We start from the raw sequence: 113,477 nt of genomic DNA on the forward strand, positions 1-113,477 counted from the left end.
CACCTTCTATATGTAAAACGTAATACTTAAGCCAGGAGTTATAAGGTATACAAAATATACCTTATAATTAAAGGTATATTTAATAAGATGATTTACTGCCTTCAAGTTTATATTCATGGGCTAAAATATAAGGAAATAATCAACCATTATATGCAGAGCAAACGGAAATAAACCTTAAAATAGATTTGTGCGCAAAGTGTTGGAGGAACCCAGAGGAACTTAGTTTTAAGAGAAAGGCTTTGTGGAGGACATAGTATCTGAACTGAGTTTAAGAAAAAAAACATGGTTTTGTTGAAAAAAAACATGGCTTTGTTTGACAAGAGAGAATCAAGGGATTCCAGGCTAAGAAAATAGCAAAGACTTAAAGGTGTGAAAATATTGACTTGTTTTTGGAAAGATTGAGTAGAAAAGGAGGGTTGGAGGCAAATAATGGACACCCTGACTGCCAAACTCAGGAATATAGGCCACTCTACAGGCAAATGTCCCCTGAAGATTTTTGGAGGATAAAGTATTTGATCCACTTGCATTTTGGTTTGCGTTTTGGCAGTGGTACATACAGTGGTTTGGAGAAAGACACTGAGGCAAGGAGACTAGCTATGAGGCTGTAACTACAATATTTAAAAAAAGAAAGGAGGTGAGTCTAAATTAGGGCAGAGGGAGAGAAGGGGGTGGTAGTGGTGATACATAGGACCTGGAAGTGGCTAAATTTACTGGGAACGGGCAGGAGAACTGAAATAACTCAAGACTTCTAGCCTGAAAGACTTAAGGAAGTCAGAGGGGCTATTAATTAAGACAGGGAGCACTGATTTGCAAGAAGCTGTTTGAGGGGCCTGGGAGATGCGCCCAGCAGGCAGCAGAGATTGGTACTAAAGAGAGAGGTCAAGTCCACAGTTGAAGGTTTGTGTTGGTGGGAGTGAAAGAATCCAGGCAAGGAGAGCAAAGGGAGAGGGCAAAAGGCAGGGAAATGCCTCCTTTTAAGGGGACAAAGCAGGTTACAGGGGTGGGAGGAAACCCAAGAGATGAAAGAACAAAACTGAAGGAGGGGAAGTTAGTGTCACGTGCTGCAGTGAGCTTGACTAGGGCAACCACGTAGGGCTCCTTCTGCTGACCTTGTTACTCTTCTTTTTTTTTTTATTTTTATTGGAGTATAATTGCTTTAGACTGTTGTGTTAATTTCTTGCTGTACAGCAAAGTGAATCAGTCATACGTGTGCTTATATCCACTCTTTTTAAGATTTCCTTCCCATTTAGGTCACCACGGAACACTGAGTAGAGTTCCCTGTGCTATACAGTAAGTTCTCATTAGTTATCTATTTTATACATAGAAGTGTATATATGTCAGTCCCAATCTCCCAATTCATCCCACCCACTTCTTCCCTCCTTGGTAACCATAAGTTTGTTCTCTACATCTGTGACTCTATTTCTGCTTTGCAAATAAGTTCATCTCTACCATCTTTCTAGATTCCACATATAAGCAGTATTATACGATATTTTTGTTACCCTTCTTGGAGGGTAAATCCAGTGCATCCAAAAACATGGTTGCTTACATTGGCGCCGTCCAGCAGAACTTTCCACAATGATGGGAATGTTCTATGTCTGCGCTGTCCAGTACAGTAGCCACAGGCCACATGTGGCTACAAGAGCACTTGAAATGTGACAACTGAATTTTTTTTTAAATTTAATTAATTTATTTATTTTTGGCTGCGTTGGGTCTTCATTACTGCACGCAGTCTAGTTGTGGCGAGCGAGGGCTACTCTTCGTAGCGGTGCGCAGGCTTCTCATTGAGGTGGCTTCTCTTGTTGCGGAGCACAGGCTCTAGGCACGCGGGCTTCAGTAGTTGTGGCACGCGGGCTTCAGTAGTTGTGGCATGAGGGCTTCAGTAGTTGTGGCATGCGGGCTTCAGTAGTTGTGGCACACGGGCTTCAGTAGTTGTGGCACGAGGGCTTCAGTAGTTGTGGCACGCGGGCTGTAGAGCGCAGGCTCAGTAGCTGTGGCGCATGGGCTTAGTTGCTCCGTGGCATGTGGGATCTTCCGGGACCAGGGCTTGAACCCGTGTCCCCTGCACTGGCAGGCGGATTCTTAACCACTGTGCCACGAGGGAAGCCTTGAATTTTTGACTCAACAGCCAAACCCCTGAATTTTCAAGACACCAGTTTACAAAAAGGGCTGGGTTTAAGATACGATTTCTGATGACTCAGCAGAACCAATACCAAATAGTTTAATGCCGCTTTCTTGGCCGCATTCAACATGAGATATTGAGAAACTCTAGAATGAGTACCCTTTCGAATGGGCACTTAATTCTCAATGAGTTAACCTGAATGAATTGGCTGAAAGGGCCATTATATTGTTTGAATTGCTGAGAACCCTCAACAAACTTCATTTAAAATGTGTTTCACCACAACCATCCATCTTACCACATCCCTTCCCACTCCCCACCCTCTTATTAGCAGCACAGGAGCTTGGTTTGACGACCATGCCCAGGAACACAGGCTGGAGGGACTAAGGCCCGCCGCAGTGATTCCAGGCAAGTGGGGCTCCACGCCCCTTGCAACCAACCAGCTCTGCTACTGGTCCCTCCCATCTGTCACTCCACAGCTGGATATTCAGATCCAAGGCTCCGGGACTCCGAAGCCATTCAAAGACAGCTTGTTCCCCTCCCAGAGAATTATTTTATACACCAAGAGTTTTAGAAAATCCAAAATAATTTTATTCACTTTTTCAGATTTTTGCCTCCACAAGGTGTTCAGCAAACATGCTAAGGCGACAGAATGTCTAGTTGGTCACGACATGCAACGCTGACCATTGGACGGATGACAGCAGCGACCACGCCCACCTGAGCTACTGGCCCCAGAGCACAAACGGGGTTTGTGGGAACACACCGAACCACACGGCACTCAGAACCTGAGGTAGGTCTCTTTACAGTACAAAAAACTTCTACACCAGTGTGAGACACTGATGAGCAAGAGCTGCTTAAAGTCGCAGACTTTGGAGAGAGGAAGAGACTCTGCAGCGACCACAGGGAGAAAGGGGAAAAGACCCACAAAATCCTGAACCCTGTCACTGAACTGTGGGCTCGTGGGGCAAATGAAGGCAAATGAAGAAGTACCACCGGGAAAAGCAGCAGTGGGCTCCAGGGTTCGGACCGACGGGTTGAGGAGCCGGAGAGTGCTGTGCGGTGGCCAGCGTTAGGAACCTGAGGCAGTGGGACACTTGGAACAGACTCGATGCTTGTTGAGAAACAGCAGAGAAAAGGAGGAAAGCAGGAAGGACACTCCCCCCTCACCGAGGAACGTCTCAGCGATTCTCATTTCCGACGGAGGAAACGAAGAGGGGTCTGGGACTTTGCCCCACTGCTCTCCCGACAGAAACAGTGAAGTGACAACAGGACAGAAAGCAGGAGCCCTGAGAATTCACGGTGCTCTGCGTGGCCTCCAGTGGCCCCCGCTCCACCCCGCCCTGGAGTGGCTGCTGGGGAGGCGGCAGGGGGCCCACTGGAGGGCCCGCTATTGCCACACGCCTTCCTTTTGGACACCCAGAAAACCCGGCACCATGAAACAACCAGCTGGGGAAGAACATATGCTACCCTTCCTATAGTCTAATAGTGAAACCAGATCCTAGTGCAGCAAACTGTACAAAAATGATAGAAAGGAATCTGCACTGTTCTTAGCACAGTGCTTATTTTAATATAAAATAAACGGCTTACATTTTCACTGGAAATATAGGCTATGTACAGAATTATATATAGATATAGCTACACGTATAAAGCTTCATTATAGGCCTCTGATACATATATAATAACGGTTCCCTGAACCTTTTAGAGTGCAATTAAGAACAAAAACTAAATTTTGTTTACATGAATATGGAATAAATACAATAATCAAAATATGACTCTCCCTAAAAGTGAAACACACAAGCCAATCCTGAATCGCTGTGCTAAAGATAAAATCGGGAAAGGCAAGGTTTCGGCAGGAGGACACGATGAGGGGCCCGCCCCAGGCAGGGAATGGCAATGCTCCAAAGAAAAGAGACTTGGGCAGCGGCGGGAGGAGTTAGCCCTTGACGGCGATCTTGTTCTCTGCAGCAGCAAACATGGCATAGAACCGGGAGCTGTCATTGGACAGAAGGACCGATGGGGTGTCGAACTCCACCACCTGTAAAGGAAGGAGATGGTATCAGAATGTGACTCGGGGACACATGGGGTAATTTAGAGGATCCACTGCTCAGGAACGGGGGCAAAGCCCAAAGCCCCCTGAGGATGGAATCAAGGTGGCAATTCAACTAGCCCTGTCATGCCCAAATGGGTTCTTTTTTTTTTTTTTCAACTAACCAGGGTTTAGTTAAGAGAAATGTTAGAGAGAAAAACCTTCAGACCTCCTTCACATAAATCTCAATTCTTTCAGCCTTGGGTATGAAGGAATCAATCAACAAGGTCCTATAAGCTGCAGAGGAAAAAATTGCAGCTCAAGTCAAAGGCATACCAGGCAAATGTCATCTTGTTGTGCAACCTGATCTGAATCTATGGATAGAAAAGGAACAGCTCAGGATGCCTAGTTGGCAGGGGGAAAAAGGGAAGTGAGTATAAAGTCAGTATAATCAACTCAGACAATTATCCATTCCTGTGATGGACTTCTAGGCGGCCACTGGAAATCATATTTCAGTAGAAAATGAATGATATGCTGGCAGAACCTGCCTCCCATGAGAGAGGACACATACTCTCCCAGCCTCCCCTGCTGCAGGGCAAAGGCATGGAATACAACTTTGGCCAAGGAGAGGAAGGGGACATCTCCTAGGGTGCTTCTAGGAAAGGTTGTCCTGACCAAGAGATAGGCATAAGGACAAAGTGTTCTTCCTTAGGACTGGCTGTGTGAGGGTATGACGTTGGGTGCTAGAGCAGACATCCTGCATCATAAGGGGAAAGGTAGACACTGGCCCTATTGAGGGATAGGCAGATTATAAGCAGATCCATATGGGAGAGGGAACAAGAGGAAAGGGCATTCTAGGTAGATGGAACTGTATGAGTAAGACACAGAGGTGAAAAAGCTTAGGGGCTTCAAGATTGTTTATAGCCAACAGCACTGCAAGGAAATAGCAGGAAACGAAGAAGGCTGGGGGGCCAGATTGTTGGAAAGCTGGGATCAGCAAGAAGTTTGGCACCACTACATGACTGTAAAAAGCAGACATATAGGGACTTCCCTGGTGGTGCAGGGGTTAAGAATCTGCCTGCCAATGCAGGGGACACAGGTTCGAGCCCTGGTCCGGGAAGATCCCATATGCCACAGAGCAACGAAGCCCATGCGCCACAACTGCTGAGCCTGTGCTCTAGAGCCCGCGAGCCACAACTACTGAGCCTGCGTGCCACAACTACTGAAGCCCACGTGCCATAACTACTGAAGCCTGCGCACCTAGAGCCCGTGCTCCACAACAAGAGAAGCCACCGCAATGAGAAGCCTGCATACAACAGCAAAGAGTAGCCCCCACTCAACACAATTAGAGAAAGCCCACACGTAGCAACAAAGACGCAACGCAGCCAAAAATAAATTAATTAATTAATTAAAAAACAAAAAAACAAACAAAGAAAGCAGACATATAGTGGCTGGTCTCAGTAGCTTTGGGAAATTCTTGTGCATGTGAGTGAATTACTAAGTACACATGCTCTCTGACCTAAGTCAAAATGTTACTGTTTACAAGCAACAAAAGAACAGGTAGTAAAGCATAATGAGAACCCCATAAGAGTGCTCCCAGCTCAATCTCTTGACTGGGAGGGCTGCATCCCACCCAAAAGGAACCAGACTACAGTCATTATGGCTGCTTATCTGAATGCTCAGAACTACTCTAAGAGGGCCATCTGCCCAATCCTGCCAGGGGCCAGTTTTCCTCCCAGACAAGGCCACGTGCCAAGCCAAGGTCCCTTGGGGGCTCAGTACCTGCCCCTGGGCCAGCACCATAATCCTATCAGAGCCCAGGACTGTATGTAGGCGATGGGCAATCGTCAGCATGGTGCAGTCGGCAAATGCTTCTCGGATGGTCTCTTGGATCAGCAAGTCTGTCTCCGTGTCCATGGCAGCTGTGGCTTCATCTAGAATCAAAATCTGCCGGGGAAGAGAAGAAAAAGAGGGGTCCGACCAATTCCTTAAGCATTCTGGTTAATCTAGGTTTCACTAAAATGTATTTTATGATTTGAATTTTACACCGTATATATTTTTTTCTAAATAGGTACACGCATATGTAAAAATACTGTTTTGCTTAGAACTGATATAACTTCAAACCCCTATGTTTGCCTTGATTTCCATGAATGAAAGGATATATGTGAAATACTGATCTAACAAAAGACTCGCCCCACTTGCTCTGTAACTCTAAACACGTACAGTAATCTTTCTGGACCTCCCTTTTCCAGTTTTAAAATGAGGGGACTGGATTTGAGGACCTGGATGTGTCTTGTAGTTTTAAAATTTTTCAAATCCACGGTTTCCAGTACTACAACTACTCAGTGGCTAGAAACAAGTTGCCCTTGGAAACTGAAGGCTCAGGGAAGTTAAAAATAAAAACAAACAAGCAAACAAAATATCCATATACCCAAATTGTGTCAAGGTTAATTTAGAAACATCTCTGGGCATACTCTTAAGAAATGCCACTGGGCTCAGAGCCAGGAATGCCTTTGGACCTCATGCCACAGGCAAAAGCTGTTCTTCCATCTTCCTGCGCTTCTCTGCTGATCCCCCTTCCCTGCCACCCACCAAACTGCCTTACCTTACAGTGACGGAGCAAGGCTCTAGCTATGCACAAGAGCTGCCGTTCCCCCACTGAGAAGTTATCCCCATTCTCCATCACTTCAGATTCAAGTTTCAGAGGTAGCTGAGCAATCTAGGGAGAAAGGAAGTCGAGATTAGAAGGGTAAAAAAAAAAAAAAAAAGTAAATTTTGAAAGATAGGAAAAAAAAAAAAGAACCTAAATTTTGTCAAAAATCCAGTGGCAAAAATAAATTATTCTGAAACAGATGAAAGAATTATTAGCCCAGAACCTAGCTCACCTAGAAAGAAGGTACAGGTGTGATGATCATGTAGTAGGACCACATTTTCTAGGCCATTCCATATTTCAGCTAAACTATTCTATTAGTCTCATATCATCAAAACGTCCCAGAAATTCCAATATGTTCGTCCCCAAAGCCTGTCATTTTTGGTTCTGAAAACATGGTCATGCGATGAGAAATGGGGTAGACGAAATTACTCTCTTTCTGAAGTCCAAAACTGTAGGCCCATGGCTGTCAAACCTTTCTTTCCATAAACTATAGAACCTGTTCTTCAAGTGAACTTGTTTGAGGCAGCCCGATATAAAGGTGAAGGTAGAGCGGATCTAGTTGAATTAGCGGAAGAGACCCTGGGCTTGTGCGCAGGAACACAAGAGACCCTACTTCAGGCCAGGGGTATCTGTAGATTGTGGTCCCTGGACGGGGCCTGCTGAGTTACCCTAAGAGGTCTGTGAATCCATACACACACTTTCTCCACAAGTGATATATCTCTTACACATATATGGATGCTTCAAAAAGATGTTGTACTGTTATAATGAATAAGAACAGAACTTGATTTTAAAGCATGACTGAATTCTGAGTGGTTGTCATTAATATCTTCTCAATGAATGGATAGTAAAAAGGGCAATATGACCATGGGAGGGGGCTAAGGGGGGAGGTGAGGGTCGGGAGAGAACAACCTTTATGCCCTTTCTGAAATGCCTGGGAAGCCCTGCTCTGAAGTGCTCCTCCACAGACATCCTGGAGGTGGAGGGAAAGGCTGGGCTGGACAGCGGCAGCCACAGCAGGCTGGAGACTGACCACAGCATCACTGTGTTTCCAGCCCTGAAATGCCAGCAAAACTCTCCGTCAGTTCTTTACTTACACATTCTTTCATGTGTGTCCTTTCTAGGGCATCCCAGATCTGGTCTTCAGTGTACTGGTTGAAGGGATCCAAATTGGACCTAGTGAGAAACATAACAGGAATTCTCAGGGATCCAACATGTACGTGACCATGCTGCACAGGCTGACTGTGGTAAAGGTTTAGACACTGGGGCTCAAACCCCATCCAGCCACAGCGGGAGGCTGAGATGGGAGCACTGCTGCCTGCCTGTCGCAGGAATGAGCCTCCCTTTCTTCTTTACAAAACTTTATTATTTTTATTATGTAAATGATACAAGTTAGTTACAGAAAAATTAGGAGATATAGACATACAAAGACAAAACAAAAACTAATGTATGTTTAATGACTTCTTATCAGACCCTCAGCAACAAACACTGTTAGCTCTTTGGCATAGATCCTTCTAGATTTTTTCTATGCATATACATGTTAAAATCTCTCTCCTATATGTATAAACTTAGAAAAACACCCTCTTTCTTCTAGCTGCACCAGGGTGAGAGCCTGTCACTGAGCAGGGGTCTCAACAGCTAGCTGACCAGGAAAGGAGCCAATCCAGCAGGAAGGCAGAGGAGAAGGCTGAGCATAATGGGTTCAGGAGGAAGGATTTTACTGGCACCGAAAACTAGTTTGGGGACTCTTGCTTACTGTACTAACAGTATCCACCTCAAGGACATCAAGATTGATACCAAAAGAACAGGTCTAGGTATTTCTGGAGGTGTTAAAGACAGGAGAAAAAGCTCTTTGTCATGGAGGATGAGGGTGAACAGGTGGTGATGAAACATATTGGGTGGAAAGGGGAAAGGGGGCTGTTGCATTAATTTGGGGTGTCTTGTCTCGATCTAAACGTCGCGTTTGTGGGTCTAGTAATCTGAAAGGTATTAGGTATAATTTGCTTTGCTCATAAATTATGGTTGGCATATGGGAAATAGAAAAATCTTTGGGAGAACCTTAGCTCTGATCCACACTCGTCTCTGTGTCTGCGGAGACTAATCCCAGGCGTGCAAACGCAAGCAGGTCATTAACGCAGAATTCTGCCCGAGAGGAGAACGCAGGCAGGCACACGCCATCTCCGGACTCCTGGGCAACTCTCTAACCAGCCCTGCTCTCTCGTGCCCCTTTGCACGTGTGCTTCCCCCGACTTAGAACATGCGACCTCTCCCCACCTTTTTACTTGAGAGGCACTGGTAAGACAAGGGCTCTGGAGCCAGACTGCCTGACTCCTTCACAGCTTCTATCAATGACAGCTGTGTGACCTTGGCCAAGTTAGCCTAACTACTCTACGCTTCAGTTCCCTCAACTGTAAGACAGGGATAAAAGAGCACCTTCTCAAAAAGGTTGTTTCGGGGACTATATTTCACATGTATAAAGCACTTACAGCAGTACCTGCGGCAGGACCGGCAGTGTGTACGTGAGAGCTACAATTACTGTGTTATTATTATCATTGTTCTTATTCCTTGGCTGTGATTCCTTCTTGTCCTTCAGCTCTCAACTTAGATGGGGTCTTCAGGAAGTGTCTCCTTACCCTTCAAGCTTGGACTGGTGGTCCCCCTGCCCACCCCTATAATGGCACTCGTCACTTTGTTCACTTGTCTCTCTCCTCCATTGGATTAGAATCCTTGTCTGGATCTTATTCACTGTTGTAGCCCATGTATACTGTCTAATATTTTTTGTAAGAAAGAAGAACTTATTCCTCCCGTGCTTATTTGAGGTCCTGATAACAGACATTAGTATGTCTCAACTTAAGTATCTTCAGTAATAACAGAGGCAGAAAGCAGCATGGTGGAGGGCGGGTGTGTGCACACACAGGATCCGGGCAGACTGGGTTCGATCCCTGCTCTGCCTCTTACCATCCGCGTGACCTTGGACAAGTTAGTCCTCAGTCTCCTCATCTATAAAATGGGGGGATAGTGACATGACCTGGTAGGCTGCTGTGAACATTAGAGCTGTGTAGATACAGTGCCTGGAACACGGCAGACGCTCGATAGCTGGTAGCTGTTAAACTGACAGGGGACATGGTCACTTTAGATGCCTGGTTGCACCGCTTGGTGGTTTTGACTCTTATATTCGATGCATTTTTCAAGTGGACACAATAATCCCAGGATCCGAAATAGTTCTGATAAAGTCCTAGCCGTGAATGGTCTAGATGGGGAAGACATTCTCTGCAGGCATGCCATCTAGGAAGAGCCCTCTCACTTAAAGAATGATGGTCTAAAACTGAAATGGCAGAGCATGGGCCTAAGTCTAAGGAGAAGCTCACCTGCTTCTAATCAAAAAGAGATGCTGAAAGCACCTGACCTTGCTTGTCCCTCTAACACTCTGGAGTCTGCCTGAGCTTGCCTCAGGGTTGATGAGATCTGCTCTCTCTCCAGCTGCCTTGTACACTGATACACCAACAGATCAGGGTGAAACCTGTGTTCTCCATCCCAAGTCTGAGGGATAAAAGGTTAATCACGTTTTTGTTTGGTTCAACACAGACTGGTGGGAATTCCCATGGGGCAAGATTAGCACAATCCACCCCCCCCCAAAACAACAACAACAAGATTAGCACAGCCTCTGCGTGACATTTATCTAGATGGCAATGCAAGTTTTCACAATAAAATATTCTCTCTCCTTTTGTGTCTAATATGGACTTTCTCATAGTTTACAGCAAATTTCCTGACCTTAGGGGTCACAACAGGCATCTCACTTTTGAACTATAAAGCTCAGAGCTCTGTTTTCTCTTTTTTTTTTTAAAAAAAAACAAAAAACAAGTTCCTCGGAGCTCTTTACAAGAGTCTTCGGAAGTCCTCATCAAACCTAGACAGAAGGGGCACCCGCCCAGCGGGAAATCACAACTGGTTCCATACAGGGGTCATGTCCTGCTTTGCCTGGTCTCTTGCTCCTTGCCCTCCACCTTGGTCTCTATACAGCTGCCCCACGGGACTGCAGAGGAGAATGGCCTCTGCCCATTACAGGGAATCAACTCTGACCTCAGGCAGTAGGACCCCGAAGTCAGTGCACATGTGGTTTAGTGCCGGGCTGCTCTGGATCTGCATCCTGCTCTGACTGTGATTCCCACTTAGCGTCACGGGACCCTATTGAGCTAGAATCTCCCCCTGTCAGACAGTTCTGCAAGGTCAGTTCCTGTTGTGTCTCCATGGGCCCAGGTTCCTATCTTGACAGCCTGCTCAGGCTCCCAAGTTTCGGGGCCCCACCTTGCTCTGGTTTTATCTGTGAGCTCCCTGATTATAAATATCTGTCTTTTGGGGTCTCTGAACACTGCCCAGTTGCCACTGCTGTGGTCTATTTGCCAGAGGAAAATCCATATTACCTAAGGCTGGAATTCCCAGCACCAATAACTTGATAAATTGCCACCTATGGTTTGATACCTTACTTTCTGGATTTCCGGTTTAGCCCATCTCCTACCTCTTAAATCTTCCCTTTCTCTACCTCTTCCTGGAAGGAATGTGTAATTCAAGGTTTTAGATTCTACCACTTGTTCTTATTCCTCCCATGTCTGCTGAGTTAAGTCCTTTGAACAGATTTAAAGACCTCAACAAACATATGTTCAAGATTGAAGGGTCTGTAATGTTGGTTTCCAGGAAAGGAATGTGTACAGTTTCCCTAGACTTAGTCTAGGAAGTGTTCTTTAATACTGTACAGTGATGCCTAGTGTTATGGGTTGAAAAGTATCTCCCAAAAAGATATGTTGAAATCTAACCCTCAGTACCTAAGAATGTGACCTTATCTGGAAATAGGGTCAGTGTAGATGGTATTAGTTAAGATGAGGTCATCCTGGAGTAATGAGGTAGGGTGGACCCTTAATCTAGTAGGACTGATGTCCTTATAAGAGAGCCACATAAAGACAGAGACACAGAATGAGAGGGCCCATGTGACAACAGAGGCAGAGACCGGGATGATGAACCTACAAGCCAAGGACACCAAAGACTGTTGGCAAACCACTAGAATGTAGTAGAGGCAAGGAAGGATCCTACCGGTTTCAGAGGGAGCATAGCCCTGCTGACAACTTGATTTCATACTTCTAGCCTCCAAAACTGTGAGAGAATAAATTTCTGTGGTTTGGGGCCACCCAGTTTGTGGTACTTTGTGGCAGCGTGCCGAGAATACAAATACATCTAGTAATTCGTCAGACACCTCTTACCAGACAAATAGTAAGTACGCAAGAGTGTACTGCTCACTGAGCAGCTGCCCCATCAGACTCGGCAGACACATAGAGGGGCTTGACATTCAACCCCGCCCAGGCCCATCACACCAGCTGAAGGAGACTCCCAAGACTAAGCAATGGGTTCCAGATATGTAAGGAATATTTACGTACACCAGCAGGTGGTAAACATGCACATTAAGGCAGACCAGACTGATCTCAACAGGGAACTCAATCAGGAATGAAAAAGAAATATATACCCTCAATAGAGGGGCCAGATGGTCCTGGTCTCACCCACAGATACGAATGAAAGCAAAGTTATACATCCACGGCATCAAGTACTCAGCTGGGTAGATGGAAAGAAAAGCATCTGAGCATGAAGGCACTTATTTTTAACAGTCGGAACTCCTGGAGTCCTATGTTGCTCAAAGTGCATTTTCATCTTTGGTTCTTTATATGTTATTTTTAGCAATATTCTAAGTTTACCTATTGACTAAGATTACTGATTACTGATTACTGATACTGATTACTACTGATTAAGGTCAAGAGTATCTCCCGGGGTGTTTGAGGATACAGCAATCCCCTCCAGGCACACAGAAGACACCATGCTGAACCACATCGTCCTCTGTCGGTGGTGTGTGCCTCCCTGCAGCCTCAGCCTCAGGACAGGAGACTACGGGACCCTCAGACCTTCGTCTCTCAGGAAGTTAAAGGAAAACTCAAAGTAGTTATTCAGAAACAAGGCTTGGCTTTTAGTTAAGAGTACATGAAAAAGACTAAAGAGAACAGCAGAGGTTGTGTGAAAATGTTTTTCAAGAAGGGGGACAGAGGCTGTGCAAATCTGAAAGCAGATGAGAGTTTGAAGATGTCGGAAAAAGAAAGGTAACTAATGGTCAAGACCCCTGCGGCAGCAGGCGCAACCCTAGTTTTTGGAGAAAGAGATTACCTCTCAAGGTAGTGAATAAGGGGGCTGTGGTGATAACTTCAGAGACAATACAGTGAGTGGAGTGAGGGAGAGCCCAGGCGCTCAGCCAGACAGCCCAGGTTCTTATCTTTGGGCAAATTATTGAACCACTCTGGGTTTTAGCTTCTTCATCTATAAAATAGGCATAATAATAGCACCTACCTCATTTGAGTTTCGAGTGTTTGATGAATTAATACAACTTAAATGCTTAGGACAGTTCACCGCGTAATAAGTCCTCAATATGCTTAGCTACTACTATTATTGTTGTTGTTCTTTAGAGCAGCAGTATCTGGCACCAAAGGACCTTTTTCTTTCTTTTTTTTTAAAGACAATTTTTTTTAGAGCAGTTTTAGGTTCACAGCAAAATTGAGAAGAAGGTACAGAGATTTCCCATATACCCCCAGCCAGAAGGACTTCAACAAAAGTTAGATAACATCTAGTGTTCTTCATACAGCGATCCTAGACTTAGCATTACTTTCTGACATTGAGATTAGAAGCTTTGGGGGAATTCCCCAGTTCCACAGGGTCTAAGACATCAAAAAAAGTAAAAGGGGGTCCCTTAAACAACAGAATAATTCAAAGACAAATGAAAGACCTTGAGATTCTAAGATTCTGCTTCAAATCTGGAGCAACTTCCATCCCCTCTAGAGCGCTAGGTGCTTGTGCTTGAAGGTGTCTGGGCCCAGAATGAACCAAAGCAGAGTGGGTCAGTGGTGGGCTCAGTTGTTTTTTGTTGTGATTTTGAGTTGAGAGCTTGAAATATTCCTCAAAAGCAGAAAAAAAAAAAATTAATGGGCAGTTGGAAAAGGAGAGAGAGCAGCTGAACAGGAAGAACTGAGAACACTGCCTCCGGCTAATGAAGGGATGCCAGGCAGAGATGCTCCAGGTCATGAGAAGTGCTCACCCCCCCGCAAGGAGACTGAGACTCAGAGACACACTAGAGTGACAGCTGAGGACAACTAGTCTCACTAAGGGGCAGATTAACCATCAGCCAAGGCAGGCTGCAGATAGTCCACAAGGATGGAAAGCATTTGGGCAGGAGCTGGTTACGGCAGAGGCAAAGAGATAGGCTTCCTGAGACCAGGAAGCACAGGTCCTCTGGGGAAAGGAAGGGACTGCCAGGACCACGAAAGAGGGAAGGTCAACAAAAGTGTTTAGGGCTGGATGAGAAGGGACCTCTCTTCCTGGAGCCAACCATTAGGGCAAAAGGCAGAGGAAAGGCACTGGCCACAGAAACACAGGCCTTACAATTCAAACCCAGACAGTTGGATGAGGGAGGGCTGGGTGAGCTATTGGAATGGACTGAGATTCTGGCCAATCTAGGCAGGAGTGTGCCCCTAAATGACCTGGTCTATGATTTATTTATATTTGTATGCAGAACAATTCAGAAATGTTTAACTTGCAAAATTCTCTGAGTTCTGTTTGTTTGATTTTGGTTTTACGTTGATTTCCCTCTAAGAGCTCCTGATATGTTTTAACTGCATGTTGGTATCTCCAGGAGACGTACGCACACCCAATGCTGGTTCAAGGCAGTGGAGATACAGTTTCCAAATTCAGAGTCTCCAGGAGGTAGCTGAGGAAGCAGCTGATCTACCCTGCCTTTGCCTTGGGAAACTCATTATAGGCCGCCTAATTTTCTAACAAAAGCAGAAGAACACCAAAAGCTGGATATTCTTTGAAACCTATGAGAAACCTGAGGGGATAAAGGGAAGATAGAAGGTCTGGGATTTAATTTTTCCTCAGTGTCTACTACCGACTTAAAAAGTCAAAATTACAGCAGGCAGAAAGTGAAACTTATATGATTTCCTAGGTTTGCACAGCCGACTAACCAAACAGCGCTCTGAGCTCAATTACTAAAAACCCAGTCAACAGCACACCAGCCACTGAGCCTGTCCATCAAGTGGCGACGTATCTCTGGAGCTGATAACAAATGGCCCCATCTCCCACGAAGGCTGTGCTTCCACAGTGTTCTACAAACAGTAGCCAGCAGGTCAATGCTTAACCATTAACTCCAGAAGCCCGAGTCACAGACCCAAACGAAGGGCTGTAAAAATGTTAAATGAACACTGATACTTCTTGGTGGCAGCATATTCAAGGGAAGTCTAACGTTTAACATACCTTACTTCCTAGTTCTCTTTTTTAAAAATTTATTATTATTTTTTACATCTTTATTGGAGTATAATTGCTTTACAGTGTTGTGTTAGTTTCTGCTGTATAACAAAGTGAAACAGCTATACGTATACATATATCCCCATATCTCCTCCCTCTTGCTTCTCCCTCCCACCCTCCCTATCCCACCCCTCTAGGTGGTCACAAAGCACCGAGCTGATCTCCCTGTGCTATGCAGCTGCTTCCCACTAGCTATCTATTTTACCTTTGGTACTGTATCTATGTCGATGCTACTCTCTCACTTTGTCCCAGCTTACCCTTCCCTGTCAGAACCATTTTTTTTTTTTTTTTTAGATTCCATATATGTGTTAGCATACGGTATTTGTTTTTCTCTTTCTGACTTACTTCACTCTGTATGACAGACTAGGTCCATCTACTTCACTACAAATAACTCAATTTTGTTTCTTTTTATGGCTGAGTAATATTCCACTGTATATATGTGCCACATCTTCTTTATCCATTCATCTGTCGATGGACACTTAGGTTGCTTCCATGTCCTGGCTATTGTAAATAGAGCTGCAATGAACACTGTGGTACATGTCTCTTTTTGAATTATGGTTTTCTCAGGGTATATGCCCAGTAGTGGGATTGCTGGGTCATATGGTAAGTCTATTTTTAGTTTTTAAAGGGATATCCATACTGCTCTCCCTAGTGGCCGTATCAATTTACATTCCCACCAACAGTGCAAGAAGGTTCCCTTTTCTCAACACCCTCTCCAGCATTTATTGTTTGTAGATTTTTTGATGATGGCCATTCTGACCATTGTGAGGTGATACCTCATTGTAGTTTTGATTTGCATTTCTCTAATGATTAGCGATGAGCATCCTTTCGTGAGTTTGTTTGCAATCTGTATATCTTCTTTGGAGAAATGTCTATTTAGGTCTTCTGCCCATTCTGTTTTTTTTGATATTAAGCTGCATGAGCTGCTTGTATATTTTGGAGATTAATCCTTTGTCAGTTGCTTCGTTTGCAAATATTTTCTCCCATTCTGAGGGTTCTCTTTTTGTCTTGTTTATGGTTTCCTTTGTTGTGCAAAAGCTTTTAAGTTTAATTCAGTCCCATTTGTTTATTTTTGTTTTTATTTCCATTTCTCTAGGAGGTGGGTCAAAAAGGATCTTGCTGTGATTTATGTCAAACAGTGTTCTTCTTATGTTTTCCTCTAAGAGTTTTATAGTGTCTGGCCTTACATTTAGGTCTTTAATCCATTTTGAGCTTATTTTTGTGTACGGTGTTAGGAAGTGTTCTAATTTCATTCTTTTACATGTAGCTGTCCAGTTTTCCCAGCACCACTTATTGAAGAGGCTGTCTTTCCTCCGTTGTATATTCTTGTCTCCTTTACCAAAGATAAGGTGACCATAGGTGCATGGGTTTATCTCTGGGCTTTCTATCCTGTTCCATTGATCTATATTTCTGTTTTTGTGCTAGTACCATATTGTCTTGATTACTGTAGCTTTGTAGTATAGTCTGAAGTCAGGGACTCTGATTCCTCCAGCTCCGTTTTTCTTTCTCAAGATTGCTTTGACTGTTTGGGGTCTTTTGTGTTTCCATACAAAGTGTGAAATTTTTTGTTCTAGTTCTGTGAAAAATGCCATTGGTAGTTTGATAGGGATTGCATTGAGTCTGTAAATTGCTTTGGGTAGTAGAGTCATTTTCACAATGTTGATTCTTCCAATCCAAGAACATGGTATATCTCTCCATCTGTTTGTATCATCTTTAATTTCTTTCATCAGTGTCTTGTAGTTTTCTGCATACAGGTCTTTTTTCTCCTTAGGTAGGTTTATTCCTAGGTATTTTATTCTTTTTGTTGCAATGGCAAATGGGAGTGTTTCCTTAATTTCTCTTTCAGATTTTCCATCATTCTTGTGTAGGAATGGAAGAGATTTCTGTGCATTAATTTTGTATCCTGCTACTTTACCAAATTCATTGATTAGCTCTAGTAGTTTTCTGGTAGCATCTTTACGATTCTCTATGTATAGTATCATGTCATCTGCAAACAGTGACAGTTTTTCTTCTTCTTTTCCACTTTGGATTCCTTTTATTTTTTTCTTTTCTGATTGCTGTGGCTAACACTTCCAAAACTATGCTGAATAACAGTGGTGAGAGTGGGCAACCTTGTCTTGTTCCTGATCTTAGAGGAAACGGTTTCAGTTTTTCACCACTGAGAATGATGTTGGCTGTGGGTTTGTCATATATCCTAGTTCTCTTCTAAATGATGATTTAAAAAATTAAGAAAAATACGGTTCTTTTTCCTGAGCCAAAATTATAAGGTTAATTTTATTCTCAAAGGCATTTCTGTGGCATCTATAAATAGAGAGATTTATGGGAAGGAAGAGCAGATCTGGCAACACCTTTCAATTTCTTAATTTTAGACCTGAGTCTTCAATAAATCATAATTCTCTTTAATGTTGCTTGTTTAACCTTGTTATCTCAGTACCCAAAGGGAATGATATCCTCATCAACAGATCCAGTCTATGCTGTCCAAATTCATTAGTGTTTTAGAGAAATGCCAAAGTAAACACACCCAAGAGCACTGACTCCACATGAATGCAGGTGAGAAGTCAGCTTATCCACCAAACCTCCTTAAATCAGTGGGTTCAAATGCCACTTCTGAAGAAAGCGGGGCGGGTGTGTGTGTGTGTGGAGGCCTAGTTTTAAAGACAAGTCTGAACATTGCCTGTGGTTATTTGAAATTAAGTTGGTACCTTTTTTTTTTTTTTGGAAACTGCTAAAAATTAAAGAGGGAATGGCAATATCACTTTTAGAGTGATTTAATAAAAGGAGTCCTATCTAGGTCAACTGTATAGTTAAAGCTGTTTTTATTTAGAAGGAGTCAACTTAAATAGAAATGGACTCAAATTATGGAAACACATTGCTTTTAGGAGGCAGAAGCTTCAGGCTAAAGGTAGAATAAAGCCTAGGAAAAGATAACGGGGTTAAACATATATCCTTCTTAGTTATTTTATCTTTGGCAATCTGGCAGATTTCAGAGACAGGCATCATTCTAGAGTAAGAACAAAAGGCGGGGGAAAGATACTGGAAGATGAAAAAACGTGAGTAGTAATAATGCCTGAAGACCATCGTGAGAACTGTGACTTGGAGGGTACCTAGAAGAGAGTACAGCACGGGGAGGACGATGATAGCTGCTACCATGTATAGGATGCTCGCCCTTTGCCAGCCTCTGTGCTTGTATAAAATTTGCACAAATTTATTCAACCTTCACAACAATAGGGCTTAGTAGTATCCCCATTTCATGGAGGAGAAAACAAGCTTAGGCGTGGTTAACTTGTCTAAGACACACAGTCCAGATGTCTCTGACTTCTTGCCGCCACGCTGCACGGCCTCTGGGTCCCACTTAGCTAATGAGGTGGCTCGCACACTGGAGCTGCCCCTTCTGCAATGGGGAGCACATGGTGCCGTGGGAAAGCGCTAGATCAGAGGCCACTAGATCTCAGTCCCCGATGGGGGCTCTAACATGCCCACCTGGCCTGAAATGTGGCACGAAACATGTGGGTGCTGAGCTCCTCACCTGACAGTGCCGCTGAAGAGCACCGGCTCTTGGGGAATGATGGAGAGTTTGCTCCGGAGGTCAGCAAGGCCGATATCACTGATTCTCACTCCGTCGATCTTGATACAGCCTCCAGATAACTCCACCAGACGGAAGAGGGCCATGCCCAGAGAGGACTTCCCTGATGAGTCAGAAGACGGGCAGAAAAGTCATTCAATTAGCAAATTCTGTGAAGACAAAACTGCTTTATTCTCAGGGCAACCTCATCTATTTTTCTATTTCTGTTCAATCATTATTTCAACTGATTAACTCAGGTAATGTATAAAATGATAGCCAGAAACAAAAAAAACCAAAACCAATGAACTTTCCTGGGACTTCCCTGGCAGTCCAGTGGTTAAGAATCCACGCTTCCACTGCAGGGGGCACGGGTTTGATCCCTGGTTGGGGAACTAAGATCCCACATGCCGCATGGTGCAGCCAAAGAAAACCCCCAAAAAACAATTAACTTTCCTGAGCTATCAAGCATACACATTTACATCATCACACAGCTCCAGCCTAAGAAGGAGTGGGAGGGACCGTTATACTCTCATGAGAGTAAAATGGAGAAACTCCTCCTTTTCACCTTAGGAACAGGTACACAGGGTTAATGCTTCTCAGGCAAAGTGAGAACAGACAGCAAGGAGCTAGTGGCAAGTCAGAGGACAAGCTGTTTTCTCTCTCTTCTGTCCCCTTATCTTAGCTGAGAGAGAAACAAGACAAGGACTTGTATCATTGTGGCAGCTGGGAAATGGAAGAAGTTCCCGGCTAAACACACAAGGGAAGGTGGTTTGGGCTTGAGAAAATGAGTGGCTATAGATTCTCTACCACAACAGGAAAATGCGGTAGAAAAGCAGATTTTGGGGATAAAATAGTGAGTTCAGTATCATAGTGATAAGCAGAACAGCTTTGCTTAATTGACTCTTTTTTTTGGCTACATTGGGTCTTCGTTCCTGCGTGCAGGCTTTCTCTAGTTGCGGCGAGCAGGGGCTACTCTTCGTTGCGGTGCGCGGGCTTCTCATTGTGGCGGCTTCTCTTGTTGTGGAGCATGGGCTCTAGGTGCAAGAGCTTCAGTAGTTGCAGCACGCGGGCTCAGTAGTTGCGGCACTTGGGCCCTAGAGTGGGTGGGCTTCAGTAGTTGTGGCGTGCAGGTTTTAGGGCACATGGGCTTCAGTAGTTGCGGCACGTGGGCTTCAGTAGTTGTGGCGCATGGGATCAGTAGTTGTGGCATGAGGGCCTAGTTGCTCCACAGCATGTGGGATCTTCCTGGACCAGGAATCGAACCCATGTCCCCCTGCATTGGCAGGTGGATTCTTAACCACTGCGCCACCAGAGAAGTCCCTTAATTGACACTTCATTTAAAAAATGATACAAGTAATTCAAGCAGATTTAACATCAATCTCCCATAATCTCACTACTGCTTTTTTATTTTTTTGGACACATTTACTTTTAGTTTTTTCCTCAGAGTTGAGATCATACCAGAGAAATAATATTGTAACTGCTTTTCCCTCTTAACATTACCTAGCAAGCACTCAATCATATCATTACCTTTTCAAGACAAAGTTTTAGTGGCTGCAACAAATTCCATCATGTGGCTGTACTCTTACTTATTTAATCAGTCCTCTAACGATGCACATGTAGTTTATTTAAAACTTACTATACTAATGCTATGGCAACCTGGTCAGTGCTCAAACTGCTCCTATCTCAGACGATTTCCTTGAAACGGATTCTCAGAATGGAAACTACTTTGTCAAAAAGATATAAATATTTTAAAAGCTCAGTGTTCTACCCCACCAAAAAGAAAAGGTTTGACATAGTCCTATCTATCTACCATTCTGCAAGTCAGAATGTAGATAGTTAGATGTAGAACCACAGGTTTTTATCTGTTAGAGCAGTTTTCCCAGTTCTTGACCCTCCTCCCCTCCTCTGGCTCCATGTTCTGAAAGACCTCTCATGGCAGCCTTGTGACTGTCTGTTCAGAGGTCAGCGAGGGCACAAATACCTGCCTCACCCCAATGTTTGCAGCCACAGTCCTGCTGTTGAGATTTGACCCCCGTCAAACAACCTGTGGGAACCCAGAACGTCCATCTCCCTAAGGCAGGAGTCCTCAGGTCCATCTACCAGAAACGAGTTGGGAAACCTGAGTCCATGTAGCGGGACAGTTCTTGATGAGGCCTGTCTTCCTGGAACTGGCTTTTTCAGGACTGGAGGATCTGGTTAGGGGCCCCTCCCAGGTAGAAGGGAGGAGGTGGAGGCCCTCCCCAGTGCCGTAGCAGTGGTTCAAGATTTAAGCTGAGGAAGGAATGGCGCTCAAATAAACAGGTTAAGTTGTTCCACTTTAACAAAAGATCTGAGACTAGACTACCTTTGTACTGATGGAACGTGCTGGTAAAAAAGGCAATGAGGTCCTCACAGTGGTTACAACCATGGTAGAGAGCCAGGGCCTATGACATAGTCTCAGAAGAAGCTTATTAGGATTACAGTTTAGACTTTGTAAGTCGGGCTATTTATAATTATTTTATTTTTGTTTATGTCTCATCTGTCACCACTCATGGTTTAATAAAGTCCTGGTGAAAATTTCGGTCTGTCTTACCTGTGTTAAAGGGAAATCACAGGAAGGGAGGTCAGTCAGAACTTTCAGGGGAGCAGTGCACCCCTGGGGGCCAATGTAGCAGAGGGAATTCGAGGGAGAAAGGAAAGTAAGAGCCGTGGGGACATTCACCCTCCTTGGATGGGCATTCTCTTTCCAATGCACAAGCCTAGAGGCAGTATCTTGTTTTGACATGCAATAATTCCTTCAAAGAGGAAGCAGCTTTTTCTTTTCTGCTTAGCAGGTTCTTTAAAGTAAATTGTCTCAAGAAGACTTTTTTTTAATGGCAAGAAAAAAAAAGCTAAAAGAGTTTTGATGCCAAGGAAGCATGGAACTCAGAAAGCTAATGAGAAGTGACTCAGAGAGACCTCTTACACAAGGGTAAACAGGTTAATGAAAAAAGACGAGACTCAATCTTGAAATGTCATTCAGGAAGGAAAGAGGGAAAGAAACACATTATTCAAGTCTTGACTCTAGAAATCTAAGGGGCATATAGTAACACATTTCTAAGAATAAGAGTGAAATTAAATGCCTAAAATGAAGGCCTAGTCTCTATTTGCAACTGATGTCAGATCAAGAAAATAATTTGTCTTCAAAGGAACATAGGTTCCTCACTTAGAATGATGCTGGCTTCTGATAAATATGAGGCTATACAGGTAACACATCACAAAGACCTTAAATTTTTTGTATACTTTGACTTCACAGAAGTAAGGATGTTCACTGCAGTGCTATTCATAATAGTGAAAAATTGACAACAACCTCAATGCCCTTCAATTGGAGCAGGGTTAATATAAATGATGGTACATCCATAAAATAGAATTTTATATAATGCTGCATAAAAATCATGTCATAGAATATTAACTGACATGGAAAATGTTTGGTCATTTTAAAAGCAGGCCATGAAACAGTGTGTATAAAAGGACCTCATTTTTGTAAACACATTTGTTGATAGAAAAAGCCTAACAAGATATCCACCAAAATGTCAGCAGTAATTATCTCTGGGTAATGGAGCTATGGGCGCCTTTCCCCTTTTGTACTTTGCTATATGTTCCAAGTGTTCTGCACTGAGAATGTATACTTTTATGATTAGAAAAAGCATTAAATGTTATGAAAGCAGCGTTGAAAATAAGCCTAGAAAAGTGGTTTCAGAGACCAAGACACTAACTGCTCATCTAACAGGAATCTGATATGAAGGGATGAGACTGGTATTCAATAAACGGGAAATCATGGGCCCCAGACTTGATTCTGGTAGGTTCAAATGTTTCTCCAGAGAGGACATCCTTACCCGATCCTGTCCGTCCCACGATGCCAATCTTCTCCTTAGGTTTGATGGTGAAGGACACTTTCTTCAAGACCAGGGGGAGATTTTCTTGGTACCTCATCTCTGCATTCTCAAAGGTGACCTCTCCTTCCTGTGGCCAGTCAGAGGAGGGAGACTTGTTCTTAATTCTGGCAGGTGCTTCCAAGGAAAGAGTCTGGGGAGACAGAAGTGGCTGGTTTAGACTGACTATAGATTCTGGGGGAGCTGCAAGGCCTTGTCACAGAGAAGTAGAACCAGGACACCCAAAGCAACCACACAGAGAAAGCTGCCGCTCTGTTCCCTTGCTGTGAAAGAGACCCCTGGCAGTGAATGCTCATCACCAGTAAACTAGACAGAGACAAAGTACAGTGGTCTCTACACTTAGCAGTTTACAACGGCTACTAAGCAGCAGCTCGGGAAGGGCAGTGGCTTTCAAACTGCCTTCTGTCATAAGGAATTCTTCCCCAAAACCTCCTTGGAGGGACTCCCCTGGTGGTGCAGTGGTTAAGAATCCGCCTGCCAATGCAGGGGACACGGGTTCGAGCCCTGGTCCGGGAAGATCCTACATGCCGTGGAGCAACTAAGCCCGTGCGCCACAACTACTGAGCCCGTGCACCACAACTACTGAAGCCCAACTGCCTAGAGCCCGTGCTCCGCAATAAGAGAAGCCACTGCAATGAGAAGCCTGCACACGGCAATGAAGAGGAGCCCCCGCTCGACTCAACTAGAGAAAGCTGCACAGCAACAAAGATCCAATGCAGCCAAAAAAACCAAAAAACACTTCCTTGGAGACCAATGTGAGGCATGAAGCCTTCCATCCCTCTTCAAGCACAGCAGTTTTTATTGGAATTTTTTGAAAATATTCCCCTTGAAACAGGGTTTCATCATTTGAAAACCACTGGGCTGAACCCAAAGGAGGGAAAGTACATTTATGGAACATTAATGAGACCCTGGCATCCTGCCTTCTCAGTCAGTCCAGGAGAGACAGACTCTACTCCAAACTCCACCACTAATAGCTGCGTGACTCAGACATATCACTTCTTCACTCTTCGTCTTAGTTTCTCATCTGCAAATTGTGGGGAATAGATTAGATGATTTTGGAAATCCATTCTAGCTTTAATATGCTGTGTTTAATACAACCATTGGATAATTTTTGTCATCAACAGTCACACTTCACGATGCTTTAAAACTCTCTGGTGACTAGTCATGGAGCTTATAGCCTCATAGAGAAGCAATGGCCAAAGACTGCAGTGTTCTGGCAGGCGGGGGTGGAGACTGAAGTCTAAAACTCCGTGTTGGGACAGGCATCCAGGTTGGGGACTGGCAGTGGGGATCCAGTCCTCAGGAATATGACTGGTTTGTGCAGAGTATACCCTGTACCACGGCTGGCCATCACCCTGACCTTTCCAGCAAGAGACTCACACCAATAGTGATATTAAATCAAACACTACACACCCACATGTACACCCACAAATTGTCCACAGACCAGAGCACTGGGCCAAGAGACTCATGTATAAACATGAAGAATAGCCTTTAGCAGATTTATCAGATAGCCATCCGCCATTCTTTCTGATAACAATCATTTATGAGTTTAAGAAATATCCTACGACTGATGAGGTTCACTGACAAAATAAATCAGCAGGGCATGTCTCTACTAGAAAATGCAGTTTACATAATATACTTGTTCTCAGTGAAAGGCTAGTTTTTTAAAACTATGTTTGTAAGTCAACGTTCTAGTTGGAACTTGGAATGTATTCATTATCTGTAAATAACGATATAAATGCTAATAAAGTCTCTGGGCTGTTCACAAAATAGGTAACTCCTGAGAAATAGATTAAATTGAGAATCCTAACTACTCAGGACTCTGCTTCTCTCTACAGACAACTGTTTTCGAGTTCCAACTATGACACCAGCAAGACACTGCCCCATGGCAGGGCTGCAAGGGTTACTGGGGAAAGGTGGGAAGAGCTAGATCATCTCAGTACCAACTCATTAACTGGTTTCTGAACTGTGAATGCAGTTTAGAATTAGCTACGGAGCTTTTAAAACGTCAGAAGTCTGGGTCCTATCCCAGACCTATTGCATCAGAATCTTCAGAGATGAGGCCCGTGTTAGTCTTTGCCTCAAGCTCCATATGGGATTCTGATGGCCTTCCCTGGTTAAGAACAAGTAAACTAGACTAAGACTTGAAATAATACATGGTTTTAAATAGTGTAAGGAAAATGTTACATTAGTCAGCTTAACTGAATTAATGAGATTAGTAATACTTTGGGGACTGCCCTGGTGGTCCAGTGGGTAAGACTCCATGCTCCCAATGAGGGGGCCCGGGGTTTGATCCCTGGTCAGGGAACTAGATCCCACATGCACGCCGCAACTAAGAAGTCCGCATGCCACAACGAAGAAGGCTGCACACTGCAACTAAGACCCGGTGCAGCCAAAATAAATAAATAAATAAATAAAAGGAATGCTTTGAAAATTAGCTGATGAACATAGGTTCTCAATCAGGCACAATTCACAAATATATTTAGAAAATCTTAAGATATTCTCTTCTCCACTCCACACATGCTGGAGAGACCGCTGCCTCTCCTGTGGGACAAGATAAGGCAGAGAAAACAAGCATCCTCCTGGGACATTCACTCGAGGCTGTGAAAGGGTAAAACTGCTCCATGAAAAGTCAGATTGTAGCAAAAGGCCTGTAGCAGCCTGACCTTGATGTAGTGGTTGATCCTCTCAACTGAGGTGAAGCGAGCTTCTGTCTCAGATGCCAGTCTGACAGTAAACTGGAACAGTCCTGTTAACTGACAACGGAAAACAAGAATCCAAGAGAGAATTTACTATTAATACACACCAGGCCAACGCCAGAAAACCTCCTTCATCTAAGGGATCACAACTCAAGTTACAAGAACTAACTGGGCACATGCAGCAGCTGATTTTAGGGACCGAATCATTCTCTAAATATTTAAGACAATGCCTAATAGCACCCAATCAACTGCAATTCTCAGTGAATGCAGGTGGCGTTCTGGTACTGCTGGCACTAACTTTCCTGTATCTGAGGGCTTTCCGCCCGTCTTTACATTTCCAGTAATTCAACTGTAGCTGAATAACTGCTGTGCTTCATACTTGCATCTACACCTGATGCAGTAGTCACAACAAATGGAGATTATATCAACCTGTGTGCAGCAGTGAGAATGCTTCCAGCAAGGTCAAATAAGAGAAATGAGGCTGGGCCAAAACTGAATGCAGAGCCCCTGTGTGCCTCAGACTGAGGACTCTGAAACACAGCATATATAAAACACAGATTCTCCCCCCACCTCTAATAATCAAGGAAGTCTGCATAACATGGACAAATATCTTTGGGTATCTGTGAAGATACGTATCTCTTCTTAGGTTTCTTCTGGCTACTTATTTTTATCTTTCCAATATAGAAAAATGTCAAACGTATACAAGAATAGAGAGGAGAGTATAATGAACTCCCATGTATCAAACATCCAACTTAAAAAATTATCAACTTACAGCCAATATTGTTTCATCTATACCACCCCATCCTTCCGTATTATCTGGAATCAAATCCCATATAGGCTATCATTTCACCCATAAATATTTCAGCTTATATCTCTCTAAAATATAAAGACTCCTTAAAAACAACCATTGTCACATCTTAAAAAGTTAGTAACAATTCTTTAACATCTTCAAATATCTAGTCAGTGCTCAAGTTCCCAATTGTTCTTTGATCTATTTGAAGACCTTCAACCATTCCTAGGAGCCAGAAGGGTTTACATATGTAACAGTATTGGGAAAATCAGGGGCCTGAAAATAAAACACACAGGAGAAACGTATTGATATATATTTCTTAGAAGACTAGGAAGAGGCCAGAGATGAAAGGGTAGTGAAGACAGAAACCTACAATTAAGAAACCATTTTCAAAATCATATTTATTTAAGAAAAAAATAGCACCTATTTCATAGACAAATGCAACAGAGTTAAATCCCTTTATTCCTATACAGTCAACCTTCAGTATCCATGAGGGATTGGTTCCAGGACTCCCGCCAATAAAAAAAATCCACGGACGCTCAAGTCCCTTATATAAAATGGCATAGTATTTGCATATAAACTATACACATCCTCCTGTATCCTTTAAGTCATCTCTAGATTACTTATTATACCTAATACAACGTAAATACTATGTAAATAGTTATAAATACAATGTAGAAAATAGTTGGGCAAAAATAAATAGTTGCCCACCTACAGTAAATTCAGTTTTGCTTTATGGAACTTTCCAGAAATTTCTCCCCCCAAATACTTTTGATCTGCAGTTAGTTGAATCTATGGATGTGGAACATGTGGATGTGGAGGGCTGACTGTATACCAGTCCAGAGTGTTACTGCCAAAGCAGACGGGGAAAAGCTCTAGGAGTCGGAAGTAAAACAATGGCTTAGGGTAGAGCCCCCTACCAGCTCTCTCCTAGGCCAACATACGAGCAAGAGGACGCCCCCATCCCAGAGACTAACCTGGACAGCATAGGAGATGGCAAGCCCCGCGTAGGCCGGGGGAATCTGCCCATGCATGAGAACAATCATCAGCCCGGTGGTGGTGATCAGGGCAATGCTGATCAGGTCTAGCCGCACTGCCAGCCACCGCATCGCACACGTGAACAAGAAGAAGGGTCTCTGGTTGTTATCCAGTAGCTCCTGGTACCTGTGAGGAAGACAGAACACCTAATAGGCAAATAAAGTACCACACAACCCTGGGCATGGAGGATGCCAAAGCTCTGGTGAGTGCTGGGTGGAGGGCTAATACTGAAGTACTACTGTTTGTAACCAGGAGTGTGAGATGGAAACTTAAGGAGTGCAGAGTATTCCAGGCTCCACAGACAGGAGGACACGAGGGTTTTCTAGTTTTACCCTTTCAAAGAAACGTGTTAAAGATGCTAGGGAAAGATACCTACTTCTAAAGCATAGGGAAAGCAGGAGGGAAGGAGACCAAATAAAGAGGCTGCTTAAGCTTTATTTGATTTTATTTTTTTTTGCGGTACGCGGGCCTCTCACTGTTGTGGCCTCTCCCGTTGCGGAGCACAGGCTCCGGACGCGCAGGCTCAGCGGCCATGGCTCACGGGCCTAGCCGCTCCACAGCATGTGGGATCCTCCCAGACCGGGGCACGAACCCGTGTCCCCTGCATCGGCAGGCGGACTCTCAACCACTGCGCCACCAGGGAAGCCCTGCTTAAGCTTTAGAAAAATGTTTTAGGTCAGGGGTCATTTCCTCAAAGAAAGAGAGGTTACAAAGGTAAACTGCAGAAATGGCACAAGACCAGAAAAAAAGAAAACCTTGGACCGAAAGTGGAAATTGCCTGCTGACACACTTGTTTCCCAAGGCCATGGAGCAAAGAACCAGGAGCAGTGATTTAAACCAGAGCAAAAAGACCTAGACAATCTGTCACTGCAGGAGCAACACACCACTGTCACCAGGGGGCTTAGAGAGTAGATCACGCCCCACCTGAAAGTCTGGCACCTACACACAATTAGAACTCCAGAGTGGGAGATCTGGGTGGGCAAATGTGCTTTGCTTTAAAAAAAATCACTACCCTCCTTACAATAAGATATGTGCACTTTAGAGAAAATTAAGAAAATGCAATAAAAGAGGAAACTGTAAAATTCCAGTACTCTCACCACTCAGCTAAAACCAGAGTTAATATTCTGCTGCATTTACTCCCAGCATTTTTTTCAATGCACTCACACTTCTGTGGGTATGTACATACACACGTACACGGTCAGCATATTTCACTTTTTTCACTTAAAGTTAGGATGCATTTTTCTGAATTGTTTAACTAACCCTTCCTATTTTAGAGTTCCTTTTTAACATTAATTACTTAATTTTGGAATGAATGATATACTCTACAGGACAGAATATTCACAAGGTACAAAAGGTTTTATCCTGAAAAGTTGGTCTTTCTCCTGCCCTCCTCCAACTACTCAGTTCCCCTTTCCAGTGGCAACTATTAGTTTCTTATGTGTCCTTTCAGAGATATTCTAAATGTTACAGATACAGACACATCATTAAAAGGAGCACACAATACCCGCCCATCTGTACCTTGCTCTTTCACTAATATACCTTGGAGATCATTCATTATCAGTACCTAGAGAGCAGTCTCATTCTTTTTAGGGGCCATATCATATTCCACCACATGGGGACAACACAGCTTATTTAACCAGTCCTCTACTGAATGACCTTTAGTCTAATTCAATCTCTTGTTAACACAAATCTCCACAATGGCTATATATGTACATAAATTTCTCATACAAACAATATTCAACAGCTAAATAAAATGTCAGTCTAATATCAATGAATGTCTTTTACTGCTCAGAAGATAAAAAAGTAAAAAGAAAAAATAATAATAATAAAAAGCAAAACACTGGGACTTCCCTGGTGAGGTGGTTAACAATCTACCTGTCAATGCAGGGGGCATGGATTCGATCCCTGGTCTGGGAAGATCCCACATGCTGCAGAGCAACTAAGCCCGTGTGCCACAACTAATGAGCCCGCGAGCCACAACTACTGATCCTGCGCCCTAGAGCCCGTGAGCCACAACTACTGAGCCTGCATGCCACAACTACTGAAGCCCATGATCCTAGAGACTGTGCTCTGCAACAAGAGAATCCACCACAACAAGAGAATCCACCACAACAAGAGAAGCCACCGCGGACCTCCCTGGTGACACAGTGGTTAAGAATCCAACTGCTAATGCAGGGGACATGGTTTTGAGCCCTGGTCTGGGAAGATCCCACATGCCGCAGAGCAACTAAGCCCGTGCGCCACAACTGCTGAGCCTGCGCTCTAGAGCCTGTGAGCCACAACTACTGAAGCCTGCGAGCCACAACTACTGAAGCCCACATGCCACAACTACTGAAGCCCGCATGCCTAGAGCCCGTGCTCTGCAACAATAGAAGCCACCACAATGAGAAGTCTGTGCACTGCAACAAAGAGTAGCCCCCACTCACTGCAACTAGAGAAAGCCTGCACACAGCAACAAAGACCCAGCACAGCCAAAAATAAAATAAATAAAATAAATAAATTTATAAAATAAAAATTAAAAAAATAAAAGTAACCATTCCAAAAACAGCAAAACAAAACAAAACAACAAGAGAAGCCACTGCTATGAGAAGCACGTGCACCACAACAAAGAGTAACCCCCGCTCTCCACAAATAGAGAAAGCCCACGCGCAGCAGAGAAGAACCAATGCAGCCAAAAATAAATAAATAAAATAAATTAATTTAAAAAAAAAAGCAAAACTCCATCAAATATAGCCATTCAGAACTGAAAGCTAGCAGACTCCAAATCTATGTTTTTGTCTTCCCATTTGCTCAGAAGGGAGTTCCACCAAGCAAGTGAATCTTAACCAGAGATCATTAAATTACTAATACTCTTAGTAATGAGCTTTATAATCCGCAATTCTGACCTTGAAAGGCTTCTTAAACTCTCATTAAATGCTGAGATGCTGGCTCCCCATTGAACCCTCGGGCCCCCATTGAACTAACCTGTGCAGAAATTCCTGCCCTTTGTTGTAGGCATGGATGGTGGCAAGGCCCTGTATGCTGGATGTGATGTGGGAGAGGAAAGGTGACTGCGTGATATTGTCCAGACGCTTCAGCTCTCGGATTAGAACCCTGGAGAGAGAATGTGTTCTGTGTCAGAGGGGTAGACTAGCAACTCTGGCTTCATCCTTTGCCCTGGAAGACATGAAGACTTCCTGTTTACCTGGAGACAATGTGCAGAATTGAAAAGAGGATGATGAGGGGCCCCACTGCCACAAGGAACCACGGGAAAACTCCCGCGATCATTCCAACACAGAAGAACACAAGGATGACGTTCTGGATGAACATCTCAGCCTGGAACGGCAGGCGCACATCGACTGGAGAAACCGTAAAGGAACACGTGTCAGATGCTGGGATCCACAAACCGGGAAAATGGAATTTTAAATTTCCCCCAATTTTTAAAAAACAAAAAGAGGCTCCCTAAAATCCCTAACTGAAAGTTATGATTTTTGCCTTTTAAACAGTCTGATCAAAGAAAAATATGGAAACCTGGTTGCTCTAATTTTTCTTATCCCAAGAGCATTTAAGTGACCTTTCTCCCCTGTGCCTTGTTTTTGGTTCACTATGCTGCCCAACCCCTTTAAACATTTCTTCCACTTTGCAAAGTAATATACGCCTGTTGTAAAATATTTGGAAAATAAATGTGCAAAAAACTTATAAACATAGTCTTTATTCTTACCAATATCAATGAACTGCCGCTAACATTTAAGAAATTTTTCATCATGGAAAATTTTAAACATACACAAAAGTTGAAAGAGTATAGAACCTCCAACAGTTATCAACATTTTCTTCACCGTTTTTTGAACATCTCCTCCCCCTGCCTATTTTCATGCAAATCTGAGACATGTTGATACCACTGATTTTTTTTTCAATCTTTTTTCCATTTGTCTGTGTGTATGTGAGTTTAACAGAAATGGGATCATGTCATGCATGTGTAGCACTGTTCTGTGTATCAGTGATGGTTTTGATCCCTTGTGACCTCTGGCCATGGCTTTACACTGGCCTATCAACATCGGAAACAAACTCCTTCTATGGAGGCAACACAGTACAGTAGTTAAAAACATTAGCTCTGGGGTCAAAAAGATCTGGGCTCAATTCCCAGCTTGTTATTTAATAGCTGTGTGATCTTCAGCAAGTTATTTAACCTTTCTAGGCATCAGCTTTTCCGTGTATTCAGTGGATGACACGATATCCACACCTCATAGGGCTGCTGTGAGGATTAGGATAACGCATGTAGAATATTCAGTACACAGTAAGCCCTCAATAAACGTCAGGCAGTATCACTATCATTATGGGCTACGGGAGTATAGTTGACCCTTGAACAACGTAGGGGTTAGGGACACAGACCCTCTGTACAGTCAAAGGTCCACATATAACTTACAGTCAGCCCTCCATCTATGTCGTTCCTCATCCGTATTTCCATATCTGCGGATTCAGCCAACCTGTCGTTCAAGGGTCAACTGTATTTAAGTTCTGGTGCTGGCACAGTCCATGAGGCATCCAGCATCCAGCAAACCTGTCAGAGGTTATAGGTGTCCAGGAACCTATGCACTGCCCACAAGTAAATATGTGTTTTGGACTCTGAGATGCCCCGTCCAAAGCCTCTATGCTAACTCAGTGCTCTGAACTGGTTTTCAGTTTAAATAAGATCAAATAAGAACTCAGACAAAAGGTGAAAAAGCAGATAGGTCCTTAGCCTGAAGAGTTTGCAATGTGGAGAAAATGCCAAAACTAAAATGTTCCTGACGCAAACATCGACAGCCACCGTGCTCCAGAGCACAACAGAGAGGAGCAGTGAGAAATACCTTCATCCATGTCTTTGGAAAACCTGTTGAGAATCCTCCCAGTGGGGGTAGTGTCAAAAAACTTCATAGGGCTTCGAAGGATCCTTCGGAAGAGCTCGTCGTGGAGCCGGGAGGAGGCTCGCAATGTGCCCTGAGGGGCAGAGCACAGCGTGATCAGAGATCCGGGACTCAGGCAGGCTCAGCTCCCACTCCACGGGGTCGCAACTCCACAGGACATCGATGCCCAAAGCCGGAGAAGGGCGAATGGTCGTGGAGGAGGGAGGTGGCTAATAGGAAAAAGCTGAGGCTCATGGGATGCAGGTCACTTCGGAGAGGGCCATCCTGCTTTAAAGGAGCTCCCCGACTCAGAGTACACCTGAGGGATGCCAGGCGGAATCCTAACCACGCAGCCTCTGGGGAGAGGAGGAGCAGAGGCCCCCACCGGTGCATACCTTGACAAAGACCACTCCGCGAATGGCTTTCAGGATCAGCATGACTGCCATGGAGAGGGCGTAGATGCTGGCATAGTACTGCATGAGAGGATTGTCCTTCATGCTGCTGCTCACAGACGTCCTGTTTTCCTGAGTCACCGTGGTGTTCTGTTTGGAGGCAAGGGTCTGTGAGGCAAGACTCCCAGGGACTGCCAAGAACCCCGCATCAGGGCCATTCTTGGCTCAAGGGAGGGTACAGGATAAAAACTCTGGGACCTGGTTGAGGCAGATACAAGGCAGACTTTGCCCTGCTCCCTCTCTCTTTTCTTTTTCTTTTTTTTTTGCGGTACGTGGGCTTCTCACTGTTGTGGCCTCTCCCGTTGCAGAGCACAGGCTCCAGACGCGCAGGCTCAGCGGCCATGGCTCACGGGCCCAGCCGCTCCACGGCATGTGGGATCTTCCCGGACCGGGGCACGAACCCGTGTCCCCTGCATCAGCAGGCGGACTCTCAACCACTGTGCCACCAGGGAAGCCCCCTCTCTCTTTTCTAAGGACAACAGCAGGCAGCCTACAGTTTGCTACTGATAAGCTCTATTGCTCCGTGAGTTGGTCAGGGAGCAATTATCTGCTGAGGTTACATTAGAGACTCATCAAGATCTTATCCTGGGTAATCCTTGTTCATTGCTTCTTTTAACTGAAAACTAGAACAGTTTCCCTAAGGAGAGACAGGGACTATGGAGAGATGGCCACTTTATGAGACGTATAATTTTCCCATTAATGAGGAACCTTACCCCACTTCCTTGCTTGATCCAGTAACTCAACCACCAGTTGCTGAAGGCGGTACTGCCCACGTTCAGCATGAAAAGGGACAGAATGACCAAGAATGCCAAGGGGCCCCCAGCAGCCTGGATGTAGACACCATATACTGACCAGGGCACAGAACCCTGCCCCTTCTCTTCCATTTGCACAAGCTGCCCTAGGTAAGGAAAAGAGAAACGTGAACTCAGAAAGGAAAGGCTGCTTTTCAAAACTAAGTCACCTGTAGAACAGCAGAATCAAAGGGAGCCTACAGTTTCACAGAGCTCTAGATGAGAATTATTTCCCCTTCATCAGGAGCATTTATTTATCCATGTAACATTTACTAAGCACCAACTATGAACCAGGCCCAGGATGAGGTCCTGGAGCGGTAACGAAGATTAAGACCAGGTCCCTGCCCTGGAGATCTGGCTCAGATCATCCTTCCACAGTCTAGTAGGACAAACAGGTAAATAAATACATAATTATAATAAAATGTGCGAACTCCAACGCTAGAGCTATTTGCAGGGCAGCATGGGAACATCCAGGAAATGCACATAACCTACTTGCGGGAGCTGTGAGGGGCTTAGCAGGGCGTTTTCCCGGAAGACTTTCTATGCAGTCCATATTTCGTTATTTATTTATTTTTTTGGCCGTGCCACGTGGCTTGTGCGATCTTAGTTCCCTGACCAAGAATTGAACCCAGGGCCTCAGCAGTGGACGCGTCAGGGAATTCCCCATACCATGTCTTGAAAGGTAAGCCAGAGTCGGCCAGATGGGGAAATGATGGGCACAGGTGTGGGGAAACAGCAAATCGGTATACACAGATATCCAATTCAGCGTGGCTGGAACATTCTGTGTGCCTAAGGAGTGGCAGGAGATAAGGCTGATTAAGGAGGCTCTGGTCACGGGATAAAGGCATTTGAACTTTATCCTTCAGACAAGAACTCCTCAAGAGAATGGGCTACAGGGGTGTAGAGATTTGACTCCCTGGCCCTGTTGTGCACTAGATGGGCCTGGGATGGCCAGACCAGCCACCTCAGGCAGCCTCTACCATGCATCCCAGGGGCTCAAAGAAATAGTGGCATTTTTCTGTGTGTGCCAAATCAAGAAAAAGATTAGAAAATGCGGCTTTGACATTGGGAGGCCACTGAAAGGCCTCAAGCAGGAAAGTGAGTTGGCTGGTTTTTAACTAGATCTCTCTGCTGTTCGTGTGGAGGACAGATTTAAAAGGAGGCAGCTGTAACAGTCTGGGTAGATGATGAAGGCCAGAACCAGGGTCATGGCAATGGGGACGGAGTTTCAGGAGGTAAATTCAGTAGGACGGCGTGACTGACTGTGGGAGGAGAGAAAAGATTCCAGGATATTTCCTAGGGGCTCCGTGGGCTGGTCAGGTGATTGATGCTGACAGGAGAATACAGAGAAACATCCCCACAGGAAGCAGCCTCTCCCCTTTATCATATATGATGTGTAATTACCTTGGAACAAGCAACACATGCCTTGAACACTTTGCGATGTGAGTCTCCAGGTTAGTGGCTATGTAAATAAGGACAAATGTCCCCTAAAGACATTCTATTTTTTTTATACTGTCTGTGGCAGGAACTGACAGATGTCTCAGGCTTCTGTGCTGTGTTTGCTTTGTGTGTGAGAGAGTAAGGCATCTCAATTCACACCGGAATTCAAAAGCTCATATGTGGCTAATTGAAAGAAAGACAAGAGGCAGGGAGTGGTAAATCAGGATGGTCACCTCCTAACGCCAAATGCTTTAAGAACAAGGAAATGAAAAAAGCAGTGGCAAACCCAGGAAAGGTCCTGGATTCAACACGTCAGGTGAGGAGGTGACACAACAGAAAGAACTTTAAAACAGGACTGCATTTTTATTTATTATTATTCTTATGCTTTGCAAACTGATATGCAGCTTCAAGTTCACAAAAGTGAAAATGCCTAAAGTATTGCATATAGCTTTTCTAACTCCCAAGATTTGTTTCAGTTGATAAGATAAAGGGTTTAAAAAACAGGACCAAGGCCTCTGGATAGGAAAATCAAGTAGGAAAAGCCTTGGCTGTAACTCTTCACCACAGCCCTGCTGCAGTCTGCTTGGGACAAGCAGAGGAGTGTATCATTGTAACAGGGGAGGTTCTGAGGATGTAGGCATTCTTAAAGCTGGCATGCCTCTGCATTGGTTGGCATGACTTTTAAAGGGCAGAGATGAACCCACGATTCAATTTTTGCTTAGTCAAGATGACTCAGCTATGACTACCTACACCTCACCCCACCCTGCAGAGGAAAAGAGGGCATAGGATTAAAGGACATTCTTGTTGCCTTGCTCGGCTTAAGAAAACACCAAGTGCCTCATGGTCTCCCAACAATCATACAAAAATCTGGTATTCTAGAAATATAAGGCCAGGCGCTCTACAACACACAATGCTATTAAACAGCATGAATTACCACATGGCGTAATTTCTGATAAACTTTTTTTTTTTTTTTTTTTTTTTTTTTTGCGGTACGCGGGCCTCTCACTGTTGTGTCCTCTCCCGTTGTGGAGCATAGGCTCTGGACGCGCAGGCTCAGCGGCCATGGCTCACGGGCCTAGCTGCTCCGCGGCATGTGGACCGGGGCACGAACCTGTGTCCCCTGCATCGGCAGGCGGACTCTCAACCACTGCGCCACCAGGGAAGCCCCAGCCCTAGATTTGATGGGCAACACAAGATGTAGAAACATGGCAGGTCCCATCCTGTCAGTTTGGTTTCATTGTACTGACAACCTCATCTAGCATCATGGACCATGAAAAAGCAAGTGTGTGAAAACACACCGGAGGGAAAACCATGGGATCCTTTTTCTAGGGATGTAATACGTATGTGCAAATAAAATGCTTCAGTGGAAAATAAAAACCAAAAAAAACTTTAATGACAAATCTCAAAAAAGTTCATTACCTTCCTCTGGCTTCACTGCTTTCTCCTTCTTTACTGACCCTGTTTTAGGACACTTGTCTTGTGTTTTCTTCTGTGAACCACTGGTTTCCTTTTTAGAATTAATCTTAAAAAAAAAAAAAAAAGTGTCTCCATCATCAATGATATGGCCATTCAGACAAATGTCCAAAGGACACGTTAGCGAAACATCCATCGAGCTCTTATTGAAAAGAGACACATCCAGCTTCCTAAAAGTTAACTTCTGTAACCTCCCCAACTCCTTAAATCTTTAAGCTGGGTTCCTACCATTCCACTGACACTGCTCTCCCCAAAGTAACTGAAGACCTAAACTCCGAACACAGTAGCCTTTATGCTGTTCTCATCCATTCCAACTTGTCCAGAGTATTTGAGCTGGGGTCACTTCCATTCTGTCCATCTCTGATCCCCACATCACTAAATCAAATCACAGATCTACCATGGGATAAACTTCCGCTTCTCAGCCTGCTTTTGCAGCACCTCCACATTCTGGCCCTAGCCTGTCCGTGCCTCACATCACACTGCCATTTCCCACTTCTAGACTTTTATCCACCTGGTTCTTCACTTGGGATGTTCCTCTCCTCACCCAACTCAATCACAGTTGTCCCCATTCAGATGGATTCAAATCTTAATTCTCCCTGAGGCAACTTAACACTCCTCTAGAATAGAGTTCACCCTCCCCTGTTCTCCCAGGCACTTGTTAGTACTTTCACAGCATGTTGCTACATATGTGACCTGGTGTTGTTACATATGTACATATGTTGTTACATATGTACGAGCATAAGAGTATTGGTCTTCCCTAGAAGACTGCGAGTCTCTCAAGGACAGAGATGACATCTCACTCATGGTTATAACCTACACAGGGCCCAGCACCCAGAACTGCCCATAATGGGGCACGCTGGGACTTACGAAACATTCATCAAATTGAACCTGAGATAATAGAAACTACTTAATGTTCTCCTTTCCAAGTTCCTCTTATATCTTTATACAGGAAATTCTCTATACATAGTTTATTACATTTAATTCTATGTCACTGTCAGCCTCATGACCCCAGTTTGCGCTCCAACCAGATTTTTAAAATTGACAGTGAAAAAAACATCAGAAAATAGTATAAAATTTAGAGCCACATCTGGAACATAAGATAGGACTCTAAATTTTATATTTACCACAGTGCATGAATAAATGCACTCTCTAAAGAGAAAATTACTATTTGTTGACCACTGACTGGGATAAGAACATTACATATTATTTCAAATGCACCAACTCAAAGAGGCAGGTGCCACCCCCATTTTTAAGATGAGGAAACTGAGGCTCAGGAAAGTGAAGTGATATACTGAAAGCACGCTCCTTCACTCAACAGGCTCCCTCTCGATATTCCTTTGCTCCTTGGACATTTCATGTTTTAGCTTCTCTCCCTCTCATTTTCCCCTCCATGTGTACAGTGAGGAGGAGATGATCTGAAGAGCCCAAAGCACCGTGAGAGTCACAGGGAGAGATCATAAAATCCAAATCTGGATCAGGTGTCCCTATAGCAGTTACTGATGACACTCGCAATGTCAGAGTTATATCAAAAGGCCTAAAACACATCATGAACAATGAGTTGTACTGAACCTGAAATCAAACAGGATGATACCCAAACACTGAAATAAGAGTCCCAGAAAAGGTCCCAGTAACTTTTTGCTTTCATCCTACTCAACATCAAAATGACCTAGTAGCTAAGAAGCGGCTTTTAGCCCAGCCTCAGTGAACTCCTAGGACCCAAGGCGACCAGAGGATAAAAAGGTCAATATGAGAGCCAGCTCTACGCACGCCCTTGTCTTTGCCTAACTCAGAGCCCAGAACGGGCGGCCAGCTTTCCGTGTTGCTGCAGGAGGCCCGGCAGCGCAGCACTTTGGAGTCAAACTGATCTTTCCAGCAGGCTGTTTAACCCTTCTGAGCCCCCGTTTCCTCAGCTGTACAAGTGGAGGATAATCGTATCTGGCCGCAGAGCTCTGTTAAAATGGCTGAACAGGATGACAGCTATAAAGTGCCTAATCCAGGAATTGGGACACAGCTGGTACTAGTTAATGAGTGCCAAGTCGGCAGCCAAGACACCATAGATAATTTTCAAATGTATGCAGTATTTAATGTCTCTTCTCTGCCAACTTATTCATTTGATTATTAAGAAAGGAGCTTCCTAATGTTTCAGTCAGGATTTGATGGAGTTTAGGAAGCTGAGTTATGACTGAACAGCAGCACACACTGAGCCCACGTCCTTCTCCTTGTCATTGCCTTGCTGATAAACTCTCAGTGACAGAAGACCTCGGTTCTCTAACCCCACAACCCTGCCCTCGCAGAATAGAACCAGTATGCGGACTAAAGCACAGCAGTCTGGTCACCAGAGAACAGGGCCCCTGCCAACAAGACACGGACAATGAGTTCAGCTGAGATTTCTCCATCACTCACTACGGTCCTATCTCTCTTGCTGGAAAGACACACACACACACACACACACCACGAATCTTACCTCAACTGGGGGTGTCTCTCCCAGCAACAGGTTATTAAAAATGGTAGCGTAATCACCATTTAGATTCATCAGTTCCTCGTGGGTGCCTCTTTCTGTAATACAGCCCTCTTTCATGAAGATCACTTCATCACAGTCAGCCAGGTACTGGAGACAAAGACAGGGACAACAGCGTGGCTGATACTTGTGCGAATACATCCAAACGCCTAGACCTTAGTTCAGCGGTTCTCATCTGGAGGTGAACAAGCCCCCCAGAGGATACTTCGTAATATCTGGAGACATTTTTGGTTGTTACGGTTGCGGGGGAGGGGGTACTACGGCCATCTGGTGGATAGAGGCCAGGGATGCACAGGACAAGCCCCCCACAAGAGGGAGCTCTCTGGCTCCCAAACCCCACTGTGCTGAGACTGAGAACCCCTGCTTTAGTTTGTCCTGCCTCGTGATGTAGTTCAAAAACCAGTTCCTCTAATTTTTGACATAAATCTGCTGATGAAGCCACACAAAGGCCTGCATTAAACCTCACATCCCTTCCCTGCGCTCAGAAGTACATATAATTACAGTCTTTCTGCGGCAGAATGGGGGCTTGGCCCCCCAGACTTGACAACATATGCAAAGCGGATGGTAACATCCTTGAGCTGCTCTCTGAAGTGGCTGCTGGTCATGGAACGACAGAGGGAGAAGAACTTGTTTTCCCTAAACAGTTCCCACTCGCGCATAGATGTTAACACAACCCTTTCCAAACTGTCTCATACCCAAACTCCATTTTCAGTCTACTCCTCTCAGCCCTTTTACTTACTGATTTACATGCAGAAGCTAACATGCTCCAAGGATCTCTGACTCAGATGGCCATCTGATATAACAAGCTTTATTAGTACAATGGGACAGGGGGCTATTTGCTGAACAAGTGAACACTCGTGATTCCAGGGACCTCTAGGAGCCCCACAAAGGTACCTGGACCAAGCCCACCTCCCTGTTTCTGATTTCTCAAGCCAAGATGGGGAGCCTGGGGAAGGAAGCACCATACCTGTAACTGGTGGGTAATGAACAGAACCGTCTTCGACTTGAGGTGCTTCTGGATAGCACTGTTGAAGATGTGGTTGCCCACATGGGCATCTAAGGCACTGAGGGGGTCATCCAGGATGTAGATGTCTCGGTCACTATACAAGGCCCGGGCGAGGCTGATCCTCTGGCGCTGCCCACCACTCAGGTTGGCTCCGCGCTCGCCAATCTACAGGAGCCCAGAAAGCACGGGAAGCCTCCAGCTCAAGTCCAGAACAATGCTCAGTGATCACCCCAGTCACCTCACATCTCCCCCACCCAAACCAGCTTCTTCTCTTCACTTCCCCACCTGGATGAAGTGCTGCCATGTCCTCCAGGGCCCACACAGAACTGGGGGGGCATCAGCCCGGATGCCTCCTCCCCTCCCACCACCATCTGGCTCCTAACCAATCCCGTATCTGAGCCTCGACACGCCCTCTTGATGCCCCGCTACAATCCATTCTCCATGGGCAGAAAGACCTTTCCAAAACACAAAGCTGACCATGTCCCACCCTTGCTTAGTCCTAAAGAACATAATCTAAGCCCCCAAATATGGCAGACAAGGCAGGCCCTTTACCACCTGGTTTCCCAGCAACTCTCAGCCTCCAGTGTCAATCCCCCTTCCATACCCTGGGATCTGAGCATTTTCAATTGTGTGTCTATTATGAACACACACCACCACTGTCATGCCTTCTCCTATACTGTGTCTGCTCAGTTCTGGCGTCCTCTCCTCTGTGAAGTCTCCCCTCCCCCTCTCCACTAACACCCAAAAGAAAGGGGACTCTTTCATCAGCCTATTTTGTGCCTATTTGTCGGGATGTCTCTCTCGATTGTAAGCTTTTTGAGGACACAGACTATTGTCCTTTTCTTTTATATTCCCAGTGCCCCCAGCAGCTTCTGCACATGCAGCCGGCATATAACAAGCACTTAATAAATATTACTAAATAAACGAATGAAAAAAAATCAATTGTCAAACGGCAACTGGCTCTGTATTTTTAAAAAAATCTTATCTAAAAAAAATTCCATTAATTCAGAGGTTTTCAAATAAGAACATGTATGAGAATTACCTGCAGGGCTTGTTAAAACATATTGTGGAGCCCCACCCTTAGAGTCTTGGATTCAGTAGGTCTTGGGTGTGGCTGAGAATCTGCAGTGATGCTACTGATTTGCTGCTAATCAGGGGACCAGGATCTGAGAACCAGTCAACTAATCAAACCATTCAAATCTGGTTTGAGGGCTTAAACTGAAGTCAGCTGAATAAAAGAGTCAGCCCCGGAGACCTCCAGGACAGGTCATGGGAGGTGAGTGTCAACACTGAAGGCACTAGCCAGTTCCAAAGACAAGCCTCTGGGAACTGTTCCAGGGCAGAGAAGCAAAGAAAGGCGGGTTTGTGCTAAGGACTCTTTCTTTCTAGAGGGAGAGGCCTCTCTGGAAACCATGTGTGAGTAAGGAAGTTGGCAGAATGAAGTTCAGGGGAAGAAGCTCAACAAGCACATGCTTGACTTTGGTTTTAAAAATGAATAGGGTAGGGGCTTCCCTGGTGGTGCAGTGGTTGAGAGTCCGCCTGCTGATGCAGGGGACACGGGTCCGTGCTCCAGTCCAGTCCGGGAAGATCCCACATGCTGCGGAGCGGCTGGGCCCGTGAGCCATGGCCACTGAGCCTGCGCGTCCAGAGCCTGTGCTCCACAATGGGAGAGGCCACGACAGTGAAAGGCCCGCGTACCGCAAAAAAAAAGAAAAATGAATAGGGTAGAAAACATGAATTCTGAACCAACAATGGGATTTTGCTTAAAATCCACATGACATGAAATATTTATATGCTTAAAACAGGTAGTGTTGGGGCTTCCCTGGTGGCACAGTGGTTGAGGGTCTGCCTGCTGATGCAGGGGACACGGGTTTGTGCCCCGGTCTGGGAAGATCCCACATGCCGCAGAGCGGCTGGGCCCGTGAGCCATGGACGCTGAGCCTGCGCGTCCGGAGCCTGTGCTCCGCAATGGGAGAGGCCACAACAGTGAGAGGCCCGCGTACCGCAAAAATCAAACAAACAAACAAAAAAACAAAAAAACAGGTAGTGTTGATATTCCTGCCCTAAGGACCAGATGCTTTCCTAACAGAAAGTCCCAGAGAAAGTAAAACTCCCGTGTAGGTTCTTCTCCCACGCATTTAAGATGCACTCCTAGGAGGTGGCTCTGGCATAGCCCCGCCACCTATCTTCCAGAATCCTCTCTGCTAAACACCCTGGCCCACCAGGGACAGAAGACTTGTACCTCCGTCAGGTCACTGTTGGGAAGGATAGCCAGGTCAGGCCTCAGGCAGCAGCTGTTCAGCACAGAGTTGTATCTGAAGGACACAAAGAGACCCAGCATCAGGGACACGGTTGGGGTAGAGCCTGCTGACTCGGGCTGCCTGTGTCTCACACAGCCAAGATGAAAGCATGACAGAAACCAAACATTCCTTGCCTTTCTTCATCAAATTCCTTCCCAAAGAGGATGTTGTCTCTCAGAGTGGCATTGAGGATCCAGGCCTGCTGCGCCACATAAGCGAAGGTTCCATTGACTGCAATGCTGCCCTCTAGAAGTGACATCTAGGGAAAGAGACACCATCTAATGGCATCACAACGCAAAACCATCACCCTAAGCCAGCAGAACCCCCGACATTCCACAGCGGAGTTGAAAATCTTGGCAATTTCCTTGGATACTTTTTGAACCCAAATCTGGACCTCACCTTTGTTCCACAGAGAGCAAAGCTACAGCAGTAGCTACAGCAGTCAAGAAAATCAAAGTTCTCCTTGCTTACGTGTGATGGGAGCCCAGCATAACCCATGACTTGAATGAACAAATACTTCATTCAGCAACCCATAAGCTACTTTATTATCCTCTTTTCCTAACTGCAAACTGTTCTAATTGAAGGAAGCACAAGCAGAAGGCCCCTGCAGAATTCCCCTGGGGAGTATGCTGTAAAGATTTAGAGCTAGTCCCTGCCTCAAGATGAGCGCAGGTCAGCTCATCCACAGAATTAATACAGGCTGTTGGCTACATCAGCTGCTTCTGTAAAATGAAGACCAGAGGGGGAAAAAATTCCAGTTAGACATCAACTAGTATTGCTGAGTATCTACACAATGATGACAGACCCTCCCCTCCAACATGAAGAGACTACATGATGAGCCATGTGCTTTGAATTGTGTTTTCCATTGCAGTGGTCGACATGAATCGATTTACCCATTTTATGCTCTTTCAGTGTTCCTTTTGGAACTAACAGTAGACGTTTGTCTTGGGTTAGGAATGCTATAGCTTGAAACAGTTTCATTAACCAATCTGCACATACAAGTTTGTCCTCTCAAACATGGTAATGCACAGTGTACACACACAGGCCGTAACGCAGTACCACAACTGCCCCCAAACAGGTAAGTACACTGATAACGCACTCAAGTGTTCAGAAACCCCCTGAGGGTCTAACTGTGGAAATCCAGCTCTCTCGGCTGCTACAGTACAAACACCCCACACTGCAGACCGCCAACAAAGAGTTACACTCTAAAGAAGCAGGGCTGACCGGTATTCCCAGACTCTCTGTCAGAGAGAAGGCTGTCAGGATTTGATCCAGAAGCAAAGACCCACTCATTTTTCAATTTAACTGCTGCCCACTAACCCTTCCTTCCCCTTCACTCCACCTGTATCTCTCATCACTGGCCCTGAAATCTGGCTGATGATCAGAAATTACACAGGAGGTCTTTGGTTTTTTACGAAGACCACTGGCTGAGCCCAACCACTGTACAGCCTCATAAGGCAGAAGCGGGTGTGGGTGGGAAGCTGCACCTCCAGATGATTTGAATACAGGCTTCCTCAGACCACCCCGGGCACCACTGCTCTAGAGGAGAGCCACAACTCCATCAACTGTGACAGTGACGCTGAACAGGACCAAATATTCCACAAAACAATCTTCCCCAGCCCCTTCTCCCATTTGTTTAATTTCCTCAATATGGAAAAATGACTCAGAGGACTTCATCCACCAGGAGGAATAACCTTAAGTTTATCCTCATCTCACCCAACAAGTCAAGCTAGTTTAATCCAAATGCTGACAGCCTTCTTCTGGGCCCTCTGAGCACTATTCACTCACTGCCCTGTGCTGTGCTTGTGTGTCTAGAAGGCCCAGCACCCCAATCAGACCATGGACACTCCTCTTTTTTTTTGGGGGGGGGGCAGCGCCACGTGGCATGCGGGATCTTGATTCTGCAACCAGGGATCAAACCCGCGCCCCCTGCAGTGGGAGCATGGAGTCTTAACCACTGGACCTCCAGGGAAGTCCCAGACCAGGGACTCCTTGAGGGCATAATTCTTTCAATGGTTAGGCTGAAAACGGAGTGGGTCTTTACTTCTAGATCAAATCCTGAAGGCTCTCTCTCTGAGAGAGAGGCTGGTGAGGCTGGTCCATTTGTTGGCAGTCTGCAGTCTGTCCATCCCTTACCTCTGACATTTCCCAACACACTGTCCGGCATACCTATGGCACTCAGTAAATACATGCTGAATAAAAGAAGGCAAGAGAAACAAATGACTCCAGCTGGGTACCAATCAGTCATTCAGCCCCCTTCCAGATACAGTGCTGTTGTTAAGGGGTAGGAAAGGCAGGGGGCGGGGTATGATACAGACCTAGGGTCATTTTGTTTCCACCTTTCCTGACTCTCTTCAGGAAATAAGTTCATTTTTCCTGAGACTCTGGCTAAGCAGAATCCAGAGAAAGAAGCAGAAAATGCCAAGGACAATCACAAAATCTTACCTGGCCTAAAATGGATGAAATGAGAGAGGTTTTTCCACTTCCCACACTGCCACAGATTCCAACCAGTTTACCCTGGACAAAGCACACGAGAGAGGAAGGTCGTTAAAGCACTACTGACCATTCATCTCTAGGACTTCGGATTTCTTTGAAGAAAAAAATGTTAACGACAGTCCATCACTATGGGAATGTCATCCTGAGGACACAGCAAGTCACTTAACTCTTTTCTCCCTCATCAGCCACCCACGTCATAGGGTTTCTGTGGGGATGCACTGAGGTAACAGATGTGTAAGCCTTTTGGAAAAATTAAATATGTGACAGACATTAAGGTATCCCACATCACTTTTAGAAAGGCCTACCCCCTTTCCTACTTTGTTGGTAACCCATGCTTTTTGATAACTTGTTTATTTTTCTTGTTGTTTTTGGAAAAGAGGACAGGACTCTTGAAAATTACTTTATTTTCATTTTATTTTATATGATTTTTTTCTCCAGGGTCTATAAATCATTTTCATAAAAATTATGTGCACTGTGCACTGTTGTTTCCATTTTTCTACAAAACACCTCCAAGAATGAGGGCATATTTTTACCATCAATCCCACATGAAAGTGGAAAACCAAGCCTGTGATTAACTGAATATCCTCAGGCAAAATGATGAGTTCTCCATGGGCAGTGTTAAACGTTTTCAAGAACAGACATGATATTAGCAGGGCCACTTGTTCAGCAACACTCTGTTGCCTCAAGACTGGCAGCGAGGAGAGGCACAGAGAGTGGTGGTGTGGAAAGAGCGTGGATTCTGGAGGCAGACAGGTCTTGATTTGAATCCCAGCTCCACCAGCACTTTCCAATTGTGTGGACTTGGTCTTATTACTTAAATGAATACTGTCTCTCTAACTGAGCTCTGAGCAACTTGGAAGGAGCCATCCTTGCAGGACCAAACACAGTGTCTGGTACTTAATAAAAGTATAATGGACAAAGTTTTTGACATGGTTCAGGAAGTTGAAAGATTACAGCCCGGTCATGATGAGGAGACCAAGTCACAGGCTCAGACTCTGCTCAGGTCGGTCAGGTTAAAACAGAGAAAATGCTGTTCCGATGACTAAATGGTCACTAAAGATGTCAACAATGAAGTAAGTGCCTGGGGCACAGAAGACATCAGGTGAATATTAACTTCCTACCTCTTCCCTAAAGAGGGGGGCTGGGGGAATTGTGGTATCTCTTCAAATAGCTAAAGGTCTGTCATGTGAACGTGGATGGTAAAGGGCAGAAGGAGGATCAACAGATAGAAAGGAGAAGAGTAAATTTCAGCTGATTACAAGGAATAATCCTCTAATAGAGCTGATCAGCGATGTGATATAGTTGCCTCAATCAAGATAATCGTTATTAAATAAGGAGCCTGCTGTTAAAAGTTAATTGAAGTCTGGACTTCCCTGGTGGCGCACTGGTTAAGAATCTGCCTGCCAATGCAGGGGACAGGGGTTTGAGCCCTGGTCCGGGAAGATCCCACATGCCGCGGAGCAACTAAGGCTGTGCGCCACAACTACTGAGCCTGCGCTCTAGAACCCGCGAGCCACAACTACTGAGCCCGTGTGCCACAACTACTGAAGCCCGTGAGCCTAGAGCCCATGCTCTGCAACAAGAGAAGCCACCATAATGAGAAGCCCGTGCACCGCAACGAAGAGTAGCCCCCGCTCGCCACAACTAGAGAAAGCCCTTGCGCAGCAACAAAGACCCAACACAGGCAAAAATTTAAAAATTAATTAATTAATTTTTTAAAAAGTTAATTGGAGCTATAAAAACTGACTTGTGTGCCCGCCAGGGATGAACCATGCTAGTTGTTGCAGGTGGTCTCATAGAGGACCATCTCCCCCAGCTCTTATCTATAGCTTCCAAGAGCTGGGAGCTTTTTGTTTTCCCTTTAGTCCAGCTCTGGATCTGTGTAACAGGCCTCACACCGCATTAGTACCCCCTAAGCCCACTTCCAATTAAGTAGATGAACATTCCTTACCACCTCCATTACCACCACCCTTGGTCCAGAAAACTCTTATGTTTTTCCTTGGTTCTTCTCACTTCCCTCCTTGTTTCCCTACATACTCTTCTGAATCCAGAAGCTAGAATGATTCTCTTCATACGTAAGTCAGATCGCATCACTCTTCTCCTCCAAACCCTCTAACGGCTTCTCTATCCATTCAGAGTAAAGCGGAAATCATTCCAGGAGGCTCTGGCACCCCAAGCCTCTCTGCCCTCAGCACCCTCCCCTCTCTCCCATGCTCACTCTGCTCTTGTGACAGGCACGCTGCACACTCGGGGCCTTTGTGCTTCTGTTCCCTCTGCCTGAATGCTCTTCTTCCTCCACGTATCCATATGGCTCGCTCCTTCAAGCCTTTGCTCAAATACAGGCATACCTTGGACATATTGTGGGTCTGCTTCCAGACCACCGCAGTAAAGCAAATATCGCAATGAAGCGAGTCACACGAATGTTTTGGTTTCCCAGTGTAGATATAAGTTATGTTTACGCTATACTTTAGTCTACTAAACGTGCAATTACATTATGTCTAAGAAAAACAATGTAAATACCAATTTAAAAACACTTTATTACTAAAAAATGCTAACCATCATCTGAGTCTTCAATGAGTCATAATCATTTTCCTGGTGGAGGGTTTGAAATATTTTGAGAATTACCAAAACGTGACAGCGACATGAAGTAAGCAAATGCTGACGGAAAAATGCCTACAGGCTTCCTTGATGCAGGGTTGTCAGAAGCCTTCAATTTGTAACAAATGCATTATGCCTGTTATTACTTTTTTTTTTCTTTTTTTTGCTGGGCCGCATGGCAGGTGGGATATTAGTTTAAATGAGGCCTTCCCTTAAGAGGCCTATTTAAATTGAGCACACCTGCTCCCCGCCCCCCCCCCCCCCCCCCCCCCCCCCCCCCGCAGCAAGCACTCTATCCCCTTTCTTCGTAGCCCTTTTACTTGTTTACCATCTATCTTTGCTCAGAAGAAGGTAAACTCCAGGGGGGCAGGGATTTGGGCCTATTTGGGTTTTCACTGCTCTATCCACAACTCTGTAACAGTGCCTGGCAGGGAGCTGGCACTCAAAAATGGAATGAGTAGATATATATACACCTGGGACCCTCTGGCTGCTGCAGCCCTCAACATGGCGCTGGCTCCCAGTCACATTCTGTATTTTAAAAGCCTTAAACCTGAAGTGTCTATGGCAGCCACTCTCTATAGGAGGACCTGTGGGAGACTCTAGTCCTGTGTTACCTGGGCCGTGACATCATATACCATAACGATCCTTTCCTTAAAAAATAAAGTTACAATAGAACTGCTGAGCACAGCATCACTGAGAGTACCTATTATATGTCAGGTTCCGTGCTATGCACAGCCCAGTGCTAATAAGAAGCTCATGCAGACCTACAATAACTAGAAATCATTATTACAGCTCACGTACAACTAAATCAGATCTATTCAGGGCAAAATTGCGGAAAACCCGCTCGAATGCTTCATTTCCTTGCTTATAAAATGAGTATCTCATGAGAGCAGTTGTTATTCATTTCTATTGTTAAATGCCTAAATATCCCTTCTAGAGGCGGAACTGGCCAGATTTGCTCTTTAGTTCAAAACCACTCCCAGAGAGAAAGCCCTTCGCTAAAAGGACTGGCAGCTGCCTACCCCTGCCAGGATAGACACCTGGTAGATGGTTACCTCTTCAATTTCCAAGTCGATGTTGTACAGCGTCCTCTGCAGGCGGAGGTTCCCCAGGTGGGTGTGCTTGCCCTCTTCCTCCTCAGGACTGGGCCGCTCGTCACTGTCCAGCAGGAGGTGGCCCTTCTGCTCTGCCAGCACCGCCTGATGCTCAGTGGGCTGCAGCTGCCTCACCTTCTCTTTCTTGCCCCTGGCAGCCCTCTTGTCTTTTTTCGTTTTGGGGGTCAGCTTGGGTGAGTTCTGGAGACTGGAGTGGGAGGAGTCCCATGCCAAGGTGGCATTTTTCATCTCTATCGTGATGTGAGGGCTGGCTGGTTTTTTCTGTATCATGTGAACCTCTTCCATTAGAAACAAACTCTGATAGGAGTTGTGAGAGAGGTGCAAAGATGAGACACTGGATCAAGACCAGGGAGACAAGCCTAGGGCGTACACTCACGAAGCAAAACACATCAGGCTATACAGTGGAAGGAAGCTGAAGGGCAAAAGGTAGCTCATTAGTGTAGCCCAGCCTCAGGCCCACGGAGAGGTCACGGGAGTGTGGGGACACCCTCGGGATGGACAGGGGCCTACTTAACTGGCCCAACACTCGACGCTACCAGTTACATGCTAAACTACTCTTTCCTTTTCCACCAGTCTAATGTGGGCCAAGGGCTATTTAACTGACTGGTCTGCAGCCCCTGTTCTCACTCATGAGTCGCTGAGTAGCAGGTAGTAAAATGCAAGCAGGGAAACCAAAGGGCAGCCACGCTGCTCCCCTGCTCAGACCCTCATCACTCTGTCTGCCTTCCAGACCACTCCTGCAGAACCCCCAAGCCTAGGCACTTCCCTCATGCACATGTCAGGGGGAGAGGCAGCGCTGAGATTGTGACCAGGCCTAGCTCGCTCCGGTTAGAAAGGAGTACCTAAGGTTCTATTGACGGCGGAGTACATCTTCTCGCCAACAAGTTCTCATGTCTTCCAAGTCCTGCCTCGGAACTTGTGAGAATTCAAACAAAGGGCTTGCGTGGAAGGGAAGGGTATCTCCCTCAGAAACATCCTTGGGAAGAAAGAAAGACTCTTCCCTCCCACTCATTCCCCAAGTCCCACTGAGGTATATCAGGGGAAGAGAAATGGAATGCTTGAAAAACTAAATGTCTCTGAAATTAGATCTGAAACAGTGACCATAATAAACCTCTGCCCAGGACCAACATGTGCCCATGACTTTGAACCCACTTCTGACACCTCCCTTAACCCAGTGATCTTCCCTATAGGGTGCTATCCCAGTTGGATTCCCAGTACGATTAAAATTTTTTTTAAACGTTACAAAGTCTTTAGAGAAAAGATGGCTTTTAATGGCAGGACTCTTTGCTTAGTTACCGAGAACCCCCAACTATTTTAAAGTTTGCAGGTGCTATTAAATGTACCATATAATCCCCTCGCCTAAGAGCAAGCTCTTTCTCCTAAATCCTAAACTCCTAGCTTGCTCTTTGCATCCCTAAATTGGCACGTCTCCTATCCATTCCCAATCCCTGATCTTCCCAGAAATGTCATGTTTCTAAATCTCCTAGATAATCTTCACTCTTGGTCAACCTTTAAAAAAAGTAGTTTTTTTTTTAAAGTTCAGTTTTCTGAAAAGAGCCATTGGTTTCATTTGCTCAGAGCCTTCCTAAGAGACTGGGCTGAGAATAACATGCCAAATATTCTGCCCACCTTCACAGAGTGAAACCATATGCTGACAGAATTCCTATCATTTCTCTCTCCTAAAGAGTTACTAAATGGGTCTTGTAGGCCTCATGCACTACAAAAACTATGCTAGTGCCTCTGGCTTGCACAGCTCGTCCACACTTTCCCTTCCCACAGGCTCCCTGCAGCCCCGCACTCCTCCCAGAAGGATTTCAGCTTCAGGTCACTCTGCCTGGACATGCTGAGGCACACAAGCGCCCCACACACCTAAATTTATATCTACTTGGATTTGCACCTGCCAGGACAACAGAATCTTAGAGATACATAAACCATAAACCTCAACTTTACATCAAAACACTACTCTCACTCACTGAAGCAATCAAATCAGAATGTATCTTTTGAGCAGAAGAGGAGAGACTACTCATAGGGTTGCCAGATAAAATACAGGATGCCTAGTTAAATTTTGATTCCAGATAAATAATGAATAGTCTTTTAGTATAAGTACGTCTCATGCAGTTTTAACTGGGTGGCCTGTGTTTTTATTTGCTAAACCTGGCAACACTATACTGGTGACTGTCTTATCAGAAAAGTTACAAGGTGGCTTCTCACTGCCTTTCTAAAGTTATCATCCTCCCAGAAGTGGAGGCGGGGGGGGGGGAAGGAGGAGATTTGCCAAGAGGAATTAGCTAGAATGAGACTCATTCTCATGAGGCATACAACAGAGCTGGGGGTGATTTTGCTTCTATTATTAACTCTGAAGCTTCCTGGATAGAGGAAGGATCTGTAGCGTGAGAAGCCACCTGCTAAAACAGGTTCTCACTAGTAAGTGAAAAGAAGAGAGCTCTCGAGAAATAAGGGGGTTGGGGTGGTGTGTGAACAATCTGTACTATAAATTCCTATTCCTTCGTCCAAAATGCCACCAAAGCCATTCACTAAAAAGGACAGAGAAACAAATAGGGGGACAAATTTATGCCCAAAACATCTGCCTTAGGGGTGGACATTCTGCTTATCACAGATAATTTCAACTGATCTATCTTCAAGTTCACAGACTTCCTTTGTCACCTGTATTCTGCTACTAAGTCCATCCAATATATTTTCAAATTTTGATTAATATATTTTCTTAGCTTAAAATTTTTTTATTTGGTTATTTTCTATATCTTCTATTTCTCTGCTGAGACTTTCTACCTTTTCATTTCTAAGGTCTTTTTCTGATAATTCCAACATTTGGGTCATCTCAGTATCTAGACTTTCTTTGTATGCAGAGTAATGTTGGATTGTATCCTGGGCATTTTGAATATTATATTATGAGACTCTAGGTCTTGGTTAAATCTTATATAAAATGTTGCGTTTTTCTTTTAGGAGGAAATTGATCCATTTAGGATGAGCTCTGGTCTGCTTCCTGTGGGCTGTTATAAACAAGACAACAGGCCCCAAATGGAGTCACTTATGCTAAGCCCCATGTCACCAAACTGAGACTTAACTATAGTTTCAGCTCTCCCAGAAATGGAATATTAAACAAGTCAATCAGGAATCACCTGATCAGCACTAGTTAGGTAACCTGCCTGATAGACCCCTGCCATCCCCTAAAGGAAAGTAACCTTGTAATAACCAATGCGATTTTCTGCCTAGAAGAACTTCCTTGTTCCTGCTCCCTTCTACCTATAAAAGTCTTTCATCTTGTACAGCTTCTCGGAGCTCCTTCTGGTTGCTAGATTGGATGTTGCCCAATTCATGAATCACTGAATAGAGCCAATAAGATTTTTTAAATTTACAAAAAAAAAATCTGCGTTCTTCAAAACTAGATATTGTGCGTTCTGCAAAATAAGGCTCTGATTACAATTAGACCATTTCTTTTCACGTGGCTCTGGATCTTGGCCTTCTAGTAGCCAGGCTGGGGCGAGGGAGGGCTTGGGGCTAGGGTCGGGGGGCACATTCTTGAGGACTAGCTTTCTTGACCAAACAAAATTCACCTGGTTAACCATAAACAAGTAAAATATAAATAAATCTTGGGAAGCTATTCTCCATGCTTCTTAAGAGGAAAACCCAATTTGTTTTCTGCTGAACACCTAAGGTGATGATATTAATCCCTCAAACACCTGAGCTTCAAGCCTTCAAGACCTTGCTTTTGTATTGCTCTCAGCAGCCAAGAAGAATTAGCAGGAGCTACTCTCTGCAGTGGCTTTGTCAAGAGAGTCCAGCCACACAGGTGCTGGACATTTTTTTTTTTTAAGTATTAACCACTTTCAAATATCTATCTCCCTCCACCCTCCCAAATATATCTACCTCTTGTATCATGTATTTGTATTATTCTGAAGGCACAAAAAACACAGTCAAGGCACAATCAACTAACCACCTGCAAGGAAAAAAAAAAACCCTGATACGTACTTAACTGCAGTTCTCAGTATGATCTAGTCTTATGACTATTCCCATGTCACTGCATTACCTGTATCATGAGTGGCAACCACAGGGCAGGGCAAAGAATCAAAAAGAGCTTATTCCCGACAGTATTTTGGTAGAGGTAGATGCAGATCAAGGTGAGAAAAAGCTGACAGCCTCCTGATAATTCTAATTGCCTAGGTTTGAATCACTTAAAGACCCAGTAAATTATAACATATATCCATGTTAGGTCCAGGCAGAAGGGACTAGCTCTGAAGGGGAACACTGAAATTTTGGAAGCCCAGAACTAGGCTGTCTACAAAAGGTAAAAATTCATATTTCTTTGAAAAGGTCCCCTGAGCCTCTTCCACTGCCCCCTTTCTTACCAACTTGCCGAAAGGCTAAAGGTGAAAAAAGCCAAGTGCAGCCAGCCCATGTGGCCCATTGGAATAAAGGCAGCAGTTAGTTTTGCCACAGCTCCTGACACGGAGGAGGGAAGGGAGCCACTTACCTTAAATCTGTCGACAGCAACGGATGCTTCTGAGAGGGACTTTACTGAGAACGGTGTAACTTTCAAAGCAAAAGTCATGGAATTGAAGACAGTCACCACTGTGAAAGCCTGAAAATAGGAAAAGAGAAGAAACTGAGCCTGATGAGGCCATGCGACTAAAGTAACACGACGTCATCAATTTCCTTTCAGGTTTAAGGAGGGCTGTAACTTGACTGTCAAATGTTGGTAACAGTCAGATATATTTCAGATATATATTTTTTAAGGTAGAGTTTTTGAGACCTCTAATTAAAATTCTCAGTGAATCTAAATCAAACAATGACCTGTATTTTCAGAATTAAACCCAAAGTTGTAAAACAACCCGTACACTTATTTGTGCACTGGGGCTAAATCCTCACTCTTCCACTTCTCAGATTAACCGCATGAATGAAAGAAATCCAAATCTAGTAACCAGAGGACCAGAGCATCTCTATATGTGGTATTTCTAAAACGTCCCCAAGCCCTGAGGGCTCACTGACCTGTGCTGCTGTCAGATCAAAGCCAAGGGTCATGTGAACAGAGAAGGTCACAACACTGGCGATCACCATCACAATGGGAGCCACACCGACGGTGATGCTCTGAAAGTACCCGGCTTTTTCCAACATCCGACGTTCCTCCTCTCGGATTTCTAAGAATAAAAAGCAAGCCAGTTTCTAAAAAGCAAGTCGAAAGAAACCATGGGATATTGCTCCTCTGTCACCAAACAAGACTTGGTAGGTCTTCAGCCACCATAGGTTTTAAAAGGACCCTGTAACATTTACGATGCAAAAAACTAGGTCAATATGGCCATCAATTACAATCACAAAAGCTGGCACACAAGCTTGAGGTTTGAAATGCATCAAGTCACAGGAATGAATCTAACAGAAAACAGTCACTACTTCTCAGTACAATGATCATCTTCTGTCTTAGTCTCATTCTTTTTGCAAATTTCTTTTGTTTAGAAGGAATGAACACATGAATCATATCTGCTAGTGGCAGTTTTGTTTGCTTCCCTGGTTGTTTATTTCTAGGTTAAGTACTTATAAGAAAGACTATACAACGATAATGGAGAATTAAAAAGGAACTAAGATTTACTAGGGTGTCTACTGTAGGTATGTTGGTGCTAGAATAGAGGCTTTCACACAAAAAGCAGTAAGGGTGATTGGAAGAAGATGAGTGAAATACAATTTTTGTAAGCAGAATGATTTTTCTTAAATATTTATAAAACTGACAACCTTATTATCAGAGCAACCATGGAGTACAAAAGACCAGGGAGTAAGAAGTATGACAATAAAGCGGTGAGGTATTTTCAAAAAATTTTCAAACATAAAAGCAATTTTTCTGGGAGACTATGAACTGACCTTTAAAGGTATTACCACTCTCCCAAACACTGGGAAATATATTGAGAGCCAGCTCTCAAGTCATAGTTTTAAAAAATTCGACTCATTGCTTTAACATGTATCACATAACTTGCCCAAGTCTATAATGAGCAAGGATGCTCTTTTCAAGCTAAAAGACACAGGTAAAGATACCAAAGTCAGGGGCTGAAGGATGAGTGGAGTCACAGAAAGAAGATTATAAAACTGAGAAAATTAGAATCTGAGAGCCGGAAGGGACTATCATTGGTGACCCTGCCAACAGGCTTAGCAGATGTCCTGTTAGCACCCAATTGTTCCATTCTATTGGCAACAAACTCACTACTTAAAGAAGGAGCCTAATCCACTGCTGGATGCTTCTGACCACTCATAATTAAAGTGTATGAAGTGGACACAACGTTCCTGAAGGTTTAGTCAACAAACCAAGCAGTGAAAATAAAACAGCTTCCTTGATCTGAACACTGTATTTCTATTCAACCCAAAATTGCACCAACTCTTAAACTTCTTTTTTTTATTTTTTGGCCACGCCACGCAGCATGTGGGATCTTAGTTCCCTGACCAGGAATGGAACCCACGCCCCCTGCGGTGGAAGCGCGAAGTCTTAACCACTAGACCGCAGGGAAGTCCCCTGCACCAACTTTTTAACTGGATCATATTCAGGTTAGCTCACTGTGAGATTATGGTCAATGAACAGCCATATCTTTTATATTTAAATTAAATTTAAATGTAACTATGTCTTCTCATTTGAACTCTAAAGCGCCTTTAAATATTTATTTATTTTATTTATTTATTTATGGCTGTGTTGGGTCTTCGTTGCTGCGCTAGGGCTTTCTCTAGTTGCAGCGAGCGGGGGCTGCTCTTTGTTGTGGTGCGCGGGCTTCTCACTGCGGTGGCTTCTCTTGTTGCAGAGCACGGGTTCTAGCCGTGTGGGCTTCAGTAGTTGTGGCACACAGGCTCAGTAGTTGTGACTTGTGGGTTCTAGTGCAGGCTCAGTAGTTGTGGTGCATGGGCTTAGTTGCTCCATGGCATGTGGGATCTTCCCGGACCAGAGCTTGAACCCGTGTCCCGTGCATTGGCAGGAGGATTCTTAACCACTGTGCCACCAGGGAAGTCCCCTAAAGTGCCTTTAAATACATTTTTCTTAACTTCACCTTTTTTAGGGCCCAAGATTTCAACTTTTGTTGAGATCTTTTGGAATGCCCAGCTAATGTGCTAATTATTCCTCCAAACTTTGTGGCATTTACATACGACATGTTTATGTCTGCAATGAATTTACGGACCAGGATCGGGGCAGGCACTGAGAACCTTGTGACTCAACACAAATCAATTATTTGAGAAGAAACCAAATTAAAAAACCCCTGTGAGTGAGTGGCAGAGCGAGGCCCAGAGTCCAGCTGTCCTGACCTCCAGCCTAGCCCTTCTCCCAGCACTACCCCCAGGGTCTCACACCCACCTACCCGTAGTGCGCATGCACACACAGAGTGGTGGGGGCAGAAGTGCCGCCACTTGATACTGTTTTCTGTGATGTCCTCATGGCCAGACCAGAAAATTACGGGCTGGATGAGAGTATAGCTAGGGGGCTTTGAAACTGAATGAATTACTCATAACCAGCTGAGTTATCTTGGGAAAAATCACAGTTTTCTCAGGTCTCAATTTCCTCATTTGTGAATTGAGGTTATGGGTGCCAGTCTCTAAGATCCCTATCAACGTAAAGCTCATAGGCGAGTATTAAGAACATAAGGTATTATGATCCTATGACATTAGGATTCCCAGGAGCTAATGTGCTCAGGAAGCACAGAAGCCAACATCCTTCTACCAGTTACACATATGAAGTCTTTAAACTCACTTTGTACACTCTGAGAGAATGCTTTGACCCAGGCATACATTTTAATAAATTTAATGTAGGTAAGGACTTCATTCATCTTCTGGACACGGTCGTCTGTGATGGTCACACATTTTCTCCTGAAATATGCAGTGATCCGTGATACAAACATCTGAAAGGAAAAGCGATGTCATGCCAAATCACAGCTTATTCAGAGTTAGAACTGTCTAGTCTCTCTGGGAGATAAATCCGCTTAAGGTTATTATAAATAAAGTGAGCATCCCGTGGTTATACTGCTTTTTAATAAAAGTGGTCTATTAAATGATAATCAAAGAGTATTTGACTCTTATCCTTTGGAAGAAAGTTAAGACAAGTAAATATTTGTCCTCAGAGTAATCACAGATATCTACGCTACCAAAGGGAAGCGGGAGAGCCATATTAGTTAGCATCACCTTGAGGTGGCGTGACTCAAGCTCTCCTGCGTTACCTGGGGAAAGCAGGGTTCACCTGATGACATCCTTCACTCACACTCCCTCTTTTTAAATCTCATTTAGGAGCTACTGCCTTTATTCATGTGACGTCCTCTGAAGTCAAAATGCTGCCTGTATGGATTGAACCCTGTCTAGCTCTTTCCAGACGTCCTCTGAAGTCAAAATGCTGCCTGTATGGATTGAACCCTGTCTAGCTCTTTCCAGACATTTCCAAACCAGGTACCTGCTTAAAGGAAATTTCCAATCAAGGATGTGATACCTCGGTGGTGCCTACTATATATAGCCCAGTGGAAGTAACTCATCTAAAGAGAAGCTGCCAAAATACGGTAAGGAAGCTTACTCACCATTGCAGGATAAAAGAGGATAAAAACAGCCGATCCCAGGAAGCCTGTTGGTCCCAGAATAATGACATTATAAATCATGCCCAAGATGGCAATAACAGGTCCTCCAGCCAACAGGCTGCCAACGGCAGCTGCCTCGAACATCCTCTGTCCGTCGTTGGAGCACAGGTTGATGAGCTACGAGACACAAAGAGCAGTGAGTGGACACTGCGAGGACGCAGGCACTGCCTCAGGAGGAAGAGGAAGGACAGAACGGGGACCCAAGGGAAGGAAGAAGCTCAGGTTAGGAGCTTTCTCTCTGCCCTGAAGCCAACACCCCTCGCTCACCTCACCCACGGACTTCTCCTTAATGTTCTTCAGCTTAAGGATCTTCTTAAACGCCATGGTCAGGATGGCCCCCCGCAAGCGGACCCCAGTTCGGTAATTCAATGCCCACGTCAGCGCAAGCGACCAAGAACGCACGATTTCTGTCAGGAGGAGGCCCAGGACTAACAGCAAGCTGTACTGGAGGTTAGACTCTGTGTCCTGGGTGTACTCCAGGAGGTGTTTCACCACGAAGGCCTACAGGGAGAAACACACACCACCGTCAGCTTCTCCACGGCACTCACACGCCACACCACAGTTTTATGTTAAGTTAGAAAGAGGAGGCAGCTCCACTGTACAGTGATAAGTGCCTAAGCAGAGAAAGACCTTCTCGGAGGACCAACTATTGCTGACGGCCCACCTGCAGCTATTTACGCAGAGCAATTTGCAGGAGGTAGGTCTAATTTGAAACTTTCTTCTTTCAGGACACCACCAAAACCCATACTCTTTCTAATGTAACATAAACCTGTCCATGAGCTGAAATTCATTCTCAACACACGGTCATTAAAAAGTATATATTTGACCTTATTTCCAGTATCTCCACACAATGATACATTTCTTTACATGAAATTAAGACCCTTTTTTTTTTTTTTTGGATCGTTTCAAACGTGCTTATTTGATAAAAAGGAACAGTGTACCTACAGTTGGACTGGGGAAGAGTGAGAAGTGCATTTGCAAAACATTCCTGAAAATAAACATCGGCAGTTTAATAGTACAGAAGAGAGCAAACAAAGCTGACTATTCAAAATCCAGAGACCCTCCCCAGGGCCCTCCCACACTCCCCGCTCCCTCCCAAAAACAAAAACATGTTACCTCAGGTAGCACATGTCTAACACCACCTGCAGGGAGGGAAGGCAGCAGCCCCCAAGAACCACCGAGTGCCACCTCCAGCTCTGAGGTCCTGCAACGCCGGAGCACACACTCACACGAGGCACATTCAGCAACAGGATTAAATACCAGGAAGTGGGAGGTAATGTACTTTTATTGAAAATGAAAAAAATAAAAAGTACCATCTTCAAAGAGCATCTCACAGACACTGTACAACAGGAGGAGCATTGCGGTAACATACATGGGAACATACAGAGTCGAGTTATACAGGGCTAGCCAGCCAACAGGTCTGGCCTCGACTGTTGTTTTAACTACACACAGTGGAAATTACAGCATAGAACCAATATCTGTTTCCAGAGTCCGGAGTAGCGCATCAAGCTGACAGCACTTAATCGGTTAGGGCTCCTGAAGTTGCAGTTAGCCTGCAATAGAGGAGATTCTCCAGGAATAAAGACCTTGCTGCTAAGGAAAGAGAATTAAAAAAACAAAACTGAAAACTCCCCAAAGAGTTGGCTCTGCTTAAAATCACTGGTCCTATTGGTTCACTAGGCTGTGAGGAGTGACCTCTGCTCAGGAGGGAATACAAAAATCTAGGCCTCAAGGAAAAATGGGTGGCATCCTTCAGAGTCTTTTCGAGTCCTTGCAGCTAAAGTTGATCTTGCCAAAAATGAAACAAAACAAACCACAACAAAAGAAAGCCAAATCAATCCCCCTCCCCGAAGGAAGAAAATAAAATTAAGGAGAAACCCATTCACCCATCTACACCGATCCTTATAGCAAAGGGTACTATAGCTGGAGACCAGCGCTTGAATGACAGATAAAAATGGAGGCCAGAAGCAATTGTCCTGAAGCAGCTAATGCTGAATTCCAGAACCCAGACTCTCTCTGGGTAAATCGGTATTTCTTGCTTTTCCTGAGAGGAAATTAATATCAGATGTCGACTAGATCCTAAGAGATTCCCACCAATCAGATTTATGTCAAGTCTCAGTAAATAACCTGATCAAATAAATAGGAGATTTCAGATTCCAAGAACTATTGTATCCCACCTCTCCCCTCCCTCAGATTTTTAGGTTTTATATCCATTGCTTGGGTCACCACTGCATACAGCTGGGTTGTTGGTTTACTAGCAAGAAGATTGGCTTCTTTTCCAGTATGCAATCCAAAATGTGGAACTGAGTCACTGAGTGGCAGGGTCAAAACCCCATTTTCCTCACGTGAAGCAACTCAGTAAGATGGCGGTGCAGTAAAGCATTTTCTCACACACCTCGGCACTGACGGAGCAGTCTCCAAAGGAAGGCGTGAAAGGACAGCAGGTTGTAGTTTGGGGTTCCTTCCTTCCCATACCTTTATTGTGCCATTTTTCAGCACCAGGTAATAGCATTAGTACCTCCCAGAGAGGAGGAGCAGAGGGAAGGTGAAAGACAAAATGAATGCTTACACTATGCAAAACTTTCAAAGGGGAGGGAAAAGAGGAAACAGCAGATTAAAGAATTTCCAACACATAGGGGTTTTTTAAAAAACAATTACATTTCAAACCATTTTGTATGGAACAAAGAAAAAAAAAGGTTTTCATGAAAAATCTAACCAAAATTTCGTTTTAAAAGGTTACAAATTAATCATTTAAATTTAAACAAACTGGGAGAAAACTTGAGACTGTCAGCATAGTTGTCTGGCTGTGGAAAGCATTCCCAGTGAATAAACATTACCTTACCTGAACTCTTGGCGAGAGATTCTGCCCAGCTTGACTCTCTCATTCTGACCGCAGAATACAGCCATCCTGAAAATTCTAAAGAACAGCTTCTGTCACTGGTTCCACTACAGAGACACTCCCCCCAAATCCAGATCCTGACAGCATCAAGCAAGCTGCAGCTGGAGAGAGGTTGGAAGGGTGGGAAACTTACCTCTCTAGAGGCTTTTCACTGTCCTTTCCCCAAAAGGCCCGTGAGCAGAGTTAGCATTCACCAAGAGATAGCACTGCAGGAGGGAGCCGTCTCTTGCAGATCTACAGGGCGGATGCTAATTCTTTACACACAAATCATAGGTCAGGCCTGGTCTTTTAAAACTGTTTTAATCCAAGAAGGCCACAAATCACCTCTGCAAGTTTAGCAATTTGGTCACTCATCGTAGGTCAGGACCATACCCTTAGGGATTCTGGCTCTCCATTAACACTATGGTGACCCTTGGACACCGTGTGCAGAGCAGTGGTCCACTGGCATCACTGAAACCTTAGATCGTCTTGATCATTAATGTCCAGCCCCAGCTGGCCAGCAGTTAAAAAACAAAACACAGTCACTTGATTGTGTTTTATTTGCTCTGCATATGGCTACCAAGGTTCAGTGAGACCTGAGGGGAGAGTAAAAAAAATATATGGTATCTGGGGAGTCAGATCTTACGTAGATTTCTGTAAGAACAGACTAAGCCAGTTTGAAAGCCTCGCCGTATTAGAAAATGTGCAAAAATCTAAAATGGATGTTCTTCCAGAGGATTTAAATCCACAGATGGAAGGTATGCTCATTGCTAATACTAATCTCAAACCCGATCCTTCAAATTTCCAATTAAAAAGAAATTTGTCAGAATTAGAGCTCCAAAAAAGAAGTTTTCATTGCTTACAATTTGAAATCTTTTTTTATTAATTAGAGACACTGTGGATGGGACCATTGCTTTCTTGATTGTTCTAGGGGAAAATCTCCCAAAGTAACACAGGCCTTAAGGTGCTCTTCCTCAAGAGGGTGGAGAAAAGGAAAAGCGTGCTGCTGTCTTCCTATTAAAGGAAGGCTCTCAGCTTTCCCTGGCATCTAGAAGAGTTTACTAGAGATTAGTATTCCAGTGCGCTGTGCCTTAAAAGAGAGATAAAGGAATATGCAGATGCTCAAGTGAGTGACTGTAAGGCCCCCCAAGCTGAACAAGCATAAGAAACTTTTTTTCCCAAGTAAAAAATTAAAGTCCCAACAATCTATGGAATTTTTTTGGGGGGGGGAGGTGGGAGGAGCCAATTAAATTCTTGCGTTGGCCGAATGGAATCAAGGAAGCCTGTATACCGTGCTACCCAGCTGCAAGAATTCTTCCAAAGATCAGAGCAGCCACCAGCCCTGTAGTGAAACAATGACAGAAGCTCTTCTTGGGGGAAGCTGGTCCTATGAAAACGTTTGCCATTTTGGTCAGTGACATGATATTCAGTTACATGGTCCCTCTTACTTAAAACTTATACAAAAGTATGTTAGTTGGTCAATGAATAAGAAACCCAATACCAGAAAAGTAGTGTTCTCTGCTCCAGAAAAGAGATCAAAACTTTTAAAAGGCATCAGACATTAAAAACAAAAACAAACAAACAAACAAACAAAAAAAATAACAGAAAAACTGCAAATTAGTTTTACCTAATCACCATGCACCTTAGGCCCATACTTACCAAAACCATGACCCTCCAGCTTACCCACACACGGAAAACGCACAGAATAAGGAGTACTACGGCTCCGATGCCTCAAGGCAAATATGTAGAGAATAGATTTAATCAAAGTCTCAAGTGTAAGGCAGCACAGCAGGTGTAAGAAACAGGTGTCCAGAAAACAGCGTGACCGTCACTCTTCTCCCCTACTCTGCTTCAGCAACACTAGGAAAACCAGGGCTGCAACCCCAACACCTGCCACACGGTTTACACTATAAACCAGAACTTGAAATGGACTTCAGGTTAGCCTCTAAGAACCTCAACAGTCCTCCAGCTTCTTGAGGGCTCATGTGCCACAGAACCGTCAAACATGTGACAACTCTGCCCCCAGACCTTCAGTGTGTCACCAGCACCAACGCAACAGCCTACGCCACACAACACTGCTCTCGGCTGCTCACGGAACTGTGAGACACCTTTCCCGAACCGGGACTGTCGTTTCGTGTCGATACGCCGCAAAGCAGCGCGGCCCTGGGCAGAGCTGGAGTCATTCAGCTTCACCCCCACCCCAGGGAAGCAAGCCAGGTCCGCTTCTCCTCTGGCAACACAGCCCCCTCCTCCTTCCAGTTCTCACAAACCACCATTCACCCCAACATCAACTGCGCCCTTGCAACAGACCTGGAGGCATCTCTAAGGCTGCTAACTAGCCCAAAGGTGAGGGCAACCCCTGCAACAGAACAAGAAGGTTACAGCTGGCCATGGCTGGGGCCCTGGAGACTGTTAGGAAGGATGGTTAGGACTTACTGGTCCACTGAAGCCAGCCAGCTGCGTGATCATCAGGCACACGATGGAGAGGATGAGCCTGGTGCGGCAGAAGGTCCACACAACCCTCCGGAGGGAAGCATCGTCTGGCCCAACTTCATGCAGCTCTTCTTGCCACAGTCTCTCTAGTCTTAACAAGGGCACATGTCCTCCGTCACACATCTCCCCAGGGAATACGCAAACCCCCACCCCCACCCCCACCCCCCACCCCCCCAACCTCCCTCCTGCCACCATTCACACCAGTCTCTCCTTTCAAGTTATGTACAGTCTTCACCTTCTGGGGAAGAAAGACCTTTCCTGGGTAACTACATATTTACCCTGTATAGGGAGCCTCTCGGGATTCAGAAAATGATGAGAACGAAAAGTCTCTCCTTCCACCCAGAAAAATTATCCCTGAATAGAATCTGCCTGTGGATAAGAACTTCCTTCCTCAAGGGTCCCCAACCCTTTCTGAAGGATCCTGTGGTAAAATGTAGAGTCGTAACTAGATTTTAATCATGACAATCGGCTACCACAAAAATGTATTCTGTCACAAGGCAGCAACATAATCTCCCTGCAGACTCAGGAAGAGAAGCGGGGCTGAGAGAGAGAGAGAAAGCCCGTGGTTAAAACAGGATTAAAGATGATATAGGAGTTAAGCAGAAGAGCAAAGGGAAAGTCACCCCCAGGCTACCCTCCCTCCATAGGATAGCTCAGATCCTAAAAGGACACAGAGCTCTGGACCTGACACTGCCGGACCCACACTCCTAGCTCAGGCCCTACACAACCAGTACGTGGGAGATGAGGGTGGATCAGAGACGCCTACCTTCTACAGTTCACCTCGGAAGACTCGTGCTTGGACAAAGACCACACGTCCTCCATTAAGAGCTCCCCCTTCTTGTGGGCTATGCGAGCCAGAGGAGAAAGCCAAGAAAAAGTCATACAGGAGAAGAGCCCAGCATTGTCCACTGGGTGCTGGTGTCTGAGGACAGAAAACCCAAAGCACAAAACTGTCAACACACGTGGAGAGGCTAGCCAACACTTACAATACAATGTTTAGTATACAGAACTCCTGGCTAAACCCAGGTTTTCCCCAAATAGTCTAATCTTAGCCCGAATTTTTTTTGGTGCTTCACAGACAAGCCACTAACCAGCAGAACCTCTTACTTGGAAGTGGTCCGGATGGGCTTCAGAGCACTTAAGCTATGATGGTACTTTCCCTTGGGATGTTCCTCATCCAGGATTCTGAGCTGAGAATGCATGGAGGCATCCAGGGAAAGGCCCTCAGCTCGGGCTGCTGCTTCCAAGGCATCTTGGCAATCCAGCTGTTTCAACAGATAGGGAGGGAAGGCAAAAGCACAATTAAGGAACAGTAGAAAAACAGAGAGCACCAAATCTGCCTGACATTAACAGCTCAAACTGCAAACCAGATTCATCTTACCCAAGAAATCCCAAGGGTCAGTAGGTTAAACACTAACTTGTATGATATGAACTTGCTAAGGAACATTAAACCAGATACTTAAAATTTCTAAACTAACAGACTTCATTTTTTGAGTACGTTCAGAAAAAATTGAGCAGAAAGTACAGAGAGTTCCCATATACCTCCTCACCTCCCCCCTCTCCTCCCCCTGTTTCCTCCATAATTAACATCTTGCATGAGTGTGCTACATTTGTCACAACTGACAGCCCAATACTGATATATTATCACTAACTAAAGTCCACAGTTTACATCATTATTCACTCATTGGGTTGTATATCTTAAAATTTATATTTTTATCACTAAAATGTTTTATCTTTCATTTCCCAATACAGACTGAGAGTCAATTACTACACTACTAACTGCAAATTCTATTGCCCATTTTCTATGGCAAAAACTTCACAATCCCCCCCCACTCCCGCCTTATCAGCCCTGTCATGCAGAAAAAGCCAGGATGCACACATGCCTCCTCTCTCTCTCTTATCAGCAACAGGGAGAGCAGAAGCGAGGCTCTCACCCTGGCTGCCCCGCTAAAGAGCTCCTACCCAGACTTCTGCAGCATGAAGCAGAGAGTCTCATGGGTGGAAATACAAAGTTATACATATTTTACTATAAAGTTTACAAGTACCAATTAATCATATTAACAAAAATGCGTATAATTCAAAGTCTGACTGTGGCAGAAGAGGGTGGACCAAAAATCTGGACACGTCTACGCCCGTTTACTCTAAAAGTATCCCAAAGTCACTTAATTTTTTAAAAAGTTTATTGAAGTATAGTTGATTTACAATGTTGTGTTAATTTCTGCTGTACAGCAAAGTGATTCAGTTATACATATATATATATTCTTTTTCATATTCTTTTCCATTATGGTTTATCCCAGGATATTGAATATAGTTCCCTGTGCTATACAGTAGGATCTTGTTGTTTATCAACCAAAGTTACTTGTGCAGTTACTGTTGCAGAAACATAAGCATTCTTTTCCTCAAGTAAGGATGATAAGGACCTTATGCTTTTCTCACATTCTCACAAATATTTCCAGCAACTATTGTGAACTAGCAAGAAAGAATAGATCCCCAGATCAAGAAAAAGTTAAGTGGTGCAGCACCTAACACACTGTGCCTCACACGAAGTGGAGTCTCTATTTTGACACACCACCTCTTTTACACACAAAACAGAGGCAACTCAAATATTAAGGATTTGTGCCTGGGGGTCACCTGCATGCCTATGTGGCTCTCTCCTCAAATACAATAGCTTTAGTTCACAGCACACTTATGAATCTTCAGATAAGTCACTGCTTAGTATCAGGCAAGTACACAGCAACTGGGAAGCATTTTTTCCCTTTTGTCAAAGGCAAGGCAAACTTCAAAACAAAGTCTACCTTCAAGAGAATAACAACAAAACGTGACAAAGGAGTCAACACCAAGAAAAGAATGAACTCATATAAAGTCCTTAGTTATTAGGTGAACACTTATTTATGGCACCTAAAAATGAACTTAAGTCTACTGAGATTCAAGTACACAACAAAGGTTGTTTTGTTTTGTTTCGTTTACTTAATATTTATTTAACCTTTAAGCTGCCCATAACCACAAGGGGAAAAAAAGAAAACCATTGGATTGAGAAAGCAGAAAGACACACTAAAAATACAAACATATTCTCTATAAGGGAGTAGAAACTGAGAATACGTACAGAGTAGGTACAGAAGGTGACAAGGACCAGCCTTATTTGGATGTTCTAAGCTTCAAAAGAAGACAAAAATTAAAATAATACCATTTCAAGCACACACTGGATAGCTGCCCTAAATGAACTATATGCTGGGTCACAAGGCAAACCGTAACACATTTCAAAAGACTGATATCACAGTGTATGTACTCTGACCACGAGGGAATTCAATTAGAAGTCAGTAACAAAGATAACATGAAAATCTCCAAATATCTAAAAATTGCAACACACTTCTAAATAATACGAGTTAAAGAAGACATCAAGTCGAAATTAGTATATATATTCTGAGCTAAATAATAAGAAATTGTAACACATCAAAATCTGTGGGATGCAGCTAAAGTGGAGCACAGAGAGAAATTGTGAAGGCTTTCAAAGCATATATTAGAAAAGAACAAAAAGTGAAACATCAGTGCTCTAAGGTAGGGGTTGGCAAAATTTTCTGTAAAGGTCCAGCTAGTAAATATTTTAGGCTTTGTGGGCCAAGAGACAAAATAGAGGATATTATGTAGGTACTTATGTTACAAAAGAAAATAAATTTCTACCAAATGTTTATTGCCAAAATTCAAAATATAGTAATACTAATTGAGTACAATTTTTTTGGTGGTACAGGTCTACTAATGAGAAGAATGAAATTCTTTTATGAGGGAATAACATTTCACTTAACTGGGGTTTAAAATAGTTTTCCCTTGGTTACATTTCTTTATACTAACGATGAACTATCAGAAAGGGAATGCAAACAAATAGTCCCTTTTAAAATCACATCAAAAAAATAAAATACTTAGGAATAAACCTCACCAAGGAGGTGAAAGACTTATATACTGAGAACTATAAAACATTAACAAAGGAAATTGAAGATGATTCAAAGAAATGGAGAGATATCCCATGCTCTTGGATTGGAAGAATTAATATTGTTAAAATGGCCATACTACCCAAAGCAATCTACAGATTTAATGTGATCCCTATCAAATTATCCATGACATTTTTCACACAACTAGAACAAATAATCCTAAAATTTGTATGTAACCATAAAAGACCTAGAATTGCCAAAGCAATCCTGAGGAAAAAGAACAATGGAGGAGGCATAACCCTTCCAGACTTCAGACAATACTACAAAGCTACAGTAATCAAAACAGTGTGGGGCTTCCCTGGTGGCACAGTGGTTGGGAGTCCACCTGCTGATGCAGGGGACACAGGTTCGTGCCCCGGTCCGGGAAGATCCCACATGCTGCGGAGCGGCTGGGCCTGTGAGCCATGGCCGCTGAGCCTGCGCATCCGGAGCCTGTGCTCTGCAACGGGAGAGGGCACAACAGTGAGAGGCCCGTGTACCACAAAAAAAAAAAATAAAACACAGTGTGGTATTGGCACAAAGCCAGACATACACATCAGTGGAACAAAACAGAGAGCCCAGAAATAAACCCATACACCTATGGTCAATTAATCTTTGACAAAGGAGGCAAGAATATACAATGGGGAAAAGACAGTCTCTTCAGCAAGTAGTGTTGGGAAAGTTGGACAGCCACATGTAAATCAATGAAAGTAGAACACACCCTCACACCATACACAAAAATAAACTCAAAATGGCTTAAAGACTTAAATGTAAGACAAGACACCATAAAACCCCTAGAAGGGAACATAGGCAAAACATTTTCTGACATAAAACATACAAATGTTTTCTTAAGTCAGTCACCCAAGGCAATAGAAATGATAGCAAAAATAAACAAATGGGATCTAATCAAACTTATAAGCTTTTGCACAACAAAGGAAACTATAAACAAAATGAAAAGACAACCTATGGACTGGGAGAAAATATTTGCAAATGATGCGACTGACAAGGGCTTAATTTCCAAAATATACAAACAGCTCATACAATTCAATAACAAAAAAACAAACAATCCAACTGAAAAATGTGCAGAAGATCTAAATAGACAATTCTCCAAAGAAGACATACAGGTGGCCAATAGGCACATGAAAAGATGCTCATCATCACTAATTATTAGAGAAATGCAAATCAAAACTATTGTACAATGAGTTATCATCTCACACTTGTAAAAATGGCCATCATTAAAAAGTTTAAAAATAATAAATGCTAGAGAGAGTGTGGAGAAAAGGGAACCTCTTATACTATTGGTGGGAATGTAAATTGGTGCAGCCACAATGGAAAACAGTATGGAGGTTCCTCAAAACACTAAAAATAGAGTTGCCATATGATCCAGCAATCCCACTCCTGGGCATACACCCACACAAAACTATAATTCAAAAAGATACATGCATCCCAGTGTTCACAGCAGCACTATTTACAATAGCCAAGACATGAAAGCAACCTAAATGTCAATCGACAGATGAATGGATAAAGAAGATGTGGTATATATACACAATGGAATATTATTCAGTCATTAAAAAGAATGAAACAATGCCATTTGCAGCAACATGGATGGACCTGGAGATTATCATACTAAGTGAAGTAAGTCAGAAAGAAAAAGACAAATACCATATGATATCACTTATATGTAGAATCTAAAATATGACAAATTAACGTATTTACGAAACAGAAACAGTCTCACAGACATAGAGAACAGACTTGCGGTTGCCAAGGGGGGAGAGGGGAGGAATGGATTGGGAGTTTGGGGTTAGCAGATGCAAACTATTATATACAGGATGGATAAACAACAAGGTCCTATTGTATAGCACAGGGAACTACATTCAATATCCTGTGATAAACCATAATGAAAAGAATACAAAAAAGAATATATATGTAAAACTGAGTCACTTTGCTGTACAGCAGAAATTAACACACATTGTAAATCAACTACACTTCAATAAAATTTTAAAAAATAGTTTTCCCTTTTCATCAAAATTGATTGTAAATTCATCGTTAATGCTGATTTGTAACAAGATATTATAATTTCATCTTTGAAAACCTCTTTTCACACAGATAGGTACAGCCAAATACTGAATCAATCCATGAGTATATGATTTTAGTTGAGCGTACTAATCTCTTGGTAGGCATCATAGGATTCTATTAGATTTCCCTCTTGACATTTGCCTTTATCATATCATTACATTGCAGATTTGTCACTTCCAATTCAAAGTTAGGTGGAAGTCACTGAATGGCAAAATTTAGTGGACTATTTTTGTGTGTGTGGCAAAATACATGCAATATAAAAATTGACATTTTTACCATTTTTAAGTGTATTTACCATTTTTAAGTGTACCATTCAGGGGCATTACTTATATTCACAATGTTACGCAATAATCGCCACTATCTCTTTTTTTTCAATAAATTTATTTATTTATTTATGGCTGCGTTGGGTCTTGGTTGCTGTGCACGGGCTTTCTCTAGTTGCGGCGAGAGGGGGCTACTCTTTGTTGCGGTGCTCGGGGATATTCTTCGTTGCAGTGCACGGGCTTCTCATTGCGGTGGCTTCTCTTGTTGTGGAGCACGGGCTCTAGGCGCGCGGGCTTCAGTAATTGTGGTATGCGGGTTCAGTAGTTGTGGCTCACGGGCTCTAGAGAGCAGCCTCAGTAGTCGTGGCACACGGGCTTAGTTGCTCCACGGCATGTGGGATCTTCCCGGACCAGGGATGGAACCCGTGTCCCCTGCATTGGCAGGCAGATTCTTAACCACTGTGCCACCAAGGAAATCCCTCATTACTACCTATTTCTAAAATGAATGGATCTTTTCAATTAATCTACCACAAAGGAGGCAAGAATATACAATGGAGAAAAGACAGTCTCTTCAATAAATGGTGTTGGGAAAACTAGGCAGCTACACGTAAAAGAATAAAATGAGAACATTTACAAAAATAAACTAAAACATGGATTAAAGATCTAAATGTAAGACAAGAAACCATAAAACTCCTAAAAGAAAACATAGGCAGAACACTCTTTGACATAAATCGTAGCAATATTTTCTTGGATCTGTCTCCAAAGGCAAAGGAAACAAAAGCACAAATAAACAAATGGGACCTAATTAAACCTAAAAGCTTTCTCACAGCAAAGGAGACAATCTACTGAATGGGAGAAAATATTTGCAAATGATATGACCAATAGGAGGTTAATATCCAAAATATATAAACTGCTCATACAACTCAGTATCAAAAAAACAAACAACCCAATTAAAAAGTAGGCAGAAGACCTGAATAGACATTTTTCCAAAGAAGACATACAGATGGACAATAGGCAATAGCTCAACATTGCTAATCATCAGAGAAGTGTAAATGAAAACCACAATGAGTTATCACCTCACACCTGTAAGAATGGCTATCATCAAAAAGACCACAAATAACATTAGTTGGCAAGGATGTGGAGAAAAGGGAACCCTGTACACTGTTGATGATAATGTAAATTGGTGCAGCCACTGTGGAAAACAGTTAAGAAGGTTCCTCAAAAAACTAAAAATAGAATTACCATATGATCCAGCAATCCCACTCCTGGGTATATATTTGAAGAAAACAAAAACACTAATTCAAAAAGATACATGTACCCCAATGTTCATAGCACCATTATTTACAATTGCCAAGATCTGAAAGCAACTTAAGTGTTCATCGACAGATGAATGGATAAAGACATGGTGTGTATATACATACATATGTATACACACACATACATATACATACAATGGAATACTACTCAGCCATAAAAAGGAATGAAATTTTGCCATTTATAACAACATGGATGGACCTGGAGGGTATTATGCTTAGTGAAGTTTGTCAGAGAAAGACAAATAGTATGTTATCATTTACATGTAGAATCTAAAAATTAAAACAAACTAGTGAATATAACAGAAAGAAAGAGACTCCGGCTTCCCTGGTGGCGCAGTGGTTGAGAGTCCGCCTGCCGATGTGGGGGACACGGGTTCGTGCCCCGGTCCAGGAAGATCCCACATGCCGCGCAGCGGCTGGGCCCGTGGGCCATGGCCGCTGAGCCTGCGCGTCCGGAGCCTGTGCTCCGCAACGGGAGAGGCCGCGACGGTGCGAGGCCCGCGTACGGCAAAAAAAAAAGAAAAGAAAAGAAAAAGAAAGAGACTCAGAACAAACTAGTGGTTATCAGTGGGGAGAGGGGAAGGGGGAAAGGCAAGATACAGGAAGGGGATTAAGTGGTACAAACTACTATGTAAAAAATAAATAAGCTACAAGGATAGATTGCACAGCACAGGGAATATAGTCAATATTTTATAATAACTACAAATGGAGTATAATCTATAAAAATTTTGAATCCCTATGTTGTATGCCTGAAACTATTATAACATTGTAGGGACTTCCCTGGTGGTGCAGTGGATAAGACTCTGCACTTCCAATGTAGGAGGCCCGGGTTTGATCCCTGGTCAGGGAACTAGATCCCACATGCATGCCGCAACTAAGAGTTTGCATGCCACAACTAAGGAGACCGCGTGCCTCAGCTAAGGAGCTGGAGAGCTGCAACTAAGGAGCTTGTGAGCCACAACTAAGGAGCCCGCCTGCCACAACTAAGAGCTGGTACAACCAAATAAATAAATAGATTAAAAAAAAAACTAATATAACATTGTAAATCAACTATATCTCAATTTTTTTTTTTTTTTTTTTTTTGCTTTACGCGGGCCTCTCACTGTTGTGGCCTCTCCCGTTGTGGAGCACAGGCTCCGGATGTGCAGGCTCAGCGGCCATGGCTCACGGGCCCAGCCGCTCCACGGCATTTGGGATCCTCCCAGCCCGGGGCACGAACCCTCATCCCCTGCATCAGCAGGCGGACTCTCAGCCACTGTGCCACCAGGGAAGCCCCAGACCTCAATTTTTAAAAATTTAAAAATTAAATAAAATAAAATGAATGGATCTTGAAATATGGAAATTTCCTTTGTACTTCACTGAGGTTCTGAAACACACTGCTGGAACTGTAATTTAAGCTCAGAAAATATATAAACTACAAATCTTTAAGGGAATGGGGACCCCACTTCTTATTTCAAGTTTTGATAGCGTGAGAACTATATAAAGTGACTTGACATTACTTATGATTCAAACATTAGTTGTCACTGAAATTACTTTGTCACAGTCTCATTTCAGATTCCTACCAGCAATCTATGAGAGATCCAGTTTCTCCACATACTCGTCACTGCCTGGTATTGTCGTTATTTTTTATATTAGCCACCTGAACAGGTGTGGTTTAGTGTTTCATCATGATTTTAATTTCACTACCCTAATGGTTAATGATGTTTAACATCTTTTCCTATTCTTATTTGCCACTCATACATCCTTTTGGGTGAAGTGTCTGTTTAAGTCTTTTGCCCATTTTCTAAATGGATTGTTATTCTTAGTGTTGCATTTAGAGAGTCCTTTATCTATTATGGATTCAAGTCCTTTGTCAGATGATTTGAAAGTATTTTCTCTCTTAATAGGGTCATTTCATGGAGCAAAAGTTTTATATTTTGATCAAGTTTAATTTGTTGATTTTTTTCTTTTAAGGATTGGGCATTTAGTGTCATGTCTAAGAACTCTTAGCTCTAACCCCAGGTCATGAATATTTTCTACGTTTTTTTCTAAAAGTTTTATAGTTTTAAATTTTGTTCTGTGATCCATCCTGATTAATTTTTTGATTAATTTTTATATAAGGTATAAAATTTAGGCAAAGGCTCATTTTTTTGACTATAGCTGTCCAATGTTCCAACACCATTTGTTGAAGATTCATCTCTCCATTAAGTTGCTTTTGCACCTATGTAAAAATGAGTTGGCCATACTTGTATGGGTCGATTTCAGGACTCTATTCCATTGACCTATTTGTCTATCCCTTCACTGATACCATTAACTTGATTACTGTAGCTATTTAGTAAGTCTTAAAATAGCATAGTGTGATATCTCCAACTTTATTCATCCTTTACAAAACTGGTTTAGCCATTCTAGTTCTTTTACCTTTCCAGGAGAACCAAGTTCAAGATTGAGGAGAGTTTTATAAACATCTTTTGACGTTACGGCACCAGAGAAGGAAAACTTGGTATGCCATCCATTAGTATTCTCACATAAGAATGACATAGTAGCATTAAGAGAAAACTAAAATCTTCACATCTTCATTTATTCTTTCAACAAATAACTTACTAAGCACCTATGTACAAGACTGTCCCAGATGCTGGGAATAAAAAATATTCTAATTTCTATCTTTGTAGTACACTAATTTCATTTTATTCATCTCTAAAATGCCTAGTTACAATTTTCATCAAAACCTACGAATAGAAAAGTGAATGGTTGACAACAAACAAAATCGTCTTATTGCATGAGTTTTGTTCCTTTGACTATATACATGATGTCATGTTCCACGACCCCCTGGTAGTAAGTTACTTCCCTTATTGGAGAATGCCAAATTCAAAGGCTCTCTAAAAAGACTCAGATGAGAGCAGGCAGGCAAGGTTTCATTCCCAAAGGCATATCATGAGTACTATACAAGCATTATCAAATGCCTGTAACATATCAGAGACTGAGGACTCTTGCAATGTTTTTGATTTTAGAACAAGGCACTCAGTATAATTTTATTCTGACAAAGAAAAACTCCCATAGAAGTGGTTGAAAAAGTGGTTGAACTAATTCTCAAATTTTCATAGAATAATAAAACATGGAGTAAGAATGAACACAGTAAAGGTATGGAGAAGTCTATATCGTTGATCTAAGACAATCAAAAGTTGCCATTCTAAGCAACCCACTTTCCAAGTCTCATCGTATTTTTGCTATTCTTTCCTAAACTGCTTCCCAAACTGTCAATCTTGCTGTCATAGCTTACTCACTGCCCATATAAGGACAGTGAAATATCTGATGGAGATAAGAAGATTCATGCAGGATGCTCTGTTTTGAAACAGTCCTGCTCCATATTTGCACCTAGCTCCTTCAGTGACACGACTCTCAAAACAGTAAGCAACAGGTGTTTAGCTTTTGAATGATAAAATAACACAATCAAGAAAATCAAGAGAAAATCCCCTTACTCCAATAAGACTATGTTCTCTACGGTCTTAAAGTATTCATACTCCTTAGGCAGAATTTTCCCATAGTTGGAGGCCACTGTGAAGTATAATGGTTTTGCACATGGATTTCAGAAGACAGACACGGGCTCACAGGCTGATTCTGCCACCAACTTTCTGCATGTTACCTAGCCACTTTAAGCTTCAATTTCCTCATTTTTACAATGGTACATGCACCTACCACAAAGTGTTGAGAAGAATTAATGGGATAATGAAAAGTGCTTAGCAAAGTATTGGGTATATAACAAACATTTAATATATAAACTATACACCAATTTATCCATCTGATACATCATACAGCCTATCTTAACTATTCCTCTTTCCTTTAGCTTTCCCTGACTCTTTCAAGATTAGGGAATTTATTTCCCTCCTCCTATGTCTTCCCTGCACTGTGTCACTGCAATAGGATGCTTCTACTAAGAACTCCTGGAGGGCAGGCTGACTAACTCTTGTTTGCACCCCTTGCCCCTGGCACAGTACAGAGCCTGGCACCTATTATTCAAATGGCAACCAGAACATCTCCATGTTGCCCCACAATCTGCATTATTATCATGTAAAACTGCATGACATACCACTAAGAAATCTTCTTAACCGATCCACTTCTGTTTAATTTCTCTGCTCTTTTGCTTATTATTAATTGTATAACAAACAATTACAGTTTATTTTTCTCTTTCTGGATTACTTAGGATAAATTCCAACAGTGGGATTACAGGATTAAAGAGTGTAGCTCGAAGCAACTAGACATCCATCCAGTTTGTTTAATTAACCTTATTATAAGATATGTACTCCAGTACTATTGCAAAAGAGAATTGCTCTTAGTTTTAGTACTTTCAGTTCTATTTTGTTGACCTGAGCCTGCCTCTATCCCACCTACTCTGGGACATTAGCAAGAAACAGAGGAAGTTAGGGCAATCTTCTTTGTTTATAGCCCGATCTCATGACTAGCATGTATCTGTAAAGGCAAACTGCTTACTTGAAGGTGATGGGAAAATTTGGGCAAATGAACTAATAATAAACCAACATAGCATTTACTATGTGCCAGGCATTGTTTTAAATGTTTTACAGATACTAACTCTTATAATTCTCATAACTACCCTATGAGGTAGATACTCTTATTTCCCCTGTTTTACATCTGAGGAAACTGTGAAGTAGCAGCAAAGATTTGAAGAGATCTTTAAAAGCAGAGATCGAATCCAGGCTCCAGAGTTGAGGCTCTTAATCACTATGCTCTGTGCCACTCCAAGAAAAAACAAGCAAATAACTCATCACTGTACAAGATGACCTCAGATGTGTCTTTATAGACAGCCAGCTCTCCTCTCTTCCCCAGGGTGAGTATCAGATTAAAATAAACTATGACTCTGCTAACTAACCTCATTATAAGCAAATGGTAATTTCCACAGTCAAAGGCACAAGTACATGATTAGAACACTAGAATATAAATAGACTATTTTACTCAATTGCAAAACTCCACTTCCTGGTTGTTTTTCAACCAAAGATGAGTAGATGCTAAATGATGAATACATTATGGACTGATATTTAAAAATAAAATAAAAGCATCTTTATACTACCCTGCCAGTAACTGCATAGATGTCTTATACTTGTAACTGTTTGGTTGGACGCCTAACTTCTCTTTCTTTCTAGGCTTCCCAAAAAAGCATACCTGGCCAAGCAAGCCAGGGGGAAAAATGTCTATCTAAAGTAAAAACGAATTTAACCTACCATATTAACATTCTGTAACGTGAGTTACCACGTTCTAAGATTGAGTGGATTAAAAATAGAAATGGGGCTTCCCTGGTGGCGCAGTGGTTGAGAGTCCGCCTGCTGATGCAGGGGACACGGGTTCGTGCCCCGGTCCGGGAAGATCCCACATGCCGCAGAGCGGCTGGGCCCGTGCGCCATGGCCGCTGAGCCTGCGCATCCGGAGCCTGTGCTCCGCAACGGGAGAGGCCACGACAGTGAGAGGCCCACGTACCGCAAAAAAAAAAAAAAAAAAAAGAAATGAACCAAGAAAAATGACTTAATATATTTAAGCTATATGGGCCTATTATATGAACGCATAAATAATATAACACGGTAGGGAAATACAATTGAGTGAATATCATTGGGACAAATACAAACAGATTGGAGATGAACTGAGATCCAGGTTTCACACCATACATTAATCCATCTGGAATTAACCCCAAAAGTTACATTAAAATGATGAAATAAATAGAAGAGAATTAAACAGCATATTTAGCCACCTAGGGAAGGAAATAGTCTCCATTTCCCCCCAAAGCCTGAAACTTATCAAAGGCAAGATGGATGGCTTAAAATATAAAAAGGAAAACTTTTTGCATAATGAAATTAGCATTAAGGGGAAGGGAATACAGCTAAAGGAGTGACCAGGTAACTAATATAATAATATATTTTGAACAGTCAGCTTTTACTGAAAAACATGTTTTATCCATTCATTCAGCAAGTATTTATTGAGGGGACTACACGCCAGGCACAGCTCTGGGTGCTGGGGACACAGGAGTGAAAAAACAGACTTGCACCTCGAAATCACTGCCTTAATGCAGGTTACATTCTAGTATTTATAAAAGGTCAAAATCCAGAATAATCTATTAAATTGGTTCAGAAGCTTCTCTCAGCTTCTGAATTCAATGTTACCAATCAAGAAATTAAAATTAAATTTTAAGATACAACTATATATACCTTAATAGAAATAGAGATAAAATCCAACCCGAGAAGGAGGGAAATGTAAGACAACCACATATCATCTGAACCTTGACCCAATTTTTTAATGTCACTGGCAGGTACTCAGGGGAACAAACTGGTCATATGTAACACTTTACATATGCTTTGTCTCCATAGTATTATTATAGGAAGGAAAATTTTCCAAACAAAAAAAATCATTTAAACCCAATGGTTTACTGGGAACTAAATGCCTAATAGAAGATTAATGGCTAAACTACAGTAGAGCAACACTCCAGTGCAGTGCTGCTTAACGGAAATAAAATACAAGCCACAAATGTAATTTAAATGTTTCTAGCAGCCACATTTAAAAAGTAAAAAGAAACAGGAGAAATTAATTATAATAATATACATTATTTAACCCAATATATACAAAATACTATCTTTTAAACATGTAATCAATAAAAATTATTAATGAGATATTTTATATTCTTTTTTTGGTTCTAAGTCTTTGAAGTCTGGTGTGTGTTTTTTATTAAGTTTTTTTAAAATTTACTTTATTTATCTATTTTTGGCTGTGTTGGGTCTTTGTTGCTGTGCACGGGATTTCTCTAGTTGCAGCGAGAGGGGGCTACGCTTCATTGCGGTGCGCGGGCTTCTCATTGCGGTAGCTTCTCTTTTTTTTTTTTTTTTTTTTTTTTTTTTTTTTTAAATTTATTTTATTGAAGAATAGTTGATTTACAATGTTATGTTTATTTTCTCCCGTTGCGGAGCACAGGCTCCGGACGCGCAGGCTCAGCGGCCGTGGCTCACGGGCACAGCAGCTCCACAGCATGTGGGATCTTCCCGGACCGGGGCACGAACCCGTGCCCCCTGCATCGGCAGGCGGACTCCCAACCACTGCGCCACCAGGGAAGCCCCGGTAGCTTCTCTTGATGCGGAGCATGGGCTCTAGGCGCGTGGGCTTCAGTAATTGTGGCATGCAGGCTCAGTAGTTGTGGCTCGCGGGCTCTAGAGTGCAGGCTCATTAGTTGTGGCGCACGGGCTTAGTTGCTCCACAACATGTGGTATCTTCCCAGACCAGAGCTCGAACCCGTGTCCCCTGCATTGGCAGGTGGATTCTTAACCACTGTGCCACGAGGGAAGCCCTGGTGTGTGTTTTATATATACAGAACATCTCAATTCAGACATGCCACATTCCAAATGTCCAATAGCTACATGTGGCTGGTGACTACAGTATTGGATAGCGTAGTCCAGTAGTTTTCAGTTGAGGGTGATTTTGCTTGCCCAGGGGATATTTGGCAATGTTTGCAGACATTTTTGGTTGGCACAACTGTGCGTTCAGTGGGTAGAGGCCAGGGATGCTGCTGAACATCCTACCATGCACAGAACAGGCCCCCACAACAAAGAATTATCTGGCCCCCAAATGTCAGTAGTGCTAAGGTAGCCCTAGCTAAACAGCTAACACGGCTAGTACTTGATGTATGATGATCCAGGGGAATGTGTTTTATGAGGCCTATTTGTTTTTTACGTTACAATGCTTTAAATCAATTTTAGAAGTAACTTTTTAAGGCTTCTCCTGCGACGAGATGAGGGCACTCATTTCTCTTTACTTCTCTTACGGGGCACTGCAGACTGAAGGTCTCTCCATGGCCAGATGTTGCGGCCACAGAAGGTGTCCGCAGCAGTTGATTCATTCCAAGGGGAAAAATACTGCTTGATCCAGGAGTTGAGAAAACATTAAACAAGGAAATACTGCTGCCATTTGTATCTTCCTGAGGACTGTGGCTAGGAGACATGAGCATTTTTTTTTCCTACCAAGGTGATGGGGATGGAGCAGGGCAGGGACAGTGGGGAACTAAAAGGGGACAATGAAATTTAGATTCTGCCATGGTTCAAACAAAGGTCAGGGAAACACAGAGTCATTTACCTGCCCATCCCGTGAGGGAAACAAGGAACTTTGATCCATAAGCAAACAGAGAGGTTTTCACAACAGCCCTCCATCCTCTGTGCACTAAGACCATCCCCAGGGCTGGGATAATTAGCTCTCACTATCACACCACATGGCTTCCGCTTATCTAGTTTGTCCCATCTCATTTTAACAGGCTGCCAGAGCGGAATGTCTGCTGACAAGGCAACCACGGGCTTCCCCCTGCGTGGAGGCCCCTGGGACAAGATACCAGGGGCCAGCAATCATTCCCCAGGCTAAACAATCCTTTCCCAACAGCAGGACAACAGCAAGGTAGCCTTGCTAAGCCTGGAGGCTGAGGAATCAACCAGAGGCACCTCTCAGCTTCCAAGGGTATTAAAGGCTGCAATATTCCCATCTGGCCCGCCCCACAAGGAAAGCCGCACTTGGGGCACAATCAGAACAGACAGGCCTCAGACTCTACAGCATATTCTTCCTACCCTCTCCTTAATTCACAAATACAGAGTGGGTAGCCTCTTCTCATAAACCCTTCTGGCCCAAGTAAAAGCTTTTCTGCAGGTGTCCCAGCCCCACAGCTGCCTTTACGGCAAACATTTAGAAAGACAAACTTTTAAGAGGAACTGTTACACTGTCAAATACAGTTTTCAAGAGACTCAAAATGTTAACAATTAAATAAGTTAAATTTTCTTTTAAATTAAAAAAGAAATGAAAAAGCTGATACCCTCCCAGGAACAGCTGACTCCAGGCGTCCCCAATTCTCCCTCTCCCCGACAAGTTAACACTACAAAGGACATTTCCCCTCCCAATTCTCAGCACTTCCTTATTCCAGTGGGTTATTAACATGATTCTGACCGGCTCTAGCATTTCCCTTAAAAACTTCCAAACAGCGGTCACTTCAGTCAAGGGACGGCGAAATTCTAGAACGTAATCTTCACAGGAAGGAAGCAGAATATAATAGAAAGGGCTCACTATTCATTCAAAGTCAGGGAACCTGCTAACTTCAGCCCTATTGCTCAGCAGCTATGAATTGACTTGTACCCCAGCTCACTAATCTGTAACTAGGCTGTATTACCCTCATGCTGAGGATAAGCTATTACAATTCACAAGTGTAAATATGTAAAACCAATGGATATAACTTACCACCATCACGGTGAAACAGGTATTTTTCCGCAGCTCATAACCTAGCATTGCCCCAGAATCCGGAGAAATTTGAGGGCTTTCAATTGTTTCATAAGCTAAATTCCAAGGAACTTTTCTAAAGTTCCTATTACACTGGGGTGTGAGATTAACTTTGTTATTATAATGATAAGGTTTCAAAGGACTAAACTGAAAATAAATCACAGAAGGGATTGGAGCCCCATTGGTTGAGGGGACAGAAGAGACTTTATTCCATGAGATCTAAGGCAGAGGTTCTCAGTGCTGCTGACACATTAGGATCACCAGGGCAGCTTTTAAACAACATGGATGCCTGAGCCTGACCCCAGAGACTGGTTTAATGGGTCTGGAACATTGGTATTTTTTTTTAACGCTCTTCAAGTGATTTTAATACGCAGCCTGAACTGAGAACCACTGATGTAGACGGTAGGATGCTGGTCATTTGCATTTGACAAAATCCCTTCAAGATTTTCAGGCTTTAGCTTAAAAAAGCCAAAATATAATTTGTAAATGAAACTCCCTTCAGTGATCAGTAAGTACCGTGTGAGCCCATGTTAAATGCCTAGAATAAGACATTAGTGGGTCCAACATGTGACTCCTGTACCGCAGAGCAGACTGGAGCCGCTGACAATGGTGGGAAGCAAAGGCAAAGGTGAAGATTTGGGCAGTCTGGCTATTTTTCCACTGTGAGAATACAACATTTCAGGAAACTAAGTGACTGCTCAACACCACATCTGCTTTAGTAAACAGAAGTTTTCATCGGATATCTAATAACAGATAAGTTGATTCTTTGAACAGCTAATTCAGAAAAAATCTTAAATAATTAAAACATATGTAACATCTAATTAATTATCTAAATAGGTTAACTCCCTAAAAGGGGGGTAAGGAGGGAAGGAATAGACTTAATAAGCTTAATTCTACGGACAGGTTCAACCATTGCAAAGACTTCCGGAGGCTTTGTTTCCTGTTTCCGGCATTGACCTTTTTATTTTTGATTAAGAGAGAGGGAGGGACAGAATGGTGAAACATTCAAAAAAGCATTAGCAAAAGGCTACCTCAAAGCAAAACCAAAGTTTCACTGAGAAAGTTCTCACTAACCATTTGTAACTTCCAAGTTATAGATCTTAACAAAATAAAGGTTTGGGTATTTAAAACTGCTTAAAAAACAAAAAGCTAGTTCCAATACTTTTCATCCCTTTTGACAGAAAGCTCCTTTAACTCATGCCAACAAGCTATATTTATTTCCCTTAAGCAGCATTTCCTAGGAAAGAAGCAGCAGTCCTGCTGCAGATGGCATAAGAGAGCTCATGATCAAGGCAGCAGGCCAATCTTAGGAGACCCACGTGGTAGACTCAGTCACCACGCAGGAAAGCCACCTGGGCTCTGCACCAATGGCAGCACTGTTGTCATCTCTACCGGAGAGCTCTGGGCTGCTATTGGAGACCAACATCTGGCACCAGGCCAGACACCGTATCATACCGTACTAAGATTTATAAAGCTTTATAGATGCCTTCAGGGAAAAGAAAAAAAAAAAAGGCAGGTGTTCTTACGCATCCTATTACTAACTGTCCAGAAAATGTGCTGAGTCACTGAGTAGCATTCAAGAGAAAAATAATGCAGAGACTGCAAATACTAATCTCCTTCACCCTGCTCTCCTTCCTAACAGCAAGGAGACTCACAGGTAATACTTTCGACACTGAAAACACAAGAGCATGGAAAAATTCACATACCCTTAGTCCATAAAGAAAAGCTTTCAGAGTTAAATTCTCTAAAAGTGTAATGTACTAGACAGAACTATTTTATGGTAACAATAGTTGTCTCTAGGTAGAGGGGTTAAGGGTGATTTATTTTTTCTATAATCTTCTACAATTTGCACATTTTCTATAATGAGACCATAATTCTTTCATAGTAATATATCTTAGAATCATATTTCTTGGTAAGAGATTACACCCACATCTTTGTCTCTAGCATGGAACTTCAATTCACCCAAATATTTCCACTCACTAATTATGAACCCTCCAACCAGGGCTACAGTGTCAGCCGAACAAGGAACTAAAGGAGACACTAAGTGAAGGTCACTGGACTTTGCAAATACTTGCTTTGTTACTTTGCCTAGAAGCAGAATATTCTAACTTGGTAGAAAGCAAATTCCACCAGTGGTACACTTCTTTTTTTTTTTTTAATTTATTTATTTTTGGCTGCATTGGTTCTTCGTTGCTGCACGCAGGCTTTCTCTAGTTGCGGCGAGCGGGGGCTACTCCTTGTTGCATGTGCAGGCTTCTCATTGCAGTGGCTTCTGTTGTTGCGGCACATGGGCTCTAGGTGCGCGGGCTTCAGTAGTTGTGGCATGTGGGCTCAGTAGTTGTGGCTCGCGGGCCCTAGAGCGCAGGCTCAGCAGTTGTGGTTCACAGGCTTAGTTGCTCCGCAGCATGTGGGATGTTCCCTGACCAGGGCTCAAACCCGTGTCCCCTGCATTGGCAGACGGATTCTTAACCACTGCACCACTAGGGAAGCCCTGCTTATTTTCCATCTTTCCTCCTTTCCTAGATTACACATGCTAGGGAAAAACAAGTCACCTTTGGCTTTAGCCTGAGCACACTGAGAAAACCAACAACCACCACAATAAAAAAACTTATAAAAGCGTCAAATAGTTTGGTCTTGCTTTTGCTTAACTTTTAATTTAAAGCAACTAAAATCCAAACTCCTTGGCCTATTATTCAAGAACACATCATCTGAAACTCACTGACCTATCCTTCTACATATATGACTTCACACTTCATGTTCAAAGCCAACAGCACCTAGTTGGTCCTACCCACAGCTCTTTCTTCTACCAGGCATGTTCTTATTTCTCTGAATTCTAACTGTTCCTCTAAGTCTCCAACCAAATGCTACCTCCTGCTGAAGTCTTCCTTGACCTCAAAAACTGAAGCACTCTCTCCTTCTTGTTAATCTCCATAGCATCTAAATTACAGTAATCTATGTACATGCCTATGAGTTTAAGATACGGAGGGCAGGCAGGCCCAGCACTAATTTATCTTCATGTGCACCAGAACACTTCATTCAGGGCTGTGCGTGCATCTTGGAGAGTGCTCAAATGTTTGCTGAATTAAAAAAGTGAATAAACATCACATCTTAAAACAAACCAAGCCGGGGGCAGGGGGATGAATTGGGAGATTGGGATTGACATATACACACTAATATATATAAAATAGGTAACTAATAAGAACCTGCTGTATAGCACATGGAACTCCACTTCACTGTACAGTAGAAACTAATACAACATTGTAAAACAGCTATACCTCAATTAAAAAAAAAAGCACACACAAACCAACCAGACTTGGTGGAGTTATGTGATCGACATGTGCATATCTGAATGCAGTTATAAGAAAAGAAGCTGTGCTTGGAGAGTCATGCCTCAGACACAGGAACAGTGTTAAGGAGCGGTCTGGACATAAATCTTTGTTAGTTGAAATAATGCCAGCCTAATGCCAACCAAGATAATACTTAGGCTCAAAGAACTAACAGCAACAGAAGGCACCCCTATTAGCACTTCAGGATTAAAGGATGTCTGCAAATCATCAAGTTGTGTGTGGCCATAAGCTTTAACTCAATAGTCCTGAACAAAGGGGAGGTGTGAAAATGCATTATTTTTAACTTAATTAGCTCTAAGCAGATGTGATACAAATATCTGAAACGCAAATGATTAGAGCAATTTTCCCAAAGAGTATTCCAAAAGATTTGGTCACAATATTAAGAAACAGGCAAACTGTGTACTCTGCAACTTTGCTTACAGCTTGAGAGAAAAAAAAAAATCACCCGCCTGTTTAAAATGAGAATTTAATCCCTGATGCTTTGCTTCTGAATTCTGTTTGACAGTTCCATGTGTCCATGTTAACTGGACCTATTGAAGGCTAATGGTGGTGAATAAAACCTTGTTTTCCAATTAAGAGCCACAGATTATGTATCCTTATCTTTTGCTACTTTGGGAGGTACTGTTTTTTTATTTCTGATGGATAATAGACATGCCTGGCATCTGGGAGGTCCCATCCCAGATTTCGTCTCTAAAAACTAATATGGAAACAATGGTTATGATCAAGAGACACGAAACTGTAATCTCTACCCAATTATCTACTTACATTCCTTTTTTAAAAAATTAATTAATTAATTTTTATTTATTTTATTTTTGGCTGCATTGGGTCTTCATTGCTGTGTGCAGGCTTTCTCTAGTTGCGGTGAGTGTGAGCTACTTTTCATTGTGGTGCGCAGGCTTCTCATTGTGGTGGCTTCTCTTGTTGTGGAGCGCAGGCTCCAGGCGCCCGGGCTTCAGTAGTTGTGGCACGCGGGCTCAGTAGTTGTGGCTCACGGGCTCTAGAGGACAGGCTCAGTAGTTGTGGCGCACAGGCTTAGTTGCTCCACGGCATGTGGGATCTTCCCGGACCAGGGCTTGAACCCATGTCCCCTGCATTGGCAGGCGGATTCTTAACTGCTGTGCCACCAGGGAAGTCCCTCTACTTACATTCTTAAAACGGTATGCTTATACAGCCATTCTACTTCCCAAATACTTAAATTACCCATTTGTAAACTATCGCTGAACCAGAAATTTGTCATCTTGCTGATTTCCTCTATTAGCAAACTGTTATATGAGACAAGTTCAAGATATATTTATATCTAAGATTCTGGATTTTGACAGGTAATATGCAAAAAGATTCTAGGTGGTATGTGAACTTTTAAAAACACTTGATATTTACACATTCCTTTTAACGTGTGTAAAAAATAGGTTGCATAAACCTATAATTCTATTGCTTAGGTCAAGGCTGAGCAAAAAAAGCCAGTACATTAAAGGAATTAAGGACTTTCCTGGCGGTCCAGTGGTTAGGACTTCGCCTTCCAATGCAGGGCGTGCAGGTTCGATCCCTGGCTGGGGAGCTAAGATCCCACATGCCTTGCGGCCAAAAACCCGAAACATAGAACAGAAGCAATATTGTAACAAATTCAATAAAGACTTTAAAATGGCCCACATCAAAAAAAAAAAAAATCTAAAAGAAATAGTTTAAGTAAAAAAAAAAGTTCAGAGGGTACAGGATATGGTAAAAAACAGGAAAACAGTACTCAAATGTAAACGTTTAGGAAACATCAAAGGATAATGAAAATGAAACTCATGTGGACTGCTCAGATTTTATAAAAGGGGTTGGTATCAGCCTCCCGTTTCTTCAGGATGAGGCTGAGCCACACAAAGGAAACTTGCTGTCTGGTGCCTGACTTAATAATTTAGGGGACAAAAGGCACAACAGTGACTCCGTTTCCAGTTCTTCTCCACCCACAGAGGAAAAGTTTGCTGCTCCCACTGCACACCCTAATGTCAGTTCTGCTCTAACCAACTGGACAGGGCCTCTGTCGCCAGAAATTTCAAAGGGCCACACACTACCTTCCCAGGTTCCATCTCTTCCTGCTCTACAAGCTACCCATGGGCAAGCTTGCTCACTCCTAAGGCTTCATCTACATGGATGCACTAATGACTCCAGAACTTGTGCCTGCTCTACTCCTTGCCTATGCTCTAATTATCTATTAATCATCTCATGTGGATGCACTTCAAACTCCACATGTTCAAAAGCAAACTCATTCTTACCTCCTCTCCTTCCTTCTCTTCCCATGTGTCCATCAATAGTTTTAAATCCTTACCATGAATCCCAGGCACCCCAATGTTTCCCTCCTCTTCCAGAGATGCCCTCAAATCTCTCCCCTCTCCTCCATCCTCACTATTATTCTTGGACACAGACCCCTGGCCTCTTTCACATGGGCTGGCACAGAAGCCTCCAGATTGCTCCCTGCATTTTGTCTCTCTCTTTCTCTCATACAGGTTTTTCCTACACTGTCTCAAAACTAATCTTCCTAAGATAAAAATCAAGTCTTAAAAATCTCAACTCAACTGCATTAGCCATTAGGTAATGCAACTTAGAACTACAATGAGATATCAGACATACCTATCAGAATGGCTAAAATAAAATTAATAACATCAAGTATTGGCAAGAATGCAGAGAAACTGGATCACTCATACATTGCTGGTGGGAATGTAAAATTATACAGCCACTCTGGAAGAGAGTATTGAAGTTTCTGATAAAACTAAACATGCACTTACCATATGACCCTGCAATTACATTCCTGGGAATTTACCCAGAGAAATGGAAATTTTATTCACACAAAATCCTATACACAAATGGCTCAGAGCAGCTTTTTTTGTAATAGCTACAAACTAGAAATAACCCAAATGTCCTTCAACAGATGAATGGTTAAACAAACTGTGGTCTATCTATAACATGGAAAATTACAATTAAAATGAAAGAACTATTGATACACACAACAAATTAGATGGATCTCAAGGGAATTAGGCTGAGTGAAAAAATCCAATGTCAAAAGGTTACGTACTATATGATTTCATTTGTACAGCATTCTTAAAATGGCAAAATTACAGAGATGGAGAACAGATAAGTGGTTGCCAAAGATTGGGGGAGAGACTGGGACTTCCCTGGTGGCGCAGTGGTTAAGAATCCACCTGCCAATGCAGGGAACATGGGTTCGAGCCCTGGTCTGGGAAGATCCCACATGCCGTGGAGCAACTAAGCCTGTGCACAACTACTGAGCCTGCGCTCTAGAGCCTGCGAGCCACAACTATTGAAGCCCGCATGCCACAACTACTGAAGCCCGCATGCCTAGAGCCTGTGCTCTGCAACAAGAAGCCACAGCAATGAGAAGCCTGCACACTGCAACAAAGAGTGGCTCCCGCTCGCTGCAACCGGAGAAAGCCCGCAGGCAGCAACAAAGACCCAACGCAGCCAAAAATAAATAAATAAATAAATTTATTTTTAAAAAAAAGATTGGGGGAGAGGGCAAGGGAGGTGGTTGTGGCTCTAAAAAGGGAACATGAGAAATTCTTTTGGTGGAGCTGATTTGTATCTCTACTGGGGTGCTGGTCATACAGATTTACACATGTGGAAAAATTGCATAGACTACGCACACACACAAATGAGTGCATGTGAAACTGGTGAAGTCTTAATAAGGTGGCTGAATGGTATCCATGTCAATCAATATCCTGTTGTGATATTATACTATAGCATGCAAGAAGTTACCACTGGGGGAAGCTAGGTAAAGTACGTATGGGATCTCTCCATATTAGTTTTTACAACTGCATGTGGATCTACAATTATCTCAAAATAAAAAAGTTAAAAGAAAAAAATCCTCTCAATAGCTTCCAATAGTTCCCCAACACCCATAGTAAAGGATTCCTTAGCATGGCGTGCAGAGCTTTCTCACATACATCCTATGCTCTAGACAACTAGCTCTAAGACCTAACACTTTTTGAGCACAGGCTATGTGGCAGGCACCATTCTAAGCATTTTATATGTATTAGCTCATTTAATCCTCAAGGGAACTCATGAGTTAGGTTCTACCGTTGATACCATTTTAGTCATAAACCACTAAGGCACAGATGACTTAAGCAGCTTGAAAGCATCCCCACCGCATCAGTCGTCAAAGCCCTGCTCCAGTGTTACCTTTGTGACTTTTTCCAGTTTAAGTCCTATACTAACAGTGTCTAGCATTCAAAAGATACCCGATATGTGTTTAATTAACATAAGGTTTGGACAAAGGGACAAAGAAAAGGTACAAAACTGGCATCTTAAGGATTTGATACTGATTACCTTGAATCTATGTTTCCCCAAAGTTAAGCTCGAATGGGAAAGCACTGTATAATATACAGTAGAAACAGAAAACAACCATCAGTTAGAAAATGTTGATTAATAAGGCAACAGCTTTCAGGTAGCAAAGAGGGACAGGTAATGTCAGGCTAATGAAACTCCAGTGTCAGCTGCAGAGCCATATCTTTCTCCAATTTTCATGGAACAAATAGATGAACACAAACCTCAACTTCCTACCCAGCAACCTCCGTTCTTCTTTATCAGTTACTTCTGCAATTCAAGAAAAGGTATAATTTTTTCCCCTGAATAAAGATATTTCTTCCAGTTTAAAATGTATATTCATTATTTCCCTTGGAGGAAATTAGGTTATTAACTAAAGGCTCCTTTACACTCATGGGTTTACTTGAAAATTTTACTGATTATCCTCCAACAATCTAGAATTGTTCCAAGTACACGCTGAAGTCTGAATGAAAATCTCCAAAGGAGTCACCTTTTAAAGGTAGACAACAGAGGCAGAGGGAGAAAACAATTTTAAATACATGAATGAAGTTTAATGGTTCATATTCCCTCTGCTCCCTGCCCAGGCCTTCCCCTATCCCACATGGCATAAACTGTCTTCTCTCAAGCAAAGCCTTTTTAGAGGAGAACCCAAGGGGAAAAATAGGTGAGAAGCTGAGAGCTAACCTCTCCTCTTTCATAAATAACCATAAATTCTTAACAGTGACCTAAAGTCAATAAAGAAAAAAAAAAAAAAAAAAAAAGAAGAAGAAAAAAAAGAAAAAAAAAAGAAAAAAAAGAAATAAATAAAGTCAATAAAGAAAAAGAAACTTATTTTAAATTAGGCGTCTTGTGAAGAGAGAAAGTGTGGTCTAGCATCGCAGCAGGTAAGAAGAGGGACTCAAGCAAGGCAGTACTGACCGGTTGAGTTCTCTTGTACTTGGAGTCCTCGCGGTCTCGGTGCTGCCCTGAATTGCTGGTTCTCTCCCGCACATTTCTATAACCAGGGCTGGGGATGATATACTCCTTTCTTATGTCAATGTCCTTCATTTTCTCTGAGTGGAGGTGCCAGGGCTCACAGACTCTTGGTTCCACTTGAGAATTTCTGAAATTAAAAATCCATCAAGGACAGGTATTTCCTAAATTGTGCTTCATCGTAAGTGAAAGTGCTCTAAAATAGGGGAAAAAAGGACAAAAGCATTAAAGTTTTCTGTCATTATATCTATAAAAATAAATTTTCAAAAATCTTTCAATTACCCTTTAATTTTTTCAAGAAAAAAATTCAGTGTGATAGAATCAAGAAGAATTCTCTCCTCCCACCTCTAAGGGGGGAAAAAAAAGATTAAAAAAATAAACACAGTGACAGAGACACCCGCCTTCTTCACCTTCAACTATGTTCAATCACAATGTATAGAGCATTTATATACGTCTTTAAAAAAAAAAAAAGACTTTCTGGAAACAATTTAAGTTTGTTCCAAGCATTACAAATTCCACAATTCTAAAACAGATAAATTTTACTAAATGAAAACTTATAAAACACTTATTCTACCAATGATATATCTCATCTCTGTATTTTTATGATTAAGTAATGGGTTAACTGATGCTTTTAAAGCTCTGTGAAGTTACATAGCTAAAACATAAAATAGTACTACACTTTACCTTTAAAAACAAATTCCCCTTGGGTTACTGAAAGTGTTCTAAAATTAGATAGAAGTGATGATTGCACAATTCTGTTAATATACTAACCAAACACCACGTTGTATACTTTAAGGGGTGAATTTCATGATACAAAAATATCTCAACAAAGCTGTTATTAAAAAACAATAACAAAAACAAATTCCCTACCCTGTCCTACTAAGTCTTACCTCGTATCTACCTGAAACTCTGTTCTAAACCCCTGCTAGCCTGGTTATCTCTAATCAATATCTGATATCAATTCTGGTTACTTCTGAAAAAACAAAACACATGCATACGTCTCTAAAACATTTCCCCCACTCTAACATGGTTCAAAGCTTCCCAGGTACAAGTTGGGAAAACAATTTTCATACCAGCCTCACTAGAAATTAAAGAAGTGTAGCTGTGTTGCCTTTTGAATTCCATAAATTCCTAGCTATCACTGAGACTTAAAAGTACAACAGTACGGACATAATTCTGATAGCTACAATTCATTTTTTAAGGTGTCAGAAAAAAAGGAGAACACTTACAAATCCTCTAAATAAAAAGGACTAAATCTCCTCCAGAGACGTATTTCCAGCACAAAGAAAGCTTTACTTCTTGCCTTTCAGGGGTCTGGCTCAAGTACCCTGAGTTGATTACTGCTAAGTTACTTATCTTCAAAGAAAAATGTCACCTTGTCCAATGACAAACTGCACCATAAAGAGCACCGGCTTACAACCAAGAACGCAGCACTCATGTCACTGAGACCTCAGCAAGCCTAAACTATAAACAGACCTGGCATCTGCCAGTGTCCCCAATGTCGGGATGCCGCTGCAGATCAGAATAATCCTTCTTACAGGGATCACTGAAGTCCAACCTTCCCCTCCAAAGGTTCCCCAGACTAGCTGATTATCTGGAAAGCAGAAAAGATTAGTCCTATTTTGAAAGAAGGCAAGTGGAGGGGAGGCAGTTTGAAAGGGGAGAGGCCAAAGTATTGTAACTCACTCACAATACCAAATGCCATGTCAGGAAGAACACAAAGATCATCTCAATTGTCTAAGAATTCATGTAACCTCAGTTTCTTTCAATCACTTTATTCCAAGTTATTCTATGTTGGAAGGGTGTGGGGAGCAATTTAATTTCCTGGGGAAAGAGGCACAGCTATGAAAGTAGGCAAGCCTTGTGCAGGGACAAAGCTAGTATCTCCTGGCCTTGAACAGAAGGAGGATTCCAGCTTCTGTGGATCAGGGATATAAGACAGGGCAGCCCACATGGAGGCCAGCCAAGAGCTAGGAAGTCCAATGGGTCTGGGAAACAAGGGCCAAATCTGAAGAAAACAGTTAAGGAAAGATCACTAGCTAGACTTTTTAGGGATACCTTTTGTATTTCTCTCTTTTCTTCTTTCTGTTCTCCCTTAAAGTTGTTTAAAAGTCTTTTTTAAAATGCTAACTTGCTCCAACTATTAAGAGAGGGAAAAGGAAAGGTATTTTTATTTTTGAGTCAGAGCTGAACGATGGCACTAGCAGAATATTCGAAGTGGGAGAACCCAGAGAGGTGCTCAGCGCAGAGGCCACTTGGTCAGCTCCCTTTTTTTTTTTTTTTTTAACCAAAACTCTCTTTCCAGTGATAAAAGTGTAGACGTTCTCCTGCACGATGATGCAGTCGAAACTGCATGGGGGGAGGGGGCTGCACAGGATTACAAGGACTGTAAGTAGCCAGACTGGTGTTTCCAAATTGCCTTCATTACAACATTCCTTAGGTTTCCAACACCTCAGGAATCTGGTTCCAAGCCCTGCAGCTACACAAAAAGACCTGAAGCTACAAGGATATGTATTTACCACCCCCTTGATATCCACTTGCTGTGCCCCAGCCTTCTACACATTTCACTTACTCACGCTGGAGACCCCAGAATGACCTATTCATCTTCTTCAAAACCTCCTGAAACTTTGCCAGTCTTTCCTGTGCCCATCTGCCTCCTGCCTCCCCACGTCCGTGCAGAAACCAAACGACCCCTATGTTTTAAATACAAAGCACCATGCAGCTCTGTGCGGCGGAAGAGGACAGGGCACTAATGACAGTCAAGAAATCTAGATTCCATTCCGGACTCTGCCAAGTGTTTGCTGTGCGTGCTTCTGTCACGAACCTCCCTCTACCCATTCGCCAAAACGAGAGGTTGGCTTCTGAGGTCGCTGGCAGCTCTGTCTCCTCTGTGGGGATTGAGCGGGGGTGCCCCAAGCCGCCTCCCTACAACCTTGAGGATGGGGGCTTCTCTCAGGCCAGCTTCGCCTGGGATGCCGGGGCCCTAGGGCGTTCCCGCGGCCAGTTCGGGCCCGCAGAGGCGATAGCTACCCACACCCACGGGCCGCGGGCGCAGCACCCCCTGGTGGCGTTAGCCGGGAATGTGGCCGGCAACCCCAACCACTCATCCCACCCTACCTGCCTTCCGACGCCAGGACCTCACCACCTCACCACCAGCCCTCAGGGGTCAAGTCCCGAGGAGGAGGAGGCGGCGGGAGACTAGAGGGAAGCCTGGCCCCGTTTCTCAGGTCTCCGGCTTCCCCCGACCTGCTTGCCTCCTCGATCGCAGTCCCCCACCTCCGGACGAAACACACGGGAGATAGTCCTCGCGACAACCCGAGGGAGAAGGAAGGAGTACGGCGATCGCCGCTACCTACCAGTGCCCCAGCTCCAAAACGACCGCGTCGGCCACTCTACCACGCTCCCGAGCATCAGCCCCGGAGCAAAACAAGCCTTTATAGCGGCATTGGCCGCCAGACTGCGCAGGCGTGCTGCACAAAGAATTCCCAAGACTGAAGGGAATTGTAGTCCCCCTTCCAGGAGCCCGAGGCTCGATTCGCGGCAAAGAACTATATTTCCCAGAAGCACCGTAGAAGCCCTGGAGGAGGTGCAAGTCGCTCCTCCCTTCCACCGCTCTGCAGGCTCTGCACCATCCTTCCCAGAGGTTCTGCGATCCTGTCTGGAATCTTCTCTGAGGCCCTGTGTTCCAGTGGGTGGCCGGGAGGGTTGACAGTAGCCCTCTGTGGGCGGGCAGCACAGTCAGTGTTTGTAGGCAGGGCGGTCACGGCGGTGCTTGGCCGTTTATGCACCGGAAAGCACTGTGAAGGTCATCATAGCCTCTATGTCCTCTCAACCAGCCAGCCCCAAATCTTATGTGTGGCCCTTCACGTTTTACTACTGCTTGCTCACGACTCTGCGCTATCACCTTTCTCCTTTTAATCCCACTGCCCATCACATAATGTTATAATGCCTGGTTTCTAGCAAATAAAGGCCAGGATCACAGTTTTTAGAGTGGCAAGAGCCTTAGAAATGGCATGCCAATTCATCCCTTTCTTTTTATAAAAGAAACTGAGGTTTCCAAAGGGACTGATCACTTTATTTCTCTTGGTGTTTCATCTGTATCTTCAACATGATCATAACATAAATAACTACTGTGTTGAGTGCCTACCTGTTCTGTATCTGGTGCTTTACACGCTTATTTAAAGTCTCCATATCAACCCTATGTATAGGTATTATGATTATACATTCCAAAGATTTTAAAAAAAAAAGTAAGGAAAGTGACTTCTACCTTTATACAACTAGCTAGTACAAAACACAAATGGAGGGAATTCCCTGGCGGTCCAGTAGTTAAGTCTCTGCACTTTCACAGCCGAGAGCGCAGGTTCAATACCTGGTCAGGGAACTGAGAACAGAGATTCCACAAGCCCCATGGCACAGCCAAAAAAAAAAAGCATACCAATGTACCATAAAGCTGAAGTAATTAATACAGTGTTCTTACACAAGGATGGATTACTGTACCAATGCAATAAAGAGCCTAGAAACAGACTCATTCATACATGTAAACTTGATCTGTAACAGAGAAAACATTAGAAATCAGTAGAGGAAGAAAGAAGATTCTATGAATAGCTCTGGAACCACTGGTTATACATATTTTTTAAAACTCAGGAATTACTACTTCATACCACACAGAAAAATCAATTTCACGTAGATTAAAGGCCTAACTGTGAAAGGGAAAACTTTCAAACATTTAGAAGAAAATGTGAAATATCTATGTGAACTTAGGAGTAGAAAAGAACTTCTTAAACAAGATACAGAAACAAATTAATAAAGGAAAGTTTGATAAATTTGTACTATATTAAAATTTAAACTTCTATATAAGATGCCATTGAGTACAAAGATAAAGCACAAATTATAACTGACAAAGTTTTTAATACAGAATATACAGATAATTTCTACAACTCAATAAGAAATGGTAAATAACTTAATAGGAAAATTGGCAAATGACGTGAACAGACAGTTCACAAAAAAGAAAACTCAAGCAACCACTCAAAGATGAAAAGACACCCAGGGAGATTAGCTCAAATGGTGAAGTAGAAGGACGTGAGCTTACCCTTTCTTACGTAAACACCAGAATCACAACCAACTGCTGAACAGCCATAGACAAAAAAAAGCTGGAACCTACCAAAAAAGATACTCTACATCCAAAGGCAAAGAAGAAGCCACAGCAAGGTGGTAGGAGGGGCGAAATCGCAATAAAATCAAATCCCATACCCGTCAGGTGGGTGGCCCACAAACTGAAAAACAATTATACCACAGAAGTTCTCCCACTGGAGTGAAAGTTCTGAGCCCCACGTCAGGCTTCTCAGCCTGGGGGTCTGGCGGCGGGAGGAGGAGCCCCCAGAGAATTTAGCTTTGAAGACCAGCGTGGTTTTTTTTTTAATAAATTTATATTTTTATTTTATTTATTTTTGGCTGCGTCGGGTCTTCCTTGCTGCGCTCAGGTTTTCTCTAGTTGTGGCGAGCAGGGGCTACTCTTCGTTGTGGTGCGCAGGCTTCTCACTGCGGTGGCTTCTCTTGTTGCGGAACGTGGGCTCTAGGCACGCGGGCTTCAGTAGTTGCGGCTCGCGGGCTCTAGAGCTCAGGCTTAGTAGTCGTGGCGCACAGGCTTAGTTGCTCCCCGGCACGTGGGATCTTACCGGACCAGGGCTCGAACCCGTGTTCCCTGCGTTGGCGGGCGGATTCTTAACCACTGCACTACCAGGGAAGCCCCACATGTGTGTTTAAAAATGTAGAGCCAGGTGCTTCCCTGGTGGCGCAGTGGTTGAGAGTCTGCCTGCCGATGCAGGGGACGCGGGTTCGTGCCCCGGTCTGGGAAGATCCCACATGCCACGGAGCGGCTAGGCCCGTGAGCCATGGCCGCTGAGCCTGTGCGTCCGGAGCCTGTGTTCCGCAACGGGAGAGGCCACAACAGTGAGAGGCCCGCATACAGCAAAAAAAAAAAAGAAAAAAAAAAAAAATGTAAAGCCAGGCTTGGGCATGATCAACAACAAATCTGAGGTGTAATTACTTCTGGTGTTGGAAGGAGGAGAATAAGATCAGAGAAGGATATACAAAGGGCTTCAACTGTTTCTGTAATATTTTCTTTCTTTAAGAAACGACTTTGGGCTTCCCTGGTGTGCAGTGGTTAAGAATCCGCCCGCCAACGCAGGGGACACGGGTTCGAGCCCTGGTCCAGGAAGATCCCACATGCCGGGGAGCAACTAAGCCTGTGTGCCACAACTACTGAGCCCACATGCCACAACTACTGAAGCCCGTGCTCCTAGAGCCCGTGCTCCGCAACAAGAGAAGCCACCGCAATGAGAAGCCCGCGCGCCATAACAAAGAGTAGCCCCCACTCGCTGCAACTAGAGAAAGCCCGCACGCAGCAACGAAGACCCAACGCAGCCAAAAATAAATAAAATAAATAAATTTTAAAAAAAAACAGATACACACTACAATATATAAAATAAACAACAAGGACCTACTATATAGCACAGGCACCTATATTCAATATCTTGTAATAACCTATAATGGAAAAGAATCTGAAAAGGAACGCATATATATATTATATATATTATATGTATATATATTATATATATATATATATATATAGCTGAATCACTTTGCTGTACACCAGAAACTAACACAACATTGTAAATCAACTATACATCAATTTGTAAAAATGACTTATAAATGTTAAAATTTTAAAAAGCTTGGCAGTGGGTACACAGGTGCTTCTAAAATCATTTGCTGTACTTTTGGGTAGCCTTTAAGGATTTCATAATAAAAAAGTTTTAGTATCATAGAAACAAACCATTTCTCCTCTCAGTGGGGATATGTTCAATTTAACAGAAAAATCTTGAGGATTTATATAGATATAGATATAGGTATAGATATATAGATATATATCTACTGAGAATTCCTTAAGCACCTCTGGCCATCTGGTGGGATAAGAAAAACCTTTTTCAGTACACCTCAAGTCACCTTTCCAAGGCATACTGGTACTTCCAACCATGCTTCAAACATTGTAGTACCCAAAAGCTGCATATCTGATACCTTCATATAAAATAAAAATCTTCAAAAATCTCCCTGAATACTTCAAAAATAGGTTTTTAAAAAATGAATGAGCACTATACAACCCTGGTTCAACATCTCAATACACTATGGAACTACCTCAGCCTGTCCAAGAATAGCCTGGGCCAAAGACTTAACTTATTTACATGGTATTAATTGCAAAGCATCCCCTCCTTGAAGTGTATTTATGTTGTGAAGTGTTTTGGGGCAGAGGCTGATATTCTCCAACCTTCAGGCAAGGGGCTAGAGAATCTATGTTGCAATGCAGAATTGTTAAATATATTTATGTTGTGTAAGGTACTCAATATATTCATTTATTCAATATTTGATAGAGATACAATGGAGCTAAAACAGACAAGTTTCCTGCCCTCGTGGGGTTTAGAGTCCTGGATAAACATTAATCCAAATTTAAACTATAATTGATATGTACAAGAAAAGAAAGGTTAGTTTTACATCTGAAGAGTAGTAGGAGTTAGCGAGGTGAAGATGGTGGAAGTGAGCAGAGGAGAGAGCTCTCCAAGCAGAGGGAACAACAAAGGCCGGGTGGTGGGAGAAGGAAGGGAAGGTCTCCAAAGGTAGATCATGTTATAGGTCTTTAGAGTAAGAGCAAAAACCAACCATTGCAAGGTTTTAAAAGGTGAATGGGTTAAGCGTTGAGAAATCAAATTTACATTTTGAAAACTTCCCTGAGGCTGGCAGACTGGAGAAAGAATTAAAGACAGCTAGAATGGAAGAGAAGAGTCAAGCTAGGAGTGACTGTCATCATCCAGGATGGTGGCTTGGACTAGAACTGTGGTGGAAAAGATGGAGAGAAGTAGGCGGACTCATGAGAAATTTAAGAGGTCAAATGGACAAACGTTGATGGATTAGATACTGTGGGATGAGAAAGAGAGGTGTCATGGGTAACAGCTTGGTTTCTGGTTGCAGAACTGGATGGACGGTGGTCCCATTCATTGATATAAGAAATGCTCTACTCCAGCAGCCCCCCGACACCCTCCTCTACCCAGCTTGTCAGGAGCTAATGTCAAGTGTGATCACCCCACATCTGCTGTGGCACTCCTGAATTCTTCTGCCAGTTATAAAAACAAAACTTCACTTTTGCAGATCAATTTTGCAATGAAAGTCATTTCCATGGAATAAGACTTTTTAAAAAATTAGTTAATAAATGGAATCTTTTATTTAACATCATGGTAACAATATAGTGCAACAGAATAATGCACCTCTTTAATGGTCTCAGGCAAATTAAGGAAGAAGAGAAGAGGATTTAAGATGTAAACAATGCTGAATAAAAGCCAAATAATATCATAGCATGTTATAGAGACAAAGGTTTCACAGAATTTTTAATAGAGAACTGCGTGGGAGAAGCTGAGTGTTCACAGAGTACACAGCGGTATAGGCATGTTATGATAAGTCATATCACATATTCACCTTATGAAGGAAAGAATTACACACTCCCCACCTTTGCAGTAATAACCTCCTAAGTTCATTAGCAGTAGCAGTAGTAGTTAGAATGAAATGAAGAATTACTTTTTAAAAAATGTTTACGAGCTATTATATTTTGATGCACTATCAAATTGGCTCAACAAAATAGCCAACAAAATAACAGATAGGTGTTCCAAAAAACTAGCTCTGTATTATAAAGAGGGAAAAAAATGACATCAATTATCTAATTTTAATAAAACAATATTATGCACTACATTAAATTAGTGTTGTGTTGATTCTGTAGTCTTGTATGTAATAATTTGTAAATTTATTTTAATTTTATAGTGGTATGAGAACTATAAAGGATATAAGGACTTTATACATGGTTTTATGAATATACATATTTAAGTAATATTATAATATAAATAATTTAGGTCAACATCAGGGGTTTAGGATAATTGTTTCCCTTAAAAGAGGTCTGAGACTTATTCAAGTTTGGGAAACACTGGGCTATGAAATTAAACCAAACTTTAGCTTGGTATACAAGACCTGTAATCTGGACCCACGTTATACCACAGCTTCATTTCCTGTCACTCTCCTACTCAAATATGAGGTCCTGATAACACTGTAATTTCCATGTTTTTACTCTAGCTGTTCCCTCCACCCAGAACAATCATCTAAATCTACTCAGCTCAAATAACAAGCATCACAATTAATAGACAGGTCTTGGAATTTTACTCCTCCCAAAATGACAATTAAGGATTACTTAAGCAAACAAAAGAATGCAGTATGTCTAACATCTCTAATGGTAAAATGTGCATGAGGGATTTTCCCACATTGTGAAGTATCGACTGGGTACCTGTCAGGTCACAGACAAGAGGCAACAGGGTCCCACTAAGCCGGAGAAGACAGAACCAATAGTCCAGCCAAGATGGAGGCTTCTCACTAAACAGGCCTAGACAAATTGGAAGAGTGGTCGCTCCCAGTCATCCCCCAAAGCTTCTCAGGTGTGTTGCTTTATAAACATGGGATTTTGATCAGAAGAAGAGATAAACAACTTTGGTCTACACTGGTGATAACCTTTCTGGCATGAATATCAGTCCAGGAAAATTTAAAACTGATGCAGGCTGTGTGTATTTTTCACTCAAAATAATTCACTTACTGAATTCCATGAGGAAAAACTATATACTGTTAAAACACAAATTATATACGTTATCGATTGCAAGACCACCAATGAGAAAAATCAACATTGCCCGTCTACTAAAATGTTACTGTCTGAGCATATTTGAGAGGTAACAATACCAGAGAATGTTTTTAAATTCTCATCTTAAAATTAGATCTAGGTGGATAACATATGGCCAGCAGCTGGTAAGCCATTGATCTAAAGGAAAAGAAAGAAAAAAAAGCTTCCTCCTTGAGGCAGTCTAAGTTTATATTGCTCAGGGATTCAGAAACAGCTTGAAATTGGTATCTATTTACCTTTTATTTGTTTGTGGGTTCTTACAGTTCTAATCAAAATTCAGATTTAAAATACTTATCTAAAGAAAAAGCCCTTATCTTGTTTATTTTTTAAATTTCTTTTTTTAAAATTTATTTATTTACTTATTATTTTTGGCTGCGTTGGGTCTTCGTTGCTGTGCACGGGTTTTCTCTAGTTGCAGCGAGCGGGGGCTACTCTTTGTTGCAGTGCACAGGCTTCTCATTGCAGTGGCTTCTCGTTGTGAAGCACCAGCTCTAGACGTGCGGGCTTCAGTAGTTGTGGCTCGTGGGCTCTAGAGCGCAGGCTCAGTAGTTGTGGCGCACAGGCTTGGTTGCTCCGCGGCATGTGGGATCTTCCTGGACCAGGGCTCGAACCCCTGTCCCCTACATTGGCAGGCAGATTCTTAACCACAGCGCCTCCAGGGAAGCCATATTTTTAAAATTTCTTGATTTATTTATGTATATGCTGCAGCATTCTATGTTCTATCTGTAGCAGGTCTAAGACAAATTTTTCAAGTTTTCTTTCTTCTAGATTTACGCTATTTACCTAAAGCAGTGTTTCACAAAAATACCCGTGGAGTACTAGTCCTGCAAGATATTCTGAGAAAAAGGAATTTCCAAAAGTCAACTACATTTGGGAAATTATATACATGATATTCAAATCACATTAGCATTTTTTTAAAATACTCTGATAAATCCTACAGTAATAAAACCTGTTTCTCCTTGTTTAATTCAGCATTTCTCAGACTTATTTGAACTTGAACAATGAAAAAAAAGTTTTTCAGAAAAGCATTGACCGGGCTTTCCTGGTGGTGCAGTGGTTAAGAATCTGCCTGCCAATGCAGGGGACACGGGTTCGAGCCCTGGTCTGGGAAGATCCCACATGCTGCAGAGCAACTAAGCCCATGTACCACAACTCCTGAGCCTGCGCTCTAGAGCCCACGAGCCACAACTACTGAAGCGCATGCACCTAGAGCCCATGCTCTGCAACAGGAGAATCCACTGCAATGAGAAGCCTGCACACCGCAACAAGGAGTAGCCCCCACTCACCGCAACTAGAGAAAGCCCGCATGCAGCAACGAAGACAAAACAGAGTTAAAATTTAAAATAAATAAATAAATAAATTTTAAAAAGAAAAAAAGAAAAGCATTGAACATCCTGTAGAACTAGTGTTCTTCAGAAAATGTTTTGAGAAATGCTGATCCAGAGGAATCTTTTAAAAAAGAAAAAATAAATAAACTTCCTGAAGGGGAAAGGATTCTCAAAAGATGAAGAGTGGTGCTAAGGAGAGTGGAGGGAGGGTCCTTATCAGTATGCAGCTGAGTGAAGCTGAGAGAAAACACTTTTCTGCTCATGAGAACTGGGGTTAATTCAGTCTACTCAGACGTTGTAAGTCCAGAAGATTCCATTCAGGCTGAAGCAACCTGAACAACCTTGACAGAGTGAGGATAACAATAACAACTACTCTTACTGCCACTTTTAATGTTATTGCTGCTCCAATTCATAAGCTGCTTAGGATGGGATAGGCAACGTACAAATATTATCTCAAACCACATAAAACTCCTGCATGACAGGTTTTATCCTCTCAATCTTAAAGAGGAGGAAACTGAGGCAGAGAGCGGGTGACACGACTCTAACAGAAACAGGATTTGGCCTTAGACTTTTCTTCCTGTCTCATACCAACTAGTCTGAAAAGCTTCTTCACTGAAGCAACCTCTCCCTTGGTTTTCCTAGCCACTGATGACACTCCCTGGGGCCTTCCCTCACAGAAATCATTCTAGAATAAAACAGGTTAAACAACTGATGACTTTGGCCCACTTTCCCATATGTCTGGTTTCCACCAGGAACCAAATATGTGCACATTCTAAATCTGACAAGACCCGTGATCACCTAGGCATGGCATGGTATTTTGAAATTACTTCCTAAGGTCCTTTAAGAATCGAACAAGAAAATTAATCTTAACACTCAAAGGCAAACTTAAACACCAACCAAGGCCAAGCAGGTAACGTAAATGAGGGGAGCTGGTCAGGAATAAGACAATATGGGTGACAGAAACTGTGATGATCTAGAGAGAAATATTCTCCATCCAAAGGGCTTAACCACTTCTTAGCTTTGGCAGAAAGCATTGCTGTCAAGCAGAAATGTGAGCCCCGTACCGCTTGATCTTATCTTTCAAACAAAGCCAGAAACAGTTTTTACATGAAATCTCCCTATTTTTAAAATGTTGACAACTAACTAATTTCCTAAAAACACTAGCAGGGCCAAAAACAACATGAATTTGCAGGCTGATTGGTCATGACCTCATAAAGCAACTTCTACTGAAAAACTCTGTGATCTCCCCTCCACCCCACCCCCTCCTCCAGTATACCTGGGTCCAAATTGCTTTTGACACACGCAAAAAAATCAAAAGTTAAGACTTGCCAGTACAGAAGTCATATTTAAAACCTCAGAGTCTGAAGCTGAGTATATAAAAGGAGACACCCCCCTGCAATTATTCTGAAAGATGGCAGCAGGGTTAAAATAAGTACGTGTGCCACTTGAAGGCAATAGAGTCATTTTGTGCCTTTCCTATGGTCCATTATATGCCAGAGTGACTCTAAAGTATGAGGAAGCCATTAGCACTGCTCCAGTGACCAAATATTTTTTCTTCGTCCTCTCCAAACTGATTTGTCAGATTACTTTTGGAGACCAGGTTCAGGTCTAGTTAGGGCATGGGGTGGGGTAGTCCTCCATGATATTCTGTTGTCACTGGGGGTGCTCATTAGAGAGATGGCTAACGCTACCTGACACCTGAATTATTCAAAGCTAAGGCTTGAGGTGTGGCCTATGGTCTTTTAAGGTCAACATTATCACTAAATCCCCAGAGAAGAGCCAAGCAGAGGAAGATGGAAAGAGGTTGGCTCCACGGGGAAGGATTCCCCCTCTGCCTCATTCTCTACCTGCTGCTTCAAGGTAAGATGGGACAAGAGTAAGAGAACAGCATCCACATAACTTCTGGGAAACAGAGAAACCAGGCTAATTTTTATCTCTAGACAGTCAATGACTGGGTGTTCATTTTGGTAAAAATGGAAACTCATGACACTGACAGCTTTGTAGCTCTTTCTAGGGTCCTAAACAGTTAGTTGACGCCTCTCTTAATCTATTTCTCCACTCCCCATACATCTATGGGCCTCTTCCCTTTCCCCATGTCATTCTCTTTCCAGACATATAATCTACCCCACGGTTTCTGGGTATCGACTGACATTGAGAAGAAGAAAATTCTTTCTCAGTTCCCTTAAGCAAATGAAAAGAAAGATGCCAAGAGGAAGGAGGTAGAAGAGAAGATCTGTTGTGAAAGAGGGAAACTTTTTCAGCACAATTTTCCCAGTCTAGAGTAATTTCTTGTTCATTATTGAGAATAAGCAATGAGGGATAGGACAACATCAGAGACATAAGAACAGACTCGACCAGAAGATGTTACCACATACATTCTCTGTTTCTGCCCCACAAAGTATGACAAGAAAAGGTTTGGGTATAAGATGGGTATCAAGGAACTCTTTTTAAGATAGTCTCAGTGGTGATGAGTCCTGAGTTTTAGAAGAGAACAATTACAGCACAAGGCAAGGACACAATATATACATTAAACTGAAAACTGAGTTCCTTCTTTAAGAAGTTCCTTCCTTAAGGTCCCACAGATTGCTCACTACCTACCTGATTATTTCTCTCATCATTAATTCATGACCATCTATGCCCTGTTCATATAGTGAGGAGGAGAACTGTGATTGCAAAATCTATCACTGACATTCACCCAAATGGCTCAAGGACAAAGGTTTGTGGTGAGATTGTTAAGAACACAACAGGACACTGAAAAGTGGTGGTCAGGACTGAATTTGCATACACATTTAGACAAGTTTTGTGTAGACAGAGAGACAATGGAATTGAGGATGGAGCGCTGACTCGGCTCACCTCATCAACTTCCACCATTTGCCTACCAGCCCAGCCCAAGCTCCCTGGTCCAGGAAGGAGGAGTCCAGACATTTCTCCCATGACCCCTGTTGTCTCTCTGTGCAGAAACACTTCCCAGACCCCAGTGCTGGCACTCCTTTCACAGTCTCTGCTCTCTACAGGAAGAGGAGACAATTTCACCATCACTTGCTCAGGATTCGACCAGCATGGGGTGGATCCCGCTGCCTTCCAAGCAGTGTTTGACAGAAAGGCCTTCCGTCCAGTCACCAACTTCAGCATCCCCACTCATGTCCACATCTCCTTCACCCTGTCTGCCATCCTGGAAGTAGTAAGTCCTGACCCAACTCTGTAATGGTCTAGTGGTGAGCAGTGGGTTCCCTGACTGGATTTTGTAAAATTAAAAGCTCATTCTATGGGGTAGGGAGGAATGACAGGGAATGCTACAATGACATCACTGCAGGCAAAAGCTCTCCCTTTTTGGGAATACGCCACAAGAAACATGATCCCAATGGACTCTCATACTGGTGCTTTCACTTGCATTTCTCATGTACCCTGGATTATATGACCTACCATTTTTAGTGGCTTATGGAAATTTTTGTAATTGCCACACAGAACAGCCTTGGAAATGAGTAAAAGGTGGGTGGTGGCACTGGACCTGACTTCATAAAATTAATGATCCTGGATGAAAATTGTTTTTCCAGGATACACATCTTTAACTGATGACATCATTCCTGTGGCTAAATGTCATAAGATAGACTCCGTTTCCCCTTTGTTATGACACCTCTCTTTTTCCACTCCAAGGTCCAACTTCACAGATTAAAATGGATAAAGCTGAGAATACCCACAAATTAGACAAATTCATACAGAACCAGCCAATCATGAAAACATAAAACGTCCTGATTATTCTGCCACTTTAAGGAGGGCAGAGATGGGGCTCAGGGAGCAAGTGGCATAAACCAAGGTCATGGAAACCAATATTTAAGTGGCTCCAACACAGGGAACCCAAAGCCAAGCTCAAGGTCTCCCTTGAGACCACTGAGGGGGAAGTGGAAGCAAGTAAAACTTAGTGACACTGTGACAGCTGTCACCAGAGAGAGGGTGGGAGAGTAAAGAAATGAGTAAAAAAACGAATGCAAAGTGCAAGAGACAGAGGAAGACTAAGACCAGTTTTCACCCCGTTTGTCCCACACCACGGTTTCCTCTAGATCTGGTACAATCCATTCCTTAGGTGGAACCCAGTGGAATGTGGGGGCATCAGGAAGCTGAGCATGGCAACTGAGAACCTGTGGCTTGCAGATATCTTTATCGAGGAGTTGTGAGTATCGGGGCTGAAAAAAGCCAGAAGGAGACCATATCTCCAGGGAAGAGCATGAGTAACCAATAGGGGCCACACAAAGACTCACCTTAGAAAGGAGCAGTGCCTGAAACCCCCAAAACATGGCAATAGGTGGAAGGGGGAGGTCAGATGAGTGGGGCTGGAGCACAGGAATGGGTGACCTGAGAGAGGAAGAAGGCCAAGTCTGATGGGGAACCCACAGCACTCACCTCCCTGTCCTTCTCACACACAGCCTGGATATGGATCAGACCCCTCCAGGTCTCATGGCTTATGTCAACAGTGATGATCACATCAAATACAGTAAACCAACGCAGGTGACCAGCATCTGCAACCTGGACATCTACTTCCCCTTTGATGAACAGAACTGCACCCTCACCTCCAGCTCTTTCATCTACACAGGTGAGTGAGGCTCACATGTTGAGAGCTAGAGAAAGGGTTTGGGAAGAAGAGGATAGGAAACTGGGAACAGTGAGGGAATCTCACCGAAAGGGGTGTGAAAGCTAAGTGGTAAGGAATCCAACAGTCTGGGCAAAGGGGTTAGGAGTGCTGGGGGAAGCTGAGTTGCCTGGATCTCCTTTGTAGTGCAGAACATGGTGTTGGGCATGGAGGAGGACGTGCAGGAGATTTTGAAAACATCACAGAACGTCGTTTGGAGCAAGGGGGAACGGGTACTTCAGGCTATCCACCAAAGAATGATGAAGATGCCTGTGGGCACCAATGAGTATGACCAAATCATCTATGTGAGCTCAGGGGCCCTGGATGAGATCTTCTCCTTAGATACATAGCTTATGTCCTCCACCAGGATGTAAGCTCTCCCACGAGAAAATAAGCTCCCGAGGGACAGAAATTGTTATCACTTTTTTCACTGATAAATCTCCAGTACCTAAAACAGTACCTGGCACTCAGTAAATATTGATTGAATGGATCCTCCCCGAGGAAGAAACAAAGCTCCCATGGCAGTGATTTATAGTGAGCATGACCCTCCGCCCCCTGCCAGGGCTATCAGAACTTTTTGGAGGGCAGGAATTTTTATATTTATTTTTTAAAAGAGGTGGTGGAAAAGTTATGCAACACTGTCTTAGGGATATTATGATTCCAAATCCTGGTGACTCCCAAATGTCTGCTCTGTCTTGTTTTCCCTCCCCCTGGTTTTAAATGTCCACCAGCAAAGTCACTAGAGATTAGACCTTGATGAGGAAAGCAAGCAGAAATACAATGCACGCAATACCTGAGAATCTGGTCCCTCAATTCTGCTAAGAGCACATTGGTAGTAATAAAAATTTAGGTGGAGAAAGTTGAACTTTGGGCCAAGAAGGAATGAGATACATTTCAACGGTAAGCAGCATGGTAGAATCAAGCCATGGAAAGGCAGTGTAGTGGTTCCGATGGCTTTGCTGGAGAGGCAGGAATGAGAAAGGGACTTGAGGTGATGTTTCCTTACTAGAAAGTAAGGAGCAAATCTCAACTCTTGCTTCTAACTGGCTTGGCAGCCTCCCAGGCTTCTCCTCAGTTGCCTCCCTCTCCCCTCCCTACCAGGTGGCCATCAGGCGCAGGCCCAGCCTCTACGTCATAAGCCTCCTGGTGCCCAGGAGTTTTCTGATAGCCATAGACGCCCTCAGCTTCTACCTGCCGGCAGAAAGTGAGAACCGCGCCCCATTCAAGATGACACTCCTGCTGGGCTACAACGTCTTCCTGCTCATGACGTTGAATGACTTACTCCCTGCCAGTGGCACCCCACCCCCCCATCAGTATGGTCCCTCCCACTTTCCGGGGAAGCAAAGGCAGCAGGGGACATGGTGGGAGGCAGGTAGCAGGAGAACCGCTGCCTCTCCACTTAAGGAGGGAATGGATTCTGAGGAAAGATTGGATTTTGGGGAAAAAAATTGTAGTGAGGAATCTGCCCAGATTTATTTATAGTTTGCTTTGCCTTCAGGTGTCTATTTTGCTCTGTGTCTGTCACTGATGGTGGTCCGCCTGATGGAGACCATCTTCATCACCTACCTGCTGCATCTGGCCACCACCCAGGCCTCGCTGGCTCCGTTCCCTGCTTCTACACTGCACCAGCCCAAGGAAACGTGCCCCGCTGCACCCCAGAAGGGAACACGGGCCTGGGCCTCAGCCCTGCCCACCTGCCTGGTGAGGGAAATCAGCACTGCCCACGCGTCCTTTCCCATCACCTCCCCTTCTCTGCTCCCGCCTCCTTCCTGTCCCCACAACCCCCCAGCTGACCTTGGCAGCCCACAGCTGAGTCTCTGTCTCTCCCTAGGTGTGAAGGAGCCCGTGGAGTTGGTGGGGAAGGCGCCAGGTCCCAGGGAGGCAGAGCTAAATGGGTGCCCTGGGTCAGTGAGGGCCCAGCAGGAGGACGAGGCTCAGAAGCAGCACTCAGTCAGCCTGTGGATGCAGTTCAGCCACATGATGGACACCCTGCTCTTCAGCCTCTACCTGCTCTTCCTGGCCCCCTCCATCGTCACGGTCATCATCCTCTGGAACACCTAGGCAGATGCCCACCTGCAAGCTCCAGGCAAGAGCTTCTCTTGCCTCCAGGAACCAGCCGGGCTCTCATTCCTGTCCAAATCCCACCTTACAGCCCTGGCAACCACCTTGTTTTCAACCCAGCCCTTCTGTTCAGTTTCAGACCAGACCTGAATGGTCTCCTAAGCTCTCCTGAGTCAGGTCCTTGCTCCTGCACTCCATCAGCTCCCCTCAGCCCTCCCACGAATCCTGCCTGCCTGGTTCCTCAGGATTCAGGTTCTTGGAATACTTCCTTGATCAAATCTCCTCCAATAAACCCCTTTGCAGAAAGCACTGGCTCTTCTCTGCAGTATATTATAGTTTCAAAACCCTTGAGGTTGAGAGTCTTCTTGCAGAAACTTCTCATTACCAAAGTAAGAAGGATTTTCTTGTTTGTTGTTTGTTTGTTTTTTAAGTCTATTAGGCAACATGTGAAAGTGGGGAGAGGGGAGAGAAGAGGCCAAACTCTATTACAAGGAATTATAATGAAATAGGGATTAACCTCCTAAATCCAGTTATCCCGGATTTAAGCTTCAGAAATTAATAATGTGCCAGAACCAGGCATCTCTTGTTTAAAGAGTGAAGCCTTTTGTCACAGCCTGACATATGACTCATTCATCATTAAACACTTAGAGTGTTAACATAATCCCGAATTCTGCTAACTGTCTGTGTTGCAATTAGAGTTGATCCGTCCCTAATCATGCTAAGAAAAGAACACTGGGTCAAGGAGAGCACGTTTGAAAATGGCATCTGCTTTACTTGGGAGTAACACAAATGCCTCCATATGAACTGGAAAATCCCCCTTCCTGGCACTTGCCTTATCATTTTGAAAGTCTTTGTCTATTGGCCCATTATTTCCAATAGCTTCTTGGGGGAAGTGGAGACCCCACTGTATCACTGTACACCAGAGCTGTGGCATGATTTGCTGGACACCAGGTTCAGAAAAGCACAGATTCGAGAGCAACTTAATTACAACTTGAACACAATCTTTCATTTTTAGCAACCATTTATTTTCCTTTCTTTAGTTTATTCTACTACTGTATCTGAAGCCTAAATTTCCCAAGTTATAACAGGCTAGGAGTAAAAAGAAAGTCATAGTATTGTTCACTAAAGTATATTTCCTTGGTTCCTCCTCTCCACTGCTCTTCCTCAAACTCCTTTGGCTTCCTCTGGTCACAAAGGGCAGCAAGGCTGCCAATGTCCACTAGAAGTGCTGCTGCTGGTGGTGTGGGCCTGAGGTCCCATCCCAATGTTCGCGGCAGGAGCTTCTGCCCTCTCAGAGCCCAGGCCGCTGGAAGGCTGAACCCACAGTGCAGATGTTCCCACTGGATGCTGAGTCACCAGGACCAGCTGGAACTTGCTCTTTCCTTGCAGTCCCCTTCTGCTGGGACTCAGGCAGAAGTCCATGGGAATCTGGGCATACTGAGGCAGAAATACACTGCTATACTCTGAATGGCTCATTTCACTCAGGCTCCTGGTCTTCCAATTAAACTTGTGCCCCTTAATTCTCCTTTTTTTCTGCTTTTTTTTTTTTTTTTTTTTAATTTCAGGAAGGTGTTTGGCTCTTCGGTTTCTAGAACCTTGTCAAACACTCCCTTCACCATCACCAGCCCTCCAGGCATGTCAAAGATCTAGCTAAGCTTAAATCAGGAGCCCTGACATTCACCTAAATAAATGAGCATGTCTGTTATTATTTTGGATATCTGTTTTTATTTTGGCAGTTCCTCAACTCACAGCTTTCTACAAAGTGGGCCTTTAGAAAGGACACACTATAGGTATACTAATAACCAACACTTATTTATCTATTAATATGTGACAGGCACTTTTCTAAGTGCTTTATATGAATAAGCACACTTAATCCTTATGGTAACCCTGTGAAGCAGGAACTACAGAGCCACACCTACCTTGGAGCCAAATGTGGAATTTTTCAGATTTTAAAAAGGTAACAATCATGCATGTACTATATGTTACTAACACCCCAGGTCAGCTATGGAGTAGCACCCTCTAATCAAACACAATTAATATTTCTGCAGTGAAATCTATGAATATTCACACTCGGTAGCAAAAATGAAACTACAGACAGACTCACAACTGTTCATGTCAGGCTTTGCCACCAAATAATTTATGAAAAATAATTTGGTTTTCAAAGCCCTTTAGGTTATAAAACTGTGGTTTTGTATTATTATCCCCATTTTATATATTCAAATAAATGAAATAAATGAGAAAATGAAGCACAGAGAAGTGCAGTGATGGCCACTGAGCTGTCTCCCAAGTTTCCACAGCTAGTCAGGTGACAGAGCTTCAGTTTGAACCGAGGAAGCTGGCTCAAGACACGGGACTCAGCCTCTGCCACACGACCCTCCAGACTGAGGATGAAACCAGACAGGTTCTCCAGGAGTCCCGTGTTGGGACATCAATCCACTTCAAGTCTTTTTTTTTTTTTTAAATATTTATTTATTTATTTGGCTGCACCGGGTTGTGGCATGCGGGATCTTCGTTGCGGCATGCAGGATCTTAGTTGAGGCATGCAGGATCTTTAGTTGCGGCATGTGGACTCTTCAGTTGCGGCATGTGGGATCTAGTTCTCTGACCAGGGATTGAACCCGGGCCCCCTGCATTGGGAGCACGGAGTCGGCCACTGAACCACCAGGGAAGCCCCCACTTCAAGTCTTCATCGGCTAACACTATAGGAGAATTAAAACAGGAAGCGCAAGTCTCTGACCACGGTCCCTAAGACAAACTTTCTTTTCAATTTCCTTTTACTCCCTCCCTCAGTTTTTTCTACTCCTCACCCCTCCTGCCCACCCTCATCATAAGTCATAACACCCAAGTCCACTACCTGTACTTTCTCCACTGCTTTCTGGAGTATATATTTCCCCAAATCTGATCTGGGCAATCCTTCTTTCCTTTGTATTCTCTATGGATTTAGCTTTTTGCTGCTGATATCTATTGCCAGATACTTTAGGATGTTCCACTCCTATGCCCTATCCTGAGACACTCACCTCACCTGGAGACTCATCCTTGACTTTGCTGAGTAGCTCACTTACCCAGATTTCAAGAGGTTCTAAAATTATGTGAGGTCCATTTGCATCATTTTGTTCGTTCTTTCCACCGATCATCACGGTACATATTTCTCTACTTATTTTCTTCACATTTTTTCCATTACATAGCTTTATGTTTTATTTGAATAGTAAATATGCACTTTATCTTTTTTGACATATGGATTAAGATACTAAATCTCCTTTCAGTAAAAGAAGGCATGATATAATTATAGTGATTTTATTTTTCCACAATCAAAATCTGAACATGTGATCTTAACACACACTGGATAATCATACAGAACCTTTGAAATCAGAGAGCTCCCAGAAAAGTAACAAATGTGGTAGCTGTCTTTCTATTCCATCTATAACAGAATCATACGATAAGCACACTTTGTGCTAATGACTTTCCTCTTGTTAGGTGGCAAAGCTTTGAAAGGGCTTTGCAAGGTAATTTATGACCTCTTTAGGAAAATCTGCTGACAGGCAACTGGTCCAGCCTGGGCCATCTTGCATTTGATGGCCTGTTTCTGCCAACAGCTCCTCACCGCCCACTCATCTGCACTGCTACCCTTTGGTTCTTGCCCACATTTTTGTTCACTTTCTTTTTCTCTAAACCATTATAAGCAGTACTTCTCCACATTCTCTACATACTTTTTTGGTTCCATATTAACACAGCATTAAAGTGTATTATATCATTATTGTCTTTGCCTCTCTCTCCTCTTCCTGAAGACCGATTCTAGGATATGAAGTCACGGAATTCATTTCAAGCCTATCCTTTTCCTCCTCTCCAGTTTATGATTCTCCCTTTGATAAACTCTCTTATTTAATCATCGATTGGCACTGGTCCTTCTATATAGCAGGGAAAAAACTAGCATAGTAGAGAGACTTTGGGATCTGGCAGCCCTAATTTGATTCCATTACTTGTACAAGTGGCTTAACCTTTCAAGTTTAAATGTCTTCATTTATGAAATGGAGCCAATAACACAGATTAAATTGTTTTTTATTTATTTATTTATTTACTTTTGGCTGCGTTGGGTCTTCGTTGCTGCACGCAGGCTTTCTCTAGTTGCGGCAAGTGGGGGCTACTCTTTGTTGCGGTGCGCAGGCTTCTCATTGCAGTGGCTTCTCTTGTTTCGGAGCACGGACTCTGGGCATGCGGGCTTCAGTAGTTGTGTCACAAGGGCTCAGTATTTGTGGCTCGCAGGCTCTAGAGTGCAGGCTCAATAGTTGTGGCGGACAGGCTTAGTTGCTCCGCGGCATGTGAAATCTTCCCGGACCAGGGCTCGAACCCGTGTCCCCTGCATTAGCAGGTGGGTTCTTAACCACTGCACCAACAGGGAAGTCCCAGATTAAATTATTTTTAAAACATGGATTTAAAAAACCATTTATAGGCTTATAGAAACTAGAAAGGCCAATGTGATACTATAGAGAGCATCTTTTCATCATGCAGACTGACACCTAGAGTGCAAAATCGACATCTAGGTGGGAGGCACTAGACATAAAGAATTATAGACTTTCTAGCACAACCCCCTCATTTTTTAGATGAGAAGAATGAAGTGGAGAAAAGTGAAGTGATAAGTATGGGGTTGTCACACTTCAAGAGAATTCAAGCCCGTTAAAGTGGCAGCCACAGCTGAGTGGCTGTCTTGGTCTCTTTTCCCAGGTGCCTCTGAGGAGTCCCAGGACCCTCCCTCTTTCTGTTCCAGGCACCATAGCCAACCTGACTTCAGCTAGTGACTCACCCTGCAGTTTGGATGTTTTGGCTGCCTCCATGCTCCTGGATCCTTAGCCCTGGCCAATGCCCTCTGTATGTGATTGCCACCCATCAGGGCTGCAAAAGAACGGCCTTCACTTACCCTCCCTCCTCTACCAGCTAATTCTGCCCTTGCCAGGTTACAGCTATATTCCCAAATCTGATCCCTCAGGATACCAGATGAATGGGGCCACCAGAGGGCCATGTAGTGTGATCCCCTTTGGAATATAAGCTAAGGTGAAAGGTGCTGGTATCTGACTTGCAAAACTACAGCTCCTGTCCCTACTGTTTACCTTTGGAGCCAAACGTTGTCTAGGCCAAAGGATTTCATTTGTGGAAACCTAGGGGCCTAATAATCTAGTCCATAAGACTCCCCAGCTATAGAGTAATGAAAAGAGCAAGGAAAGAACAATGGAACTAGACTGGCCTGGGTTTGAATCTAGATTCTACCAATATCCACCTGGATGGGCACTGAGCAAGATTTAGATTTTTTTCACCTCTCTATACCTCAGTTTTCTAATCTGTAAAATTGGGAGTAATAGTGCTGACCTCTCAAAGCAGTTGTGAGGATATGAACACTGTACGTAAAGTACATAACACAGTATAGAGCACATGGCACAAACTCAGTAAATGGTAGCAAAGCAATCTACAGGTTCAATGCAATCCCTATCAAATTACCAATGACATTTTTCACAGAACTAGAACAAGAATTTTACAATTTGGAGGGAAACACAAAAGACCCTGAATAGCCAAAGCAATCTTGAGGAAGAAAAACGGAGCTGGAGGAATCAGGCTCCCTGACTTCAGACTATACTACAAAGCTACAGTAATCAAAACAGTATGGTAATGGCACAAAAAAAATTTAGATCAATGGAACAGGATAGAAAGCCCAGAGATAAACCCATGCACATAAGGTCACCTTATCTTTGACAAAGGAGGCAAGAATATATAACGGAGAAAAGACAGCCTCTTCAGTAAGTGGTGCTGGGAAAACTGGACAGCTACATGTAAAAGAATGAAGTTAGAATACTCCCTAACACCATACACAAAAATAAACTCAAAATGGATTAAAGACCTAAATGTAAGGCCAGACACTATAAAACTCTTAGAGGAAAACATAGGAAGAACACACTTTGACATAAATCACAGCAAGATCTTTTTTGACCCACCTCCTACAGTAAAGGAAATAAAAACAAAAATAAACAAATGGGACCCAATGAAACTTAAAAGCTTTTGCAAAGCAAAGGAAACTACAAACAAGATGAAAAGACAACCCTCAGAACGGGAGAAAGTATTTGCAAATGAATCAACGGAAAAAGGATTAATATCCAAAGTATATAAACAGCTCATGCAGCTCAATATTAAAAAAAAAAAAACAACCCAATCCAAAAATGGACAAAAGACCTAAATAGACATTTCTCCAAAGAAGACATACAGATGGCCAAGAGCACATGAAAAGCTGCTCAACATCACTAATTATTAGAGAAATGCAAATCAAAACTACAATGAGGTATCACCTCACACCAGGTGGAATGGGTATCATCAGAAAATCTACAAACAACAAATGCTGGAGAGGGTGTGGAGAAAAGGGAACCCTCTTGCACTGTTGGTGGGAATGTAAATTGATACAGCCACTATGGAGAACAGTATGGTGGTTCCTTAAAAAACTAAAAATAGAACTACCATATGACCCAGCAATCCCACTGCTGCCCATATGCCCTGAGAAAACCATAATTCAAAAAGAGACATGTACCCCAATGTTCATTGCAGCACTATTTACAATAGCCAGGACATGGAAGCAACCTAAATGTCCATCAACAGATGGATAAAGAAGGTGTGTCACATATATACAGTGGAATATTAGCCATAAAAAGGAACAAAATTGAGTTTTTTGTAGTGAGGTGGATGGACCCAGAGTCTGTCATACAGAGTGAAGAAGTAAGTCAGAAAGAGTAAAACAAATACCGTATGCTAACACATATATACGGAATCTAAAAAAGCAGTACTGATGAACCCAGTGGCAGGGCAGGAATAAAGACGCAGATGTAGAGAACGGATTTGAGGTCACGGGGGGTGGGGGGGAAGGGGAAGCTGGGATGAAGTGAGAGAGTAGCATTGACATATATACACTACCAAATGTAAAATGGATAGCTAGTGGGAAGCAGCTACACAGCACAGGGAGATCAGCTTGGTGCTTTGTGACCACCTAGAGGGGTGGGTAGGGTGGGTGGGAGGGAGGTGCAAGAGGGAGGGGATATGGGGATATATGTATACATATAGCTGATTCACTTCGTTATACAGCAGAAACTAACACAACATTGTAAAGCAATTATACTCCAATAAATATGTGAAAAAAAATAATGAATAAAAGCAATAAAGAAAAATAAATGGTAGCTCCAGTTAGGCCATTCTGAGCATGGTCTTCACTGGAAACTTAGAGGGGACAGTCAGAAATAAAAGGCTGGGCCCTGGCTCCAGCTCTCTGGAGGCTGCTGCGCCTCTGCCAAACCCCAGCTCCACCAAACTGCACCCAAGGTGGAGGCCCACACCTCAGCCACACCAGAGGAACAGCAGGTAACTTCTCTGATATGGCCTCAGGACTCCCATGAGGATCCCAATCACCTTTCTTACATCTGCAATGGTGCCTTCATCTCTCTCCCCATCCATGGTAAACTGACAGGCCAGATATTTAACTAAAATTTATTGAGCATCTTTTCATGCCTGCTGGGCATCTGTATATCTTCTCTGGAACAATGTCTATTCAGGTCTTCTGTCCATTTTTAATTGGGTTGTCTGGTTTTTTTGATATTGAGTTGTATGTGTTGTTTATATATTTTGGATATTAAACCCTTATCGCTAATCATCAGAGAAATGCAGATCAAAACCACAATGAAATATCACCTCCCACTGTCAGAAGGGCTATCATCAAAAAGTCTACAAATAACAGATGTTGGTGAGGATATAGAGAAAAGGGAATACTAGTACACCGTTGGTGGGAATGTAAATTGGTGCAGCCACTATGGAAAACAGTATGGAGATTCCTCAAAAAATTAAGAATAGAACTACCGTATGATCCAGAAATTCTACTCCTGGGTATATATCAGAAGAAAATGAAAACATTAATTTGAAATGATTCATGAACCCATGTTCACTGCAGCATTACTTACAATAGCCAA

The 113,477-nt window shown here is 43.3% G+C and overlaps 1 protein-coding gene and 1 pseudogene across 7 annotated transcripts; one reads left to right on the forward strand and one right to left on the reverse strand.

The window, feature by feature from the left end:
• Window positions 1-2,692: 2,692 nt before the first annotated feature.
• On the reverse strand, window positions 2,693-91,174 carry ABCC5 (ATP binding cassette subfamily C member 5). Of its 6 annotated transcripts, XM_079921301.1 has the most exons (30): window positions 91,079-91,173; window positions 87,669-87,852; window positions 63,301-63,458; window positions 62,960-63,115; window positions 62,137-62,284; window positions 57,090-57,323; window positions 56,766-56,939; window positions 55,955-56,102; window positions 53,233-53,381; window positions 52,718-52,825; window positions 48,169-48,525; window positions 44,465-44,536; window positions 42,154-42,278; window positions 41,962-42,034; window positions 39,681-39,884; window positions 38,660-38,803; window positions 36,142-36,244; window positions 33,205-33,389; window positions 32,435-32,581; window positions 32,004-32,133; window positions 30,362-30,515; window positions 30,142-30,270; window positions 27,117-27,303; window positions 25,317-25,406; window positions 22,594-22,783; window positions 18,704-18,863; window positions 7,890-7,968; window positions 6,748-6,861; window positions 5,925-6,089; window positions 2,693-4,151 (listed from the first exon to the last, which is right to left on the reverse strand). In XM_079921301.1, exons 2-30 carry the CDS (start codon window positions 87,795-87,797, stop codon window positions 4,050-4,052), a joined length of 4,314 nt encoding a protein of 1,437 aa, XP_079777427.1. In that variant the 5' UTR covers window positions 87,798-87,852; window positions 91,079-91,173; the 3' UTR covers window positions 2,693-4,049. The 6 variants fall into 6 exon arrangements, with proteins under 6 accessions (XP_079777427.1, XP_079777425.1, XP_079777424.1 ...); XM_079921299.1 differs by lacking the exon at window positions 2,693-4,151 and having other exon boundaries at window positions 5,238-6,089; window positions 87,669-87,918; window positions 91,079-91,174; XM_079921298.1 differs by lacking the exon at window positions 2,693-4,151 and having other exon boundaries at window positions 5,238-6,089.
• Window positions 91,175-101,506: 10,332 nt separating this feature from the next.
• LOC307186345 (5-hydroxytryptamine receptor 3C-like) lies at window positions 101,507-105,772 on the forward strand (annotated as a pseudogene). The gene is made up of 8 exons: window positions 101,507-101,530; window positions 101,766-101,988; window positions 102,866-102,975; window positions 103,229-103,395; window positions 103,579-103,736; window positions 104,533-104,749; window positions 104,930-105,132; window positions 105,263-105,772. The product of its transcript is annotated as a 5-hydroxytryptamine receptor 3C-like (transcript).
• Window positions 105,773-113,477: the final 7,705 nt, after the last annotated feature.

Source organism: Stenella coeruleoalba (genome assembly GCF_951394435.1).
Source record: "Stenella coeruleoalba genome assembly, chromosome: 5".
In the NCBI taxonomy this organism is placed as follows: domain Eukaryota; kingdom Metazoa; phylum Chordata; class Mammalia; order Artiodactyla; family Delphinidae; genus Stenella; species Stenella coeruleoalba.

Excerpts from the sequence above, each read along its gene's own strand:
- ABCC5 (XM_079921299.1), bottom strand. The coding sequence starts at position 87,797 with ATGAAGGACATTGACATAAGAAAGGAGTATATCATCCCCAGCCCTGGT. Across the intron at positions 63,459-87,668 it reads AGTACAAGAGAACTCAACCG|CTGGATTGCCAAGATGCCTT; the intron begins GTCAGTACTGCC and ends CTGTTGAAACAG. Across the intron at positions 57,324-62,136 it reads TGGCTGGCTTCAGTGGACCA|GCCTTCGTGGTGAAACACCT; the intron begins GTAAGTCCTAAC and ends TTCTCCCTGTAG.